The sequence below is a fragment of the Notamacropus eugenii genome, chromosome 4 (assembly GCF_028372415.1).
Source record: "Notamacropus eugenii isolate mMacEug1 chromosome 4, mMacEug1.pri_v2, whole genome shotgun sequence".
Taxonomy (NCBI): Eukaryota; Metazoa; Chordata; class Mammalia; order Diprotodontia; family Macropodidae; genus Notamacropus; species Notamacropus eugenii.
In genome coordinates this window covers 428755575-428899753 of record NC_092875.1, presented here as the reverse complement: position 1 = coordinate 428899753, position 144179 = coordinate 428755575, and the positions used below count along the sequence as shown (strand labels likewise).

At 37.2% G+C, this 144179-nt stretch overlaps 1 protein-coding gene and 1 pseudogene across 4 annotated transcripts; both read right to left on the bottom strand.

Moving 5' to 3' along the window:
* Positions 1–17023: 17023 nt before the first annotated feature.
* On the bottom strand, positions 17024–18115 carry LOC140501866 (L-lactate dehydrogenase B chain pseudogene; annotated as a pseudogene).
* Positions 18116–28746: 10631 nt separating this feature from the next.
* ZFR (zinc finger RNA binding protein) lies at positions 28747–100472 on the bottom strand. Of its 4 annotated transcripts, XM_072605904.1 has the most exons (21): positions 100240–100375; positions 99818–99917; positions 96107–96184; positions 83411–83693; positions 81790–81934; positions 80047–80265; positions 70616–70863; positions 67106–67297; positions 65951–66239; positions 65084–65271; positions 63268–63387; positions 62549–62694; positions 59072–59234; positions 57121–57326; positions 51713–51863; positions 49311–49452; positions 44083–44180; positions 43131–43226; positions 33752–33863; positions 33534–33631; positions 28747–30306 (listed from the first exon to the last, which is right to left on the bottom strand). In XM_072605904.1, exons 1-21 carry the CDS (start codon positions 100274–100276, stop codon positions 30127–30129), a joined length of 3291 nt encoding a protein of 1096 aa, XP_072462005.1. In that variant the 5' UTR covers positions 100277–100375; the 3' UTR covers positions 28747–30126. The 4 variants fall into 4 exon arrangements, 3 of the variants coding, with proteins under 3 accessions (XP_072462005.1, XP_072462006.1, XP_072462007.1); XR_011966397.1 differs by lacking the exon at positions 44083–44180; XM_072605905.1 differs by lacking the exon at positions 96107–96184 and having other exon boundaries at positions 100240–100472.
* Positions 100473–144179: the final 43707 nt, after the last annotated feature.

Here is a 144179-nt window from a genome sequence, read left to right as displayed (position 1 = left end):
GTCCATTTTGTTTTCCAGTATGGCTTCTGCTCTTGATCTGCCTGAGGTGGTAGGAGTTAGAGTTATATTGGGGGAAGGGGTCTAGAGTTAAGAGTGGTGTGAATCTCTGGATTACTAAGGGACAGACACTATGGTCCCCAACTGGTCAAGGAATCCCCAGCGCTCAGAGCACAATCACAGTTTCTTTTCCTTTCTTTCTTTCCTTTTAAATTTCTCTTCCTAATCCACCCTCCAAGATTATAGAGTTTGTTTTGTTTAGGATTAATCCCTTCCTTAATGTCTCCTCCTTCTTCCTTCTTCTCTTTCCCTCTTGTTTCCTTGTTGAGTGAAATATACTTCTACATCCAACTAAGTGCTTAGTCTTGACCAGTTCCTATGAAAATGAGGTTCAATCTGATCTTTCAACCTTTCCTCTTTGCATGTATAGTCTTCTACTTGTAACCAAGTTATGTAAAATAATTTACTCTACCTTTCCCCTAGTTTATTCCTTTTCTCTTTTCTTTCCTTTTTTTTCCTTTTAAGGTCATCAAAACAAGAACAAACAAAAAACCCAACTCCTTAGACGTTTTATATTATTAGACTTTCTTTCTGACTCCTGAACTTGATAAAGTTTATCAGGGGACACAGGTATCATCTCCCTTTATTAGAATGTTTAATTTCTTTTGATTGGTTGTTCTGATCTTTTCATTAGCATTTCTTAGAAGTCATCTATTTAATTAAAGGCCCTTTTTTAGGGGGAGGATCCTGTAGAATTTTACTCAGTTTGGGGTAAATTATTCTTGGTCGTAAGCCTTCTGGAATAGTGTTCCAACATTCTGTTCCTTTATAGTAGTAGCTGCTAATAAACGTACTGTTTTTAATGCTTCAATCTGTATTCAGACTCTATCAGTTTTTTCTCTGGGCTTGAATAGCATTTTTCATCATAAGTCCTTTAGAATTGTCTTGGGTTGTTGTATTGCTGAGAATAGCTAAGTCATTCACAGCCAATCATCTTACAACATTGCTGTTACTTGTACACAATACATTTCACTTTGCACCAAGCCATGCAAAGGTTTTGCTAAAGTCTGCCTGCTCATCTTCTCTTATAGCATAATGTATGTGTTCGTCCTTCATTGCCGAAGAAGACCATGCCATCAGAGAAATGACATGACTTGCACTTGACTTTGTTTTGAGTGAGGGAGGGCTGTGCAGGTCACCAGCCTCACTTCTCCTCCAGAGCCATCTGAATCCAGTGACCAGATATTCATCAGGATGACTGGAGATGACCCAGGATGAGGCAATTGGGGTTAAATGACTTGCCCAAGGTCACACAGGTAGTGAGTGTCAAGTGTCTGAGGTGAGATTTGAACTCAGGTCCTCCTGACTCCTGCACTGGTGCTCTATCCACTGCAACACTATATATATATATATATATATATATATATAGTACAGTAGTATTCCATCAAAATGACATACCACAACTTTTTCAGTCATTCCCAAATTAATGGGCATCCCTTTAGCTTCTAACTCAACTCCCAGAAAAGAGCAGCTATAAATATTTTTTGCACATATAGGTCCTTTCCAGTTTTACTTTTTCATCTCTTTTGGGATACAGATCTCATAATGATATTTCTAGGTCAAAGGATATGCCTAGTTTTATAACTCTTTAGGCATAGTTCCAAATTGTGCTACAGAATGGTTGAATCAGTTCACAACTCTACCAATAGTGCATAAAGTCTCATTTTCCCCACATCCACTCCAGCATTTCTTATTCACCTTTCCTATCCTATTAGACAATCTAATAGTTATGAGATAGTATGTCAGAATTATTTTAATTTTGTTTTTTCCAATCAGTAGTGAGCTAAAATATTTTTTTCCACATGGCTATAGATAACTTTGATTACTTCATCTGAAAACTGATTGTATCTGATCATTTATCAGCTGGGAAATGGTTCTTATTTTTATAAATTTAACTCACTTTTCTATAAATTTAAGAAATGAGGCTTTTAACAGAGAAACTTGCTTCAAAAGCTTTTAAGGAACTATTGCTAACTGTATTTCCCTCTACTCCTATTCCCCCACCCCTCTCTCTCCCGATTCTCTCTCTTTTTTCACCCTGTCCCTCCTCAAAAGAAGCACATTCATTTCTGAGAAGGACTGTCAGTCAGTTATACAATTACTCTTTTCACCATCTTTCTCACTTCTCAGGATAATTTATCCTTCCCTGGCCATCACTTATCTTATATTGTTTCCCCTTTTAGGATGTAAGCTTCTTGAGGGAAAGTTTTGCTTGCTTGGTATTATAGCTCCAGTATTTAGCACAGTGTTTGGTAAATGGTAAGCACTGAATAATGATTTTTAATACTTTCATTCAATAAAAACAGGAACAAGGGCTAGAGGGGTAGAGAACAGTGACCTTATCTCATATGTTTTTCTTTTGTTTTGGCTCAAATTCATTTGCATGCTAAGCTAGAGAGGTACATAGGAGTATCTAAGAGTAACTCTAAGTTGGATGTAATGGAAGGCTTTGATCTTTACCCAGGCCTAAAAGGATAGATCTAATCCTGATATGGTTAGGATGATCCTTAAGAGATAAGCCCAGAAGATACCAGCATGGAACAACTCTCAGCAGACACTACAAGGCCAAGTGGAACGAGCCATGAAGTGCTTTCAGTGGTAAAGTCATTGGACCAGCTTAACAAAGTACTGACTAAGATGATCTGTATAGCAGTCACCACAGGACCAGTGAAAAACCCGTATTGTTACACTTAAAAGAACATGACCTAGTCATCCACATGAAAAAAATCTAAGTGGACAAAATATAGCTATTGTCTAGGCTCCTATTTGCAGCTGGATGGGCAGTCAGTGCACAGAGATGGCCTATCAATCAATAATAGACTTGTTGTGTTCATCCTTCGTTTTCAAAGAAGATCACACCATCAGAGAAATAACGACATGGCTTGCACTTGACTTTGTTTTGAGTGAGGGAGGGCTGTGCAGGTCACCAGCCTCACTTCTCCTCCAGAGCCATCTGAATCCAGTGACCAGATATTCATCAGGATGACTGGAGATGGCCCAGGATGCACTGGGAGACTTTGGCTTTTTAGGCTAAGGCCTTTTCAGGTACTCACTTAAAGTGAGATAATGCCCATTCAGTGAATAGGCCTCTTTACAAAACAGTCAGGGAGATGACCCCTTTAATAGAAAAGAAAAAAATAGATAGATAAATCATGCTGGGAGGGGCAGGAGCCTCAAGGTTGTTGTTTTGAAGAGAAACTGTTACAATAATAAACTAGACACAACAAATGGGCAAATAACTGAGTACAGAATTTAATGGGAGAAAGACAAAAAGAAGATTGCATTTTCAAAATTGAAAAGGGCTTTTGATGACCACCAGGTTTCTCCCAAAAGCAAAGATCTATTTTTTGGATGTTAGTATTCTTACAGTGATGCTAATAAGCTCCTTATCATGGAATACACTCTAATTATTTTCACGCCATGCCACTTTGATCCCTCCACTTCCAGCCTAGTCCTTGAGCTCCTGCCTGAGAGCCCTGACTTACTCACTGGTAGAGTTTACTATGTAGGGGGAGACAACTCATATAGGGAAGTGGAGGCTGGGGAGAGGTGTTTTGGACTGGGAAGTCATAGCGATGATGATAAGTCTATTGGAAAGAGTACCTAACTGGGACTTTGGAGACATGGCTTCTTGCTTAGGTTAATAATAATAATAAATAGGGAGCATTCAAGGTTTGAAAAGAACTTTACATATGTTATTCATTTAATCTTTTCACCAACGCTGTAAGGTAGGGGCTATTATTATTATTCCCATTTTTACAGTTAAGGAAACTGAAACATAGAGATGGGAAGTGATTTGCCCAGGGTCCCACAGGGTCTGAGGCTTTCCTCTGGGTCCATTCCTTTAGCCACTTTGCCACTAACTGCCATAGGTTCTGTTAACTTGCTGTCAGGTCTTATGCAATCCCTTACTTTATCCTTTTTCAATACTTCTATCTTTTGAAATACCATTTAACCCTGCAATACAACTAAGGTGAGAACTGCAGGCAAACTGATTTGTCTGGGCCTTTGGGTTTCCCACTTTTGGGGGCTAAAAGGTTACTCCTAGGGAGCCTACTTGGAGTAAAAAGTAAGTAATTTTGTGAAGATTGTCCCCAAGACAAACTTTGCTAGTTCAGAGTTGCATCCTTTATGCCCTGAACCAGGCCAATAATCCTGAAGGCTGGACGTTATTTATTCGTACTGTGTGCTAGACTAGCTGTTCTTTCTCTAAAGCCCCTGGCAGTGCTAAATAACTGTGCACTTGAACTTTACCCTCAGGAACAAGGGTCTATTTACCTAGAGCAGCAACCTGAAAGAATCTGCTCTTCTTTTTTTTCTTCCCACTCTTCCAGGGGGAAGGGAGAAATTGCAGGGTCTTCCTTGTCCTAGAAATTCACCTTCAGTGGTCTGGCATCAAGGGAAATTTGTCCGACTTGCTTTGTAGAGGTTGTCTAACTTGAACATGAACAAGAGAACTTGACCTTCCTGTAATTCCTTTCCTGGAGCAAAGCCTTTCATTGATCATATCTTATTATACCTTTGCCCTCAGCCCTGGGTTTAGGGACATTTACAAAAGCTTTCAGGACTTGGGACCAACTCATTGCACATATTTTAAAGGTTCTCTGTGCCAAGGCAGGTGCTCTCCCTCCTAGGTCTAGACCTACAGACCAAGGGTTTTGTTTTTGCTGAGATACTGATTGCAACCTAAAGCAGGGATGCAGATGAAGTTTACACTAACCTGAGGTTTAAGACAAATGAAGATGATGTGAGCTTGCAAGGAGGATTTGATGGAGAGAGGACTAGGCTATGAACTGAAATGCAAAGATACAAGTAGATGCCTGCATGCAAATTAAAATAATCATTTGTGAATTGGAGGTGACAAGTAAGGGTATGAGATGGGAGGTAGAATGGTTTTCTTTTTCTTTCTTTTTTAAATAATATTTAATTTTCCCCCCCAATTACATGTAAAAATAATTTTAACATTCTTTTCTAAAAAAAAAGTTTTAAGTTCCAGTTTCTATCCCTCTCTTCCATCCCTTACCCCTCCATGGGAAGGTAAGCAATCTGACTTAAGCTACATATGTACAATCATATAAAACATATTTCCATATTAGTCATTTTGTGGACGAAAACTTGAACCAAAAAAGAAAGAAAGTGAAAGATAGCTTGCTTCAGTCTATATTCAGACTCCATTAGTTCTTTCTCTGGAAATGAACAGCATTTTTCATCATGAGTCCTTTGGAATTGTCTTGGATCATTGTATTGCTGAGAATAGCTAACTCATTCACAGTCGATCATTGTACAATATTGCTTTTACTATGTACAATATTTTCCTGGTTTTGTGAGTTTCATTCTATATCAACTCATGTAAATCCTTCCATGTTTTTCTGAAATCATTCTGCTCACTGTTTCTTAAAGCAGAATAATACTTCTATTACAATCATATACCTCAGCTCATTTAGCCATTCCCCAATTGATGAGTATTCCCTCAATTTCCAATTCTTAGCCACCACTAAAAGAGTTGCTGTGAATGTATATGCATATCTATATCGATGTTTGTATTCACGAATGGATCCTTTTCCCTTTATAAAATCAATCTCTTTGGAATATAGACCTAGTAGTGGTATTGCTGGGTGAAAATTTGGACATAGATCCAAATTGCCCTTCAGAATGGTTGGATCAGTTCACAACTCCACCAACAATGCATTAGTGTTCCAATTTTCCCACATCCCTTCTAACATTTATCATTTTTCTTTCATGTCATATTAGCCAATCTGAGAGGTGTGAGATGGTGAGGTAGGTGATTTTCAAGAACCTGATCCTGTACTTCTGTAATGGTAATTTAAATGGGAAGATCTTTCCCATTCATTAATAGGCCCATGTGACCTGCTTGAGTCACATGAGTCTAAGTCACATGGAACAGGAAGGATGAAACAGGAAGAGGCGAAGGTAGAGCAGAGCTGGGAGGAAATTTGATCAAAGTCTAGTAAGAGCTAGGAAGGATGCAGGCAAGCAGGCTGTTGACTAGCATGAGTGAAAAAGCTTGCTTATGATTTGTTTAATGGAGTTGGTTTGTGGGAAGCCTAGAAGGGGGAAGGCTTGGGGGTGGTATCCTCTGTATTGTTATTGTTTATAGGGGCAGCTAAGTGGTGCAGTGGATAGAGTACCAGTGCAGGAGTCAGGAGGACCTGAGTTCAAATCTCACCTCAGACACTTGACACTTACTAGCTGTATGACCTTGGGCAAGTCATTTAACCCCAATTGCCTCATCCTGGGTCATCTCCAGTCATCCTGATGAATATCTGGTCACTGGATTCAGATGGCTCTGGAGGAGAAGTAAGGCTGGTGATCTGCACAGCTTTTCCTCACTCAAAAACAAAGTCAAATGCAAGTCATGTCTTTATTTCTCTGACGGTATGGTCTTTGGCAATGAAAGATGAACACATACACTATTGGGTGCAGATTTTTGTTGCTATGATGGATTTGGCTTTCTGGTGTCTGAATAAATGTTTTGGTTCTGTCTTCCATGTGGAAAGTCTGTGGTATTTTGTGATTCAGAATTGCGCCAGGATATTCATGGCCACTGTAAGCACTGTGAATATTTCATTGGTCCTACCACTTCCCAGGCTCGATTGCCTTTTCTCATTCTGAAGTCAAGATATCTGGGTCCCCGTTGGCCATTTAGTGGCTACATGACCTTAGATAAGTTATTTTTTCCCTTGACTCTCAGTTTCCTTATCTACAAACTGGATAACAATGCCTATCTCTTAGAATTATTGGGAAGGAAGTCAGTTTAGTGAATATTTATTAAGTACCGACTCTGTTTGAGGCACTAAGGATGAAGAGACATCAAGAATGACAATCATTTCCTTCAAGGTTCTTGCATTTTTCTAGGGGTGAGAAGTAGGTGGGAGAGATGTAGCAAGTAGTCAGATAAGTAAATACAAGATAATTTGAGGAGAGTACTAACAACTAGAGGAAGGGGGTCATGAAAGACTTCCAGCAGATGGTGTCACCTCTGCTGAGCCTTGAACAAATCAATGGAGTATGATAGGCTGAGATGAAGAGAAAGATAATTCCAGATATGGAGGACAGTCTGTGCAACGTCAGATGGACAGGAGACGGGGTGCAGAGGACAGGGAGCAATAGCTGGTCTAGATTATAGTGTGCGAGAAGTCCAATAGTTTCAAGTTAAGGGGGCAGAGAAGGAGAACAAAAGCAGTGTGCTGATTGAGAATGTTGTCATCCTCCCTTCCACCAATAACGTTAGGGTGGAAGCAAGATTTCAGGTGAACTGAAACCCAATATCCCGTGTCAGTCCTGCCTGAAAGCACCCTTTGAGGCAGGCTCACAATTCTTACCATTTTACCACCACCTCTTTGACTGCAAACAAAAAAGTGTAGTCCAGCAAAGACATCTTTTTGCCCAAGATGACCTTGGGCACACACTGAGATCTCTCAAATAAGTGCCTTGAAAAAAGATTGCTATGTAAATGTGAGTTGTTGAGGAGCTGACATTTATGCGTGAAATAGAATTTGATTTGGTCCAGGAAATAATCAATTAAAATGGGGCAGCCTGCTCCTTGAGCAATAAGACAGATATTATGTATGGGTCAACATTAGAAATGAAATGGCTTATCTCCAGAGTAATAACAGGGTTTTATCTTCCCCACTTCATATCCATATCAACAGATATTCTTGCCCTGTTCTTCCCTCCTCGAAATAAACTTATCTTCTCACTCACATTCCCTAGAGACTCAGCTCTCAACTTACCTTACCCAATTTAGAGCTACAGGAGACCTTGAAGATCTTGTATACCAGGGGTTCTTAACCTTTTTGTGTCCTGGTCCCTTTAGTAATTCGATAAAACCTATGGACCTTTTCTCAGAACAATGTTTTTAAGTCCATAAAATAAAATACATAGGATCATAAAGGAAACCATTATGCTTAATACAGTTATCACAAGATTTAAAAAAATGAATTCATAGACCCCAGGTTCAGAGCACTTGATGGAGCAACCTCCTCTTTTTTAGAAGAAGAAACTTAGGTCCTCAGAGGTGAAAGGACTTTTTCAGCATCACACAAGTGTTAAAGTGCAGAGCTAGGCTTTAAAACCAGGTCCTCTGACTCCAAATTCTAGTGTTCTTGCCACTTTAAGTATTTATTTAATGTCTTTTTACGTACCAATATTCTAAGTGATCTATGAGTCCATCATTATGAATAGTCCCTACAATGATTAGCTTAGCACAGCGCCTGGCACATAGTAAGAATTTAATAAATGAGGGGGCGGAGCCAAGATGGCGGAGTAGAAACACACACATATGCTATCTCCGAACTCACAGCCCATGAAATATCTGTAGAAAAGAGCTGCCAATAAATTCGGGAGCAGGAAAAGCCACAGATCAGCTGAGCGGATAAGATTTCTGTTCCAGAGAGCCTGAAAACCTCTCCCAAAAGGTTCTTCATGCTGCGGACACAGAGCAGGGCCCAACCCTGCATTGGCTGCCCAGTGCCGAGAGGAGCAGATCCGAGCAGGCTTCAGGGACAAAATCTCCAGCAGCCGCTCGGGTCCCTCCACCCACAGGTGATAAGGGTCAGTGAGAGGGTCTCTTCAGTGGGTCAAGAGGGGAGTGGGGAGCCCCCATGACTCAGGCCTCCTCGGGAGGCACCAGCAGAAGTGGGAGCAGACCGGGGCTCCCCAAGCAGGCAGGAGCTTGGATCCATTGTTGAAGGTCTCTGCATAAACCCCCTGAGGGAACTGAGCCCGCCCCCACCCGGGCAGCTGAACTTGATCTCACACTGAATAGCAGCCCTGCCCCCGCCCAAAGCCCTGAGGCTGGGAAGCAGCATTTGGGTCTCAGACCCCAAGCGCTGGCTGGGAGGATCCGGAGGCGAGGCGGGTGTGAGGAGAATATTCAGAGGTCAAGTCACTGGCTGGGAAAATGCCCAGAAAAGGGAAAAAAAAAACCAAGACTATAGAGGGTTACTTTCTTGGTGAACAAGTTTCTCCTCCCCTCCTTTCTGATGAGGAAGAGCAGTGCTCACCATCAGGGAAAGACACGGAAGTCAGGGCTTCTGTATCCCAGCCCACTCAATGGGCTCAGACCATGAAAAAGCTCAAAAACAGCTCAGAAAATTTTGAAAATTATGTTAGAGAGGTGGAGGAAAAACTGAGAAGAGCAATGAAAGACATGCAAGCAAAGTATGAATAGCAGATCAGCACCCTGATAAGGAGACCCAAAAAAATGTCGAAGAAAATAACACCTTGAAAAATAGGCTAACTCAATTGGCAAAGGAGGTTCAAGAAGCCAATGAGGAGAAGAATGCTTTCAAAAGCAGAATTAGCCAAATGGAAAAGGAAATTCAAAAGCTCACTGAAGAAAATAGTTCTTTCAAAATTAGAATGGAACAGATGGAGGCTAGTGACTTTATAAGAAACCAAGAAATCACAAAACAAAACCAAAAGAATGAAAAAATGGAAGATAATGTGAAATATCTCCTTGGAAAAACAACTGACCTGGAAAATAGATCCAGGAGAGACAATTTAAAAATTATGGGCCTACCTGAAAGCCATGATCAAAAAAAGAGCCTAGACATCATCTTTCAAGAAATTATCAAGGAAAACTGCCCTAATATACTAGAACCAGAGGGCAAAATAAATATTGAAAGAATCCACCTATCACCACCTGAAAAAGATCCAAAAAGAGAAACTCCTAGGAATATTGTGGACAAATTCCAGAGTTCCCAGGTCAAGGAGAAAATATTGCAAGCAGCTAGAAAGAAACAACTCAAGTATTGTGGAAATACAATCATGATAACACAAGAACTAGCAGCTTCTACATTAAGGGATTGAAGGGCATGGAATAGGATATTCCAGAAGTCAAAGGAACTAGGACTAAAACCAAGAATCACCTATCCAGCAAAACTGAGTATAATACTTCAGGGGAAAAATTGGTCTTTCAATGAAATAGAGGACTTTCAAGCATTCTTGATGAAAAGACCAGAGCTGAAAAGAATATTTGACTTTCAAACACAAGAATGCAGAGAAGCATGAAAAGGTAAACAGCAAAGAGTAGTCATAAGGGACTTACTAAAGTTGAACTGTTTACATTCCTACATGGAAAGACAATATTAATAACTCTTGAAACTATTCAGTATCTGGGTACTGGGTGGGATTACACACACACACATGCACATGCACACGCACACACACATAGAGACAGAGTGCACAGAGTAAATTGAAGAGGATGGGATCATATCTTAAAAAAAAAAATGAAATCAAGCAGTGAGAGAGAAATATATTGGGAGGAGAAAGGGAGAAATGGAATGGGGCAAATTATCTCTCATGAAAGAGGCAAGCAAAAGACTTTTTTAGTTTGGGGAAAAAGAGGGGAGGTGAGAGAAAAACATGAAGTTTACTCTCATCACATTCCACTAAAGGAAGGAATAAAATGCACACTCATTTTGGTATGAAAACCTATCTTACAATATAGGAAAGTGGGGGATAAGGGGATAAACAGGGTGGAGGGGACGATGGAAGGGAGGGCATGGGGAGGAGGGTGCAATTTGAGGTTGACACTCACGGGGAGGGACAGGATCAAAAGAGAGAATAGAAGTAATTGGGGGCAGGATAGGATGGAGGGAAATATAGTTAGTCTTATACAACACGACTATTATGGAAGTCATTTGCAAAACTACACAGATTTGGCCTATATTGAATTGCTTGCCTTCCAAAGGGAGGGGGTGGGGAGGGAGGGAGGAAAAGAAGTTGGAACTCAAAGTTTTAGGAACAACTGTTGAGTACTGTTCTTGCTACTAAGAAATAAGAAATACAGGTAAAGGGGTATAGAAAGTTATTTGGCCCAACAGGACAGAGGAGAGGATGGAGACAAGGGCAGAGAGGAACGATGGAGGAGAGAGCAGATTGGTGATGAGGGCAATTGGAATGCTCGGTGTTTTGGGGTGGGGGAGGGGACAAGGGGGGAGAAAATTTGGAGCCCAAAATTCTGTGAAAATGAATGTTAAAAGTTAAATAAATAAATAAATTTTTAAAAAAAGAATTTAATAAATGTTAGCAATCCATTCATACCTGACTTTCCTGTGTGACTTTTTAGCGTGTTTTTCTGTAAGTTCAACACAGACTCTGCTCCAGTAGCCTCAAGCCTTCTTTGCATTCTCTGGACATTGTTTGGCTGTCCCTGGAGGACACAGGCTGTTGTCTATTGTTTCCATCTTGCTCTCACAACATGGTTGACCTGTTCACTTTTCCAGACATTGCTTTGATCATATTCTTGACAATACTTTTACACACCTTCTTGTTGGTGACATGTGGTAGCTTGCTCCAACTTGCCCTCCTCTTCTCCATTGTTCTTTGGGTCATCCCGAACTTGAACTCTTCAGAGCCTGTTGTGTTCTATGACTTGCAGCATGTAGTGAAACCATTATAATGATGGTTCTTTGTGTCAGGGAGAAGCTTGAAGTCATCAAAAGACCCTTGTAATGGCATGGTGGCAATCCAGTCCTCAATCCCTCTTTTCAATATTTGTATTTATTAACCTTGTATTTATGTTGTACATATTTTTATAGAATGTAAACTGCTGTTTTTTCTTTTTTTTTGGTGTTATGGTAGCACACTGGGTGACATAGGAGTATATAGGCAGTGCAGGGATAAAGGTGGGTAGAGGTCTGGACAGAGCAAAAGTCACAAGTTTCATAACTTCTACCCATCCCTTTTTAGTCTTTCTCCTGAGTTGATTTGCAGAACAGCGAGTAGCATTGCTGGGGCCATCCTGGGAGATGAAAAGAATCTCCTTAGCTCGGCCCAACTCAGGTCCTTTTCATTTTTTGCTAAATAAAATCCTTGAGATATTTTGAAGGTGAGACAGGGGCATAGTAGGGGTGAAATGGAGCAAAGAGTTTATTCGGAGGGAGTTTCAACAAGTCAAATAAAGGGGAATTCACAATTTTTATGGACTTCTTCAGTTGGGAACAAGGCGGGGGTCTGTAGCACCAAAGAGTTAAATTAGCTGTTAGGACTCTAAGCTGAGATCTAATGAAACCCTCCCCAGTGGGCTGGACCCTGCATAGCTGCTGAAGACCAGCAGATGGCAGGAGAAAGGAGTTCAGCCGAGAGTGATTTGAGAGAGACTGGGTAAGAAAATATTCGAGCTCCACTGGAAAGTGGCTTGACTTGGTGACATTCCTAGAGGGAAGATATTGGCCACGGTGCAGGAGAGCAAGCATCCCTGTCTGAGGTGTGGATTGCTCTGGCCACTGGCATTCCCTGGTCACATGTGTTTCCTATGGGTTTCCCCTCTGTGGGAAAGTGTGCCCTGGTATGAATGGGTAGTATCTTATCATACATTTTGCTATACTGTTTTAACTAAACAAGTTCTTGCTTTGAACGAATGTATCCTTAATGTGACTTAAACCTGTCAATGGGGGCTAAGTGTGTTCTGACCTGGAATGTGCCTTGAACCAAGGAGTCATGGGAAAACGGTACCCTGAGTGTGCTAGTGGGTACTAAGCCAACACCTGCCAATGACATGTTAGGCTAATTAGTGAAAGGGTTTGAAATAGGCTTTCAAGGAGCGCAAAAATCAATGTTTTTCTTTGCCAGGCTCCACTGGTACTTATTTCATTTTCTGTATTGGATTACTTATATTATGCTGCTTCAGAAATTTTGATTTTTCTTTTAACTCTTGTTCCATGTTTTATCTTTCAAAGATTTTGCTTCTTTCCTTTAATAAATAGTCCCTTGAACAGACTGACAAACAGATAAGAAAGAAGGAAGGCTGCTAGAATGTTACTGTGCTGTTTCCAGCAAAGAAATGGCAAGGTTTGGGACCCTTCGCATATACAAGGCACTTTCTAAGCTTACAGATCAGCACATAGTTGGCTTGGGTTTCTGACCTCCTTCCCTGACACAGCTGGAACACAGACAGCTGTGCTTCGCCAGACTTCCTTCCCAGCTTTACCTTTCATCTCAGCTCATGTTTCTTCCTCTTTGCAATTTAGATCCAAGTATCAGAGTGAGAGGGAGGGAGTGTGGGCTGATTTACAAAAGAGGAAGGAAACGAGATCATTCTAGAACAATAGGACAGTGTTATTATTAAGTGAGAGAAACATATGATCATAGAATCATGGAATTTTAGAAAAGGAAGGGACCCTAGTCACGATTTCATAAATTTTAAGCTCCAAGAAGGTGGGGACCATGCTCTGTTTTTATACCTACCCCCACGTTTCCACCCATGGCTGACTGAATACTGTGCATGACATAGAGTAGATATTTTATAAACGTTGGTTGAATTAAGTATCTTGTCCAATTTCCCGATTTTATAGATGAAGACTAAGAGGCCCAGGAAAGTAAATAGCATTCTATGTTACACCAATATCTTCCTGTAAAGACTGAAACCCAGACAGATAGGTGCTGAAATCAATTCATACGGGCTTACCAGAGATGATTATTAAATTTTCTATATGAACATTTATTTACACTTTGCAAATGTGCTACAAATCAGGGCTTGTTTGGTTGATTGCCTAATTATTGTTAATAATAATGTTAATAATGAGATTAAACTAATAAGTGTCATTCACCAGCACACTTCTGAATCAAGGTCTCCTGACTCCTGCTCTTTCCAGTACACTATTACTGAGGGAAGGCTTTGCTCTGGGGACAAGAATTCTGAACAAGTTAGACCCAATCTCATTTAACTAAACACCCACTTGACTTGTTAAGTATTAGGAGCCAGGAAACTGCTAGCTCATCTTCTGTCCCGGAGAGTTCAGTTAAGTTATTCTTTCCTGATTTGGGGGAGCTATAATCTATGTCAGTAAAATTTCTTAGCTTCATCTTAAACCTCTTGTCTGCAACAACAGCCCCAACAGCTAATTTAGCTCTTTTGTGCTGCAGACCCCTGTCCAGTTCCAACTGGAGAAGTCTGTAATCATCGTGAAATTCCTTTTTTGGGGGTTGTTGCTCCGATTCTCTCAGAACAAACTTGGCTGTGTTAAGTCCAGTCTTCTCTCATCCTTTCTCATCCTTCAGTGCTAGACCTCACATCCTCTCTCTTAGCTGTGCTTTGTCACTTCTCATTTCTTGATATTTTTCAGTTCTTCATATCTTCTTTAGGGTAAGGGGACATGAAGGCTGTCCTTCAGGACTGACACAACCTCTGTTGTTTGTGGATCTGAATACACTGAGGATTTCTGTCCTGTCATGCAGAAACCCCTCTCATTTGCCCACCAACTGGAGAAGGGAGTGCTGCACATACAAAATAAGTATAGTGATTTCTGAGCAAAAGAAAAGGAGCTTTGGGCAGTGTTATATTAACAACTGGAGGATTCTGCAAAGGACTTTTTTAAGAGGTGGCATTTCAGGAAGTTCAGACTTCTTAAATTTAAATTAGGGTTAAGGAGGAAAATTCCTTATTGTAATGAGATGGAGAAGAAAATAATGCCATTTCACTAATCAGTTACCCTATCTTCTTCTCAGCATCCTTCCTCTGTCAGCTTTGATGTTTGTTAAAACAGAAAAATGAGATAAACTGAACTGAAAAACAGAAATTTGAATTCATATCACAAAGTGTTAAACTAAGATTGTCAAAATAATGAAGCATATTCAATGACATTAATTCATGAAGAAATAATATTAATAAATTTTTGTGAGAACAAATAAAATAAATATTATTTAAAACATTTGTTTTATCATTATGTCATCCATTTAAATTTTTGTTATATACTTTACCATATACATATTAGTACAGGAGTAATTCAATTTTCGACTTTTTTATTAAACACCTGCTACGTATCAGGTATGTGCTAATTGCTGGAGATATAAATAAGAAAAAGAGAGATGACCCTATCCTCTAGGAGATTACAATATAATGGGGAAAGACAACACATGAAAGGAAGCTAAAAAGAGGTACCTGGCCTGGGGCATGATGTTCTAAGGAAAATGGAGTAGTGCCTATATAATTTACAAACATACATATATTGGGAGTCATGCTTAAATTTTTTTATGTGGATAGAGGTTCACAATTTTAAAAGTTAGGAGACCACTGGATTAGACTTGCATAGCCCCTTTGAGCTCTAAATGTCTGATCTTGTGATCACACTGTTCCAACTGGATCCATTACAAATTTATATTACACAACATCACTGGGGCATCACTGCTGTTGGGCAATCCTATTATACTTCCCTTATCAATTCACTGTCCTACTCTTCACAGAGGTTGTTCCAAACCTTTTCATCCCTCCTTGAACCTCCCATGACTTCCCCTTGCCCCACTCTATCCATGGAGAATCTTGCCTTATATTTTACGGGAAAAATTGAGGCCATTTGCCATGAGCTCCCTTTTCTCCCCTTTTCCTTGCCTCTTATTACTCAGATGCCTTTTTCCATTTTCTATTTCCTCTTTTGCTCCATCTCACATAATGAAGTGACCATACATCTTACAAAGTCTAACCCCTTTGACCTGTTCAAGTGATCCCATCCCATCCCCTATCATTCAACAGATTTTCCCCTCTGTCATCCCACTCTGTGACTCAGTCTCTCCCTGTGTACCAGCTCATTACCTATTACCTACAAGTATGTCCCTATCTGTCCAACCCTGGAAAAATCCCTTATTTGATCATTTCATCCCTCTGGTGTTCTATATCTCTTCTGCCCTTTATAACTAATGACTCAAACGGGTCATCTAAGTCCTTTAACTTCCTCTCCTCTCACTTTCTTCTTAATTATTTACAATCCAGCTTCAGACTTTTTCATTCCACTAAAATTGCTCTCAATTACTAACGATCTCTCAATCACCAAACTCAATGCCCTTTTCTCAGTCCTCAGTCTGCTTGGCTTTTATGCAGCCTTTGATACTTCTGATAACGCCCTTCTCCTTGATACGCTCTTTTCTTTGTTTTTAGGAAATCATTCCTCCTCTGCCTCTCTTCCTATTTTCTTCTCTGTTTCCTTTGCTCTATCCCCAGTCGGATCACACTCTCTAACCAGAGGTATCCCTCAGGGTTCTGTCCTGGGCCCTCTTCTCTTCTACTTCTATACTACCTCATTTGCTGATCTCATCAATTTTCCATGGATTTAATTACCATCTCTATGCTAATGATTCTCAAGTCTGCCTTTTCTGCCCCAAACTCTCTGCTATCTTCCAATCTTGCATGTCCAACTACTTCTCAGACATCTTAAACTGAATATCTAGTAGAGAAATCGAACATATCCTAAACTTTCCCCCTAAACCCTCCTCTCCTAATTTTCCCTATTACTATAGAGACCAGCACCATCCTCACAGTTTCTCAGGCTTAGAACATAGGAGTCATCTTGGACTCCTCCTTATCACCTCCTACCCCACCCCATATCCAGTCTGTTACCAAGACCTGTCAATTTAAAATGTACAACTCTTGAGTTTGCCTCCTTCTTCCCTCTGAACTGCTACCACTCTGGGGCAGTCCTGAATCATCTCATGCCTGGATGATGACAATAGGCAGCTGGTGGCTCTGTCTATTTAAAATCTCTCCCTGCTCCAATCTGTCCTCTATTCAAACACCAAAGTGATTTTGGGGTATCTATTATTTATTTTTAACATTCTTTTCTTTTTAAATTTTGAGTCCTAAATTCTCTCCCTCTGTCCCATCACTCCCTCACTACTGAGTAGACAAGCAACATATTATCAATTACACATGTGAAATTGTGCAAAATATATTTTCATGCTAGCCATATTAAAAAAACAAAAATAAAGTGAGAAAATTATTCTTCAATTTGCACTGCGTTCATCAATTCTGTTTCTCTCTGGAGGTGGGTAGCATTTTTTTCCTTTTTTTTTTCACACTTCAGTAGTATATTTATTGGTTCATAGATTCATGTAGCAAACCTTTTAATCATGTACTTTGATGCTGTGGCCAGAGTTGAATTCAAAAAAAAAATTCTATCCACCAACATGGTTAATTACAAAGTGGGCACAGCGATTCACATGTTGATTGAGTTTCTACAGAATATTACAGGTCTTTCAGGTCTTTTTGGATATCACACAAAGTATCTGCACTCTTCTTGAGTTGAACTACCTCATCATCTTTCAACTTCTGGTTGATAACACTGGTCAGTCCTCGAGCATTCGGAATGCATGGAAGGCTAAGGAAAACTTCATTCTCCATGCCATACATCTCCTTCACCATAATGGACACAGGATGAATCTTGGAGAGATTTTTTTAACATGATCTCAATTAGATCAGCAACATTTAATCCAATAGCCCAGGTAGTGTATCCTTTGAGTCTGATCACTTCGTAGGCACTTTCAATCACCAGCTTATGAACCTCCTTCCAGTTTTCACTGTCATTGTCAGTTCCCATTTCTGGATTCAGGTCTTGGAGGGAAACACCTGCCACATTTACTCCACTCCACACAGCCATACTTGAGTCCCCATGCTCTCCAAGGATCCAGCCATGGCAGCTGCTTGGATGGATGCCAAGTTTTTCAGACATAAGATAGTGGAATCTGGCAGAATCTAGATTGCATCTACTACCAATCAGCTGGTGCTTTGACAGGCCACTCAGTTTCCAGGTGACATATGTAAGGATATCCACTGGGTTGGAAACCACAATTATGATATAGTCTGGGCTATACTTTACAATCTGGGGAATAATAAATTTGAAGACATTTACATTCCTTTGTACCAGATTGACGTGACTCTCTCCCTCTTGCTGGCGGACTCTGGCAGTGACTACAACAATCTTGGAACCAGCAGTGACAGAGTAATCTTTATCAGCCACAATTTTAGGAGTTTGAAGAAACAAGCTCCCATGCTGTAGATCCATCATTTCTCTTTCGAGTTTGTCCTCCAAAACATCAACAAGGGCAAGTTCATTAGCAAGGCTCTTTGCAAGTATGCTGATAGCACAGGCCATACCAACTTGTCCAACACCCATAGCAGTAATCTTATTGTTTGGGGCTGCTGCCTCTTCTTCTGCAACTGGAACAATCAGTTTTTCTTTAAGAGTAGCCATTTTGTTCTGCCTAAAGAGTAGTTGATTGCCTGTGATGAAGTTTGTCCCAAAGAGAGAAGAGAATCAGCTATGTCTTTCTCCAGCCGTGCCCTAGCTAAGCATTTTTTCCATCATGAGTTCTTTGGAATTGTCTTGGGTCATTATATTGATCAGAGTAGCCAAGTCTTTCACAGTTGATCATCACTAGAACACTGCTGTTACTATGCACAATGACCTCTTGGCTCTTCTCACTTTATATAGGTCTTGCCATGTTTTTCTGAATACTCCCTCCCCCAGTAATTTCTTATGGCACAATAGTATTCCATCACAATCATATACCACAACTTGTTCAGTCATTCTCCAGTTGATGGGCATCCTTTCAATTTCCAATTCTTTGCCACCACAGAAAGGGCTGATATAAATATTTTTGTACATATATGCCCTTTTCCTTATTCTTTGATCTCTTTAGGGTACAGAGATAGTAGTAATATTGCTGGGTCAAAAGAGATGTACAATTTTATTGCCCTTTGCGCATAGTTCCAAACCATTTCCTAGAATGGTTGGACCAGTTCACAACTCCACCAACAGTTCATTAGTGTACTTATTCTTCCTATATCCCCTCCAGCATTTGTCATTTCTGATAGGTGTGAGGTGGTTCCTTGGAGTTATTGTAATTTGCATTTCTCTAATCAATAGTGATTTAGAGCATTTTAAATATGACTATCGATAGCTTTGATTTATTCTTCTGAAAACTGCCCATTAATATCTTTTGACCATTTATTAGTTGAGGAATGACTTTTTATTAATTTGACTCAGTTCTATACTCAGTACATATTTTTGAGAAATGAGGGCTTTGTTGGAGAAACTTGCTGTAAAGATTTTTTATTTTACTTTATTGTTTGTGGTACCTTTTAGCAAAATGTAGTTTCCCTGATGTAAAGTATAATTGGATTTTGTTTCCACAGAAATTATATAAAGACAGAAATTATAATTCATGCTGATGGCTAATGTCAGAGACAAAACTGCTTATATAAGGCAGTGGGTGGGGAATGCTGGAGCCTGGAAATGACCGTATCTACTACTTTTCTTTGTTCTGAAAAGGTCTCTTCCTGTATATCAAAAAGAACTGCCAGACCAGGTCCCATTCACAAAGGATGAGGAGTAGGTCCATAAACTGCAGTCTCAAGATAATGGGACTTTTATCATTGATATCCTGGGTATCTTCAAACTCAGCTTTTGTCAATTCCCTTAGCATAAATTCCTCTCTCATGCTATCTGATGCAGATAAATAGACTAAAAATACAAAGAATAAAGTGTGTGAGAGGAATTGAAATGAGGAAGTGAGAAGATGCAATCAAGGGGTAGGATTTAGTGAGCCAGGGAATGCTGGCCAATGGGAGGCAGACGGGAAATTTGAATTGAAAGCAGGGTATATAAGCCTGGCAGTTATCTGAATCAAATATGTTTTCCATTAGGGAGGGATGCATTTACTAGGAATGTAAAATAATTGGCTAAAATAAAATGAGAGTTTTCCTGACTTCACAAGAAGTGTTGTTCTTTGTTTATAGTGAGCGTATTTCTCACAATATGTAGGGGGGGGTAGGAGATCTGAGTTCTTTTGTGAGAATGGGTTTATCAAGTGGATCTTCCTGAGGGCTAGTAATCAGGGAAGCAGTGGGCAGCAGCAGCTTGACCTTGCCTGGCATAATCCTGTGATCCCACAAGGGTGTCTCTTACACCTGATTGTCTCCTTTAATTAGGTTGGTTTTTGCTTTTGTTTTGTCTGAGATAATGATTGCTATGCCTGCCTTTTTTATTTCAACTGAAGCATATTAGATTCTGCTCCATATCTTTATTTTAACTCTGTGTTTGTCTTTCTGTTTTAAGTGTGTCTGTTGTAAACAATATAGTATTGGATTCTGATACCTCCTAGTAGTATTAAAGAAAGAGATGAGAGTGGTAGAGGAAAAATTAGGAAAAGAAATGAAAGCGATACAAGAAAATTGTGAAAAAGAGAATTAACAGTTTGGTATAAGAGGCACAAAAAAAATACTGAAGAAAATAACATCTTAAAAAACAGAATTGGCCTAATGGTAACAGAGGCAAAAAAAAAAAAAATTCACATAAAAGCAGAATTAGAATGAGTGATAGTCTCCCTGGGGCTTCTTTCCTAGACTGGCCCTGGTGATTTTCTGCTGTACTTTCTTATAGATGTCAGTAGGTTAAATCTCTGCCTTATCTTATTGGACTTATTGAAGCAATTTTCATAGCCTGATGGGAAAATTTCTGTTGCTTATAGTGATCTTGATATTACTGTGCTCCTCTTTCTTTGGAGGCCCATATAGCCCCCATTGAAGGAGTCTGGGGTTAAAAATCACTTTCTTGAGTTCCAGAGTTCCATGGCTCTCCCTAGAAGAGTTCTGTACCAGGGATTTCAAACTTTTTCCATGTCCTGAACCCAAGAAATCTGGCGAACCCTCTGGACTCTCAGAATAATGTTTTTTAAATGTATAAAATACAATATAATGGGTTACAAAGGAAGTCAATGATATTGAAGTACAATTATCAAAATAATTTTTTTAAAAACAAGCTCACTGATACCAGGCTAAGAATTTACTTTAGACTAAGTTGTTTCTTCCTCCTCAAAACTTCATGCCCAACATGTACCTTCCACAAAATTCCTGTTTCTAGAACGCCCAGGAGTTTTTGTTAGAGTTGAGATAATAGTTATACCTGGAAGCTAATAGATAATACTTTTCCTTAGCCCATCTCCTTGCCTAGTCTGTCTCCCTATATATCTTTCATGACCTTCCATAATGTCCGTGACAGATGATACCCACTCTCTGTTTGAGAGACATTTCTAGTGATGGACAGTTCGTTACTTTGTTTCTATCTTATTCCCATCACAAATAGTGCTTGCTCTTACTTTTAGTCAGATACTACTTATCATTTTAAGAAAAGCTCCATTTACTCCTATGCTTTCTAGCACTGTTGTTTTAAACAGTAATGGGTATTATATTTTGTCAAAAACATTTTCTGTATCTATTGATGATTTTTGTTGTTGTTTCTGTAATTATTATGGTCAATTATGTTTATGTTTTTCCTAATATTGAACCAGCCCTGCATTCTTTGTACAAATCCAGCTTGGTCACAGTGTGTGATCTTTGTGGCATGCCATTGTAATGTCCTTGCTAAAATTTTATTTAAATTTTTACATCAGCATTCATTAGAGAAACTGGCTTATGATTTTTTTTCTCTTTGACTCTCCCTAGTTTAGGTATCAAGACCCTATTTGTGTCATGGAAGGAATTTGGTAGGATTCCCTCTTTTTACTTATTTTTTCAAACAGTTTATGTACTGAAATTGATTTAAAAAAAAGTTTGGTAGAACTATTTGTAAATCCATGTAGAGGGTTTTTCTTGGGGAGTTCATCTATAGCCTATTAAATTATTTTTCTTATTCTATTTTCTGTTTGTTAATGCAGGCAATTTATATTTTTGTAAATATTCTTCCATTCATTTAAATTGTAAGTTTTATTGGCAAATAGTTGGGTGAAATAGCTCCTAACAATTGCTTTTACTTCTTCACTGGTTGTGAATTCACCTTTTTCATTCTTGACACTAAAAAGTTGGTTTTCTTTTTAAAAATCAAATTAGCTAGTGGGTTGTTATTTTTTAAAAATAGCTCCTAGTTTTATTAACTCAACTTTTTTTGCTTTCTTTTTGCTATTCTCTGATTTTCAGGATTTTTATTTTTATGTTTAATTATCTAGGAGTGAGGGCAGTGGATTTTTTTTTTGCTTATTTTTCTAGTTTTTTAGTTGGATTCTTAATTCATTGATCTGCTTTCTCTCACTGATATAAATGTTTAGAGACACACATTTTCTCCTAGGTACTTCTTTGGTTGCATTCTACAAATTTTGATGTTTTTCATTTTATTTCTATAATTTATTCTTTGACCCACTCATTCTTTAAGATTAAATTATTTAGTTTTCAATTAATTTTAAATCTGTACTTCAAAGACCCCTTATTAAATGAAATGTTTATTGTATTGTGGTTGGGAGAAGATGTATTAATATTTCTGCTTTTCTCCATTTGTTTGTGAAGTTTTTATGCCATTATACATGGTCACTTTTTTGTGGAGGTATAATGCACAGCTGAGAAATAGGTATACACCTCTTTATTCCCATACAAGATATATCAAACTTTTCTAAAATTCTATTCCTTTAATTTTGTTAGATTTATCTAGGTCTGAAGGAGGTAAATTCAGGTCTCTCACTATCATAGCTTTACTGTCTGTTTCTTCCTATAACTCATTTAATTTTTCCTTTAAGAATTTAGATGCCATTTCATTTGGCATATGTGTTCTTTGTTGTTCAGTTGTTTCAATCGTGTCTCACTCTCAGTGATTCCATCTTGGGTTTTTTTTTGGTAAAGATGCTGGAGTGGTTTGCCATTTCCTTCTCCAGCTCATTTTACACATGACGGATTAAGGCAAAATGGGTTGATTCACTTGTCCCAGGCTCATATAGCTAGTAAGTGTCTGAGGCCAGATTTGAATTTATGATGAGTCTTCTTGATTCCAAGCACAGTGCTCTATCCACTGCACCTTCTGTTTGCCTACATATGCGTTTATGTTGATATTAATTCATTGTCTATGGCACCTCTTTAAAAAAATGTAGTTTCCCCACTTATTTCTCTTAACTAGGTCTATTTTTGCTTTTGTTTTGTCTGAGATCATGATTGCTACATCTGTCTTCTTTACTTATTTCTAAAATAAGATTTCATTGATATTTTGTGCTTCTCACACCACCATAGTATCCTTTGTATGTCTATCCCTCCCAGAATGCCATCTCATATGACAAATAGTGTTTTTTGGAGGAGGAGAAAGAGAAAAGTATGCACACTGATTGACATATTGAAAAAGTCTGAAAGCATGTACAATGTCGAACACCTGTGTACTTCTCACCTCCATAAAGGGTTAGATTTGGATGTAGTTTTGCCTTTATCCAGATGATTGATAGAAAGGTTTTAATAAGCACAGTGCCAGATTTCTGAGACATCTCCCTGGACACTTCCAAGATGACAGCTAACCATTAACGACTTCTTCTGGAAACTGGCCCTTTATCAGTTCTGAATCCATTTATTTGAACAGTCATTTTAGCTAGTCTCCAACTTTTCCACAAGAATAACAAACCTTGTACATAGAAGTGGGTCCTCTGTATTGAACTGAATTCCCTCTCTTCCCCTCCCCTCTTTCAGTTTAAAGTTCTTTTGATCAATTGTATGACATTTCAGGAAAATTCATTCTAACCCGTTCATGACAGGTTTACTTCACTCCCTGACAAGAAGCTTGCCATACTTGTATACTTTAACCTAGAATCCAGAAAGGCAAATATCATTTTAAAATGCCACTTTCATAATCAACTATTCACTTTCCAAATCTGGTTCTTTTGAGTTCCTTATTTTCAATAGTAGTGACGAAAATAATTACTAATCATTAGTAGTATTTCCTATGTTCTTTATATCACTAACTCCTTTATGTATAAATGCAGTTTTCTGCATTTTTCAGTTGATCCTTTTTCTTCTTCTTGACCCTTTGTCTTCTAATTTTTTTGTCTATTTAATTATAGTGAATGTTAACCATGGGATAATTTTAATTCATTTACTCAAAAACCATTTATTTCAGGATCTGCTGGCAGGACATGTGGAAGGAAACAAAGATAAGCCCCTTCTGGTTGAAACAGTCCTTACCTTAATTTTATGCAGAGGGAAAAACACCCTTGTCACTTGTTTCAATCCTTTCATACACTTCTTAATACATCGGTGATTCCAGCACAGGCTGTTTGTCACATTCCTATTATTTGATGAGGAAGCTCTTAGATCAGGGCCTAGGTTATCACTTCTCAAAACGGACAAAAGCAAAATTTCCTTTCCATTGATAGGAACATTGATTTAGAACCAACAGGGATATTCAAAGTCATTTAATTCAAACTGTATTTTACAGGTGAGAAGTGAAGCGGTCACACAAGTCAGGTGACAGAGCTAGATGTTGAACTTACTGCTTAGGACAACTGGAATTTTATCTGTTTCTACAGGACTTGAATTAACCATACAATAGAAATGTGTGGGAGAAGTAAACTGGTTATTTTCCATTCTTTGTAAGACCTAATATATAATAAAACTGTACCATTTTCCTTTGTGATGAAATATGATATTCTGCTTCTCATTAAATTTATACAAAGAACACGCTTTAGACAAGTCTTACATAATAATCCCTTAAGCACCCTGCTTTCTTCAAACACATCTTCTGAAGTTGTTGTAAAAGCATGATAGCGATGACTCATACAATTTTCTGATGGATGATATTTAAATTTGACTGCTGTTGTAAGGCACCCTGAAACTACTAGGAAAAGATCATAGAATTTAGAGTTGTGAATGGACAAAACAAAGCATTATTGAGTACCTACTATGTGCTAGACACTGTCTTAAGTGTTGGTGATAAAAATGCAAGAGAGCAAGACAGGCTCTGCCCTCAAAAAGGCTTACACTCCAACTGGAGAAGGTACTGTATAAAGGAGAGCTGGAGCTGAAAATGGGGCTTATTTGGCAGGGAGGACAACTAGGAGGTAGCATGGTGGCCTTGTTTGGGGGAGACATGGTGAGAACTCAATTATTTGAGCCTAGGGACACAGGGGGGGCAGTATCCAAATGCCACTGGGAGGTTCAGAATGCAAGCAGCATAGTTTGGAAATAGCTTAACTAAATACTGAATTTGGAATCATAAGACCTTGGTTCAAAACCTGGCTGTCACTTATTATCCATTACCCTCATCTCTCTGGGCCTCAACTTCCTCATCTATAAAATGAGAGGGTTGGATTAGGAGGACCTTAAGGTGCTTTCCAAATTTAAGTGTGATTCTGTTATTTGGAGCTTAATTAAAAGGGCCTTACAGTATATCATTCTGACCAGTCACCTCATTTTTCAGATAAGGAAATTAAGGCCCATAAGGGCTGGCATATTCAGTCAGTCACACAGGTTTAGGTAAAAGAGGTATAACTGAAATTGGGTCCTCTGACTCCAAAATAAAGCTTTCCACTACCATGTTGCCTAGGCCTATATTCAAGGTGCTATGATTTTGTTGGGGTGGGTTATCTTCTCCATCATTAGGGCAATCTTTCTAAACTAAGTCAGGTGGTCTAATGGCTTTGGCAGCTGAAAAAAAATTCACTAGTTCTTGGTCCATCCTCTAGTTATAAGCTTTTACTAACTTGGATAAAGTGGGACTCTGTCAAACAGTCAGGAAAGCCTAAAATATACTTAAAAATGAAATTAGTATAGTGATGCTGAGATGGGGCTTTTCTGACTAGAATAACCACTTATTTTCTTCTTCTGAAGGTCTGTTTTTATTTTTAGACTAATCAATATACTTTTAAAAAATTTATTAAGGAACAACACAATCTCATGACAACATAATTTCATGTTACCTTTTAGAGTTTTGATTAATATGGTCTCAATTATTTTTTCACAAATGTAGTGATCCATTTTTACCACATTGACATCCACTTAAATTTAATCTATTACTTGGTTGCTAGTAAACTAGAAGAATGAGATTGATGGTCTGAAGCTGACGTGTACATATTAACATTGCTTATACCGGCAAGACTGTAATTGTACAGGCAGCTCTCTAATTACTCCAATGATGGGAGAATACTTGGCTGAAGCAAACAAAACTTACTGCTGGGCCCATATGCTTATTTATAGCAAAATTCCTCTAGCAGTTAAAGAACTTGTTGGTTGCTGCTAGAATTCAATAAATATAGATATTTTTGAAAGGATTTTAAAAAGGTTCTTCATTAAGAGGTAACCATTCCTTTCAGCATTCATTCTTCTAATCATACATTTTAAATGAATTCTGAAAATAAGAAAAAATCAAAGAGTATAAAATAAAGTAGCTATGTTCCACATAGCATATCACAAGCGTTGCCCTTCACATTAATTTCCCATGGTTTTACTGAGGGAGTACAGGGGAAAGGGTCATTTCAATATATGTAGTTACATAATATTACATCTGCAAGGAATGTTCAAACTTCATCTACAATTTAACATCATTTTATAGATGAGGAAAGAAGATAAGTTGCCCCCAGTCATGCAACCTGGCCTAGATCCCAAGTCTCCCAACTCCCAAGTTAAGTGCTCTTTGTACTTCATCAGTTATGCTAAGATGACAAAGTTGTCCCATTATATATCTACATATGGGTCCTTGAAGCAACTGGCTTGATCATTATGGGCTTGTTGAATCCATAAAAACTCAAGTTCCCAATTAATTATGGGGTTGCTCTGATGAAAAATTTTGACAATGAATGGCCAACTATCTGGTGATTAATCCCTTTGTACTTTGGCTTGGATCTTGGATAAGAATCATAATATACATAATCTCACTAGGGCAATATTCAAATCTTGGTGAAATATGGTAGACTTTGTTCTGTGGCAAAGCCTTTAATGGACCTAGATATTCATACTACTGTTAACTGTATGAAACAATTTGTTCCAGCTAGAAAATACTAAATTGGTCAATTTACTGGAAATAAACTTTGGCAGGCTAAAGAGAATCTACAATTTAAATGTTTGCAATTATATCTTTGGCTTTTATGTTTATCTACTCTTTAGAAACTTTTCATTACCACAGAGCAATAATTATACAAAACTACTTTGTACTTACTCTCGAATCACTTCAAACAGTCCTAGCTTCAAGAGCATAAAAAATTTAGTTACCCAAATTACAGCAAGTAGAATATGCAAACTAGATACTAAATTATGATATAATTGATATCATATGATATGATATAACTCTTTAATCCAGAAAGGTTAAAAGAATGAGTGTATGATTAACTGAATATTCATATTAGGATCTCTAATTTGCGACAAATTCGAAAACAAAATTGACAAAATATATATAATTGGATCTTTCTGCACTAGTGGAGTGTACTCACACCAGTGAGATCATGGATCCATCAACTAGCTTACAAAACAAATTGTGGTTGAGACTTTTTCAGATTATGAATAGGAGTTTATTATATTTACTGAAGTTTTCATTTGAAGTCCCATACATTGAATTTCAAAAAAATATATACAGCACTAGAAAATTTGGTATGGTAGAAACCTGGTGACTCAACATGAGGGATTTTTTGTTGCTCTAATTAGTTCAGAAAATGTTCGAACAATTTAGTATGTTGTTGTGGGCATGCTTTGAAAACAAAGAAAAAAATTATCTTCAAGTGCTGTTCCTTTTATTTCACTCCTAGCCAATTAATTTTCCTCTGGCCAGAATAAAATGACCAATATTTCAGAGTTGAAATGATGACTTCATTTATTTAAATACAAAAGTCAAGTGATACTCCCTCATGGATTTTTTTTTCAAAATACCATTACCTTGATTAATTCAAAGTTATGGAGATGAGCCAAGTAGTACAAATACCAAAAGATCATTGTTTTGATTTGCATCATAGAATTTGGGGGTGGGAATGATATTCACCTTCCTAAATATTTATTTCCTTAGAGCTATTCAAATTAATGTACACAACCTGGACACACAGTAACAATGGGGGATGGAGAGCAGAAGCTCAAAAGCATATTGAAATGGTAAGGGAAAAGCTAGATTAGGATTCAAGTGAACATATGAGAAGTGACTACATACTGATAAACATTTCATTTGTCAAACATGTTAAAAATAGCTAAATTTTAGAGTACTTAAGTACCATAGCCTATCTTCTTTTGATTAAAAATTTCACACGGTGATCTTTAAGTATTATTGAATTATTAAAAAAAAAATGCACAAATGCAACAACTTCTTTTCTAGAGTAGTTTTTCTTTCAAATAAGTATGGTACTATCTGCCATATATAGAGCTTTTAAAAAGTACACATCTATGAAGCCACACATGCAGCAAACTGATTGTCAGCCATCACATTTTGTATTTTGACAAAACTGTGGCTAGTTAATCCTCACGTGGTAACCATAATTATTTGAGCTGGTCAAAGATACAAGATTTCAAATGATTATTCACACATAAGAACATTAAAATAAAAAAATAGGTCATAAAGGAATCAAGTAGTGGGATCTACATAATAAGACGTATGGCCTTGATATTCCATTTACAACTGCAGATTAACCTGAATTAAGTGCAAAATTTCCAGAAATGAACTGAGACTCATTTTGAATTTCTCTGCATCCTTAAGAGGTGGAGGAAGGGTAAAACAAAAGTTTAGTTATAGAATATTAGAGCTGGAAAAGAGCAGTTAAGCTGAAAGGAATTGAATCAAACCTTCTTATTAAGGAAACTGAGGCAGACAGGTGAAGAAGTATCCATGGTCATTCAGCTAATTTGTGGACGAGTCTAGACTAGAACTTGGGTCTCGATTTCTTATCCAGTGTTTTTTTCCCCCATTATACTGTTCTGCCTCTCAAAATATTTGGGGCAGCCTCAAATCTAAAAGTCAAATAATGAAATCAAAACAAAATGAGGCCTAATTGATTAAAAAAAATGTTCAGAAATCTCCAATATTAATAACTAGTTTTAAAAAACGTGCTAGGAATGCTGAGCTAGAAATATGTTAAGTGAATGCCAATTCTTGAGTTTTAATGTAGTTTGACCTAAATAGTATATAGAGTAAACAGAACTACTAAAATGTCAGTTCTAATATAGAATGAATTTAACTCATTAAATGAATTTAAGTTTTTATTTGCGTATTTCACTGTAGTGCTGTGACAACAAAATGACACCTGTGTACCAGCGCATACATCAACAATTCGATGTCACTTTCATTACACCACTGCTAAAATATTTAGCTTTTTGAAGGTGACATAAGCATATAAGATGGCCATATCAAATAATTTTCTGGGTTTTTCTTTGATAAAAATCTTCATTCTTTTTTTTTGTCCAATAAATATCAACCTTACTTTAACAACCTGCAAATTATTGGGGCATGAGGGAGAAAAATCACTGAATTGTGTTATAGTGAAACAGCTGCTAGAATAACCTCACAGGTACCAATAAGAGAAAATTTCATCATAATTAAGGGCTAATTATTGGTGTTAGTCCACACTGATAAGAGTTCTTTTGAAAGTATCTGTTAGCCCACTTAAATGTGAAAATGCCCTTTCAACATGCACAGAAGAAAATATTCAGAAAGTTATTTTTTGGCCTTGCTATGTCAAAAGTCAATTGTATAAAGATCTACGCAATAAACCTAAAATGATAGTTTTTAAAGTCCGTCTATTAAAAACAAAAATGTCATGCACTTTTATTATCAATTATGCAGATGCTTTAAAACTGTTGCAAGACCATACGGTATATATTAGCTTTTATACTGCTAATGCACAACTAACAGCAAACTTGATTAGAATAACAGAAATCTGTCTTAATTACACCTTTATATCACACTAAAGAGACAAATGCCAGAAGATCTGCAGAAATATTCATTTCTGAGCACTCAAATGGCAGGGTAACTTTTTTTGTGTTGTAATCCTTCACATATAGAACAACAACAAAAGAAACAAAAAATTCTGCAGTCTCACTTTACAAAAAAAAGTTCTGCTGTAAAATATTAAGGGGAGAGGGGAGCTGTATATTACCTACAACACAAAGTAACTTACAACTAGTGTCAAAGAGCAAACAAAACCTCTAAATAAAAATATCAAAATACATGTAGCAACAGAAGCACAAATGCTGCATTAAATACAGTTAAGATTTAAGAAGACAATGCATTAGTTAATAAAAGACAGAGATATGGGGAGGAATCGCTAACAAGTAGCTAGTAAAGTATGAGTAAAATAATGGCAAAAATCTGAACTAAACATATTTTGCCAGCCCTCCCCCTCAATTTGAGTACAAATATTTTTGGTGTCTTTCCATTCATAAAATACCTAACACTGTACATTCGTTAAAAGTTTTTAAATTCACAGAAACACCTGGTTCTTTCCGCAAAATTAACCCTCTAACTTTTTATAAGCATTTCAAAGTAGACATTATTATGAATGAAAAACAGCCAACAACTGGGCACACCTTTTTGTTATTTTTTAACACTGAAGATTTACAAAAACTTTTTAAAAGTTATCATAATCTTTTTTGTCTTTTTTTCCTTCAGCTTCAAATCCATCAACTCCATCACTGTCCCTTCTTCGTTTTCTATTGTTGTGGATGTTGAAGCGCTGGTTCATTTGAGGCAAAGGATCCATACCTAGAACTTTGTGTATCTGACGGAATGCAAGGAGTCTCAGAGCAAACTGTTAAGAGAAAGAGCCATTGTGGAGTACAATTTTACTAATCCAGAAAAAACTCAAACATTATTACTAAAAATCCCAAGCCCCAAAGAACTTTTCTGTAACAAACAAGATTCACTTCCTCCAAAAACCTCCAAGTTTCAAAGGCTGGCATATCTATATATTTAAGAGAAAATATTATCCAAATAATTTATTCAATCATTTTTGAGTAAACCATATTCTTCACTTATGGGGACGGACCTAATCCAAATATTAACTTTACATATATGAATACCAAATTTCGGATTTTCATAAAAAAACACCCCCCAACCTCTGCCTCCATGGTTTCATTAACAGCTCATTCACACAGACCAGCGCTCTGTCGCTGTTTGCTGAGCTGTCAGATTCAGCCTACACATCTGTTCCAAAAGATTTTGCTGAATCTTAGTACTAGAGGGAGGCTATGAAAACATAATCTCATTTATTTCCATGATGTAAAACAACTAAAAACATACTTGGAGACTCAACAGCCTTCCATTTCAATATTTGATAGCCTTCACCCTGAAAAAATCTGTTTATCTAAAGATCTTTTTCTTGCCATAGTTTAAAATATTTTTGCTTGTTTTATCTTCAAAGGAGATGGAACAGTTATCACCTGCATAAGAATCTGCTGTTATACCTTTGCTTAGCATCTTTTTACCAGGCTAGATAAAATAATTTCCTTTAATATTACTTCACAAGCATGATTTTATTAATTTTTGTGACACTCTCTTCTTGCAACTCCTCATTTAAATGAGGAACCTAAAACTTGAACAAAAATTCTAACCAAAACTGAATGCAGCTTCATCTCCTCTTCCTCCATACTATACCAGTGGTATCACACTCAAATAGAAGGGGGAAGGTAGAGGGGAGAGTGAGAAGGATAAATCACATATAAGTATCCCTGCAGATAGTGATATTTCTGCTTCATATTAACATAGGAAACCACATGTTAATATTATCTATGTTTTATTATATTTCAATTTATTTTAAAAAATATTTCCCAATAAGATTTTAATATGGTTTGGGGTACATGTATGACACCTTTATACTACACTCTTATTTAAGTACAGTAGTCCAGCTAAATCACATTAGAAAGTTAGATCTAGTATTTAAATTTGAAATACTGAATAGGCTTATTAATATGTAAATTTATACCTATGCCAGATGAGCCAAAAGCCTGTCTAATTTTGAGGATAACATCCATTGTACAGGTGCTACATGAAGCTGCCTATTAGGTACAGAGGGTATAAGCCTTATCCTTCTGTGTGCGTAAGAAACAGTTTGATGTCTTATGGATACTGTAATGGGAAAAGTTCATTGTAAATGGAGTCTGTAATGAGTAAAATAGAAAGCTTAAGCTCTTTATTATTACATATTTCCTAAAGTTAGGCAACCTAAGATTACACAGCTAGGATCACACAGAACCAGGAAGGAGCTTAAGAGATCATTTAGTACCACTCTTTCATCTTACTAATGGCATTTCATAGATCCATCCTTTTGCATTCAGTGGATCTAGATCTCTAATTTATGAAACAAGTACTAAAAATTTCTCATCAAGGATTAAGGAGCTATTTTTGCAGCAAGCCAAACTTGAGGCATATCAGTGTAATAAAACATAATTTGCATGACCGTTATTTATAAATACCTAAAATCTATACAATATTCAAACCTTTGCCCTAAGGCATTCAAATAGCTTGTTTGATGGGAATTATGATGCCTGTGTTGGGTTTCTAAAAGATATCAATATGATTAAACCTATTCCTCTCTTTCTTCTCTCCATCAGTATTAGGAATTTAGCTCTTTGGCATCTTTCAATGGACATATTTCAAGCTTTCCTAATTTGAAAAGACTTGACACATCAAATGAAGCAGATTATTTTCTCTTTTGTTATGTTTAGTTTTGTTTTTTTCTCATGGTTTCTCCCATTCGTTTTAATTCTTCTATGCAACATGACTAATGTGAAAATGTTTATTAAGAATATATGTGCAGAACTCATATAAGATTGCATGGTGTCTTGGCGAGGGGGGGAAGGAAAGAGGAAGGCAGAAATTTAAAACATATGGAAGTGATTGTTGAAAACTGAAAACAAATGTTTTTAAAAAAAGATTTGACATCAAACCCTTAATATATTAGTCAACTCCTGACTGAATGAATATGTGGATGACTCATGACAAATTTTTAATGTTGATGAGCTTTTTCCTTTCCACTTATCACACTCTGGTGGTTATCTTCTGTCAAGAGCAACTGTTATGTTTAGAGAAAGATAACCAGGTTAGTTTACACTAAATATAATAAAGAAGGTAAAACTTGTATGGGGATCAATGCTATATATCCCTTTTCCCTTCCATTAGTGTGGATAGTAGAGAACTGATTGCATAACCATTATATTAATGAACATAAATCCCACATTAGAAACAAGATAAATGTTCACTCTACTGAAATTAACTTAGAATGTTGAAATTCACTATAAAGTGATTTCACATAAGTCCTTTTGAAGACAGATCTATATTATATTCCAGTCAAGAGTAACATCCACATGGATCAGTAATATCTAAAATGATCTCACCTACGACAGTGCAATATGTGTGTTTGTCCTTCGTTGCTGAAGAAGACAGTGCCATCAGAGAAATGATGACATGACTTGCACTTGACTTTGTTTTGAGTGAGGGAGGGCTGTGCAGCCAGCCTCACTTCTCCTCCAGAGCCATCTGAATCCAGTGACCAGATATTCATTAGGATGACTGGAGATGATCCAAGATGAGGCAATTGGGGTTGAGTGACTTGCCCAAGGTCACACAGCTAGTGAGTGTCAAGTGTCTGAGGTGACATTTGAACTCGGGTCCTCCTGACTCTTGCACTGGTGCTCTATCCACTGCACCACCTAGCTGCCCCACAGTGCAATGGCAGAAATTCCAAGAATAATCTAACAGTGCATTAGCATGGTATAGCAGGCAGTGTCAGCTGGATTTGGAAGTCAAAAAGATCTAGATTCAAATGCTAGCTCAGATATTTATCAGCTGTGTGACCCTGAGCAAGCCATTTTGCTTCTCTGGGGTTCAGTTTTCTTATCAGTAAACTAAGGGAGCTGGAATCAATGATCTCTATAAGATCTACTTGAGCTCTATAACCTATGATCCCAACAGGTTTAACCCTGATCCCTTATAGTTAGCTGGCTGAAAAACTTTCACTATAAGAGATATTAACATTACCTGGGCACTAGAAGTAATATCTTCCCGTTGCTGGTCAGTCATTGTAGCCAGTGTATCAAATGGGTCCTTTTCACAGGGATCTAGAAGTCCAGGACCACCTGTAGCACATCACCATTAAATAGAAAAATTTGAAAAAAATATTCATTATCCTTTAAAAATTATTCGGTCCTATGCTGCTATCAGATTAAAAAAAAAATCAACAATTACGTGTAACTTGCCTTTAAGAATAATTCCTGAAGAAATGCATTCAAAAACTCTTCTCAATGCATCCCCAGGACTCTGAGGTCCAGAAGCACTACTGATTGCTTTCTCTACTAGTAACTCCATAGCCTAAAAAAAATTTTTTAATGTTTTAGTAGTTAACATCAACAACAAAAGAACAACTGCATTCCTGTCTACTGGTTATAGTTATAGTCAGTAAAAAAATGAAAAGTCTATGGAAGACTTAGAACTAATCTAGTAAATAGAAAACGTAAACATCAACTTGCATCCTATAATAGCTTATTATGTTAAACTGATTTTGCAGTTTGTACTTACAAAAACAAACGAAATTTTAAAATAATTTTTGGTCACTATTTTTAAAAAATTAGCATTAGGAATGCAGAATGGAGCAGACTATTTTCTCTTGTGTTATATGTTTTGTTTTGGTTTTTCTCAAGGCTTCTCCCATTCGTTTTAATTCATCTATGCAACATAACTAATGGGAAAAGGTGTTTAATAAGAATGTATGTGTAGAACCCATATAAGATTGCATTCTGCCTCAGAGAGGTAGATGGGAAGGAGGGGGAGAAAATTTAAGACTGACGGATATGACTGCTGAAAAATGAAAACAAATAAATAAATTTAAAAAAAATTAGCATTCACAATCACCAAAAGCCACAGATGTTTTGATTCAACACTCAACAGAGGCTGTATGGAAAAACAGGAACAAAAAAAATCACACAAGGTGAGATATTATGGATGAACTGTGACCAAAGCTAGTGGAAGGAATAACCACACAAGAAGATCCATCCATATGAAAAGGTTAAGTAACTAAAGTACATTACATTTCTCAAATTTTAAATGCTCAAATTATTTCATTTTAATGACTTCTGAGGGACTCAAATACATTGATATTACAATATTCTGATCATTTTAAGTCAATTAAGATTGGAGTTTCTTCCCCACTGTTTATAAACATCAAAACTGTAATTTTCATCTGAGGCACTGCTAGATTTATAATCCCACTCTCCAGGTGGAGACCTGGAAACTTGGAAAACCTTGGAAATTATCTTTTATGCCTCAATTTTTCCCAAATAACTTTTCCAAAGAATAAGTGGCCAGTACTACCAAGTGAGGGCAGCTAGGTGGCTCAGTGGATAGAAAGTAGGTTCTGGAGTCAGGAAGACTCATGTTCCTGAGTTCAAATCTGGCCTATACACACTAGCTGGGTGATCCTGGGCAAGTCACTTATTCCCATTTGCCTCAGTTCCTCATCTGCAAAATAAACTGAAGAAAGAAATGGTAAAACCACTCCAGCACCTTTGCCAAGAAAACCTCAAATGGACTCACAAAGACTTAGACACAACTAAAACAACTAAACCACAACAAACTACTAAATGAATAATTGCCCATTACAGAAATTTGTGTATTTTACTTTCATTTAAAATGCTTCACTATAAATAATAAAGAAAGACAATATATATAGCCTCAAATATAAGGAAAACTGTAAATGATACTGGGTCTGAACAGCTCCGTAGTGACAAGTCACTTATGAGAATATGTGAAAATATATATAATCAACTCTGAAAGACTTAGTAACTGATCAACATGATAACCAACTACAGCTACAAAGGACTCGTGACGAAGCACACTATCCACCTCCAGACACAGAACTGAAGGACTCAGAATGAAATCATTTTCTTCTATTTCTTTTGTTCTCTGTAGTAACCTCGGTTGATGGAGAATTTTTTTTTGCATATCTATACATATTTGCAATGGAGTCTATTTTTCTTGCTTTCTCATTAGATAGGAGAATGAGTGGGAATTTAGAATTTAAAAAAACTGAAGTAAAAAGAATATGTACAAAACAAAAGTTAAATGAAACATATAATAGTAAAGCAATGGAAAACAATCCAAATACCCCCAAACTGGGGAATGTCTAGGTAGATTATGGTAATCTTAGTACAATATTATATTGCCATTTTAAGTGACAATAAGAATAAATATACAGAAATAGAGAGGAGCTTCAGCTCTGGATGGGTCCTTCCATATCTAACACTGTTCCTTCATTTTACAGATGAAGAAACTGATAGAAAGAGGTTGCCTTGCCCAGTGAGGAAGAACTGAAGCACAAATTTAACAATATAAACCCAGGTCCTTGAGCTCCAAATCTAATGATGTTTGTATTATTATTTCAGGAAGCATCATGCAGTGCAAAGTGTTCAATTCAGTAAGTCTCCTATACAAGTGCTAGGCACCAGAAACACAAAGACAAAAACGAAGCAATGCCTGCCCTCAGGGAGCTTACATAAAACTGTAAGAAGCACAATGGAAAGTATCTATTATAAATTACAATTAGAAAAAGTATGTTTGTACAGAAAACAGTAATAGGTTAAAGGCAGGGTTTTAAAATCATATGCTTATTTTTATTGTCAAGTTGATTAAAAATACTAGTTACAAATTATATATGTCAAACTAATCTAAGCCTAATTTTACATATTTTGAAATTTGTAAGCATTCTAGTCTTCAAAACTTTTCCAAAAAAGTGTTAAATTTGAGGTTATGATTGGAATCTGAGATTCTCTAGCTTTCAGATTACAGTTAGCTCTGAAATATTTACCTAGCAACTTCAACTGCCTGCAACATGGCCAAGAACTAAGGAAATTTAGTGCCCTACATGTTGAGCTCAATTTCTATCCCAAGCCCCATTTGGTACCTATTAACACTTATTTAGATCCAATTATATTTCTTTTATAAAGACAGAAACTGGGGACTACAGATGTGGAATGCTGAACTCGGTGAGAAATAGTTGTTAGGTTAGGTGATTTTGTGTAACTGGTTTCTTTGCTACAACAAAGGATCCTATTTGGCTGAAGAACATTGATTTAAAGTGATATAACCCGCCCGCCCCCCCCCCCCCCTCCCTTAAAAGCATCAATCAAACACAAAAGTACCATACAAATGCCAAGGTGCTTTCTCTGTAGATTTGACAGTTGGCATTTAAAGCTGTTCACAAACTAGCCCCTTTCTACCTTCCCAGTCTTACTGCATTCCAAGGTCTGACTAGCTGTTTCCTTGAAAACAGTACTCCAGCTCCACCTTCTGCCTTTATCCTCATCTCAGAGTGCTCTGTCTCCCTAGCTTCCTTCAAGACTGTTAAAATTTCACCTTCAGCTGGAGTCCCTTTGGACCCTCTGTGCCTCTAAGTGATTAGGGCTTTTCCTCTAATATGATCTCCCACATATATATTTATGTACACATCTTGTATGCATCTACTTATTTACATATTTCCCCTATGAGAATGTAAACATTGGAGAGCAGGGACTGTTTTTGTCCTTTTTTTGTATTTCCAGAACTTAGAACAACGCCTGAATAATAAGAGCTTAATAAATGCTTGCTAACTGACTGATATTCACAATGATGACTCTAAGACATCAAATAAAGGTTAAATTACTGTTCTGGACACTGTTTAAAGAGGTCAAAGTATCTAAAAATACATTTTTAAAAAGATCCCCATCATAAATGGTCAAGCAAGGCAGATTCTGGGCAGAAAAGCTTGTGGTTGCTCCCAGACCAGAGCACAGGCCAGGAGAGGAGTAAACTCCTGTCCCTTGACTGAACCACCTTGGAGAAACTGAGAACTTACAGGTCCCTAGACTCAAAAGTCAAGTAACTGGCTGGGAAAATGTCCAAAAAAGGCGGGGGGGGGGGGGGGGGGGGAGGAAATTAAGACTTATAGAAGGTTACTTTCTTGTTGAACAGGTATTTTTGAATGAGGAAGTACAATGCATACCATCAGAGGAAATCAAGGCTTCTGCATCCAAAACCTCCAAAATAAATATGCAATGGTCTCAGGCCATGGAAGAGCTCAAAAAGGATTTTGAAAATCAAGTAAGAGAGGTGGAGGAAAAATTTGGAAGACAAATGAGAGGGATGCAAGAAAATCATGAAAAGTGAGTCAACAGCTTGCTAAAGGACACCCAAAACAATGCTGAAGAAAATAACACCTTTAAAAGTAGGCTTACTCAACAGGAAAAAGACATCCAAAAAGCCAATGAGGAAAAGAATGCTTTAAAAAGTAGAATTAGCCAAATGGAAACAGGGAAGAGAAATCATAAGGGACTTTCTAAAGTTGAATTATTTACATTCCTACATGGAAAGATAATATTTGTAACTCTTGAGACTTTTCTGAGTATTTGGGTAGTTGGAGGGTTTACACACACACACACACACACACACACACACACACACACACACACACACACACTCTCTCTCTCTCTCTCTCTCTCTCTCTCTCTCTCAAGGGGTGAGAGTAATACATCATACTGGGAGGAGGAAGGGAGAAATGGAATGGGGCAAATTATCTCATAAAAAAGCTTTTTCAATAGAGGAGAAAAGGGAGGAGGTGAGAGGGAAAAAGTGAAGCTTACTTTCATCACATTTGGCTTAAGGAGGGAATAACATACACAATCAATTTGGTATGAAAATCTATCTTACACTACAGGAAAGTAGGAGAGAAGGGGATAAGTGGGGTGTAGGGGGGGATGATAGAAGGGAGGGCAAATGGGAGGAGGGAGTAATTAGAAGTAAATACCTTTGGGGACGGACAAGGTCATAAGAGAGAATAGAAAAAATGGGGGATAGGATGGAGGGAAATATAGTTAATCTTTCACAACATGACTATTATGGAAGTCTTTTGCATAACTACACATGTATAACCTATATTGAATTGCTTGCCTTCTCAGTGGGGATGGGTGGGGAGGAAGGAAGGGAGAGAAGTTGGAACTCAAAGTTTTAGGAACGAATGTTGAGAATTGTTTTTGCATGTAACTGGTAAATAAGAAATACAGGTAGTGGGGTACAGAAATCTATCCTGCCCTATAAGAAAAGAGAGAAGATGGGGATAAAGGAAGGAAGGGATATGATAGAAGGGAGGGCACATTAAGAGAAGGGGCAATCAGAATGCAAGGTGTTATGGGTTGGGGGGAGGGGAGAGATGGGGAGAAAATTTGGAATTCAAAATTTTGTGGAAATGAATACTGAAAACTAAAAATAAATACATATACATTTTAAAAAATGGTCAAGCAATTATTTTGTGACTTAAGTTAAATTTTAGAAATCTGAAAAAATTCCTGAAACAGTCTCTTTCTCCTATTAGGCTTGTAAATAAGGCAGTCCTATACAATACTGTACATAGCATTTATCAGAACAGACAATGTGGGAGTGATAACAAAGGGCTCACAGTAGGCCTATGGCAAAGTTTAATTATAAATAATTGGTGTTAATGATTCTATGCTTAGAAAGCTTCAGTTAGTGATATAAATAATATTTAAGATAGAAAAATCTGCATACCTACTGCCTAGAAATATATGCAAAAACTGCATTTAGTATTAACTTCTGGGGAGTATACTTTGAGTGGTTTGACAGTTTTATAAAAATGGTTTAGTAAAGTGTGAAAAGGATGATTATCTGGGGTAGTAGAAGGAGCATGCACACAAATGAAAAATTTTAATTCATTAGGCATTTGAGATAACCCTTAGAACACGTGTTAAACACATTTCACTAACACTGGAATACAATTCTAATTATGTCAAAAGTCCACTAAAAATCAAATCTGTTCAGTACCAAATATTAAGGATTCTGGATCTTCTATCAAATAAAATATACAAGGCCATAAAGAGGCAAAGGAAAATCATGAACTTAAAAGACATGATAAAAGACATAAATATATAGAATGCCTGTTAAAAGCAACCACCTAGATTCACAAGTCACAGCCTTATGCAAGAACGTTGTAAAGCTTACGTAAGAAATTACAGCTTTCAAAAATGTCTTTTTTGGGTACAGTCTCTAGAAGAATTTAATATGATTCAATAATAATTTAGTACAGAAGAACACATAATGGCTTAGAGATTCTGGAACATGAAAGATTATAATAAGTAATGCAATTCCTTATTAAGAACTGCTAATACAGGACAGGTGAAACTTTTTGGTAGAAAGTCATTGAAGTTCTAGGATTGTGGCATTTAAAAATATAGCAAAAGGGAAGGTCCTCCTAACCTTGGACTTTTTGACTTCATTTAAAAAAATTAAATATTTTATTAGTAATTAGATGAACACCAGTACAGTTAATTAATTAACTTAAGTACTTAATTAAGAATTATTTACATTTTAATTAATTTTATTGTATAAAGCAACAAAAACAATTTTTCAGTCAATTCTTGTTAAGTCACTGTCAGTTCTTGGTCCATTTGTTCTCATTCAATTGTTCTTGTTCTCAATGTAGTTGTAATTACAGTGTACTTTGATTTTCTGATTTTTCTACTTTGCTTTATTTTGTAATCCAGACCACTTGGTCTTAATTACAATATAGTGTTGAATTCTATTAACGTACCACAATTTATTCAACCATTCCTTCCATTACTGGACATTTAGACTGTTTCTAGGTTATTTTCTTTTACAGTTACATATAAAATTGCTATGAATCTTTGGAAAGGGGACTTTCTTGGTTCTGTTTTTAACAATAATTTCAAGTTATATTCCCAATCACGCAATTACTGGATCAACAGATATGAATAAAATTGTACTCAAGTTCACAATTCAAAGCATCAGTGAGTAAGTACACTTTCTCCTCCACAACCTTGTCAGCATTGTTTTGATGCTTTCTGCTATTTTTGCTAATCTGAAGGCTGTGCTGGGATGGAAGAGGGGGATCTCAAGGTGGTTTGCACTTGTATTTCTGATTACTATTGAGATCGAACACTTCTCCCAACAATTTATAACAATTTTTGTTTCCTTTTCTGAAAACTGTATGTTCATATTGATTGCTTGACTTAATTTATTTAGTGACTCACATTTGTATTAACTGGCAAAGGAGAAAAATAGGTAAGCTCAAATAGTTAACCTACCTGAACTCAATGTCAACCATCTGGTTTAATAAGAAGTATACTAAGAGAAGTTAATCCTCAAAGTAACAAAACTAGTTTTCAGTGTATTTCACATGTCTATAAACAACCATTCTTTATTTTCATAGATAACTGTGAACTGACTTTAAAACTAGAAATATCTAGTAAGAAGATTTACAAAACAGGTTGCACTAATTTGAATAGTGTTTCTCCTTCCGGAGTTGATGTTTTACAATTATTTTAATAATGAGATCTGCAAATGAAAATTTTTCTGCAATGTCAACTAAAAGTGCTCATGATGAAGAATATTTATATGTTTCGGATTACAGGCTTTAACTAAATACTGTTTTATTTATATGGCCAGAAAAATTATTTGCAAAAAAATACATTCATAATCCTTCCTATTTTCCAGTTAATTTAAATCAAGGATTCTTATCCTGGGGCCCTTCAAAGGATCTGTGGATAGATTTTGGGGAGTCTTTAAGCTGGACAGAGGGAAAAAAATTCTATTATCTTTATTTTCACCATCCTCAAAATGAAATTTAGCATTTCCTTCAATAAATGAAAAACTACCATAGTATTAGCAGTAACTTTGTCATCAATAGAAATACTTTATGTTACAAATTATTTTAAATTATGTTAACAGTTGTTGCAAATATCTTAAAATATAACCTACACTCATTATTACTTAAAAATTATGTAACAATTAGACCCACCATTAGATTGTCTTCCTGACTACAGATTACATTTCAATACTATTGATTTTGTTATCTTATTTATTTTGCTTTATGCATTTAAAAATATTCTGACGTCTATAGGCTTCACCAACCAGAGTGTCAAAGGGGTCCTTGACACCAAAAAGGTTAAAAACCCCTTATCTAAATGATGTCTTATCTACTACTTATAATGTACCAGAATAGGCACTGAATTGTACCTGTTGTATTTAAGCAGTACAATTTGGTATCAGGTGACTATTCCAAATGCATTCCAAGAAGCTGTGCTCCACTGGAGCTCTGCTGTTTAACTTTGTTTCCAATGACATGAATCAAAGTATAGATGGCAGCTTATCAAATCTGCCAAAAACACAAACTAACAGGGCTAATAGCCAAGTAACATAGTATTAGGATAAAAAAAAGAGGACATGCTAAAATAGTGGGTTGAATCTAAAATTAAAATTAAAAATTAAAAGACTAAATTTAATTGTGACAAATATTTAAAGTCTTATTTATAACTTCTGAATCAAAATCAAAGTATAAGATGAAGGAAGCACAGCCTGATAGAAGTGCAATGAAAAAGGATATGGGCATGTTAGAGGACTAGAAGCTGAAGAGGTGAATTATGTCTAACATCGATGTAATTTTAGGCTGCAAAGAAGCAGAGCGTTTAGGCCTGGAGGCCTCTTATTCTCTGCCTTGATCAGACTATCTGGCTCTGCTTAGTGAGAACGACTTGTTTTAGAAGGCTATTGACAAGCTGGATGAAGGGCCAGGCTCAACTTCATGCCTCACAAGGATCAGTTACAGGAACTCAGGATATTTAACCTGAACAACACAAGACTTCCAAAAGGACATGCTAACTGTCTCTATATACTTGAAGGGCAGTCACACAAAAGAGTGATTGGGCCAGTTCTGTCTTACTGCACAGAACAGAACTAGCAACAATAAAATAGGGCAACAAAGAAGCAAATTAAGGCTCATTTTAAGGAAAATCTTCCACAGAATGAGTTGCCCAGGGAGATTAACATCTCCCTCCCATTACATGCTTTCAAGCAAATGTCTGACAACTTGTCAATATGTTGTGGAGAGGATTCTTATTCAGGTGTAGGTTGGAATTAATGGCCTCCAAGGTCTTTCCAATTCTGTACACTGTAGCAAAGTATTTTTTATTTAAAATAGCATTGTGTAAAATTAATTTTGACTGTTTCATTCTCAAAGCAAAATTTTATATGAAATAATTCTATTTCAGCATTATTGACAAAGAAGTCAGATAAAATACAGAGCCTAAAAGGGACTTTGCAAAATAGTATGGTACTACCTTTAAGCTAGTTACTTTAAGCAAAATGGATGAACCTGAGGTAATATAGAAAGCTACTTGGCATCAGTAAATGAAATGACTACGAAGCAGGTATTGTTATTAAAGTATCATTCCAAATTAGTCAATGGAAGCCTAACACCATGCATGCCCAAGATATAACATTTATAATAACCATATCAAATATCTTCTTCAGAAATAATACAAGAAAATATGAAAAATCAGATAATTTACCTAGTATGTTTATATTTAGGTGGTAAATTATTTTGGAAGAAATGAGACAGTTTTTTTGTTTTTGTTTTCTTAACAAAAAAATCTAAGTTCCTATAGTTTTCCATAGGGGGAAAAGTATGCTACATTTAGGACATGAAATAAAAATGAAAATAAAAAGTTAGTTTCAGGTTCAAAAATCAGTAACATCTCCAACACATTTTTCACAGCATACAGTTTATAAACAACTCACCCAGCTTGGGAAATCAGACCAAGTTGGAACTCGTTGACAGAGGTCACGGAGAATACGTATGATAATCACACAGGACTGCAGACCATTAGCTCTAGCCTTTGAGAGCAATACAAAAATCAAATTAATTAATCCTAGAAACTACAGAAAATAGCCCTTGATGAAAAAAGCTAAAACACCACTGTTCAATGGAAGCTCAGCAATAATGACAGAAACAAATCACTCCAAAATTTCATTCCATGAGCTGCCATTTACAGCAGTATTTTATGCCAAGGTTAGTACTTTAAGTTGTATGTATTTTAAGTCAGAGTGCACAGATTATACAAGAATAATATTTCTTGATCCCCTGTGAACTTTGACCTATGTTTGTTTATAACAGTAAATTAAAAATCTGCCTATATTAGAATAAAGGGAATAAAGTAAAGAGCTAAAAAGTTTTGTCTAGGGACTGAAAGGTTGAGGGAATCTGTTTGGTTTCTTTACTGTGCCTTTGCAAGACTGCAAAGTCACTAAACCAAACAGCTGCTTCCTCACCTTTCACTCCCTACACTTATAAACTTAGAGAAACAGGAAAAAAAAATCTTAAAACTAAACACAAAGCTTTAAACACATATTCCATTATTTAAAGCAAAGGTACTCTGCAGCCTTATGGAATATAATATAAATACACAGCATATGGTGATCCAGAGCGAGTCAAGCTTTCAACATCGCCTTCTCAATGACCACACACACACACAAAAAAACCAAACACCCCAAAATGTAAGTTTCTTGTCAAATCAGCAATAGCTGCATAAAGCAGATCTGTACTGAACTAGGTTAACATTTTTTTCTGTTCATTTAATTTAAAGTAGCATTGCCAAGGGCAACCTTTGAGTGTTTATATACAGTTAAACATACTGTAACTGAACTACTCTCTCATAAGGCTACAAGAAAAAAGTAAAATGATGTTCCGAACCTGGAACCACTTAGCGTGGCGTAGAGCAGCCAGAGCGTCAAGGCATTTTTGCCTGTCCAAGACGTCCGGTGGGTCTTTCACCATACCCGAGGTTACATCTAAAATGGATTGAATTGGCAAAATGCAGTGAGGAATGGGTGTTTGACCAGGTGAGCAAGACACTTCCTTAAAGTAGCTTCAATGTCACACATGCCATTTGAGATTTTACTAGCATCTTGAAACCAATGATTAATATTTAGCAAAATTCTTTTAAATTCAGAGAATGTTATCCCAATATGAAGTTGAGAGCAAAATGATTTTTAACTCTCACTTTATTATTCTACTGCAATGACTGCAATAATATAATCAAATTTCAAATAAATGTTCTAGAAAAATAAATCCCCTCCAAAATTAAACGTTAAAGGAAGGATGGTTGGACACAGTGCACCAGCACAAAGAACACAAGACAGAGGGAACACAAAAATCCACTTCAATAAAGTAGAATTTACAACAAACTTATGGAATTTGCTCATCATCTTAAATGGTTACAGCCTATTTTGGACCTAATTTCAGAAAGGAAATCACTGTGAACAAGGAAAGAGATTTTAGATTTTGTGAAAAAGGAAGATTTTAAATAATGGAAAACAGTAGATTCTAAAAAGGTTTCAGAAACATTTTTCCTTGAGAGTTGGACTTACTTCAAAGGGAATGTGAGATACCCTTTAAAATTCTCAGAGTTCTCATAAAGTACATCATGATATAGTTGGAGAGGGGAGAGATATAAAGCAGAAAAGGGAAAATAGGCACTACTGTGATAAAGGCAGAATAAAAGGTGGATACAATAAACATATTGCTTTACTAACTGAGAAGGAAAGTATGTTTTGTATACCTCAATTTAAATAAGTAATGTCTAGGTTACTGTGTCATAAGTATATTTGTCACACTAAAGGAAATACAGTACACAAATGTGTTTGGGGAAAAAAAATTAGCACCTAAAGATCAGGGCAAATCAAGTTAATTCAACTAATGAAAATGTTAATTGTTTTAATGGTACAGCAGCCACTTCAATATCCAATCTAATAATTAATTATCTTATGTCTCAATGCAAGGATGTATGCATCTACAAATATCAGCACTTGGTAATGAAATAAATCTAATCTGGTAACTCAGTGTTCATCAAGCTAGAGTAGAAAGAGACCTTGGAGATAAAAGCTCAACCTCTTCATTTTACAGTTGATAAAACTGAGGCTTATACAGATTAAGACTTGCCCAAAGCTTCATATGTAAGTGGCAGGGCTAGGATTAGACCAGAGGTCCTATACTTCTAAATTCTGTAATTTTGCCCTATACAATGCTGCCTCCCCAAGTCTTGTTATAAAATTGCAGAGCTGACAAACTTAAAAGATATAATGTAGTCTAACTCATAGGGGTTGTTTGCTGAGCCCAGTATAAAGACAATTTATATCTGGAAAAGTTTTACATCATTTAACTTACTGATTATATATAATGCTTATACAGAACACCACTAAATTTAAAGGGAATTTAGAAAAGAATACAAAAAAACTGAGGTCATTCATGTAACAAGTAAAGAGCAAGACAATGTTATGGGATAAGAAAAAAATGAAAGATTATTTTATTTTTAAAGTACTGTTTACAACTGGAAAATTTACCACTAATTTTATGATTGTAAGTCCTCAGAAACATTTAAAGATACTGGGCATATTAAGTTTCAACTAAGAGGCTATATTTTATCATTTCTATTATGAAATCTGGGATATCTTTAATTCTTACAACCCAGATTAAGGTAAAACATGTAAGGAAACAAAAATAAATTTTCAGAATCTATTGAAATAAAGTCTATAGGCAGCCTAGGAATAGAAAGTTTGTGATATTTTGATATAAAGACTGCATATAATAAAAAAGGATTTTATGAAGCAAATATAATAAAAATTAAAATATTCAGGCATATTATTAGTAAACATACATTTAGAGAAAAACTACTAAGACAAATTCCAGGAGTCAACTTGAGTATAATGATAGTTGGGACATTTTTTGAGAAAGGAAAAGGTATTATTGGAAAGCACAGCCAGGAAAGTAGTAAAAAGCAGAAAAGAAGGAAGGGCATAATGTGCCAAAATCCTTTAAGGTCCCTTATTTACTTATTTGATTACATCTACAGTGCAAATAGGTGATACTGTGCAATCTTTTTTTTTTAAAAAAATAAAACTCAGAATTGAAAGTAGATTATAATTCCTATTAATTTAAAATTTTACAGTATTAATTTATTCCAAATTCATATGAAACCTCCCTCCCCCACCCCAATCCACAAGCAGAAAAATCTTGATTTTTTTCATTGTGGTTCAGAAGTATCCCATATATCATTGAAGGACAGCATAAATAAGCTTGAAATTTTTAGCTAATACTCTAAGTCCAAAGATGCCAAGACACCTATTGCAATTTCAAAATAAATTAGGGCTATACATTAGGAAATTTGAAATAAAATTTAATGTGTGGATTTTTGTACCCATTTTACATTTCAAATGGATTAACCCCTTAATAAAGGTCACTGTGCTAAAATTATATTTGTTGCTTACCACCCTGTTAACATACAACAGAGACTAGGTTAATTTACAAAAACCAAAGGCAAATTCTTACCCTATGTGAATATATTCTAAATATATATGAATAAGGGGTTAATCGTCAGTTAGAAGACATGCTGTGTCCACACTATGTACTAATTAAAAGTTAACAAGTATATGAATTTCAGTAAACATGGTTATATAATCCAGTCAACCATTTTAAAGCTAGTGTGAACACCGCTTAATTCTATGAAAGATAGAGACCAGGACAAAAAAAAAAAGGAACAAAAATATAACAAAAACAAAAAACACACAAAAGGACAGTAAAATGCTAGAACTATGCATCCAAAACCCCTCCTTATTCAATATGGCAGGTGTGACACTGAGCTTTTGAAAACCTTGGTCAAAAATCCTTCCGATGTCTTGGCAGCAACCCCTGACAGGAATCAATTCCCTCTGCTAGAAGGCTTTGGACCGGGCCTGATAAGCTAAGGATGGAAAAAAAAACACACACACACATACTTGACTTGCTGAAGAAAAGATTCCACAGCAAGGGTTAGAGCATTTTGAACATATCAAATTTAAAGTCAATTCTGTGAAACGATAGATAACTGTCAAACGCAAACTATTGAAGGATATGACTGCTATGCGATTAACAGTTATTTCAAAAATTTAATTTAATTTTTAAAAGCCATTTTATTTTTTTTTGGAGGGGACTTTAAATAGGGCCATCAGCAGGATTCCAAACTATGCGCAAAGTCTTCATTTACAAGAATTCTTCCGGCAAAGCCTTCCTTACCACCTGAACTAAAAATTCCCCGAAGCAAGCTAAAGGCTTTAAACCATTTTAAGACACAGAGCATTGGGAGCTGCAGTAAGAGAAAAACCACACATACCGTTATTCTGCAGCAAGAAAGAAGCAATCTTCATAATAAAGTTGAAGACATGATTTACTGCACTTATTTGCAGTGAGGCAACACTGTATAAACATCTCTGACATTTTTGTATATCCATTTTTCAGCTCAGTGTCTTGAAGTGAAATCTATTAATTTTTGCTTTTGCTATTTCCCTTCAGAGTAATACTTACTTAGCAGATAAATAAAACTCAGAACAGTAATTCTAACTCAAATGTGGGTCAGACAAAAATAGTTTTGTTTCCTTCGGAAGGGGTAAGTTATTAAAGTTTTAAAATTATTATGCCTATAATTCATAACCTAAAGACTTGCTCTACTATAAAATAGTAAAGAACAAATTAAACTTGACTAAGTTATAATTTGATGTTTTCTAGAAAAAAAAAAAGGCTTTTTCTTTCAGTAAATCTTCTGTGTTTTCCTTCCCAAATCTTAAATGAAAAGTCAAATTACGTATGACTTGAGTTGATTGATTAAAAAAAAGGCAAACAAACAATAAAAGCCCCCAAACCAGAAACCAACAAGAAAAAACCCCAGAAAAACAATCTTCACACAAAATCCATTATCTTTAAAAATGTTAAAATGAAATGAAATGCGTAGCACATGAGATTCAACAGATTTCCAACGAAAAATTAAAAGAAATGAAGCTTTGTTCTCTGAGGCATGGAAGAATTTGGACAACAAAGCATAAAGCAGTTGTCATCACAAAGCTGTCTTCACAAATTATACTGTTATGATAAAACCCCTCATATATTAAGGGAAATAAAAAACTGTTGGTGCCATTTTTTATATATGAGTTCTTAATAGTCTTGCTATATATGCATGGCATTTTATATTAGTTTGTCTTTTCCCCAAGGCTACATTATGAATAGTAATGCTAACATAGACTAACTTCAATTTCAAGAAATTATTAAGATTATAAAAACGACATAAAAGGAAACAAAGTAAATTTTATCTGACCCATAAAACGGTAGAACCAACATACTGCAGACACTGATCATGCTCGTTGGCTTAAAAGCTTTGGAAGCTTTGAAAGAGTTACAGAACAGTCCCTAAAGCAACACTGCTGGCACCAGGATTTCATATTCTATAAATGTAAATTGATTTTAAGAGCTCTGACTTGCACTTGAACTCACTAACTATGTCATTTATTATTGCAATATTTCTTGTATAGTGTCTGGGTCAAATGCTCAAACCTATAAATGTCAGGAGGCTGTGTATTTATGAAAGCCCTCCAGACCAAAGAGCAACCTCAGAAAACTGGAAATGACATTAATGTAAAAGTGAAAGCTATAGTTAGATGTGTAACAATGCCTCTTAAGAATGTATTAAACATTATTTATCCAGTTCACAATTCAGTAGTTTTATTTCTAAAATATTTCAGTTTTAAAAATAATAATGCAGGGGCAAAAACTTCTTAAAACTCATGTCCCCATGCTATAAAAATACCACTTTCTAAAATTTCCAAATACCTGAACTGTTCAGATAAAAATAATTTTGAACTTTTCCAGAAAACTGAGGTTACATTTAAAATAAAAAAAAAAAGCAAAATCAATCATGCTAAGAAGTTTGATCAAGAAACAAAATACATTAGCAAATGGAGTATTTACTTTTAAGGAAATGGTCATAAACAAAAATGTCTGCTAAGTCAATTCTCCCTAATATGTAATGCCAGCATGTTGCCTTCTAGGGCTTAATGCCATCTTAAACAGAATAGATACAGTTATTGGAAAAGTAGTATCTTTAACAACTTTCCAACCTCCATCCCTCATGTTTTCCTCTCGAATAACTGGAGATGTCAGCGTGATAGTAACTTGCATTTTGGGTTCCACACAGGAATTCAATATTATTGCAGCTTCAGATAAAGCACATTTTATGTCATACTTCTCAGGACTTATAACCTATATGACAATAAAAAAAAAAAGTATAAATTGAAATCTTTAATACTGTCAACTAAAGGGAGAATTTTTAAATTTGCTTTCTTGGTGCTTCATCTGTGATCATATATCTACAGAAGTGCTCTTCAGCCTCTAATTTTCTATAACACACGCAAATTTGTATATCTGCCATAATGTACTTGTCAATCAGTTGTGAGCAGTGGAGACATAGCCTTGACTCAGCTGGATAAAAGAGAATTCTGGCAGACAGAGGTTGGCATAAAGTTATCAAGGACAATTATTTCTTTACCTTATCCTTCCATCAATGAATATTCTAGCTATTTCTTATATGCAAGAATAAAATATGCATTTTGTCTCAGTCTGAAATGGGCATGCTCAGAAGCCAGGAGCTAAACCTATCCTCAAAATGGAAGCTTCTGTTCTGCACTTGAACAATGGGTTTTGTACTGCAGAATGGTAATATGAGGACTGGTGAGGGAGTGGGGGAGGGTTACCTAATTTTTATCTGTTCTTCAACATCAACAATACAAATAATTTCCCTGACTCTATCTTAGGTGTCCTTTCTTTTGCCCTTTTCATTCTTAAGTATCCAGTGAAAATATGATCAGAAAGAACTAGTTATTTGCCTCCTGATAAAAAAAAGGATAAGATGTAAGGGGGAAAAAATGTAACCTCACCACAAACCAGAAACAATTCCTTTTACAGAATCTCTGAAAGCAAAAGGAATTCTTGCTAGGTCACGAGGTAATATCTGTAAAGCATTTTCCAAACCTTACAGAAGGGTCACTTGGTGCTGGGACACCATAATATAAGGACTATTTGGGATCTGGCACAAAGTGAAGCATTTGTTTAGAAAATAAACTTAAGTGATTTTTAGAGAAATATCACCTGGTATATTTCCATTTATGTTTTTTTTTGTTTCCTTTAAAAACACAAAAAATATATCCTTCCTAAGTCATAGGTGTTCATATAAAGTAGATAGTACTGTGGAAAGAACTCCCATGAGTCTCATCTATTTGGATTAGAGGACATAAGTTCAAATTCCACTTCTGACTCTTACTAGCTGTTTGACCTTGGAAAGTCACCTTTTCCTGACCTTGTTTCCTCATTTGTAAAACAAGGACATTGAAGTAGATGGCCACTCAGGTCTTTTCTGGCTCAAGGTTTATGATCCTATGACCTCTCTTCAATGCTCTATTTGCTCATTTGCATAAGAATTGAGTGAACTGGGGATGACATGAAGTTACTGGCTGAGACAAATTTCTTAATCCATTACTGCATGGAATTAAGGACGATTAAACCCCACAATCCTTTTGTGAACCAAGTCCCTAGAACCATTCTAGAATATTGAGGTTAGCCACCTGCTCAACTCATAGTAATGTTATTGGTAGTAGCACTGTCAGCTTCATTCTACTCTGATAAATCAAAGGTTAGTCTAAATATAATAATATCAACACCAAGGCAAAACTGTCACTAAAGCAGGTGCCATGGCAGAAAGGAGATGAAGCTGTCAACACTTAAAATAAAGGCCTCAAATTCTAGGCACATCAGATGACTAACTGTTGTCTGACCCAAAAATTACAGATGAAATAGTATCAGGAAAAAAGATTCATAAGCCTCAGGACAATCTAAACTACACCAGGAATTTAAGAAACGCTGATAATGCTATAAACAATTCTGACAAAAATTTAAGTAGAACTGAAGTTTCTGAAAATTCAACTTTTTAAAAACAAGAGTATAAAAAAGAATTGCTTTATCAGTAGTATCTGGAGTTCTTATGTTTCACTAGAAGTATTTCCTACCATAAGAAGCTTTCAGGCAGGTAAGCTACTGAAGGCATCATCAAAGTTCTCAGAAGAGCAGGTTGACATTTAAAACATGTACATAAAGATGTTAGAAGTTAGTGGAAAACCCAGAAAGAAATACTTATTTACACAGCTACTTGTTAGTCGAAATTAATGATGGCTTTCCTCTTTTTATTCAAAGCAAAAAAAAAAAAAAAAAAGCTAAAGATAACATGTTCCAGTTTTACCTTATAAAACTAATCTGGTAAGACTGTATAATACCAAACATATTCACTACAAAATAAAAAATTAAGAGTGAAAAAAAATACTTGCCAGAAATCATGCATGGTTAAAAAAAAAAAAGTTTGCCTAGAAAGCTACATTAGTAACTGACTGTTTAGGTATAAATTAAAGTATAATTTTGTCAATAACTCCAAACCCCAAAAGGAGCAAAAATGAACATTCCAGACAATACTTACAGCAAGCTGCTTGGGAAGGTTTTCTGAAATACGACTCAGTAACGTCTTGGAAGGTTTCTCTGAGCACAGTAAAACGAGGTTCACATTTCTATCTCCACGGAGAAGTAATCCTTTTGCCAACACTCCTACTCGCAAGACTCCTTTCAAAGCTCTGCAGAAAAATCATTGCATTACAATATAGTATTCTCTTATCTCCAATAAGAACACCTATCTACCAATCAATATATAAATTAAGATAAAAATTGGCCACCCAGTTAATTTTTCCTCTAAAAATGGGCAATCTGCATAGAATTCAACTTGTCGGTCAATAACCACTTATTAAGGTACTCTTTTCCAGACACTATGCTAAACACTGAGGATACAAAGAAAACCAAAAGAGTTCTTAGCTCTCAAAGAATCTACATTCTCATCAGGGAGATGACTCGTAAATAGTAACAAATGAAACAAACTATATTCAGAGTAGATAGAAAGTAATGTCAGAGAAGACAATAAAAGCTATGTGAAGAAGACAGGGAGCCAAGCACTCTCTTGGAGAAGGTAAGATCTGAATTGAGTCTTAAAAGAAGTCAGGCAGAATAAAAGGAAGCATTTGGGGTGGGGGTGGGGGGGTGGGGAACTGCAGAAAGGGGGATGGGGTGGGAGGGGGTGGCGCAGCCAGTACAGGTAGGGAGGTGGCTCAGTGAATAGAGCACAGGGCCCAGAGTAAAGAAGACTTGAATTCAAATCTGACCTCACTTACTAGCTGTGTAACCCTGGGCAAGTCATTTAATCTTGTTTGCCTCACATTCCTCATCTGTAAAATGAGCTGGAGAAGGAAGTGGCAAACCATTCCAGTATCTTTGCCAAAAACAAAACAAAACCAAAAAAACACCCCATGGACAATATGGTCTATGTCACAAAGAGACACAACTGAAAAACTGAACAAGTACCAGGCACTGGGGATACAAAGAAAGACAAAAGGACAATCTGTGGCTACACAAGGGTCAGCCGCTGAAAATGTAAGATGGGAGACATAGTATTTTCCAGCTAAAGGCATAGTAGATAGAGAGCACTACGCCTTGAGACAGAAATACCCGAGTTCAAAACCATCCTCAAATACCTACCAACTGTGTAACCCCTGGGCAAGTCACTTAACCTTGGTCAGTCTCAGTTTTCTCAATTATAAAATGGGGATAATAAGAGTATCTATCTCTCAGGACTGTTGCTCAAGTGAGACAATATTCTCAGTGCCTGGAACACTGTCAGTACTTACTACACACTTGTTAATCCCTTCCTGTTTGCAGGGAACAGCAAGGAGGCCAGTGTCGTTGATAATAGAGTACATGGAGGGGTTTAGAAAAGACTGGAAAGGTAGGAAGGGGCCATATTAAGAAGGGCTTTAAAAGCCAATTAGAGGGTTTTATATGTGATGCTGCTAGGAGTAGGAAACTAATGGAATCTGGAGTAGAGGATTAACTAAAATGGGGAGACCTGAGATAGGGAGACCATCTAGAAGGCTATTGTAACAGTCCAAGTGTAAGGTGATGAGGGCCTACCTCAGGGTGGTGGCAGTGTCAAGACACCCAGCAATACCACCATTAAGTCTGTATCCCAAAGAGATCAAAGAAAATGGAAAAAAAGATCCACAGGTACAAAAAGATACATAGTAGCTCTTTTTGTAGTGGCAAAGAATTGGAAACTGAGGGGATGCCCATTAGTTGAGGAATAGCTAAAGAAGTTACGGTATATGATTATGATAGAATACTATTGTGCTGTAACAAATAATAAGCAGGATGGTTTCAGAAAAACCTGGGAAGATTTATATGAACTGAGGCAAAATGAAATCAGCAGAACTAGAACACTGTACACAGTAAATAGCAATATTGTAAGGATGCTGAACTGTGAAATATTTAGCCATTCTGATCAATATAATGGTCCATGACAGTATCAAAGGATTCATGATGAAAAATGCTCTCTATCTCCAAGAGACGGAGGTAGAATTGATGAACTCGGAGTACAAATTGAAGCATTTTTCTTACTTGCATATTTTTCTGGTGGGGGATGATTCGACTAATATGGAAATGTTTTGAATGATTACACATGTATAAAAATTTGAAAAACAAACAAAAACATAACTTATCTTTGGAAAAAGTTTTGGTTTCCTTTGATGGGAGATGGAAAACCTTTTTGTAAAATTAATTTTATTTCATTAAATACTCTCTAATGACATGTAAAAATCTTTTTAACAATCATTTAAAAAAATTTTGAGTTCCAAATTCTCTTTTCCCCCTTCTTTAAGAAGGCAAGCAATTTGACTGTGGTTATACTTGTGAGATCATGCAAAATATTTCCATATTAACCATGTTGCAAAAGAAAATATAAACAAAATAAAGCAATAAAAATAAAGAATTTTTTAAAAGCATGCTTCAATGTGCATTCAGAGTCCTTCAGTTCCCTCTGTGGAGGTGGATGGCATTTTTCATAATGGGTCCTTTGCAATTGTCTTGAATAATTGTCTTGATCAGAGTAGCCAAGTCTTTCACAATCATCCTTACAACATTACTGTTACTTTGTACAATGTTGTCCTGGTTCTACTCACTTCACCTTGAATCAGTTCATATGTCTTCCCAGATTTTTTCTGAAAGCATCCTGCTTGTCATTTCTTATAGCGCTATAGTATTGCATCATATACCGCAACTTGTTCAGCCATTCCCCAATTGATGATCATCACCTCAATTTTCAATTCTTTGCCACCTCAAAAAGAGCTCTTAAAAATATTTTTGTACGTATAAGGTTCCTTCTTCTTTTCTCTGATTTCTTTGGAGTACAGACCCACAAGTGGTACTGCTATATCAAAAGGTACGTAAGCTTCATATCCTTTCGGGCAAAGTACCAAAAGGCTCTCCTGAATGGTTGGATTAGATCACAACAGAGCATTAGCATCTCAAGTTTTCTACACACCCTCCAGCATTTATTTTCCTTTTTGGTCATATTACCCAATCTGATAGGAGTGAGGTGGTATCTCAAGAGTTGTTTTAATTTACATTTCTCTAATCAGTAGTGCAGGGACATCTAGGTGGTGCAGTGGGACCGAAACTCAAATTTGGCCTCAAGATATTTATTAGCTTTTGTGACCTTGCATGTCTCAGTTCCTCATCTATAAAATGAGCTGGAGAAGGAAATGACAATATACTCTAGTATCTTTGCCAAGAAACCCCCAAAGGTTGTCATGAAGAGTCAGATACAACTGAACAACATCCCAATCAGTACTTAGAGCATTTTTTCATGTGACTATTAAAAGCTTTGATTTCTTCTTCTGAAAATTGCCTGTTTATATCCTTTGACCATTTATATAAACTACAAAATGTCTCTTATTTTTATAGATTTCGCTCAGTTCCCCATATATTTGAGATATGAGGTCTTAATCAGACAAACCGGATACAATTTTCCCCGTTTCCAGTTTTCCTTGTAATTTTCTTTGTGTAAGTTTCTTAATTTCATGTAATTAAAGTTACCTATTTTACTCCCCATATTACCCCTATCCTCTCCTTTCCCTTTCCCAAAAATCTGACAGGTATATTTTCCCATGTCCCTCTAATTTGCTTTATCACCCTTTATGTCTAAATCATTTATATCCATTTCGACTTTATCTTGGTATACAGTGTGAGATGTTGGTCTAAGCTTAGTTTCTGCCAAAGTGCTTTCCTAGTTTCTCAGCAATTTTTACCAAATGGTGATTTCTTACCCCCAAAGCTGAGATTTTTGGGTTTATCAAACACGAGATTACTATGGTCATTTACTATCCTGTGTGCTGTGTTGTATATCTAATCTATTCCACCGATCTACCACTCTAATTCTTAGTGAGTACCAGACTACTTTGATGACTTCTGCTTTGTTATATAGTATGAAATCTGGAACTGCTAAGCTACCTTCCTTAACATTTTTTCATTAATTCCCTTGATATTCTTGACCTTTTGTTCTTCTAAATGAATTCTGCTACTATTTTTCCTGACTCTATAAGATAATTCATTGGTTGTTTGATGGGCACCAAGTAGGTAAATTAATTTAGATAGAACTGTCATTTTTATTATGTGGCTCAGCCTACTCATGAGCAATTAATACTTCTCCAATTGTTTAGATCTTCTTTATTTCTGTGAAAAGTGCTTTGTAATTATGTTCATACAATCCCTGAGTTTGTCTTGGCAGGTAGACTCCCAGTTATTTTATACTATCTGCAATTATTTCAAATGGAATTTCTCTATCTCTTCCTGTTGGTTGTTGGTAGTACACAGAAATGCTGATGGTTTATTTTATACCCTGCAACTCTGTTAAAATTGTTAACTGTTTCAACTAGTTTTTTAGTTGATTCTCTAAGTACATCATCACATCATCTGCAAAGGGTGATAGTTTTGTTTTTTCACTGTCTATTTTTATGCTTTCAGTTTCTTTTTATTGTTTACAACTCTAGCTAGCATTTCTAATACAATATTGAATAACAGTGGTGATAATGCATGTCTTTGCTTCATTTCTGGTCTTACTGGGAAGATTTAAAATTAAACCTTGATAAACTATGCTTACTTTTTGTTTTAGATAGCAACTACTTATCTTTTTAAGAAAGGCCCCCCTGATTCTTATGCCTCCTGGTGCTTTTAATAAGAATGGGTGCTGTATTCTGTCGAAGGCTTTTGCTCCATCTACTGATATAATCATATGATTTTTGCTGTTTGTTACTGATGTGGCCAATTATACTCATAGTTTTCCTAATACAGAACTAGTCCTGCATTCCTGGAATAAATCCTAACTGGTCATAGTGTATGATCTTTGCTAGAATCTCCTTGATAGCATTTTATTTAAAATTTTTGCACTGAGAGTCATTAAGGAAATTGGTTTATAGTTTTCTTTCTATCTTTACTTTCCCTGATTTAGGTATCAAAAACCATATCAGTGTCATAAAAGGAATTTGGTGAGGCTCCTTACCTATTTTTTCAAATAGTTTATATAGTATTGGGATTTTTTCTTAAAAGTTTGGTAGAATTCACTCATGAATTCATCTGTTCCTTGGGATTTTTTCTTAGGGAGCTCACTGATGGCTTGCTCAATTTCTTTTTCTAAAATGGGGCTAAGTATTCTATTTTCTCTTCTATTAATCTGGGCAATTTATATTTTTGTGAGGTTGGAAATCTCTGATCAATACAATGTCCAACCAATTCCACAGAACTCATTATGAAACATGCTACTGGCCTCCTGATAGCTGATGAACCCACAGTGCATACTGAGGAATGTTTTTTGAACATGGTCAACGTTTGGCTTGAATATGCCTATCTAACAAGAATTTTACTTTTCTTTCTTTTTTCAGAGATAAGGGGGGAAGAGAAGGTAGATTTTGTACACTGAAAATGGGAAAAAACAACAACAAAAAAAACCCATACCTGTCTTTACCCCCTTCTTTTTTGTCATCACCTTCTTTGCTTTTGCTTTTCTCATGATCAGACATATTGTCTGAAACAAGTTTCAGAGCCCGTTCAGTGATAGAAACAATTTTCTGAACTGCCTGTAACTCCTCTTCAGTTGGATATATAGCTGCATGTTTTGTCATTACATAACGGTCATCAGATGAATCAGGACGACGTAAAGGCTGTGTAGAAGAAAAATCTTTATTACTTTATTTAAAAAAAGGAAATAATTTGTTTCTATTCAAATATTTAATTTGCAATAATAAATCAGAAAAATGTAAATTAAAGCACCTCTAAGGCTCTACTTCACATCAATTAAATTGGCTAAGGTTTACAAAAAGAGAAAATGACAAATATTGGTGGAGCTATGGAAAAACATGGACATGGCTGCATGGTTGGGGGAGCTGTGAATGAGCCTAGCCATTACTGGGAAAAAATAGGGATTTATACCTCAAATCTATTAAACTATGCACACCCTTTGACCCAATTATACCACTTTTAAGCCTATACCGCAAAGATATCAAAGAAGAAAATGTCTTGTGTGCAAAAATATAATAGCTTTTTTGCAGTCACAAGGAACTAGGAACTAAATGAGGTGGCCATTAGTTGGGGAATGGGTGAACAAACTGCAGTATATTACTATAATGGAATACTATTATGCCATAAGAAATGATGAAAGGGATGATTTCAGAGAAGTTTGGGGAAGTTTTCTATGGACTGATACGAAGTTAGCAAGAGTAGAAGAATAATTTATATAACTATAACAATACAAAGAGCAATTCTGAAAGACTGAAGAACTCTGATCAATGTAATGACCAACAACCATGATTCCAGATCCATGACGCTACCCATCTTCTGACAGAGGTAGACTAAACATTCAGAATGAAATATGTTTTTGGATATTATTAATACAGGACTTTATTTTAATTATTATGCTTATTTGTTACAATTTTTTTTGCATGGGGGGTGGTGAAAATAAAATACTTAATAACAACAAAAAAAAAAACCACCCTAAAATAAAAATCCTAACATTTAATTTTTTTTCAGAAATACATCTTACACTTTTAATTACAATAAATAACCAGTCACACAAAACTTTTAAATCTATTCTATGCTTTTTTATACCTGTAAGCAAATTCTCTTTTTTCATACAAATACCATCCCACTCTTGATTCTATCCCTCTCGGAAATGTATTTACATAAGAACACAAATCTGGAGTTGGAAAAGACCTCTGACGTCAACTAATCCAATCTCATTATACAGGTGAGGAAGCTAAAGTCCATGGAAAGGTTAAGTGACCTACCCAAGGTCACAGAGGTAGCAAAGCAGCAGAGGCAGGATTTGAAGCCCAGTCCTCTGACTCCAGAGCTAGTGCTTTTTCCTCTGTACATGTCCCTAAACTTCCATGTGTTCTTTTTTTTCTCTTGTTGATCCTTGAATGACATGGACCTCTCCTGATGAGAAAAGGAGAGCTAAATTTAAAGCATGATAATTAAAATTAATGTTTTCATCAGGGGAGATCTACTTGTAATTATCCCCTGATTTTGATATTTTTTTCTTCACACATTCAATAAGAACAATTTCATATGAACAGGAAATTCAGGAAAGCAAAAAGGCTCCAAGACACTTGTAACAGAAAGGGGGAATATGCTTTGAGATTCAAGTAAAAAGTGTAACTCCTCTCTGTTCCCCACTTCTATGCTAGAAGACAACAAGAGCTAGGTAAACTTTTATGTAAAGAAATCAAATTTCAAAGGCAATCCTAATCCTGTTCAAGTTGATGACAAGTGGAAACAATGTGCTAATAAAGGAGATCTGTGGAGGCAACAAGGAACCCACAAGAAGTTCTCATATACTCTAGCTGCTAGGTCAGATGAAAATGTTAACAGCAATGTTCAAGAACATTTCCCCCCTCTCAACACTTACTGCGGGCCCCTGAGGCTGAGGCGGCATTCCTGGCCTGACCCCAAGGAGGCCCAGCGGCCCTGGAGGACCATGCGGATATCCTCCGTCAGGCATCCGGCGACGGTCATCCCAGTGATGTTGTTCTTCCTCCATTCTTCTCCAGTACATGTCTTCTTCATACCGTCTAGAATTAGTTTACATTGTATACTTGTGAATAAAAATAGATACATTACTAATAAAATAATTCTGGATTAAGCATTAGGTCATGATTTGTGATCAGTAAAGAGTAAAAACTGGAGAAGATTCATGCTAAATGTATAGGCTATATATTCTTCTCTATTATGTCTAATCACACTACTTTGATTTTATAAGTGTAGATGAAAGCAGTCCTTTTCAGGGAACAGTATCAGGGAAAAAACAGGAGAAGAAAGAAATAATACTAAATTTAATGCTTGAGGACTCTGAGTGGAGAAAAGGTTTCATTCCTTCCAACTTTCTCCTTTTAATTCTCCCTGATCATCTCAGATGAATTTATTCCTTCTTGTTTGTTCATTCTAAGCTAATAAGTCATAATGATAGTCTCTTGCAAGACAAAGATGGAGAACTGACAATCTTTGGCAAAGTAATTTCTATCTCTAACAGGCTAGTGGGGATGCAAATAGCTGGCTCAGAGCTTTTAAGGACAGACTGATTTTTCTGCTTTTGGAGTAGGAGTAATATGTGTATATATGTATGTAAGTATATACACATATGCATTTACGTAGCTACGCAGTGTAGTATAATGTAGTGTAGTATAATGTAGTGTAGATAGAGCTTGGGACTCAAAAATGAGTTCAAATTCTTCTTTTGACATCAAAGCTCTATAACCATGGGCAAATCTTTTAACCTAAGCTTTAGTTTTGTCATCTGTAAAAGTGGAATACCAACTGTAGTATCTACTTCAAAGGGTTCAACTGAGACTCTACTCTGTAAACTATAAAGTATTATATGTGTAAACTATTTTGTAGCACCAACTTACTCCTGGCTAAGACTAACAAGGCTTGAGCCATATCTGCTGAACAGTGCAAATGGAGGCTGGACTCAGGGTTCATATAGGCCAGACTTTCAGGAAACATGTGGCTTATATTCAGACAGATATGGGAAGGACCAGGTCGCACCTACTATGTGCTAAGTGCTGGGGATACAAAGCGAAGTAAAAGATACTTCCTACTCTCAAGGAGCTCACAATTCCAAATAACTGTACAAACAAGTTATATACAAGACAAAATAGAAATATTCAACCAAGAGAAAGCACTAGAATTACAAGGGATTGGGGAAAGTTTTCTGTAAGTAGGTGAGATTTTAGCTGGAACTTGAAGGAATCCAGGGAAACCAGAAGGCAGAGATGAGAAGTGAGTGAAAAGTGCTAGAGTTGAGAGATGGGAGTGTCTTGTTCAAAGAGTAGCAAGGGGGCCATTTTCAATGGATCTCAGAGTATATAACTGGGGATAGATAGGGGTGGGAGAAGTTTATGAAGAACTCTGACACCAAACAAAAGATTTTCTATTTGATCCAGGAGATGAGAGGGAGCTGAATCACTGGAGTTTACTGAGTACAGGAGTGACATGGTCATATCTGTGCTTTTGGAAGATCATTTAGTTGCTGACTGAAGGAGAGATAGGAGTTGGGAGAAACTTCTGGCAGGCAGAAGAAACCAGAAGGCTATTGCTAGAGAACAGGCAAGAGGTGACAAGGGCTTCACAAGGGTGGTGTCCATATGAGAAGAGAGAATGAAGAATATGTGTGAGATGTTACAAAGATACAAACTGAGGAGTTGAGGAAGACACTCCTAGATTCCAAGACTGGGGGTTTGGGGGGATAGCAGTACCCTTGACATAATAGGGAAATTTGGAAGAGGTGACAATTTAGACAATGGGTTCAGTTTGAGACGTACTTAGATTAAGATGTCTAAAAGAGACATCTAGTTCAAGATGTTTAACAGGCAGCTGGATTTGAGACTGGAGGTCAGGGCTGGATAACTAAATTTGAGAGCATCAATATAGAGATGATAATAAAATTCATGGAAGTTGATGAGATCACCAAATGAAATTGTGTAAAGAGAGAATATGGCCCAGGACAGAATGCTCTAAGTAGGGACAAGTCCTAGATATGATTTCTGTGATATAGGGAACTCTCTAGAAGTACAGGTCAGCACCCTTTCTGCAACTTATGATCTCAGAGGTTTGCCTAATACACTGAAAGACTAAATGATTTGTCCAGGACCCACAGCAATTGTCACAGTCAGGATATAAACCCAGGTTTTCTTGGTTTTGAGATCAAGTTCACTATCTACTGTACCACACTGCCTCTTGTGTTACAGGTATAATACCAAATATAGAGTTTAGTACACTATGAAATTTAAAAAAACTGAAAAAAAAAAAGCACAATTTAACTAGACTACTGGGCCTAATAGTTAATAAAACTATTCCTGTGCTAAGTTACAAAACTTCAGTACTCTTTAAATTACTAAATTTGAAACACCTCAGAAAATGTTTTTCATATACTGTTCACTTAATTACAAACATTAATTTTCTTGGAAACAATTCAATGTTCCCCAACTTTTCCATTCAGAATGTACTTCTTATAATCAAATTTAATATAAATCCATTAAGTTTATTCTTTCTTGATCTGTCCTCAAAGAGGAAATAGTTATCATTTGTATCGTTTCTTCATGTTTCTGGTTACCAACACAAAGATTCTGAAATCTACTCTAAATGTCAAAACAATTTCAAACATATAAATCAAATCAAGTGTTAATGAATATTTGCATTCTAACAAATATTAATGCTTTTTCTATCAATACCAAAGCTTCATCTGTATTAAGTTTGTACATTTTTATGAGCTGATTTAATTTATAAAAGTTAATACACTAGAATCAAAGACCAAACTATTTGTCTCTAGAAAGTCTTTATAGTGATCCATGTGTGGCCTAGAAACTTTAAGACCCCAAAGGAGCTCTTATAACTTTCCTCAACAGTATTAATAAGACAAAATTTGTCAGACTAGCTAACTGTCATACTGAAAATATGAAGAGCCTGGCCCTAATGAGAAGGAGTTCAGAAAAAGAAGGAAAGAAGCATACAAGTCTTGGGGGTGAGAGGGTAAGGATGGAGCAAGGTATCTGATAATGGTAATGATTAAGAAGAGGTCAATCAGTGGAGACAAACCACCAGAGATCTAGCCCAAGCTCTGCTGGTTTCTAAGGCTCAGACATAAAATTTAACATAGGCTCATTTGTTTAATTTTGCTAAAAAAGTTCCAAATATGTTATTTAAGAATACACAAAGTGAGCAGGTTTCTGCTGCTGATGTTCCCGCAATGTTTAAAGTATTGTAAAAAACTTACCTTGCCTAAAAACACCAGAGTTACCATTAATTTACTTATTCAGCCATTCACAACTAAACTATTTAGCAAGTATGAAGCATTTTTTCATATTTTATTAAAAGTGAAAAACAATACCTCATTTCCATTCTCCAGCGTTCCTCCTCTTCACGTCTTCTCCAGTATTCTTCCTTCTGCATTTGCTTCCTCATTTTCTCTTCTTGAATTTTTCTTGCTCGAATACTGGGCTTTACTTCCACTTGCAAATCTGGATTTACTTTTTTCTACATAAAAAATATTTTAAAATTTATTTTTCATCAGTCTTTTCAGCACAATTTTTCAACATTCTATGTATTTGTCTAGTTACATACTTTTAATTTTTCCCAAGGAAGGGAAATCATTACAGTAAAATCTCACTAATTCAAAATAATTAGGAAAAAAATCAGTAAAATTACTATAGTTTTCAAATTAGTCCCCAAAGTGCTGTATACAGAAATTACACCCAAGACTAGGAATGTCTGGAGAGTTTCACATCCTTCAAACACTCTATGGTTATATAATCGTCATTTCTTAGGATGCCCTTTAAAAAATCCAACAAGAAATAAATAAAATTTTATAATACAAAATCAAGATCTATTGCCTTAAAAGAAAAAGTGACTGATACATGGGCACATAGTTTCAAATATGTAAAAAATAGGGAGTTGAGTGAACTTGGGTGAGAAAAAATATGTGGTATGGGTCACAACACCCTTAGAATATGAGCTCCTGTATGATGAGAATAGTGCCATTTTGATTTTTTGTTTTCTACGATATAAATGCTCAATAAATACAAAGTAATAATAGCAATCTCCACTAACTTTATATTGAAGTCTGTGCCTTCTCCCTTTTAAGTGCATTTCCTTGGCATTGGGATCATTAAAGCTACACTCACACAGCTTACAATGGAACCGAATTACTTTCCCTTCATCATTTCGTACCTAAAGAAACAAATGAAGAACATAAAAAATATGAAAACATACTATGTTTATAGAATGTTAAAATCAATCAATGTTTCATCAATCACAATTAGCTGTAACCAGAAAAAGGAAACACAAAGTATCTTTGGGTTTGACAGGATGGCCCATGTAGGAATTTGGGTAAGCATTCATCTTTTCACTCTGGCCTATATAACAGAAATTAGTAAAGCAAGACCTTTATAATTCAATTAAGCTTGCACTTGTTAACTACTTCCTGTGCTAAGCACTCTGTTAAGCAATGCCAATATCTCTTTATTTACATATTTAGGTTTGCATGTAGAGACTACTTCTATATACATGATGAACTCAGTCACTACTGAAATTTGAGCTACCACAACTAATTAGAACAAGTAGAATAATAGAATCTCAAATCTAGAAGGCATTTAAAAATCATTCAGTGCAAAATCCTGCAGGCCTCACTACAGTCTAGAGAACTTACCTGACATCATTTAGTCATTAACAGAACTCAGACTGGAATCCAAGTCTTGATTCCTAGGCTAACGCTCTTTCTGATTAACTGCTGCCTTGTTATATTTTTATGTTACATGGAGTTTTTTATTTCCATATTTAAGGGCGCTTCCAACCTTGATCCTCAAAAGTATAGTATTATTGGATATACCCAGCATAAAACTAGGAAATATGCTATTTTGGATAAGTTAATTTTCAAGATAATTGAAATATACTCCTAGTTATTTGCAGATATAGCTTAATTATCTTGCTACCTACTAATTTCCTTCAGAGCAGGAAACCTTAACATACAACCTTAAAGCCTAGCATAGTTTCTCATTAAGTAAAGGTGTTTTTGGTATAATTTTTCCTAAAAAATTTATTCTATATTTCCTCTCCTCAACATAGGAGAGATAAAGAACACAATAACGTTTTCTTGATGATTTAAGGTCACTATTGAGACTATAAATTATAATGGAATGTAAAAATACAGCAATGCTTTTGGACACTATCGAGTAGGTTACCTAACAACAGTGACCCTAATATAAGACAATGCTTCAAACAGCCATCCTTGTACAAAGTACAACTATTCAACAAGCACTCTTTTTTTCTGGTGGTCAGATAACATTTCTCCCTGCTTCAATGTGCTCCTTTTAGAAGGCTTCTCCTACAGGTAGGGTTCTACTGTTTTTTCATCTAGAAGGTTCAAAGAATCACAAATGCAAAGGGGAGTGCAGAAGTCATCTCTTCCGATCCCTTTCATCTGAGTGAGTATACTGAGAAACTAACATATTCCCCAACTTCTCATCCTCAAGAATGTTTTGACTTGTTAAATGAGCAACCTCAGTTTTACATGTAACAAATACTATGCTCCTTTTTTCTCTCTTATTAAGTAAAATGTCAAGGCTTTGTCTGGGCTATTTTCTTTACTATTGAGGCTTTGTTGCTTATTCCTACCATTCTGGATAATTAGGTATCACAAAGTGGGCTGCTATCAGGCAGAGAAGGAAGGAGAAAAAGAAAGAAACTAAAAGCTTTTTCAGCCTATAGTGAACACATTTTTAAAACTGTCATTTTATCTAATATGATTAACATAGAAATTATGGGAAAAAAAAGGTTTGTAAATGAATTAAGTCCTCTCCCCAGAAACAAATTTTCACACCAAATCTATAGCTTGAATTTTGTAATAACCATGTTCTCAATTCAATACCTCCTCAACATAGTCATGGCCTACTGGTTGCACATCACTCTGCAAAGCAGCAAGAGTTGTAGGTGTCACTGGGTCTGATGGGTCTGATTTTACTTCTTGGGTCTGTACAGCAGAAGTGGCAGGGGTAGGTTTAATACTTTCGGTACCTTTCAAATCTTCTGTTTTAATTGACGGCAACTTATTGCCACCTAGAGAAAGGGTATATATAAATATGTAAATTTTAACCATAAACATATTTCACATGAATTAATTGGAATGTCTACAAATCTTCCTATAATAATACCACTACTTAGTAATTATGGACATTTTGGATTAAGGACTTAAAAACATTTAGCTTTTACTGTTAATTAACAGTATATGTATTAACAAGTAGAATAAGTTACCTGAAAGTATCCATAATATCTTCACTTTGATAAACTCAAACTATTTAACAATCCATCCTCATTAGTTTGAGTGGTTTCTCCACTTTACAAATGGACCAAATTTTTACATAGGATTTTTCATTTTTAAAATTAATGCTGTCCCAGCGTATTTCAACAAATGACAGATGAATGAAAACTGAAAGTCTTCTCTTCTAATTCCCCTTTAAATTTTATCAACTTCTGATCACTTGAAATCTAATCTTAGTTTGCTTAGTGTTTTGTAAAAATAGGTTTAAAACTGCTAAGATTCTTTTTTAAACTACTAATGATGACTAATTCCACTGAACAGATGAAAAAACAAAAGTACAAGTATACAGGCACAAAAGGTTAATCGTATTACTTATAAAAATAACATTCCAATTAATTTTCATATAAAATACTATATCCTGTGAATTTTCTGAGTTTTCTAAATATAAGTTTCATAGTAAAGGACAGGTATACTTGCCAACGAAATTTATTTTAGGTGTAGATGTTTTCTTTGCAGCCATATTTGCAGGGATGGTTGATGCTTTAGTGTTTGATGCTGTATTGAGACCTGTGTTTGTAGCAGGTGTAAGAACTTTGACTGCAGAAGTTACAACTGAGGAATTCACAGTACTGTTGCTAGCTGCAATACCAGAAGAAGAGGCAGTTGATTTAGAAGCAGATGCAGCTGTTGAAGAAGTAGCTTGAGTAACAACATTTGGTTCCGTTGAAGGAATGGGTTTGCCAAGTTTTGTGTGTAACTTTACCACCTATAAAAACACATTTATTAGTATCAGTCAACACACTGTGTAGGGTATGCAGATTTTTGAAGTAATAAACAACACTTTACAATGAAGACCAACTATCTCCTTTCTATTCAGTATAATTTTATGTGTTATATACTTTTATATATTTGCTTCCTGTTAAATCCATTTATAAATTGATACCTGCCTATTACCTAGCTGGGTAACCTTAGGCAATTCATTAAACTTCTAGGCCTCAGTTTCTTCACTTGTAAAATTAGGGAGCTGTGGTTAGCTTACAGCTCAAAAAATACTATTATTGTTTGATTTAAACCTCAAGTAAACATACAAATTTTTAATTTGCCTGTAGTATATCCACATGTACGTATAGGGCACTTAATCTTCTTTGAAGAGGATTTATTTTAAATTTTGAGAGTACCTTACTCCTAAAGAATTTTTATTTTCATAACATGACTATGAGGCAAATATGTATGATCATTGCTTCTACCTCATTTAGATAAGGAAACGACAGATTAAATGAATCATTCAAGGTCATATCTAATCAGACACAAGGTTAAAAGAAAGGAAATATTAGCACCTGATAATTTCCAAATAATGAAATTAGTCCTCTAATTCAGTTTCTACAAGGTAAACTTAAAGAGCAAAATTCAGCATAGCAATAGGTATTTTAGTGAAAGGAAATGGAGATATTTTCCATAGTTATCACTGAAATCATGAAGCAATATTGTTAAGATCTATGAAATTTGAAAACCAAGCTTTACTTCTACTTAAACCCCTCTCCCAAAGATGAAGACATAAGAGGTGTATATATGTAGGTATTATGTATGTACGTGCGTATGAGTGTGTGTCTGTCTGTGAGAAAAGGCACCTACTTTCTGATGCTTAGCACCACGAATGTGTGCTGCATAGGCATCTGCTCCTGTACAAGACACATCACAGAGCTCACAACGTAGTTGATTTTGAGTCCCACGAATGGAGGTGCTGCTGCTGCTGGTGTTTTGAGAAGCTTTCAATGCAGCTTCCTTTTTTTTGTGTTTCTGTCCTTCTAAATGCTCTTTATAAGTCTGTTTTAAAAGAAAACATTTTCCTTCATTTGTACACCATTCAGTATTATCTAATTTACAAATCTAAGGCTTAACACTCATTTAAAAGTCAAGATAACTCTATTTCCAGAAGTAGTTGAAGATTAGATTGCAGAATTCTTTACAAACTACGCAAATTTATTCTAGTGGATTGGTGGCTCCATAGACTGATTCCTAATAAAATACAGTGATTTTCTGAATCTTGGGAGTTCTCCTTTACCAAAAACACAACTGATTAGACAGAAAGGATATGCTTCTCCTTTTCAAATCAAAAGACAGTGATGGTATATGTATATATACCATTAGCAATAGATTCAAAAGTAAGTAGGGAAAAGACATTCCTATTTCATAAATAAATATTCTACATCAACAAAAACACTAGCTATAGTCCAGTACATAGAAAGAAAACAGCTTACAAATAGATAAATGCCATTTGTCATTCAATTGTTTGGAACTCTTCAATTTCCCACAGAAACATTGCAAATGGTAAAAAAAAAAAAAGTCACCGGTTGATTCACAAAAACTCATTTAATCCATAACCCAAGTGAAATATACTGTACATTTAGAATAAAAAATAATTTAAAACAGTTCTATTAACAAAAATGAGTCAAAAAGTTTTCCACACATCTTCAATGCCAGTACCACTTGAATAAAAGCATTTTTACTTCAAAGAGAATGAGGAATCAGAATAATGAGACCACTGATTTCCTTAGAAGCTATCTAGACCCTCTCATTTTACAGATATGGAGACTGAGGCCTAACAAAATTTAGTGACTTGCCCAAGGTCAGAGTTGTTAAGACACTTCCCAGAACTTTAGAGGCTAACAGCGATCTTTTAATCACATCATATTTGATTTCAAAATTTATGTCTTTTCTTTGAAAAAAGCAAATAATTAATTACCACTACTCATTACAAAACAGACTTTTAGAACTGACAGGGACCTTAGAGATCTAATCTGATACCTTCATTTTATAGATGATGAAACAGAGAGGTTAAGCTTATAGTCTACTAGACTGTATTGCTATCATTTAAATTTGTTTCTTCTATTCCATGACCCAACAAAGGCTATGGACAAAGCAGATGCTCAAAAAATGTTTGTTAAATCAAAATACCTCCAATCAGTTCTGAGTGGTAGAGACAAGTCTAGGACATTAGGTTTCTTGACAGTGCTTATACAAGTGTCCCCTCAAATATCAGTACTCTATCCCTAGTCAGCCTCAGACACTCCTCATTTATCAGTCCGGACATCTTGCTATTTTCCCTAGACTAAGCTAACACCAGAGACTATGTAACCTGAGGGACTTAACCTATTCAGTTTTGGAATTTCTGCCCTGGGCTCCATACTGTCTTTATTGGTAAATTTTTAAGTGCAAACTTGTTTGGGTGTATATATTTAGTATATACAGTATATATTTAGACAAGATTCAGCCATGCTTCATATTCTACCTGGCCATCTTGTTACCCACATTGCCTTGGTATGCATTCATTCCCTCCTCAAATAATTTTATATTTATTTATTTGTGTAACATGTTTTGTGGCTTCCATGGCCACAATCAAGAGAATACAGAACATAAGGAGAGGTAGTGTCTTGGTTTTCTTTCTTTATTCCCAGAGACTAAAAGTGTCTTGCACATAATTGGAGCTTAATGTTTATTGAAATGAATGCTATACTGCCTCTATCCATTTACAGACTTGTAGTCATCCTTCACCAAGTACGATATCCAGCACTAAATTCCTAATTTCTTTTTTGTGTTCTATACCCATTATATTATACTATTTCAGTCACGTTTAGCATTACACTCAACTCTAAGTACATTTTCTCACATGAAATGTCTAGCCTTTATATATCCTATATCCATACATTCACTACATCTAATTTTTATATAATTATCATCCACCTCATAGTATCTCTCTTATCCCATATTTGTTGCCTTCTTACATCTGTATCTCACAATATCATTTCCTTCTTACATTCACCTGAAGCCTCCACGTAACCCTTGTGTACTCGCATTTCAACACCATAACCTCATTATATAACTAGACTAAGGCCTTGCATATTTATTCTCAATGGCAGCACCCTTTGACATGCTCGTTCCAGTGGCTCGCACGCCATATGTGAAATCAGTCATACATATATTCAAGACAGTCTTAAATTGGATGCCTGTAATTCAGTCAGTAATTATAGCTGTTCTTTTTTCATAGCCCAAGGATTCAAAGGCAATACAATACCTAGTCAAACATACCTAATCCAGCACACTTGAAACAAGTTAAAGTTTTAAAGACTTAATACACAGTGGGAAGGAAAACATCAAGAACCTACCTTCCCTTCCTCTTCCCAGAAATATATCTGAAACTTTCTGGCTACTAAATTCACTGTATTTTTAGGCCCTTTAGAAAAAGGGAAAATAGATTATGCCTAGGAAGAGATCTGAATATGTTTGATACTGACAAGGGACAGACATACCCATATCACATATACAAGAAGAACTATTGGCTAGAAAACAAAAAAAAAAGGGCAAGGAAAAGCAGAAAGTCTCCTATGTTAATTTATCCAGCACTCACTGCACTTTTCTTGTTGCCAAAATCCCTAAGCTTTACCCTATGTGATGTGACTCTAAAGCAACTGGATAGTTTTCCACATGCTACACACACAAATTAGTCATTATTTTATTACCAACTTATAAAGAAATTCATCTTTAAATTAGGGCGACCTGTTGCACTTCTAAAAATGGTTCATTAAAGGTTTCTACAGTATTAAAGAAATTCCTGCTTATTTCATACTTGTTTGTTTATATGCCTTAAGAATATTACATTAAACAATGTTGCCTCATCTGTAAAACGAAGAAATTAGGCTCCTTTAGGTCCCTTCTAGCTCCTAAAGTCTATGAGTTTCCAAAATTTCCACCAAGAATAAAACAGAACTTTAGAGAGATTAAGAAAAAAGGAAGATAATATCCTCCTTCCCAAAATGGGAGGAGCTTTCTCCAAAGGCTTTATAAAATAACATGCATGTTTTTGTAAGCAAAGAAGGCAAATCCAAAATAGACATAAAAATTGAAGTTCAGCTTAAAAAAACCAAAATGTCTTTCATATAAATAATTATAGTCCTTTCATTTACATTAATATTCATCACTGTTGTTCTCTTAAGCTATTATTTTCAAGTCTCAATAGCAATAACTCCTTTCAAAGAAACTATTTTGGCCAAAATGCCACTATTTTCAGGAAAAAAAAACCTGGAATGCCGTCCACACTTATCAAATATGATCATTAAGACTTGCAGTAATATAAAATGTAGATACCTGTGGTCCAGCACAGCTGATCTTACAAACATCACAATAATGAATCTGGGGTGGTTTGGGAGGCTGTTTTGGTTTCAGTTGTTTATTTTGGAATGGTGCTTTTTTAGTAAAGGTGGTCCCTGTCCAGGCAGCTGTTGCGGCAGCAGCAGCAGCTGCTGCTGCCGCTTGCTTCTGTTGCTGCTGTTGCTGTTGGTAGTAGGAGGATGCAGCTGAATATACTGCTGCTTCATAACCTGAATAAGAGGTACCTTACAAATAAAAATCAAACAAATATTATTTACATAATTATAAAAGCCAAGTATTCAGTAATAAAGTTTAAGTTACCAAATCATGTTACTGAAATTCAGTTAATAAAGTATCCAAATGTATCACTATTTAAACACTGTATATGTCCTATGGAACCCAAAAGGAACCTTACTTACCTTTTTCTATACAATTATGCCTACCTATTGCACTTAGAAATAAGCTAGATGCTCTGGGAGATAAAAAACTAGATATGATTCCCTCAAAGAAGTCTGCTCTAAGAAACCAAGGACATATACTTTAAGGAAGAATATAATCAAATGGCAAAGTCTGAGGTGTGCTACAGGAGTTCAAAAAGGGGGACATCAATTAATATTCAAGTAGCTCCAACTCTGGTAGTCTTGAGCCGAGTTTTGATGGAGGGATAAGATTTAGACAGAAAGAAAGGCCTTTTCAAGACAAACTAATATGAATGAAGGCATAAAATTAAGCATGAATTAACATAAAAAGTTTGTGGGGGCCTGAGAAGTGCCCTGCCTAAAGTAAAGTATTTATTTATAGTGAGGAATAGTGGGAAAATTAGTTTGGAGAGGTAGACTGAAGGCAGGTTATAATGGCTTTGAAAGCATTATCAAAGAACAGGAGATGGGGTTTTATGCCTTCTTCCCAAGGCTGAACAGACACAAGTTTTATCTCAACTGGCCAACAATGCACAGAGTTCCGAAGTCCTAGCTCCCATGATATTTCTACAACATTTTGCTAGCTCTCTCTGAATAATCTTTTTGTTTTAAATGCTAAAATTTCTTTTAAATTACAATGGGCTTTGTGACAAAGAAGTCTACTTAAAATCAAAACAACTCACTCATCCTGATAATATTCAATTCTGTTGACAAACTAAAATCTCTGAAAGCAAAAATTGCTAACTTGACAATTGAGAGTATATTTGGTTTGCAGTTCTTCCTGTAGAGTTGAGAGACAGAGATAGGTTAAGGAAAGAAGAAAGGGTTCTAAAGCAAGCATGAAAGGAGATGCCTTCTACTTAAAGAGATCTGATTTTACTGACTCTGGCATTTCTGATGTTTGAAACCTATCATGGTATCTTATCTACCATCAAACCAAGAAACAAAATAATCAGGAGAAAAGATGAGATAGGTAAGATTCTGAGAAATAACAGCTGAGCAAGCCTGAACCTAGAAAGGGAAAGAAGCCACATAATAGGAAGGTGAGTTGATATATACAAAAGCTCAACTGGGTTAGTTTGTTGGACTATGTTGCTAGATAGATAGGATGGAGTATAAGAAAAGGTTTTGTTTATGGAAGACAATTTGTAGGAGTGGAAAGTCTCTGAAATGAATATGCTGAAAAAAACCAGCAGAGCTAACCAATCAAAGATATTTAAAATGGTCTGAAATAAAGAGTAAAAATTACTATCCTAATGAATGCCACAGGCTCAAAACCAAAACAGAACTTAGGCATTTTTTTTTTTGCTGGATTGACCAAAAGAGAACTATATTATTTACTCTCAAATATTATGTATGCATACACATAGCCTAATACATTTAGTTATTTACTAACACAGAAGGTATAATTACACTTTAATGAATACCAATTGTGCTTAATGGGGATACTTCCATATCCAGGTTGATAGCTCTTACTTTCCCAGATTGGCATATGTGGCTACAAATTTTCTGAAGTGCAAAATCCTGGGTGACTCTAAAAACAAATTCTTAAACACCTCCATCAACCTAACACAAAGGCATGCTTTCTAAAACTGTACATGGGCACGGTAACTGTATCTGATAATCTGTAAAATGGCATATGACCACCTTTTAAAAATGTTCTGATGAGCTAGAAGGTATTGAGAGGAGGTGGACTGGGATTTCTGACAAAAATGAGACAGCTTGGGCTTTGGACCTGAAGGTCCAACTACCATGAATTCTTTAGCTAGAGACAGGGGAAGTAGATTGGAGACAGAGAGATTTGGTGAGCAGACCTTCAATTTTTATATACCTGTACTAGGGATAGACATCCTTAGGGAATCTCAAATTAAAGGGAGGTTAAATATCCCCTAACCTAGAGGGCAGGAGGGTGGAACTGATCCTAGGCTCCAAAGTTTAATCTTTCTTCAAAATAGAATTACTTAGTGAATCAGGTGAGATTTTTCAAATACATCTATATAGCGAGTCACATTTTGCCTTTCTATCTGAAGCCCAGGTACCAATAACTAGGAAGTAAGCTTCATCAGAAACAAAACAAAATAAGACATGAAACTTCCCATAAACCACCAATTCAGTATTCTTCTTGGGAAATAACATATTATCTGGATCTTTGATTTTATAGGTTATAGGTGGGGCATTTCTTCTACAAATGCAGTCTTAAAGAACTGTGTCTAGGACACCAAGAAATTAACTAACATGTCTAAGGTGGAATAGTTAGTATATGTTAAAGGCAAGACTTAGAATTCAGGTTTTACTAATTCAAAAGCCAGCACCATATCCATTATGTTATACTACCTCAAACAGGCGAAAATTAAGAAAGTCATATATTAAAAGGCAGCACAACTGGTACAGTTCTTGAAATTATTCTTGAAATTAAATCCTACTTTATGATATATATTCTAGCTGTGTGAGTGTACAATTCATGTAACTTTCAGTATAATGAAGAACTCTTGAACTATAAATTACAGAGAAATTGCCAATCTGTATTAGTGGAGGGTACTTCTACACCAGGGAGATCCCTCACACTGATGCAACAAAAGACTAAAGGAAAAACTCCCACAATGCCTGCCCTGCTACTCTCCCTTTCCCCATTAATTTACATGTCATTCAAACATAAATATATATCTTTTACTCTTCACAAGCAAGATTATTCTATTTTTTTACATAGTATCACCTTTAATTTGTTGCTGTTTGTTTATGTATATTGAACACATGACCAATTGTATACAAATAAAAACCTGTCCCATGGTAGGTTATATCTCCTCTTTAAATCCAGACAAAAGTAAATATGAACTTACTTATAAAGTAAAAATTTGCGTACGTATGACAAAATGTGATTATATGCAAATGAAATGTGAAAGGGAGGTAGGCAGTTGGGGAGGATAATTCACAATGAAGATAGGTACAAATGGAAAATGAGTTGGGCAAAACTTCTTTACAAAGGTTTTCTCACATAATTTCTTTCCTTAGTTCAACATATTCCTTCTCACTGGTTCCCACATACCTTCTCAACTCTTAGTCTTTGCCTTGTTAGACTCTTCTACAATGAACTCCAACTTGCTACTTGATTCTGTTTACACACAATATGAATGAATTTAGGAATGGTTGAACTACAGCTTAATATTTAGTCACTGAAAAAAAAAATCAAAGCATACCCTAAAAAACAGCTTGAAGATTAAGCTGTGCATTTAAAGACACAATGGAAAATGGATTTTCTACAAGGACTAGAAGAAATGAGGTAGGGGGCTAAAAAATGAAATTAAGGGTCTAGAAAAAACTGGAAGAATAGCTTAGAAGATAAAATGATAAACCTTACCCAAGTAACAGATATCATAAAACTGGAATCAACCCAACAGAAATCAATGACTCCATGACACACCAAGAAATATTGGAACAAAATGAAAAGACTGATAAAAATAGGAGAAAAAATAAAAGCCTAGACACTGTTTTTCATGAAACCATAAATGAAAACTGCTCAGCGCTATTAGACCTAGAGGACAGTGAAGTTGGAATCCATAATCACTTTCTAAAACAAAACAAAATCTTCTGGGAATATCAGTCAAAATCTAGTGTTCCTACACCAAAGAAAAAATATTACAAGCAACCACAAACAACCAATTCTAATACCAAGAAAATACATACGATCATATAAGACCTGGTAGATTCTACCATAAATTAGAAGGGATCTTAGAATACAATATTCCAAAAGACATAGTAGGTTTACAACCAAGAATAACTTAAGCTTGCAAAGCATTTTTTACTTGTAGGCTTATACTACAGGTGAAAAAATTCACTTTTAATGGAAGACAGGATGTTCTAGTATGTCATATGAAAAGACCAGAGCCAAGTAGGGTCTTTGAAATGCAAACACAAATGTCCAGAGAAACCTAGAAAGGTATGTTGATTCGAGCAACTGGAAGACGCTGTAGACTGCACTGTTAAAATTTTATATGAAAAGAAATCCTTAATGTCTTAAAAAATATAAAGAGAGGGAGTCAAATAAGAAAAACAGAGATGTGGAGTTAGATCAGTTCTTTTCTGAGGTTCTGAAAGCGGGAAAGAGAAGAAAGGGTAAAAGGGGAAATAAAGTAGGGCAGAAAGGGGAAAGGAAATAAAATTTTCTATTTCTCATAATTGGGGTGTATAAGAAGAAAAGTATATAAATATTGAAGCAGGGGTGGGGGGATTAGGCACCAGATGAACCTCATTTATTTTTGAACCAGACAAAGAAAGGCTGGATATTACTGCAAAGGGCAAAACCATGAGCAAATAAAACTTCTAGTCTTGAAACAAGGATTAAAGGGTAGCAGGGGAAGAATGAGAAGATAAAGGGGATGCCAGTCAATAAAAGAATGTGCCACATTATGACAAATGAATGTACCAGAGTATCACACTGTAAGCAATGATGGAGATGACTTCAGAGAATATGGCTAGCATGACTGGAAACAGTGAGATGTAGAATAATTTACATAGCCATACTGTAAAGAAAAACCAATTTGGACTTGAGAGCTCTTGAATTGGGATCTTTTCCAAGTGGTGTTTGGTGGACTCTTTCAATTTGTGTTTTGTCCTTTGGCTGTAAGATACTGGGGCAGTTTTCCTTTATAATTTCTTGAAATGTGATGTCTACGTTCTTTTCTTGATCATGGTTTCAGGCAGTACAATAATTCTTAAATTATTTCTTCTCAGTCCATTTTCCAAGTCAGTTGTTTTCCCAATAAGATATTCACTTTTTCTTTTATTTTTTCTTCATTCTTTTTATTTTGACTTTGTTTTATTGTTTCTTGATGTCTCATGGAGTTATTAGCATGCCTTGCCCAATTCTAATTTTTAAAAAATTATTTTCCTCAGTGAGATTTTGTACCTATTTTACCATATGGCCAATTCTGTTAAGGTGTTATTTTATTCAATATTTTATACACCCCTTTTACAAAGGTCTTCTCTCTTCATAATTCTCTTGCATTGCTCTCATTTCTTTTCCCAATTTTTCCTCTACTACTCTTAATCTTTAAAATAATTTTTTTCGGGGGGGGGGGGAGACTTTTAAAAAAACCTCTTTCTTTAGCTCTTCCAGGAATTCTTTTTGGTTTTGTGTCCAATCTGCAGTTTTCTTTGAGGTTTTGCTTGTAAATTGTTTTTATATCGCTGTCTTCCAAGTTTGTGTCCTAATCTTGCCTGTCACCATAGTAGCTTTTTATGATCTAGTTCTCTTTTTGTTGTTGTTTGTACATCTTTCTAGTTTATTTCTTGATGCTGAATTTTATGTTAAAGTTGACTCTGCTTATGTGAGGTAGAGGCTGACCGTTGTCCCTAGTTTCAGGCTTTTTTAACCCTCCTTTCAAAGTTAATTCTGGGTGGGAAGGAGGGGTTGTCTGTCAGTTTTTATTGCTTTCAAGGTGGTGGGATCCAGGGATATATGTACTTACTTCTCATCTGTACTCTGGAACAGGCAGAGACCCTATTCCCTTGCATCCGTCCTCTCAATCTAGAACTGCAACCAGGGTCCCTACTCTCCTGTGACTGCAAGTACTCTTTTCCACCCCGAAACTATAAACTGGAACTGGGTAATGGGCAATGGAGCTGCTAAACAGCTTCTGGTCCTATGCTCAGTGCCAGAACAGGAGTACCCCGTAACCTCTTTCTGACCAGCTGCCCAATCTTCTTACTTTCTCTGGAAAGTGGGGCTCCTCAAACTGCTGCTACTACCACCACCACCTCCAAGATGCACAGTTGGTGTTGCTGCCAGTTATGCTTCTGACCAGTCATCATCTGAGTCTCACAGGTCTCTCCTTCTGATCTTCTAAGTTGTCTTAGACTAGAAAAATGTCTCACCCTGACTTTTTACTGACTGTGCTGCTCCAGAATTTAATCTGAGGCATTAATTTTAGAGTTGTCTGGAGGAGAATGTTGGGAGAATTTGGCTTAAATGCTTCCTCTGCTCCACCATTTTGGCTAAAAACAAACTTTGAAAAAATAAAAAACTGATCAATGTAACAATCAATCACATCTCCAGAGAAGGATGATGAAACACCTCCAGATAGAGAGGTGATGGACTCAAGGTGCAGAAAGAATCATACATTTTGGATATGGCAACTGTGCTGATGCATTTTACCTGACTATGCTATTTGTTACCAGGTTGTTCTCCCCCTTTCTCTTAGTTTTTAATTGGGGGGAGGGGAGAAGAAAAGGGGGAAGATGTCTGGAAGAAAAGGAAGGGCTTAGCAACAGTGAGGCACCCAGAAAGGGCCACTGAAGCTTTTTTTAAATGCACAGAAGAACAGAAGGAAGTACAAACAACGGTTCTGACAGTAATATGTGGAATTTATATCCTCCTCTCCCTCCCCCTCGAAGAAAGCTATATGAAATGGCCATTCACAGTATCCTATTCAATCCTCTTTTTGTGTTATGCTCTTTATATTGAAATACTTTTGGGGTGGTTAAACTAAGCATAAAAATAAAAACTTAAAAATAAAAATAAGAACACAATAAAGGGAACTTATTTTGAACCTAATTCTGACTAGAAACTGTAAGAAATAAAAGGAGACAGTAACTATCACAGAGTTCTTCATAGATTAGAAGAAGCAAGCCATATAGATTGACATGCTAAATTTGAGGAGGTCATAAGACTCTCAGGAACAAAATTCTAAACACACCAAAAAATGGTTCTGAGAAACAACTAACATAGATATACAGGAATCCCTTTCTTCTTTCAAAACTGAGTTAAGGTCCACTCCAACATGGAAGTCTCTGCTGAAATCAATCCCTTCACCTCCAAATGCAAGAACCATCCCTCCCTATTTTCTACTGATTTGCATTTGTTTTTATATGTTTACGATCTCCCAGTTAGATTATAAGTTTCTTGAGAGCAGAGACTGTAATATTCTTTATATTTTATCTTTAAAACATAGGGTAGAACTTTAAAGAAATACTTTTAAATTAATTCAGAATTTTAAAAAGCTTATATAAAAAAACAAAAGGGCAAATGTCAGATTGAATACAGAAGAGTAGATGGCAGAATTGTGTCAGGAGAAAAAAATAATCATATATGAACGTAAAGGAATATTAACTGTGTTGTAAGAAACAAAATACAAAGAACAGAAATATACATGGGAAGACATATAAATGATGCAAAGTGAAGAGAGCAGAATTAAGAAAACAACATACACAATGACTACAGCATAAATGGGAACAAACCAAGTGAAACTGGATGGTATGACATTTTAATAACCAATCTGGACTTCAAAGAAGAGATGAGAAGACAACCACACTCCATTCTTTGCAGAGGTGAGGGACTAAGAGTATGAAATATGCTTGTAAGCTTGGACTTCATGTGGAAAAAAAAGTTTAAGTCTTTTTCATTCTCTGTTATAGAAGATGGGTCTCTGGGAGGAAAAGGGCAGAGGGATATACTAGAAAACGTACATTATATTAAAACAGAAGACAGCATATAAAAATGTAACAAACACTAATGCCCAGAATCAGCTGAGAGTGGTAATAGTAATAACAATGCTAAATAACACTAATAACGATAACCAATATTTTGCAGCACCTATTATATACCTGTCAATTGTACTAAGCACTTCATAAATTTTATCTCATTTTATCCTCACAACAATCCTGAGAGGTACGTTATCTATTATCTCCTTTATAGAAGAGGAAACTTAGGTTAAGTGAAGTTAAGAGACGTGCTCAGAAACACACATCTAACAAGTACTTGAAATCAAATTTGAACTGAGGTCTTCCTGACTCCAAGGGAAAGGGAACAGGCATTTATACAGTGCTTATTATGTGTCAGATATTGTGCAAAGTGCTTTTTTATCTAATTTGATACCACAACAACCCTGTGAGGTTGATTTTTGGTAACTTGCCCAAGGTCACACAGGTAGGCACGTCTGAGGCCAGAGTCTCTGACACTAAGCTCAGGGTTCTATCCATTGTGTCACTAACAATCTTCTCTGAAACTATGCTGCTCTAATTAATTCCATGGAAATAAAAAGGCATTTTTAAAAAGATCTACACTAGGAGGTAAAAGGAAGAGTAAAGAAGGGATGGGACTACTCCTTGAGGCTGATGGTAGTAAGAAAGCTGGTCTGCTTCAAGTGTTTCTACCAAGGAGAATAATCTTTGGACTGGGAAAGGCGGAACAAAAATGGTTACAAACAACTGACATGTTCCAGCAACATGCAAATGCCTTCAATGAGTTCTGATTAGTAGGTCTAGATAAACATATTGAAAGAAACAGCATATACAATTGTTCAAGTTCTGCTTGAACTTCCAGGAGCCAAGATGGTGGAGTAAGCAGGAAATCACCTCCCAATTTCTCCCAAATTCACCTCCAATAGCTATAAAATAGAGCCTCAACATGAATTCTGGAAAGGCAGAACCAACAAAAAGATGAGGTGATTTTCCAGCCCAAGACAACTTGGAAAGTCAACAGAAAAGATCTGTCTCCCTTGGGGTAAAAGGAGAACACTGTCCAAAGCAGGAAGTGTCCAGGCAAGCCAGCAACAGGCCCTGCTTCAGCAAGCTAGGGAGTCCTTGAGCCCCAGGGCAGGTCAGTAAATGCGACATTGTGGTCCTGGTGCAGCAGCAGATGAGAGGCCAGCACAACCCCCTACTCCTCCTGCCTTCTGATGATCCCTAGAGCAGCATCAAGCCCCCACCATGAGCCCAGCCACAGGCCATAGCACCAGGCAAGTGGTTAGGCTCCAAGTGGACTTGAGAATAGCACCAAGCCAGTCACCTACACAATACCAGACTAGCAGCCAGGCCTGCGTCCTCAGGCTTAAGAAGCTTGGGACAGTTGACAATTTACAACTATAACCTTATATTTGTAGAGTATAATAGTTATCTTTACTATTTTATTTCTACAGCAGAACACGATCTCATGAACATTTATCTTTGTGACATCTAACAAAAGATTTGAATTCGCTTAATTATTTATTTAAAAAGATCATATATTATACTTACCAGAATAAGTTACTGCAGTGGTACTATAAGTAGCACTCTGGGTATAGGATGGCACTACAGTAGCTGCAGCTGCTACTGGCTGTACAGTGGATGATACAGGATATATGGAGAAAGTAGTTGTTGCTGGACTTGGTGTGGCTGGTTTTATGGCTGTCACTTGCCGAGTTTGCTGGGCTTGAGTATACTGAGTTGCACCTTGGCTGTACCCTGCTTTAGGAGCTGAACAGAAAGGGAATGGGAGATATTAGATAATTAGAAGGAGTCAAGTATTAAATTAAAAAAAAAAAAACCCTTTATCACTCTAATTAGGAAAACACGAGAATGCTCATAATGATTAAAAGATCCTATATTACCACAAGAGGCAAAATCCTCTATACATCATCTAAAATGCTAATTAAAAATAACTGAAAAGGCTAACGCAGTATTAGACTGAATTAAAAGAATGACCAGAACAAAGGAAATTGTAGTCTTTATATACTCTGCCTCTTAAGTAGTATTCAAGGCACTTTTTAGGGAAAATACTTTGGCAAACTGGTATTAATAAACTGGTAGAGAATAGTGATTAGGATAGTGAGGAAGCAAATAACCATGTTAAATAAGAGCAAAGTGAAACACCTGGAATATTTAGCTTAGAAAAAATCTTAAGGGAATGTGACAGCTTTGTCCATGTATGTGAAAGGCTGTTGTGTGGAAAAGGAATTAAGATTTGATTTGCTTGGCCCCTCAGAGAAGAACTGGGAAGGAATAGAAATTGCAAAAGGTAACTAAGGTTCTATTTCATAAAAAAGTTCTAATCCTTAGAGCAACTTCAAAAGTGTAATGGGCTGCTCCAAAGGTAAAAAATTTGGCCTCAAACAAGGTCATTAAGCAAAAGTTTGAGACATACCTATCAGGAATTCCTCTTCCAAGTACAGGTTGGACTAACTAGAGAGATAGCATGAGTAGTTCCTACCAACTCAGACTCTGTAATACCACAGTGTTACAAATATTGTTATTAGAAAATTTTGCAAAAGAACACTGCAGAAAGATAAAAGTTAACTGAAGTGTCAATACCAGAAAAGTTACACAAACTACATTTTTAAGAAACTCATTAATTTTTGCTATCTTCAGAAAAAACCTTACAAGTATTAATTTCACTGCTTATGTCACTCTGAGCTCAATTTAAAAAAAGTTTGAAAGGTAGCACCAATGTCTTCAAAGACAGAAACCCAATTCCTAAATTTGCATTTAGGAAAATCCTACTTTCCAATTTCCAGATAGGCAAACTCATTTGGAGATACTTTCTGCTATGGATAGCAATGTAAAATACAAGAATTATATTTGGAATTTGAATAAAATGTGTTTTGGGGAGAAAAAATAACTTAAAACAAGAGATCCATAAAGTAGGAACTAACAAAATATTACCAAAGGGGTCCCTAAATTATTAAGCACAGTCCGAGCTAATACTTCAGCTGTTATTCTTATAGATTTATTTCCAGCAAGGAAAAAGGGCATGGCTAAAAGTCAAAGCTATTGTTCCCTTTTAATATCTTAGACATTTACAGAGATATGATGAGTATCATTAGAAGCTGCCAATTTGGATCCTGTATGCAATTCTAGTCATCTCTTCAGTAATGGCAGTTAAAAATAAAGGAGCTTCATGGAATTAAAAATCAGATCTCTTCACAGATAAAAGCTAGAGGCCCCCACAAATGTACACAGTACCATTCTTTACATTGAGAAAACTCTTTAAACACAACCCACCTGTCTGATAGTAGGATTCAGCAACGGAAGGCTGGGGCTGAGCAGCAGCAGCGACAGCAGCGGCAGTTGCTGTTGGCTGCTGATAGTACTGCTTACTATCATAAGCTACAGCTGGGGCAGTAGATCTCACATATGAGTATGAGTCCTTTAAAGAATGAATACAATAGAATCTTGTCACAAGGAAATATTCAAAAAGTGGCGATGGAGTTAAGGGACAGCGTTTACCAGAAAATGTGGATAAAAGAAAACAAAATCAGATTGAGTATACACAGGAACTTATTACAACACCATGGAACTGAATTCAAAATGAAGTCCATCAAACATAGGACCTATCTATGAGGATCTGTCCAGGGAACAAACAAAATGACTACATTAAAAGTCAAATTTGACATATGGTATACATGAATTAGACTACAGATCTATTTAAGTATTAAGAATTCAATCACCTCCTACAGAAACACACAATGAAGATTTGTGAGCAATCTAGATTCTTTTTTTTTTTTTTTGCTGTTTATCTAATGATGCAAATGCAAATCATTTTCTACATTTTCTAAAGCATATGCAGTGTTTACTCTTCCCCCAAGGCCTCCCCCCAATCCCTGCCAAAACTAATATTTCTTTCCAGAATGCACAAAGCTTTTTAAGATCCTTTTGTAGCTGTTTTTGGCAAAGTTCCTTTTGTGGTTTTCAAAAACTTTTATGTGTTGGGCATATCAGACTGAAGCTTCCTAAACTAAAAAACAAACAAACCTGTGCATGGAAATGAAAAAGTAGTTATTAACAGTACATTCAAATACTTGATAGCAAATATAATGGATAATTTACATGTTCTTTATACCACACTTTAAAAAGGATACTGAAGATATGGAAAATTAATCTTATGAAAAGAAATTCAAGGGGTTTGGACTCTGCTTATGTTAAACAGTAAGCTAAGTGGCAACCTGGTGTTTGTTTTCAAATACATAAGAGATTTTCACGAACAGTTCTTTATGTACACATAAGACTGAACAATGTCCTAAAATTAAAGCAGAACAAGTTTTCACAAAACCTCTCCAATGGCTTCCAGGGTTTATATCCCTAATGATTCTGAAGAAAACAATAGGCCTTGGGACTGTAATGGTAATTTAAATTGGAAAATCTTTCCTATTCATTAATAGGCCCATTAAGTCACATGGAGCCTATGGTGGGAGGAGTTTACTGAATGGGTGGAGCAGGAAGAGGCAGAGCTGAGAGGAAGTTAAGCCTAGAGAGCAGTCAGAGCTAGGAAGGAAGCAGGCAGCTGGCTAGTGTGGGTGGGAGAGCTTGTTTGTGATTTTTGTGTAAGGGAGCCTACTTGTGATGAGTGTAATGGACCTGGTTTGTGGGAAGCCTAGCAGGAGGAAGGCTTGGGTATGGTGTTATCCTCTACATTGTTATTGTATATAGACTTTTTTTTTGCTGCGATGGATTTGGGTCTGAATAAATGTTTTGGTTCCGCCTTCCATGAACTGCACAGGGATATTCATGGCTGCCGTGGGCACTGTGAATATTGCATTGGCGCTATAGGAGCTTAACTAGATGTTCTGTTTAAGGCCCCTTCCAATTCTTCTTGTCCATGATTCAGAAGCATCAGTTTCCTTACCTGGTAATTCTGCGTAGTGGCTGGAGGTGGTGGAGGTGGAGCTTCTTGTTGCCTCTGGGTATAACCATAGTCTGTTGCCGTGTGAGCGGTGGGATAACCTCCATAAGCAGCAGCTGTTGCAGCAGCTGCAACAGCTACTGGAGCAGGTCTGGCAACGGCAACTGTGGCGGCTGCTGGTGCATAGGCAGCAGTAACTGTATGAGCAGCTACTGGAGCCTGATGGACAGTGTAGCTAGCAACTGTAGTTGGATGAGAGTAGGCTACACCCGAAGCTGGCTGCTGGCTATGTTACAGAATGGAAAAATAAATTTAACACCATTTAATATTAATTCATTACCTCAACACATTTAAATAAAACAATGTCATGAATCATACAGACAACGTATAGGAATGTGGTATTGTACACACCATTTACTGTTCTACAACCTTATTATGATAATGCTTCAGATGATACAATAATTTAATGTAATTTATTATTAAGAAGCAGCCTCCTCTAGTGGTGGAGTGAGGAAATCTATGCCAAAAAGTTAGGATTAACAAATCAAGTGAAATGTACAGAGGAAATGTGAGTTTGAAAATACTTTTCCTGGTTATATAATAAAAGCTCTACTAATCCTAAAGGCATAAAAATTAAAACAAAATATTTACTATTACAAGTCATTTTTTTAGTTTTTCAGCAGTGTCTTTTCTGGACTGCACATGACATAGTGGTTCAGATAGGTTAAGATTCTTGGTATTGTTGCTAAACTTTCATTTCTCTTTCCCAATATTTACTGCAGTCTATAATAGCAAGATCCAGAGCTGGAATTAGTTATTAGTCCTGGGACAAGAAGGAGGGCGGGAACAGAGCAGAATGTAAACAGTGGTCTTAAGGCAGTTAATTTGAACCAGACTGCTTCTGGTTCAGATTTTTAAAAAAATACTTTGTTCTTTGGTCCTAGCCTTATCTGGTCCACATAGCCTGGAAAAAGATGGGAAAGGTTCCACTGTATCTTGCAGTAACACGAGGAAACATGTCAAGAGTTACAACACATTAGAACACTAAATAAAAAATTCCTGGTCAGCTCTGACAGGGTTCCTTAGCTCTATACTGACCTAAGAACAATTTGAAGTCTTCTCCATCATCATTGTATGAAATGGGGGTGGGACTACTAACACAATTCAGCCAGCCACTTGGAAGAGTGAAGTGTTTAGGACTCATTTTCTGTGACAAATTTCTCTCAGCCCAACCTCATCATCTTTTAATTTAAAATATCTGTACCAATACTGACTTTTACTAGCTTTTGACATGAATGAGCAAAGTCATTAATTGTACTTCAGTCTATATTGCTTATGCTGAATTACTTAAAAATGGGCATTTTCACTGATTATAGTATTAGCATAAATCTCATTAAAAAACAAATAAACCTTATGATATTTACAATAACTTCAATAACAGCATAAGCTTACACAACAGCCTTTAGAGTGCAGAAGAAATAAATCCACTTTCTTCTTCCCTCAGGTTAAGTCACAGAATCTGAATTGGAAGAGACCTCTAAGGCCATCAAGTTCAACTTGCTATACAGTATACTAGATAGGTGTCATAAAGTCTTTGTTAGTTTTGGGTAAGTTCTAATAGTTAAGTTTTCCCTTATACCAAGAGACTTCAACACATTGCTTCTATCTAGTTCTGCCCAGTAGTGCAATCCATGACAGCTTTCCAAATACTTAAAGAAGGCTAACTATCAATCATGTCCCCTCCCAAAATCATCTTTTTTCTGTTTCAGCTAAATATTCCCAGTTACTTTAACCTCGTAAGGCACATTTTCCAGTTCTTACACTATTCTACTAACCTTTCTCTAGACATACTCTATCTGTGTAAAGACTATATTACCTCCTTAGTCTCTGACACTATAAAATAATGCCTAGTCACTCTTCCACTACCTTGGACTTGAACTACTTTTTCAGAACCTAATTTATTTCCATAAACATTTATTAAACACACGTAGCATGTGGCAGGCATTGTGCTAAGTACTGGGAATATGAGATGGTGAGATTTTACTTTTATCCTTGTTTAATTTCATTTTTATTAGACTTAATCTACTGGTTTTGGCTCTGAAATAATTTTGATCCTGATTCCATCATCTAAAATGTCAATATATTGCCTATCCCTCCCAACTTTGTATCACGTATAAATTTGATAAACATGCCAATCAAGTTAATACTTTCTCCTCAGACAATAATAATGCTAGCACAGTAACAAGCTCAGTTTCCTGGGGCATTCCACTAAATACTCCTTCAAAGTTGACATTTAGCAGTCAATGACTCCTTTATGGGTCAGGCTATTACACGATTTCCAAACATACCAAGCTGCATTATCACTAGTGCCACATCTTTATCTTATCCGTATGAAATATTTGTCATACATTTTGCTAAAAACTAAGTAAACTATTTTTACAATTTCTCTGACTTGCTGGTCTAGTAATCTTTGTCCTGGGACTTGCTCTCAGTTCTCTTCTCTGTTCCCTATACACTCTTGGCTATATAGTCCATATTTCACTAATCTGTCCCATACATACATCTGATCTGTTCCATCATCTAGCTTTCTTCAGAGAGCAAATATTCTTGTATTGTAGTGGGCTGAGCAGCTACTATAGCAGGGAACAAGATAAATTTCTGTTCTAAGAATCTTTTCACTGCAAAGACGGCAAGAGGAAAGCACTCAATTTTTTCCTTACAAACATTATTTCTGTAACATTACAAGTTTCTCAGCTTGAGAACTTAGCTATTTATTTTTATGGGGAAATATATTGAGCTCTACCTAAACAAGATTTAGAATATGATTAATGTTTTATGTTATGCTCCTTAAGCTAACAAAACTCAGTTTTAGGTCCCTCTATTAATAAATATAGCCCCAACCTTATTTCATATTACTCCTCTTTACACATATTCCAAGCATCTGGATTTCCTGATGTGACATTCCATACCTTATCTCCTACATTCACATAAGGTATCTTCTATTTCTAGAATACAATCTCATTTCACCTTCCTCCTTAAAAGCCTTATCTTTTGGCAAGGCTGATATCTCAGATTAACCTCTTCCTAGTAGTCTTTCCTAATACTCCCTCCTCCTCCTTTTGAGGCAATCTCCATCCTGAAAATACTTTATACTTTACTTTATACTCAGTTTAATACCTACTTTAAGCCCCAAGTAGAATGTAAGCTCCTTGATGGCAAGGAGTAGTTGTTTTCTGGGTTTGTTTTTTTTTTTTTTTGGTCTAAGTCTCTACAGTCCTAATAAAGGCCTTATATATATAATAAGTGCTTAATAATTGTTTGTTGAACTGAACCTATTTTGTACATACTTTTGAAACCTGCAGGTAAATGAGAATAGAAGGGCTGCAAGTCAGACAGATTCCTCTCTTTAGACAAGGAGTTTTATCACCATTGCAAAGTAACAATTTTTCAACTATTTTGTTAGATGAGTGTCATTACTAGTCTAAAAGAGATAACTGTGGCAGGCAAAAGCAGACAGTACATTAGATTGAAGTATTTAAAGACCTAATTTCCTCAGCTCCCTGGTTATGCTCACAAGGTAGAGAACTTCCTATTATATTACAACTGAATTAAGTTGTCATCTTCAACTTTTCTCTGTCAATTCCTTGCTACCTACAAATAACCCAGGTTTCCTCTAGTTTTATAAAACCCTTACTTGGTCACATTTTCTCTTCCAACATCCCACATCCATCTCTCTTCCCTTTCCCAGACAAATTATCAGAAAAAGCTGTCTCCATTCAGTTGTACTTCCTCTGTTCTCATTTCTCAACTCTGTGAAATGTAGCTTCAACTTCATTCAACTGAAATTGCTCTCTCCAAAGCTAATAATATTTTCATAACCAGATACAATGGCTTTTTCTCAGTCATCCTTTGTTAGCATTCAACACTGATGACCACCCTCTTCTTCAGCAGTTTTTCTCCTGCCTGTCAGACTGTTGATCCTACTCCCTAAATTGTGGGTTCAGGCTATGTTCTCTCTAAGATCTCATCAGCTCCCATGAGTTAAATTATAATCTTTATGCATAAGACTCCTAAGATCTATAAATACATCTCTAATTTCTTTTTTGAGCTCCAGTTCCATACCATCAATGGCTTACTGAACATATACAAATGTATATCCCAGAAACATCTTAAATTCAACAAGTCCAAAGTATAACTCATTATCTCTTCCCTAGACTCATCCCTCTTCCTAACTTTGTTATTTCTACAGAGTAGCACCATCTTTCCAGTACCCAAGGTTCACTCTGTCATCTTTGACTATTCACTATCCCTCACTGGGGGCCATCTTCAGCCATTTTGATCTATATCTTGCCCTAGGACTCAGATGGCTCCAGAGGAGAAAGTGAGGCTGGAGACCTTGCACAGTCCTCCCTCACTTAAACCCAATTCACTGCAAGTCGTGGCATCATCTTCCTGATGTCATGGTCTTTGAAAGAAGGACAAACAATAGCAACAATCCCTCATTATTCACTCTCTATCTCACTCTCACAACCACCACTCTTAATTCAGGCCCTCATCACCTCTCTCCTGAACTACTGCAACCGTATCTTAATTGGACTCTCTGCCCTTCTAATCGTACTCCACACAGGTGCCAGTCATTTCAGAAAGCACATGTCTGGTATGTCACTCCCCTGCTCCAATGGCTCTCTCTCACTTGCCTCTAGGATCAAATAACAAACTCCTCCTACATTAAAACTCCTTAACAAGCTAGCTTCACATATCTTTCCAGACTTCTTATATATAGTCCAGCCAAAATAGAATCTGCGGCTTTGCTCAGGCTGCCTCCTATACGTAGAATTAACCTTCTCATCTCCACCTCTGAGTACCGAGATTACTTCAAAGTTCAATCCAAGTGCTACATGAGGTTTTAACTTATCCTGCTAGCTTATCTTATTAACTCCACCCCCTTTGTATTTTTGTTGGTATATATTTTTTCTATCTAAATAGTATATATTTAGTGTATATGTATGTGTGTAGTCTATGCATATAATTTTGTTTCTATTTTAAACACGTTCATGTTGTTTCCCTTAATAGAATGTGAGCTTCTTGAGGGTAGAGGCAATTTCCCTTTTATCTTCATACTATCAGCACCTATGATGGTATCTAGTACACTGTAAGCACTTGATAAATGCTTGTTAATTGACTACATAAATAAATTAAACCATTATCATTTTAATAACAGAAAAAAACATTACAAGTTATGTAGCTTAATATAGAGTTAAAAGCTGGATGATTTTACTGAAATAGGGAACTCTGAGATGAGGAACGCTTACCAAAACAAGCAGGCATCTTCTCCACAAGTTATAATTTTAAGGAGTTGTGGAGACTCTATGTCCTAGAACAATAAGAGGGAAGTGACTTGCCCAGGATCACACAGCCAATGTTTCAGAGGAATACTTAAACCTAGGTCTTCTAGGCTCTGAGGGCAGCTCTCTATCAACTATGCTACAGCTTCTAATTTAATGTCAAAATTTTGGCCCATGCTCTTAGCAAGGCATCACATATGTCAATGATTAGTATTTTAGAGAAGACTGCCTTCAGCCTGCTTTAACTATATCATAATTCTTATGGAACTCCATAATCTTCAAATGAAAAAGTTTCGAATACAGCAACCACCCCATTCCAAATTAATTACAAAATGCAAGACAACTTTTAAAAAATTGAAATAGCAAAGTGTGAGGTGACTATATTATTTTCTTAGGTAAACTCAAAAAGATCAGACATCCACTATTTCTTGCATCAGATCCATTACAAACAATGGTGTTTCAAGAAAAACCATGTGTTTCACTCAGACACCCACAACTTTGACTTTTCCTAAATACATATATTGAACTTTTTTGTGTGTGGTAAAATTACCATAAACCTAATAAAATAATATTTATTTCTTCATAGTATACAACAGTGGTGTCAAATTCAAATTCAATTGGGGTCCACTAAACCATACATAAGGATGTCTGTGGTCCTCATTCTGACTAAGAAACTCATATATTGATTAATTTTGCAATTGTATTTTTATCTAGCTTGGAACACACTCAGGAGTGTTGTGGGTCACAATGTTGATACCTCTGGTACACAATACAAAAATCATACTGAGGCCAGCCTAATGATGAGCTTCTACAAAATCAGACAGGATCATCCTCTGGAGACAGGCATAGCAGTTCCATCACCCACCCTGTAGTCAATGGCTTTCCACCTTGGTAAGATTTACCAGAACTCATACTCCACTAGCACAGCCTTCAAAAATTTGAAATCACCTCCATGAAGCACCAGTATAGAATTTTAAAGAAGGTTGACCTTTCCTATGTTTAAATAAAAACTTAAATGTATCAGGAAAGCTACTTAAATCAAACCTGTAGGTCAGTAATTTTAGAATTTAAAAAATTACTCCTAATTTTCCAGACCTTAAAAGTTCCAATTTTCATCAACTATAATGCTGTAACTGTATTTAATCTATAAAATAATCCCCGACATCACAGAACTGATTATACATCTATTATACATATATCATACAGCACATAAGACATTAAATTAAAGGTAAATATGAAATGATGCTTTAAATTTTATTTGGTTGGTCTTTACAAAGTGAATTTTGTGACATCAATTAGACAATGTACTCAGATATACAAATATAGAATAAATGCAGTCCTTTACTCTCCCTCAACTCTGGCATCAAAGGACAATTTGTGGACAACCAGAGAAGGTGCATTACTGATGATTAAAGTGTTCCTAATCACCTGCTATAATTAGCATCCATGATTTCATCTAAAATCTCCTGGAAACTATTTATGTTAACCACTATAGAAAGACAAGTAGAAATTTGTTATGGCTCTCATTACTTTGATGGACTGACTCAAGACTGAGTTTACTTGCTTCTTAAGGAAAATACTTCTTCAAAGGAAAAATTAGCAATAGACCACAAAACTAGGTCTCAAACAATGTATATTTAACATATGATTAATTTTGTGATTATGAAACTATATTTAGCATTTCTCAAAGAGTTCTCCTAAAAGTCTTGCATGGTTTAGAATTCCACTTGTAAATAAGGTTTTACATCTGAAAAGCAAAACCAAAAGATACAGAAACACTCTACCTTTCAATTCTCTGGACTGCCTCTCCCAAGGCTTAAAATTTTTACCCATCAGGATATTAATACCAACAAAGAAAAATAAAATTTTGATAAAATATTTCAAAAGTTTCAACACAACTTGTACCTAGGATCCTGGAATTCAGATAAAACAAGGGCTATAACTAGAAGTACTTTAAATCATCTGTAAGGCCAGTAAATTTCCATCACCATGGTTTCCCAAACCAGTTCACCAGGTTTTGTCAAGTTCAAAGTTAATGATCAAGTTTACAAAACTATCTTACTCATGTTACCTTTCTTCTTTACTGTTAAAAACCCTTATGTTACTAATTTTTTTTTTTTTAAAGTTCATTCACTAATCAACACAACTGAACTCACTGGATCTTAGTAATTCAAAGAGTTCCATTAGGAAAGCTGAAGCATATCTTGTCCTTTATAGATATCTCAAGAATCAACAAATGTCTAGTTTCAGCTAGCTGGACTACATTTCAAGTGATGACCATAAAAAAATAACAAAATCCACTTAAAGTAAAAAATCATCTGACACATTTCATTATGGGCCAAAGAACACACATTCAGGGTAACGTACAAAGTTAAAATTCTTGCCAAGAGATAATTTTTAAAAGTCAACTTCCTTGAAAGCATGTATTTGAAAAGAATAATATTCATACTGAATTGTGTATGTGATTAAAAGAACAAGCTTAGGGTCTATACAATCTGTGTTAGAATGAGAAAGGGTCATTTAGTTTAAACCTCTAATTTTATAGCTAAGGAAACTGAGACCCAGATGATTCTGCAAATTTAAGTAGAAGAGCAGGGATCTGAAACCAGGACATTTATGCTGTCACTGTTGAAAAGTAAAATGCTGACCTGTTAGAGTGCTCAAATTAAAGCTGATTTTTCCACTTACTTAGAATTATCCTTTCCTATGTAGGATTGTCTCTACTGGTTATCTAAACTTCTAAAACCCTTTGTACCCTTTGAGTTCGTTTCCAAAACTCATTATCAGAAAGAAATTAGAGTTGTATTAAAAAAAAACCCAAATTTTTCATTTTACATAACTGAGATTTGTCCCTCAGAACTATATAATTCATTCAAAGAAAACTACCACACTCCCAGAAAGATGCTTTATATGTTTTTATAGGGACAATGACTGCATCTGTGATTTCACTGGTATAGGTAACTTCAGGGTAAGAAAATTCCCCTTATCAACCAAAAGAAGCGTGCATCTTTTCAGCAACTTAGGAGGAGTTGCCTAAACCATTTGTACCAAATATAAGTAGAAATCATAGGCCCCCCCTCAAGGTACATATGGAATCCTATGGACCTGTATATTGACCTAGAAAAGTACATATTAACATTATATTCTATTGTATTAATATATCCTAACTACATTTTAATCTGGTTCAAATCACTCCCTCATTTGGCATGGTTACCAGTAACATTTGCTGTATTTATTTTGACTTAAACAACTGAAAGTTTAAGTGGCCAGCCCACACTTACACAGCCAACATGTCAGTGAGGGAACTTGAATCCAGGTCTTCCTACCTTCAAGGATAGCTCTCTATCCACTATGCAAAGCTACTTCTCTGTATATACTCTGTACCTTTGATTTTTAAAACTTATCTTTATTTTTTCAATTAAGATTTATTTTTATTAATCTATCCTTTTCACTATACTCCCCTACTTCATTTGAGCAATTTGTTTTAAAAAAAAAACTGGAAGAAAAAAAGGCCTCAATACCTAGGTATATAGTCTGGCAAAATGCATTTCCATATTACCCAAATCCAAAAATGTATATTTTCCAACAATGTATGTTTTTCTCTCTCTCTGTATTTTAAGTTCATCACAGCAAGCAAGCTGTGCTTCATCTTCATTCTTTTTGGCTGTTGGTTTATCACCGCCTTTTAAGTTCTAAAATTTTTTAAAGTTGTTTTTCTCTATGCAATCACTACTTTATTTCTGAATTACTTCAGAAGGGTCTTCCCTTTTCCCTCTGAAATCATCCATTTCTATGGCACAATAATATTTCTTATATCCATGTATTACAATTTGCTTAGACACATTCCCCAAAAGGTGGAAAACCCCTTTCCAATTTTTGGCTTTGAAGAGAGCTGCTATAAATTAACTTTTGTACATACAAATTTATTTCCTTTCTTTGAATCCTTTGGAGTATAGGTCTAATAGTGATACAACTATAAGCACAGAATAAGTATAATATACTTTAACTTTCTGGACATAGTTCCAGACAGCTTTCCAGAATGGCTAGACCAAGCCATGGCATTCATGGACATGGGTTAGCCACAGCCCCTTCCACATTTGTCATTTTTCTCTTCTGAATCTTTATCGGTCTAATAGGTATGAAGTAAAAGTTGAAGGTCAAAGTTGCCTTAATTTGTATTTCAAAATTATTAGTGATCTGGAATATTTTTATAGCCTAGATTTCTTCCCTTTGAAAACTGCCTATTCCTTTCATCATGTATCTATTGTGAAATGGCTCAGTCTTATAAATTTGAATCAGTTCCTTATATATCTTGGATATGAGACCTTTATCATGAACTTGTTGAAAAGACATTTTTTTTAGTCATCTGTTTCCCTTCTCATTTTTATATTAGGTTTGTTTATACAAAATCTTCAAAAAATTTATATAAAGTGTCTATTTTATCTTGTGTGATCCCTTCTATCAAACATATGATAATGAACTGTTCCCCATCCCTAGAACCAAAATAATAATTTATGATGTGACCTCTTATATCCTGGTCATGTATGTATGCACTAGTGTATAATGTGAAGTGTTGGTCTATATTTAATTTCTAGCAGACTGTCATCCAGTTTTCTCAATATTTTTGTCAAGTAGTTAGCCCTTACTATATATTTTTAATGGGCTTCAAAATAAAAAATGTGAATGTAAAAAAAGGAATTCCCCCCCAAAAGTTGGCTTTTAGTTTTAGAAAGGTGAAAACAATAGAAAGTCACAGAGTTTTAGTGTTAGAAGGGATCTCATTAGTTATTTGTCCAACTCATTCCTAAAAGAAATCTTCAATATAACTACTAAGTGGTCAACCAGCTTTCCCAAATACATATGTGAAGAACTCCAATGATGAGGACACCCTCCCCCTAAGGTGGTCCATTCAATTTTCTAGTTGTTGAGAAGTTTTTCCTGACAAGTCCAAGTTAGCCTTTGGCTTCTTTACTCACTCCTGCTCCTTTGGCCAATAAAACCCCAAGTTCAATTCCTCTTTCAAAGTAGGGTCCTTTGATTATTTGGAAGGAAGTTAAAATATTTTCTCCAAGTCTTCTCTTTCCCACACTAAACAACCCCAGTCCATTCGCCCATTCTCGTGGTATGTACTCAAGGTACTTAATTGTCTTGGTTGTACTCCTCTAGATGTTCTTCAGCTTATCAATATTCTTTCTAAAGTGTGGTCTCCAGACCTGAACATGATGCTTTAGAAATGGTCTGACTATGGTCTCCTTTAAAGGACACATTATTACCTCTGCATTCCTGTAAGTTATGTGTCTATAAATGCTACTCTAAGATTTAATTAACTTTTGGGACTGCCATAATGAACAGCTAATTTATACTAGGCCCATGGTATATTAAAACCAGAAGATCTTTTTCACTCAAGGTACTATGGCTTCTCCTGACCTATACTTGTGAAGTACATTTTTGAACACAAGTATAATAAGACTATATATATTTTTTAACCCTACTGAATTTTGTCTTATAAGATTTAGCACGAAGCTCTAGCCTAGGGGTTCTTAAAGTACATGAATTTGTTTTGTTTTTAAAAAATATTGATAACTGAATTTCAATATAATTGGTTTCCTTTGTGGTCATATACATTTAAAAATACTGCTCTAAGAAGAAGTCCATAGGTTTCACCAGACTTCCAGAGGGTTCTCTATGACTCACTAAAAAGTTAAGAGTCCCTTCTCTAGACCGTCAAGATCTTTTTGGATCTTGACTGTCATCCAGTTACATTTGCCTTTTCCAGAATTTTGTCTTCTACAGACTTCATGAGTGTGTCATCTAGGTCTTTAGTGAAGTCATGAATAAAAATATTAAGCAGCAAAAAACAAAGCACAAGTTCCTGAGGTACTCCATTGAAGATCTGTCAAGTTAACACAGAACATGAATGACTACCCTGAGTTCCATCATTCAACCAGTTCTGAAACTAATTTTATGTCACTGATCTATTTTTCCCCATGAGAATATGTATACTTTAACATTTGCTTTGCTTCAACCTAGGAAAAATCATATCCACAGCACTTCCACATCCACCAATTTAGTAACTCCATCAAAACAGAAAACAAAGTTAGGCTAGCATGACCTATTCTTGATAAAGCCATACTGATTTTCTTTAACCACCACTTCATTGTTCCAGCTATTCACTAAGCATTTCTTTAGTAATTGAGTCTAGAATTTCCCCAGTCAAGCTTACTGGTCCATGGGTGAGGAACCTGTGGTCTTGAAGCCACATGTGGCCTTCTAGGTCCTTGGGTGTAGCCTTTTGACTGAGTCCAAGTTTTACAGAATAAATTCTTTCATTAAGGGGATTTGTTTGGTGCAGTTTGGATTCAAAGGGCTGCACTTGAGGACCTAGAGGGCCATATGTGGTCTCAAGGCCACAGGTTCCCCACCCCTGGTCTAGACAGTTTACAGATGCTGATTATTCCCTTTCAAAAATTTTGGGATATTTTTCTTCTTCAGTCATTTGTTTTCCTGTTATATTCTCCACGATTATTTCATGTCACTGATGGCAGCAACTGTTACATCAGCAAAAACATACAATAATTTTTTTCAGTACTTGAGTATGTGACACAGATTAGTATACTGGCTTAAATATTACAAAAACAGAGGACATGAATGAGCAAAATATGTCAAGGACTACTTTTAATTACCATGAAATGTTCATCAAAAATAAGTGTGACAAATAGAATAAAATCTTTATTCTCTCATTATGTCCAAATGCCCACTAAAAATTTCCATACATATATCCCAGAGGCATCTCCAAATCAACATATTCAAAACAGAATTCATCTTTCCTCATATGCCTATCCCCCTAAATTTCCTGTTTCCGTTGAGGGTATTGCCAGTCTTCTAGTTTCTCAGAATGGCAACCTATCCGTACCCTGGGCCTGGAATGATTTCCCCTTCTTTACTCTCTAAGAACTCAACTCCTTGGTCCCTTAAAGGCTTAGCTCAAATGCCAGATACTTGAAGAGACCCTTCTTAATTCTCTCTTGCCATTACTGATCACCTTCCCCCCAAACCGTATGACTGAATATCTATTTTGCATATATCCTATATTTACTTATCTGTGCCCATATTGTATCTCCTCTGCAAAAGAAAACTGTAACTATACTTTAGGTTGCAAAAACTGTTGAAGCTTAAAATTGCAGTAAGATCTTTGGAACCCCCTGTATTTTTACTTTGCAAAATTCAAGATCCTTTAGGATAATAGCTGAATAAGTGGTCTACATATTTCTACATAAGATATGTGAATACTCAGCTTTTAAAGTTTCTATTTAAATCCTTTATGCAACTCTTAAGGAACATATAAATAACTTACATTTCCCCCCCATGACTTGATCTTGTTGGACAAGAGGTGAATGTATAAACATCTACTATTTCCACAGCCTCATAATCACTATTAAATGAAAAGTATGGCATTAATATCAGGGATGATCATTAAATGCACTGATTTGTACAATTCTTTTTGTAACGCCAATTACTTAAGTCCTCCTGTTTTCGTTTCTAAGGTACTGCCAAGGAAATATTTAGTTGAACTTCCTGATATAAAAATGCATTTCATTAACTGTGTAATTTAAAAATACTTGTGAAGTACAAGCAATTTTCATTTCATGCAGGATCAGCATACTTAAACCTAAAAAGGACCTTTAAAGGTCCTGTAATCTAATCCCCATTATTTTACATATCAAGTAAACTGAGATCTGGAGAAATTAAGTTACTTGCCCAAGTTCTCCCACACAGGCACACAGACACAAGTGGCAGAGCTGAGATTTGAACCTAGGTTTTGTTTTGTTCTGTTTTTTTTGACTCCAAATTTAGCATACTTTCCTTTGCACTTTGTAGTTTACCTTATTGTGGGATTACAAAGGCAAGCTGTCTTAACTATTTTTGACAATGTGAACAAACATAAGTACAATTTAAGGTACTGTTGTGAAATATTAATGAACTTAATATGTAAAATGGCTGATAAACTTTTTTCACATCTTTTTAATTCTTCAAGATCATAGAAATGTATGCCATATATGGTTCTCTCCAGAATTAGCTTAACATCTTAGCAGAAAGTTATGTGCTGTAAACATATCCAAAGATAAAAAATGGCTAAGTATATCCTAAGTGAAATTTCTTCCCATATGGCATATTTCCAGTTCAAAACTTTAGAAAAAAAGTTTTTTTTTAAAAAGTTCCTGTCACAAACAATCAAGTGGATCATTTAACAATTAGAATTCCAATGGAATTACTACCTTATGAGATAAGGCACCAGAAAAATGGCCTTATTCTTTATATAAGCCAGTAAAAGAGTCATCCCCTCCTCTTTTGGAACATTCAGTACTTGGTGGTTTGATTCATGATACAGATTCTGATCTGCAACCTTTTTTGTAGTTAAGAACATGGGAAGTTCCAAATATCTCTTGAAAATTTCCATCCAAGCAACATCACAGTACTCAACAGTTACATCAAATGCAACTTTTGCTCAGTTTTAAACATTGATGACACAAAAGAAGGAACCTGTTATAGTGTAACATGTTCAAGTTGTTGGTTTTTTTAAAATCTCCTTCCACTCGTCAGATTGAAGTTACATGAACAGGCTAACACAATGTCATGGATATTTAGTGTTTGACAAATATTTACATTTTATTTTGTTAGGTTTTTTTTGGTAACTGAGCCTTTGTAGAACTTTCTTACTGAGGAAATTTCTCTACCAAAGCAAACAGGTACTTACAACTTCCAATCTTAGAGGCCTGCTCAGCATTATACAGCCAATATATGTCACCCATCTTGACTTCCAGGTCAACTCTACAACTACTACGCCATGCTCCATCTCTAAATATTTGTATTTTAAACTATATTTGAGTTTATCTGAAAAAGTTTAATGAGAAAACTGCCTTATCATTTTTGGAGCTAATGATGGAGTGGAATTTAAAAAATATTTTAAAGACAAGTTTTAAGAGTCTTTAAAACAGTTTTAAGATTAACCCAAGAAGAAAATCAGCCCTAGGTTTTGCTGGTCTTTGATAAGATAAGAAGTACAAAAGGTTAGCACAAACTTTGGAAATCAATATTTGTTTTTCTTGCAGTAGAGTTCCCAATACCAATAAAACCATAGGTTGAATTCCTATCCCTTAGTGATTTCATACTAAGGCTTACTCATTTATTTTCTGAGGCAGATGCCAAAATTCCCTTATTTGTAGGTGCTGAAACCTTCAAATTATCTTCCTAAAAATAACAGATAATGTAGATGCATCTCAATGACTCAGTACGATAATGCTTGCACTATACATATATTGAATGAGATAGTAAGACAGTAAGACTAAGGGAGATTCTTATCCTAGCTGGAAACTCACTTGCTATATAATACAGGTGCCTTATAGGTTTAGTGGACCCTGGACCTTCTTGTACGTGTACTTCTCAGGATAACAATTCCACTGTCTCAGGTAAATTGATGCCTGAATGCCTCAAGTTGGTGGGAACCTAACTAACACAGTCTTACTATCCTTACTTATCCTTTATTAAGTTGGCCACCAAAGCAGCTTCCAAGGAAGAGGTAAAAAAAAAAAAGCCTCAAGGAAAACAACAGATTCCCACCCCTGCCCCAACACCACAAGAGGATGGCAAGGCAAGGGGAGGTTGGGGGGAGGGTGAAAGCAGAGGCAGGTTCTGTTTTAAGGGAAATGTGGGGCTGGTGGGTGACCTGGCTCACCTCCCAAGGTGCCTTAGCCCAAAGTCCTCTTCACTTGAAGAGAGGACAGAGAGGTGAGAAGAGAACAAAAGGAGAGGAGGAGATGGAGAAGAAATGGGAAAAAGAGGAGGAGCAGAGGAAGGGGTGCAGGGGGAGGGGGCAGGAGAGGAGGAGCAGAGGAAGGGGTGCAGGGGGAGGGGCAGAGGAAGGGGTGCAAGGGAGGGGGAGAAGCAGAGGAAGGGGTGCAGGGGGAGGGGGAGGAGCGGAGGAAGGGGTGCATGGGAAGGGGCAGAGGAAGGGGTGCAGGGGAGGGGGAGGAGCAGAGGAAGGGGTGCAGGGGGAGGAGTGGAGGAAGGGGTGCAGGGGGAGGAGTGGAGGAAGGGGTGCAGGGGGAGGGGGCAGGAGAGGAGGAGCAGAGGAAGGGGTGCAGGGGGAGGAGGCAGGAGAGGAGGAGCAGAGGAAGGGGTGCACGGGGAGGGGCAGAGGAAGGGGTGCAAGGGAGGGGGAGAAGCAGAGGAAGGGGTGCAGGGGGAGGGGGAGGAAGGGGTGCATGGGGAGGGGCAGAGGAAGGGGTGCAGGGGAGGGGGAGGAGCAGAAGAAGGGGTGCAGGGGGAGGAGTGGAGGAAGGGGTGCAGGGGGAGGGGGCAGGAGAGGGGGAGCAGAGGAAGGGGTGGGGGGAGGAGCAGAGGAAGGGGTGCAGGGGGAGGGGGAGGAGCGGAGGAAGGGGTGCAGGGGGGAGCAGAGGAAGGGCCTGCAGGGGGAGGAGAGATGGAGAGCAGGAACAGAGGAAGGGGTGGGGGGAGGAGCAGAGGAAGGGGTGCAGGGGGAGGGGGAGGAGCGGAGGAAGGGGTGCATGGGAAGGGGCAGAGGAAGGGGTGCAGGGGAGGGGGAGGAGCAGAGGAAGGGGTGCAGGGGGAGGGGGCAGGAGAGGAGGAGCAGAGGAAGGGGTGCAGGGGGAGGGGCAGAGGAAGGGGCGCGGGGAGGGGGAGCAGGGGAGGAGGAGCGGAGGAAGAGGAGGAGGGAGGGGAGGGGCGGCGGGGGAGGAGACTAGCGGCAGGAGGGGTCTGCCTGCGCTTCCTCCCGGCCGGCGGCCGCTCGCCGGCTCCGCGCTCCGGCCCAGGCCTCGGGAGGCCATCTTAGTTTGTGGGCCTGCGGCGGCGGCTCCGTCCTCCGCCTGCTCCGGGGCCTCTCACGCCTCGGGGTCTCCCCGAGCCCGGGGCGGGCGGGGGGGCGGCGGACGGAGGCCTGGGCCGGCGGTCGCTCTCCCTCCTCCTCCTCCTCGGCCGCTCGGGGCGCGGGGGTGGGGGGAGGGAAGGCTGGGGCAGGGGCGCAGCACGACGAGGGGGCCGTTACCTATACTGGGCCGCAGCCGCCGCCGCCGCCGCCCCGCTGTGGGTGAATCCAAAGTAGTTGCCGGTCGCCATTTTGGCATCTTCCCCCAGCCGGCTGGGCACTGCGGCGGGCGCCGCGCAGAGTCGGGTCCCATGGCGGGAGGAGGGAGACACGGAGGAGCGCAGCCACCGGCAGGGGATCGTGGAGGGGAGGGAGGAGGGGGCGGGGAGGAGGGGGAGAGAGAGACACGCTCGGTGAGAAGCCGCCCTCGCCCGCGGGGCCCAGGCCGCCGCCGCCGCAGCCGCCGCCTCCTCCCTCCTCCCGCCTCACACACACCCCGAGGCCTCCTCCCCTCCCCGCCTCCCTCCCCCCCCTCGCCTCGCCATCCCCGTCGGGAGGGCTAGGGGCGACAGGGGCTCAGGGTGGGGGTCAATTATACTCACCATAGGTGAAGGAAACTACAGGGCATATGGGAATCATGGGCTCGGGCTGCTGCTGCTGAACTCTGAACTCTCACCCGCTGCCTCCCCTCCTCTGCCCGGCTCCTCCTCGGCGGAGAACAGACCCGCCGCCGCTGCTCTCACTGCGCAGGCGCCACCGGTCTCGGGCACCCTGGGAGATGTAGTCCACTCTACCTCCTCTCTCTTCCTCTTGTCTCTCCTCTTCCTCCTCCCTTACTCCCCCTGCTCTTCCCTCCTCCTCCTCGTCCCCCTCCCTCTCCTCCTCTTCCTTCTTCCTCTACCCTCCTCCTTAGTCCTCCCCCTTACTCCTCCTCCCCCTTTTACTCCCCCTTCTCTTTCTACGTTCCCCTCTGGAGCTCCTCCCTCCTTCCCTCGCGTCTCCTCCCTCCCCTTCTCCCTCCCCCTCCTCTCTTCTCCTGCCCTCGAAGTATCCCCGGCTTGTTGTCGCTTGCGTCCTGTCTTCTCTCACTCGGGTCTCTCTCCTTCCGCTGCTCTTCCCCGCATCTCGGTCAGGTCCGCTCCGTGTCTGCGGGGCCTTAACCGGGGCATCGGGAACCGGACGGCTGTCTGAGCCTTCAGGGCTGGAGGGAGCGAAGGGTGGGAGAGGTGCGAAGTGTCTGGAGTGCGCTTCTCCCCGCCCGCCAGGCGGACAGCCCGCCACCCGCACGCACACCCACGCACATCCACATCCACACACACCTACACACACACCCACACACGCGCACACATCCACATACACCCACGCACACGTCCACACACGCACACACCTCCACACACGCACACATACACATACACACATCCACACGCACATCCACACGCACATCCACACACGCACACATACACCCACGCACACATACACATACACACATACACACGCACACATCCACATCCACACACACGCGCACACATCCACACGCACATCCACACGCACATCCACACACGCACACATACACCCACGCACACATACACATACACACACACACACGCACACATCCACATCCACACACACGCGCACACATCCACACGCACATCCACACGCACATCCACACACGCACACATACACCCACGCACACATACACCCACGCATACATCCACACACGCACACATACACATACACACATACACACGCACACATTCACATCCACACACACACCCACCGCTGCCCCCTGCAATCACTCACATCCTCGGACCCTCGGACATATCTCTTACTCTTCTCTTTGCTTACCAATTTTAGCATTTCCAATCCCTTACCTGTTTACTTCTTTTTTCTTGATTGTCTCTCCTTTCCTGGCTTCCTGTCTTTATCAACCTTTCATTCTTCTTTTCTTCTCCCTCCTTACCTTCTCCAGCTCTTCTTTAACTTTCTTTCCTCTTTCCTCTCTTCTGTCCTAACTGCTTCTTGATATGGTGAAAGAGAGCTGGTTGTGTGAAGCAAACTTTACCCATGATATTAAGGGCTTCATTTGTGAGTAAAAGAGCACGAGATCTTCATGCACCAAGGCCAGGCCAGGAAGACTGTCCTAGTTCTTTTTTTTTTTAAACCAGCTCTCCTGAACCTGGAAAGAAGAAATCTGAGAGTCTCTAAGATCCCACTCAATGTATGCTCCGTAGATACTCCTTCCGTTTTCAGAAGGGTAACATGTAGAAAGTTAATTCCTCTTAGAGAATGAATAGCATTGTATTCAAGATTATTAATGTTGCCCAAAGCAAAGGTTATCACCGTTCCAATGAATGCATGTTGTTCTTTTGTTGCTGTAAATAGAATAACTCCCACGACAGGATATTACATTGTACCTTTCTTTAAAAGAAAATTTTGATGAGCCAGGAATTTTGATGAGCTATCTGGTTTCAAAGCACAAACTGTTTGGGGGTTGATGTTGCAAATAGTTAGTTACAAGGATGCTTCAATAAAGGGGAGGAAAAGAACAGTTGTTAATCACCTGCCCAATAAAGAGGCTTGTCTGCACCAATTTTATGCTTGACTTCCAGTGGGTCTTTGGAGGTTAAAGACTGGGTTAGAAAGTGAGGATGGCTCACCCCTCATTGAACTTGCAAGTGAACCAGCAAGGAAAAAAGGGGGGTGGGGTGGGGCTTGTCCGCTTAAGTCCCTTCTCAGGGGTGTGATAAATACAACAGACTCCCAGAAGTGAGACAGACCATAGGAAGTGCCTTTGCTTGTCCTTGATTGAATGTTCATTTTAAGAGATCATATTAATACCATTATTAAGCAAGCATGCCCTTTTTTCAGGCCATCCCAAATGATACTAAAACAAAACAAAGCAAAACAATTCTGCCTATCCTAGAAGAGTTCAGGTTCTACCTAGTTTAACCAGATAGATGGAATTGTCAGACACAGTCTAAAAGATCAATAAAAGAGATTTTAAGGGTGGAATTGCTGAGGTACTGGAGGACCCCAAAATATCGACACACTGGGTCCTGCTCAAATGAATTCGACACAAGCCTTCTTAAAGCCAAAGAAAAACAAAGTTTATTAAAGACTTGCCGTATTGGGTTGACTCTTAAGAAGCCTAACCTTTTGTAATGCTTGTATTGATAAGCAGGCCAGATAGAATCTCAGCTAGACAGAGTCTGTGCTGGATTAAACCTGAGCGCCTTCGTGGAGGTGAGATGGAACTTAAATATAGAAAAGACTGAGGGAAGAATCCAGGTGTCGCCAAGTAGTCTGGGGTCCCAGGGATGGTCTTGATGGATTAAATCCAAGGAGAATCCTGATGGGAGTAGTCCAGACAATCCACAATCCAGGCTGGGCAACTTGGACTTCAAAAGATTCTAAGTAGTCAGGAATATCAAAAGGACGCTAGGATCCAAGGGAAGAGAATGCTAAACGGTGATAAGATAGAGAGTATTTGGGCTGAGAGAAATGGAAGGAGAAGCTAAGGAGCCACTTTCTCCCCCACCCCCAAGGCTAGACTTTCCAGGGCCATTCAAACAAATGGGACAAAGCCCTCCCGATCCAAGGGGAAAGGTCTTGGTTTGGGCTTGTACCCCATCAGAATGAAGGCAGTCCATTACAGTTAGTTCTGTTATGCAGCATGGCATAAGAATGTAACAGGGAGGTGATTGTGTTTAATCAAATATTCTAGTTAATTGATGATAACCATACCAAGATCCTCAGTAATCCTAATCTGTCTCTCTGTGGTATGAATTTGTCCTTAGGTTACAGTTACAACAGCTTCAATTTGACGGATTTAATTAAGCTGTTGACTGAAAAATGAGAAATGGATGGATGAATGATAATCACTTATTAAGCATTTACTGTGTGTGTGTGTGTGTGTGTGTTCGTGTTCGTCCTTTGTTGCCAAAGAAGACCATGCCATCAGAGAAATAATGGCATGACTTGCACTTGACTTTGTTTTGAGTGAGGGCTGTGCAGGTCACCAGACTCACTTCTCCAGAACTATCTGAATCCAGTGACCAGATATTCATCAGGATGACTGGAGATGATCCAGGATGAGGCAATTGGGATTAAGTGACTTGCCCAAGGTCACACAGCTAGTGAGTGTCAAGTGTCTGAGGTGAGATTTGAACTCAGGTCCTCTTGACTCCTGCACTGGTGCTCTATCCATTGCACCACCTAGCGGCCCCTAAGCATTTACTGTGTATTCGCTGAACACATTACTAAACACTGGGGGTACAAATATAAGAACAAGCCAGTCCCTGACTTCAGGAAGCTTACATTCTAATATAGAAAGAAAGAACACACATAGGGAAGCAAGAGCGAGGGAGGGACACTGAGTTCTGGAAAGTTAATGGAATGGTGAATGGGATAAAAATAAAATGGTAAACTCTAATTATCACCATTTCTTAGAAGAGTTTCAGTATCAGGACTTGGACTGGACCTATGATTTCCTTATTATAGGGAACGCCCACGTGAGAAGTTTAAATACAAAATAGTCACCAAAAGCAGGAAGTTCAAAGAGGCCAGAATATATCTCAGCCCCCAAACATTTGGAGAAAACGTAACATGGAAGTTTGGAATACAGGCTCATTGGAAAGACATTATGGAGGAAAAGCATTAATTCACTCATTAATTTATTCAACAAGAATTTATTTTGTACTCTCACATGTCAGACACCTGCTGGGACTTGGGGCAGGAACTTGGATTCTCCTCGGGGACAGAGAGGAGAAATAGCACACATAAAGAACATTATATACAGAATATCTACAATGCTGGCTGTCGAATATCTATAATGTAGATAAAAAGTAATTCCTGAGGGAGGACACTAGCTAGCAAGGGGAGTGGGAGATTAGGTTAGGTGGCTGTCAGGCTGAACTTTGAAGGAAGCAAGGGATTCTGTGAGGCAAGAGATGGGGGCGGGGCGAAGAAAGGGGAGTAGTGTATGCCCAGGAATGGAATCCAGCATAGAAGATGGAATGTTGGAGAACAAGTGGGGCAGTTTGGTTGGAACGTAAAGTGTATGATACAGAATTGTAGGAAAAAACTATGCTGTAAGGTATTTAAAAAGAATAACAGGTGTTTGTATTTTATCTTAAAGGCATGAGGATCCCCACTAGAGCTTTTGAACAGAGAAGTAATGTGGTCAGAGCAATGTTTTAAGGGTATTAGTTTAGCCACTCTGTGAAGAATGGATTGGCAAGAAGAGAAAATGGAAGCAAGGCAAATAAGAAGCTCTTTTCATTGTCCAGGTGGGAAGTGATGAAGGCCATGAAGCTGTGAGTGGAGAGGAGTCAGAAGTTATATTATGGAGGCAGATACCAGGAGATTTGGCATCTGATTAAATATGAAAGATGAAGAGGAGGGGGAGTCAGGGATGGCTTGAGATAATAAACCTTAGAGATTGGAACATAAGTGAGATGTAGCCACAAAGACAGCTTGTTCAATGATTATCAAACAAGACACATAACTTGATTACATTTGTTTTATGACTGCAAATCATGGACCACCCTTGGAAGAATCAATGCTAACCACAGGAGTTCACTGATGTGTTAGAGAATGTCACAAACATGACTAAGTTGAACAAAAATGAACTAAACTGAATGGGATATCCCGAATAACTAAATTGAAGAGGCATTCCTAAAGATGGTAAAGTTCTTTAGATTCTCCTTTCCATGTATGACATTGTTATGATTGTAATAAGCATACTACAAGGGCCCCTCAATCAGATCCATGTCCCTCAAAATAAAAAAGATCCAGAGATCAGAAGATGGGACAAATCTTCCTCTTTTAAAAACAAATTAAACATTTTCTTGAGGCAATCAGGGTGAAGAGTCTTTCCCAGGGTCACAAAACTAATAAGTGTCCGAGGCTGGATTTGAACTCACGTCCTCCTGACTCCACAACCAGTGCTGTGTCCAAACCTTCCTTTTGAAAAGGACTTTTGAGGACTATCACTGTGGAATGTTCCCTACATTACTACAGTTACTGTCATGGTTATTTTTGCTTAAATGTTTTTCTTTCTTATAGAGAAGGACTCAGTGTATGTGTTTGGTGGAATATAAACATACATGACTGAAAAATAAAAACAAAAGGCAAGAATAAGACACATTTTAAAAAGAATTTTTCTAGTAATACACATAGGATTGTTAGAAGCAGCTAAAAAATGCATTTTAGCCAAATTATGAACAACCCATTGAATTAATCTATCAGCACATTTATTTAGGATGGATAATACAAATAAATAATACACATTGGGCCTAGAATTTCATAGATGGAGAGAAGGCTACAATGAATGTGGGAAATTATGAAATCCTTTCAATGATGCTAAATTGTTTCTCTCCACAAAAGCTCAATTTTTTAATACCAATTTTTTTTTCTAGTGATGCTGCATGACTACAAATCATGGGACATCATGTTCTCAGAACGATAAGAATTGCAGATGACCTGAAGGGGAGTGGAAAGATATCTGCTAGGTGGAAATGGGTTATAGTTATCAATAACAATGGCTCACATGAGAAAAATAGTAGCCAAAAAAAGTCAATGTAATCAGGTTGCATTTGTAGAGTCATAGCATCTAGAAGGAGAAAGCTAATAGTCCTACTATATTCCGTCATTGTTGGACCATATCTAGAGAATGATATTTACTTTTGGTTACCACATTTTAGATAGACTATTGATAAGGTGGCACATGTCCAAAGGACAATGACCAGGATAAAAACTTTTAAGATTATACCATGCAAGAATTGATTGAAGGGTCTGAGAGACTTGGGTAGTGGGAAAAATTTATGATAGTCACCTTTAAGTATTTAAAGGGCTTTCATTTGGAGGAGGAATTAGTTCTTGTTCTAAAGTACTTCATCTCAGTAGGAAGTAGGAACAAGATTTCATTTCAATATAAAAATCCTTACAATTAGAAATATCTTGAATTGGAATGATCTGCTTCAGGAAGCTGTGGTTTCAGTGTGGTTGACAGTCTTCAAATGGAACTTGGATAACCACTTGTCAGGAATTTTAAAGAGGATTTTTGACTAAATAACCCCGCAGATTTCTTACAACTTTGAGAATCTGAGATGGTATGATTATGACGGACAGAATGAGAGCAAGTGCTAGAGAGAGATTCTTGCTCTGAAGGACTTTATAATCTAATAGACATGTATAAAAACAAATATAAGTGAGAATATAAGCACATAAGATCAGGACAAAATGCCATTATATCAGAGAAAATTGCATAGGAATAGAAAGGAACATACATTTTTCTCACAGGTGCATGGTACTTTTACAAAAATTGACCATGTATTAAGACATTAAAAACTTTATAGTTGAATGTAGAAAAGCAGAAATATTAAATGCTTCCTTTTCAGATCATAATGCAATAAAATTACATTTAATAAGGGACTGTGGAAACAGATGAAACAGATTATTGGAGTGGACAAAAAGTATATGCTAAACTGCATTTTTTTTTTTAATTTCTGCCCAGTGCCCCTGGGAGTGGCAGCATCCACTAGACCACCATCCCTATTATTTAGAGACTAAACAATCTAATCTCAAAGAATGAATTGTTAAATTGTTTTATGAATTGCTAAAGAACAATTCATAGAAACAAATTATTTTATTAAAGAGAGTGATAATAATGAGACAACATACCAAAATTCTTGGGATGCAGCAAAAGCACTAATCGGAGGAAACTTTATGTATCTAAATGCTTGTATCAATAAAAAAAATAAAAATAAAAGAGAAAGAGCAGACCAGTGTATTGGGTATATAATTTTAAAAAAACTCGAAAAAGAATAAATTTCAAATCCCCAATTAAAAACCAAATTGGAAATCTTAAAAACTAAAGGTTAGATTAATAAAATTAAATGTAAGAAAGCCATTGAATTTATAAATAAGACTAGGAGTTGGTTTTATGTGAAAACCAATGAAATAGATAAACCATTGGTTAATACAAAAAGAAAGGGAAGGAAACCAAATCACTAGTATCAAAAATGAAAAGGGTGAATATACCACTAATAAAGATGAAATCAAAGCAATTATTAAAAGTTATTTTGCCCAATTATATGCCAAAACATTTAAGTGAAATGGAAGAATACTTACAAAAATATAAACTGCCTAGATTCCTAGAAGAAGAAATAGAATGTCTAAATAAACCTATTTTAGAAAAAGAAATTGAACAGGACAGAAATGAGCTTCCTAAGGAAAAAAATATCAGGACCAGATGGATTTACAAGTGAATTCTACCAAACATTTGAAGATCTACTAATTTTGATGCTAAATAAATTAGTTGGAATAACAAGTAAAGAAAGGGTAAATTCCTGAAGGAAACAGAATCAAGGGCCTAAGCAATGGACTGGTCTTCAAAAGGAGAAGGGCCATATTTTTCCCCAAGGCTGGAGCGAGGGAAGAAAGGATGAGTGATAATATTTGATATAATATACCATATTATACAATATAATAACATAGCATAATACAATGTAACATAACATCACATAACAAGCACAATACAATGTAATATGATGTAATATAATACAACAGAATATAATAGCTAGTATTTATATGATACATACTATGTGCTAGACATTGTGCTAAGTATTTGAAAATATCTTTCTTGATCCTCACAACAACCCTGGGAGGTAGGTGCTATGATTATCTTCATTTTATAGTTTAGGAAATTGAGGCAAACAGAGGTTAAGTGACTTACCCAAGGTCACACAGCTAGTGAGTTTCAGAGACCACATTTGTGCTCATGTCTTTCTGATTCCTGCCTTGTGCTCTATTCACTGAGATACTTAGCTGTTTCATATAATAATTATAAATAGCTGATTTACATAATACCTGAAGGTTAATGAAGCTTTGAACATATATTATGACATTGAATAATGTATGAATATTTGATAATGTAATATAACGGGAGGTTTGAGTTACAGAGTGGGGGAGATAATAATGACAGATGGCCACAGTTTTCTCAGGAGTCTAGGTCCTCTGCTGTGAGTGGGGGCATGTCTATGAGATATGGAGAAATAGTCTGGAATAGCTTATGTTTTTTATCATGCAGTGTACTATCAAATGGATCAGCCGGAGGGTGTAGTGGATAGAGCACTGGGGCTGTAGTAAGGAAGATCTGAGTTCAAATTCGGCTTCAGACAATTACCAGCTCTGTGACCCTGGGCAATTCACTTAGCCCCTATTTGCCTCAATTCCTCATCTGTAAAATGGACATGCATTGGAGAAAGAAATGACAAACCTCTTCAGTATCTTTGTCAAGAAAACCCCATGGGCAATGTCCACACAGGGTCATGTAGAGTCAGACACAACTGAATGACTCAACAACAATTATGACAACAATAATATTTTCAAATATTAAATCCTCTGTCTTTTAAAGGTCTTCACAACCTGGCCCCTTCCTCCCTCTGCATTCTCATACTTTCTTCCTCCAAGAATTACATGACAATGGCCTCCTTTCTGATTTTAGCATCAGATACTCACATCTTTTCTCCCTGCCTTTTCACTGACTGTCTTTCCATGCCTGGTAAGCTCTCCCTCTTCATCATAACTTCCTGGCTTCCCTGGCTTCCTTCAGCCCTCAGTGCAAGTCCCTCCCTCTTCAAGAAATCTTTCCCAGTCTGCCCCCCTGCTCAAGGCTGGTGCCTTCTTTCAGATATGATCTCCCATTTGCCCAGCATTTATCTTTAGTGTTCCTTGTTATTTGTGTGTTGTCTTCTCCATCAGCTCTTCAAAGACAGAAACTATTTTTGCTTTTCTTTGACTCCCCAAGACAGTGCCTGGCATATAATAAGTGCTTAATACACACTTGATTTGATAGAGTGTTGATTAGGAAATAATAAAAAGATTGCCATGAAGCATTGAAAGTCCAGTTGAGTTTATATAACATGTATGTATAATTTTTATAATCATGCATCTTTAATAATAGACAAATTTTCATCCCCTGTATTTATTTATTTATAATTCATATGAATTTGATAACATAAATGAGAGACATACCCAACACATTGATCTGCTTTTTCTCTTTTTTGGGTAGTGAAATGATACATAGACTTATAAATTAGTAAGATGAAGCAGGCATAAATTTATAGAATAAATTAGTGATCAAAAGGTACAAACAACCAGTTTTCAAAAGAAGTGCAACAATTAATATCCAAGTTGTCATTTGTCATTACTCCAAAAGCAGATCAAAGTAACTCTGAAGTTTCCCCCAGCAAATTGGTGGAGTATTGGAGAAGTTACAGGAAAAAAGGCATGCTGATGCACTTGGAATTGTGAATTATTAGAACTCTCCTGGAAAAACAAACTTCAAATTTAAACTGTCAGGACATACTGAGGATGAATCTATAGCCCAAAAGGATTTCAGAGGTCATAACTATTCTGTCTTTTGCACTTCATAACAGTCTTTCATGTAAGAATATGCCTTCCCTCTCCAGAATAATTTGTATGAAGTTTGCATTTATTTTTACATAGCCCTCCCCCCAATATAATGTAAACTCCTTGAGGTCAAAGCACACTCCTTTTAGTCTCTGTCTCTAGAAACTAGCACAGTGCTTTAGCTATACTAGCCACTTAATTAGTATTTACTGAATTGAATAGGATAAAGTTCTTTAATCATTCCAGTTCTAATTTCATTTTCTTCCTTCACAATATCAGGGGTATGCTGGTAAATAGTTAACATTTAGCTCTCTAAAAAATAAAAATTAAAAAATGAACAATACATTTAAGATTAAGATACATTACTAACGTCCTCTTTGATCCAGAGATTCCACTACTGAGGATTTCTATATTCTTAGTGAATCAAAGAAAGAAAAAAGTCCTAAATATGCCAAAATATTCATAGCAACTCTTTTCATGGTAGTAGAAAACTGGGAATAAAATAGATGCCCATCAATTGGGAAATGGTTAAACCAATTGTTCTATAGGAACCTAATGGAATATTAGCGAACCATAAGAGAAAAAAAGGATCATGAAGAATTCAGAGATATGAATGAAATAAACAGCATATAAAATGACTTGCAACATGGACCCCAACAAATGTAAAGAGCTACGTATTATGTAAATATAAGGAACAAGCTTAGCTCCTGAGAGGATGAAAAGATATACCTCTCCCTTCCCGTGTTGAAGAAGTGACAGACTTTGAGAACAGAACGTTGCACGTGTTGCCATATACTATCAATGTGTTGGTTGATTTCGCTAAACTGTTTCTGTTTTTATTTTTAATCTTGTTACAAGGGAAAACACTTGGTGGGGGATGGTGGAGGAATATATCTGGAAATGAATGTGATTTAAAAGTAGAAGGCATGAATGAAACTTAAAAATAGAATGAATTCAAAATTGTTGTAGGATTGGAGTGGACAAAAAGTATATGCTAAACTGCATTTTTTTTTTAAAATTTCTGCCCAGTGCCCCTGGGAGTGGCAGCATCCACTAGACCACCATCCCTATTTCTGTGCCCAGTCCCTGTAGCCATCACCAGGGAAGCAACTCCTATGGAGAAGGGGCTGGCTATTACTACCAATCACACAAGCAGTGGACACACACAAGGGTAGCCTAGCTGAGGCAATAGGTTACTCTGAGGCAGAGAGAGAGAGAGAGAGAGAGAGAGAGAGAGAGAGAGAGAGAGAGAGAGAGAGAGAGAGAGAGAGAGAGAGAGAGAGAAAGGAGGCAAGATGTGTTATCTTGACCACCATCTTCCCTCAGACCCTGATGAGGACAGTCTAGGACCCTGAACCCAAGAACCTTGAGGATAGCAATACTTACAGCCCAGTTCCTTTAGAAGCCATCCTGTGAAGCAACGCCTGGCTGCTACTCCTGTTGGTGTAGACCTGAAAAGAAAGTTCTTGACACCAAAATCCTTGGCATTGTCAAACAATTCAACATCAGGAACTGATAGGACTTATCAGAGGAACTGACATTAAGGAAGAAGCATTATCATCTGCTTTGGCTGCATCCTAAGGACCACAGGACTTTTCCATTTGACTTGCAGCTGAAACCTTCCATATGTGTTAACTTCCTAGTAGAATCCAAGGTCCCTGAGAGCAGGGACTGCCTTACTTTTCTTTTTGTAGCACATTGCTTAGCATAGTGTTTTGCTCCTGGTAAATGTTTAATAAATGCTTTATTCATTTATATATCTGCAGCTAGGTGGGACAGTGGGTAGAGTGCTAGGCCTTGAGTCAGGAAGACCTGAGTTTGAATCTGGTTTCAGACACTTATTAGCTGTGTGATCCTGAGGAAATCACTTAACCAATGTTTGCCTCAGTTTCCTCATGTGTAAAATAGCAATAGCTAATAACAGCACTCACCTTCCAGAGTTATTGTGAAGATCAAGTGAGATATTAAAAATCACAAAGCACTTAGCCCAGTGCCTGGCACATGGTAAGCAAAGTTATTACTATATTATATTTACTAATTTGTTGCTAGGAGGCCACTGGAATAATTAGTTGAGAGGTGATAAGGATATGAGTTGGAAAGGTGTCAATGGGGGAGATAAGGATGGGAGTCACAGATATAGAATCAATAGGATTTAGTGCCAGATGTAGGACAAAGGAGAGGGAGTGGTCAAACATAACACATAAAAAGATAAGGCTATGATCATTTGTGATTGGGAGATGATGGCATCATAGAAAGATAAGGAGGATTGAAAGAACAGATTTTGCAGGAGAAATGATGAATTTAGTTTTAAATGTGGTTAAGTCTAAGGAGGAGATCCAGTGGGTAGATGGAAATAATGACTCAGGGTCTCAGGAGGGAAGTCAGGGTTGATTGAGATTTTAAGTCATGGGAACTGAGATTTCCAGTAGGAACTCTAACTGTACAAATCCTTTTTATCTCTATTAAATTATTTCATATCTGTACATCTTTGGGAGGTATTATGTGTAGCAATGGAAAGAGCATCAGGAAGATTTAGATTCTTTTCTGCCTTTCCTGTTAAGAGCTTTGTTATGGATGGATTTCTGTCTGTTATTTCCCACACCAAGGAAATCACAAGTCCTTGATGCATTGACATGAAAGAATTATCTTTTATTAGTAAGTTCATCATGGATGGGTACCCATGGAACATTAAGTACAAGCATTTTGTTAGTTGTTGAGTTTACAGATATAGTATATGTATATAAGTGGTAACTATCCAATATATAGGCAGCTAGGTGGCACAGCGGATAAAGTGCCAGGCATGGAGTCAAGAAGATTCATCTTCTTGAGGTCAAACATGGCCTCAGATACTTACTCGCTTTGTGACCCTGGGCAAGCTCCCTCATCTGTAAAATGAGTTGGAGAAGGAAATGACAAGCCACTCCAATATATTTGCCAAGGAAACCCCAAATGCAGTCATGAAGAGTCCAATGTGACTGAAATGTCTGAACAACAATAGCCCAATATATGTATGACTGGCCTGAATGTGGCTTGGCTAGATATGTTATTTGGGAGCCATCCTATCTCATCTCTAAGACAGGTTGCTCTTTCTGCTTTTGTGGGAGTAGGAAGAGCATGGTGCTGGTACTACCTGTAGACTGGCCTAGCAGGAAGCCTCCTGTCTCTAAGAGGGATATCTTGTTAGAATTATGTCTCTGTTGTATGTCAGATATATCTAGTCTAGGAGCATGATAAGAGATTCAGAATAAAAGCTACTTTTCCTAAATGCTCTTGATCAAATAGGAACAGTTAGCTCACTCTTGTCAATCTAATTCTCTCCCACCAAACATTTTTGGTACACACACACACAAACACACAAAAACATATGCACAACAGTCTCAAAGAGCTAGCATACACTTCCTTGTCAAAGTAAGCAGTAACAGAAATTGGTTGTTATGCAGATTAGAATAGGTTTACACCTATTTTATTCTTACGAATAAAAAATGGTACATAAGTTCTTCTGGACCAAGATAATATATCAGCTTCTAAAGAACTATTTCACTAGAAGTCTGCTCTCTCTCTCTCTCTCTCTCTCTCTCTCTCTCTCTCTCTCTCTCTTTCCCCCTCTCCTCCCCTTTCTCTGTCTTTGTCCTGTCTATCTCTGTCCCCTCACTTCTCCCAGCAATCTCTCCCAATGTAGATAAAGTTTCTTTTCCACCTATGAAGGTTCATATTGTTGCAAGCTCAGACGTCTCTCAGTCAATTAGGAGTCATGTATGCATATGAAGCCACTGTCTGTCACAGGGCTGTATTTCAGGAAAACTTCTCCAGGCTTGGTTGGGGGTGGGTTACACAAATACAAAAAACAAAAAAAACCCAAGAACAAATAATTCCTTCCTCAAGGAACTTACTTTTTATTGGAGGAGACAACAGGTACATGAATGAAAAATAAAAGACAAATTTGGAGGAATAGCACTAGTAGTTACAGGGATCAGAAAATGCTTTAGGGGGCGGAGCCAAGATGGTGGACTAGAAAGACACACTTACGCAGGATCCTCCCCACAGCCCATAAAATACCTGTAAGGAGGGACTCTTAACAAACTTTGGAGCAGCAGAAGTGGAGAACAACAGAGTGGTGGAGATTTCCAGATTTCAGTGACCTGAAAGGCCCATGGAAACATCAGTTGCGCCGGATGTGGAGCTGAGGGCGGAGCCCAGCCTAACCTTGGCCAAGCTGCACAGTGCAACGAGACTGTGGGAAGAGGACAGCTTACTCTCATCACATTCGACTAAAGGAAGGAATAAAATGTACACTCATTTTGGTATGAAAACCTATCTTACAATACAAGATAGTGGGGGAGAAGGGGATAAGCAGGGTGGGGGGGATGATGGAAGGGAGGGCAGTGGGAGGAGGGAGCAATTAGAAGTCAACACTCTTGGGGAGGGATGGGATCCAAAGAGAGAACAGAAGCAATGGAGGGCAGGATAGGATGGAGGGAACTATAGTTAGTCTTACACAACATGACTATTATGGAAGTCATTTGCAAAACTACACAGATATGGCCGATATTGAACTGCTTGCTTCCCAAAGGGAAGGGGTGGGGAGGGAGGGATGAAGAGAAGTTGGAACTCAAAGTTTTAGGAACAACTGTCAAGTATTGTTCTTACTACTAGGAAATAAGAAATACAGGTAATGGGGTATAGAAAGTTATCTGGCCCTACAGGACAAAAGAGAAGATGGGGACAAAGGGAGGGGAGGGATGATAGAAGAGAGGGCAGATTGGTGATAGGGGCAATTAGAATGCTCAGCGTTTTGGGGTGGAGGGAGGGGACAAAAGGGGAGAAAAATTTGGAACCCAAAACTTTGTGAAAATGAATGTTAAAAGTTAAATAAATAAATTAGAAAAAAAAAGAAAATGCTTTAGAAGGTAATGAGGAGCAATTATATTCTAGGCACAGGTGGCAGCCACAGTAAAGACACAGAGATAGGAGATGGAGCATGATATTTGAAGAACAGTGAGATGACCAATTTGGCTGGACTTGTAGAATATTGGAAAGAAAGTAATATGTGATGAGATTGGAAAGATACGTGGGAACTAAATTGTGAAGGACTTTAAATGATATTCAGAAGAGTTTGTATTTTATCCTAGAGGCAATAGCTAGCCCCTTGAGTTTAGTGAGTTAAGAAGTGACATAGTCAGAGCTGTACTTTAGGAAAATCACTTTGGCTGTTTTGGTGAATCATGGGCTGGAGTAAGGAGAGATTTGAGACAGGGAGACCAATTAGGAGGATATTGCAGTTGTTCAGATGAGAAGTAATGAGAACTTGAAGTAGGATGGTGGTGTTGTGCATTGGGAGAGAGGTACTGATGAGGGAGATGTTATGGAGGGAGAAATGAGATTTGGTAACTGAGTAGATATATGTAGAATGAGCAAGAAGGTTGAAGGATTGACACCAAGGATTATAGACCTGGATGACTGAAAAGATGGTGTTCTTGAGAGAAATGAAATTCAGAAGAAGGAAAGATTTGGGGAGAAATATAATGAGATTAGTATGAGACTGTTAAGTTTGAAAGGTCGATTTCAAGGTTTAGAGAACACATTTAGCTAAGTATTCAATAGGCAGTTGGTGTCATGGGACTGGAGTTCAAGAATGACCAGAACTCAAGAAAGAATCAGGCTGTAAATATAGACCTGGATTCATTTGCATGGAGATGGTAGTTGAACCCATGGAGGCTGATGAGTTCACCAAGAGAGAAGTGTCAGAGAGAAGAGAAAAGGTCCTGGGAGGGAAATATGAAATATACCTACAGTTACAGGATGCGATATTGAATGAAGAACCAGCAAATGTATCTAGGAAGAGAGGGTGATCAACAATTTCAAATGTTGCAGAAGGATGAGGATTGAGAAAAGGCCATCAGATTTGATTATTTAAAGATCAGTGATGACCCCGGAGAGGGCTGTTTCAGTAGAATGAGGAGGCTGGAAACCAAAGTGTTGAGGGGTAAGTGTGAAGAGAAGTAAAGCACTAAGTATAGATAGCTTTTCCTAGGAGGTTACTTGTTTAAAGAGACATTGGATGATAGTTTGAGGGGATGGTAGGAGCCAAAGAAGGTTTTTAAGATATGGGGGAGAATTGAATGTGTTTGCAGGCAGCTGGGAGAGAGCTAGTTTTTTACTTTGTCTTTCCCACATCCACCATGATGCTTGAAAGAGTGCATAGAAAGTTCTCAATTAACATGTGTTAAGTTAAATCATACACAAGACAAAAATGTCAGTCTAACGTCAGGGAGACCATCCAGAGACATTACTCAGAGCAACCAGATTAAGAGGCAATCCTATGAAATATCTGCTTCCTCAAATTACAGGGCTTTCTCAGAGATTTAAGATCCTGAGATATTTTCTCATTTTTTTCTTTCCATTCAACTTTAATCAAAGCCTTTATCACAGAACAATTAATAACGGTGTAGTTTAAGAAGATGGACTTCCTCAACTGAAATAATAATTCAACTCAGTAAGTATTTATTAAGCACCTACTGTGTGTCAGACACTGTCCATGGTGCTAGGAATACAAAGGTAGCAGTAAAAATATTCTTTGCCTTTAATGAGTTTATCGCAAGGAAATATGCCACAGACAAGCAAATACAAAATATATGTCAAGCTGTTTAGTAATTATTTGTCAGAAGAGGGAGCACTAACTACTGAGGGACTATTCAAAAAAAAAAAAAAGGCCAGTTACATCAGGTGGCACTTGAGCTGAGCCTTGCCCAGGGAGTGGGATTCCCATAGGCAGAAGTAAGGAAGAACAGTTTGGGCATAGTAAAAAGCCCTTTCAAAGGTACAGAGGTGAGAGATGGAATGTTGGGTACAGGAAGCAATAAGTACAGGAAGCTGAAATGTAGAAAGCATAAGAGGGAGTAATGTGACATCAATCTGGAAAAATAGTTTGAGAATTGACCATGGAGACCTATAAGTGTCTAACAGAAGAGTCTGGGTTTTACTCAAGAGTCAATGGAGACCTACTGTAGCTTTTTGAGGAGAGGGGTAACATGATCAGACTTAGGCTTACAGAAGACTATTTTGACCACTGTGTGGAGGATAGATAGATAAGAGAGAGTGAGGGAGACTACGGTAATTTCTCCAAAGAACTGCTTCACTTTTTACTCATTCTCCTGTAGGGGACTTTGGGTTGAGATTAGAGAAGGCCAAAGGAAGAATCTAGTATGTTTTTAAAGTTTGGGCATATCTGGTTCTATTGCAGTTCATTGCTTTCTTATTCCCAGGATTCCTCAAAGGATGAGACCATTGAAAGGCACATCAGGGGATTCAGTTCCATTTAGGGTCTAGGTCTTTGACTACCTCTTATTCATCCTTTCATGGAGCAAATGACTAGGTCCAACCCTAGAATTGCCCCCCAAGCTTCCTAACTATGAGTGATCAGAGTTTCATTTTCCCAGAGCAGCGTGTGATAGATCTCCATTTTCAGGGGACAGGGAAGCCTGAGGACATATTTTCCTGCTTATTTATGTAAGAGAAGAGTCAAGCAAACCCTACCAAGCACTTCATCTTATAAAACTCCAGTCTCACTATTATCTGTTTCTGTGAAGGGTGAGACACCTATATTGCCCTTCTGTACTGTACTATGAGTGATGAATTTCATTAGTCATTTGTTCCAATTAGATACCATTCAATGCACCAAGACCTTCTGGAAGTTTTTTTTTTTTAATCAAAGATTAGTCAGGTCCTTCACTTTACAGTTTAGTTATATCTCTAGTTTGCAGCTACAATGTGAAACCAATTACAGAGAATGTTCTGTGCCTCCTTTTTTAATGAAAGGAAATGACTCTAACTTGTCTTTTTTTAGGCGTTCTTGTGAAATGAGAGCTATGAGCAAGAGAAACTTCAAGATACTTCAGGCGTGGCCCTTCTAAGTGACAAAGGCACTGAGCAGGGAAGGCACTAACATCCTTCTAGTGGAAAGCTCTCTGTAATCTGAACTTAAAGCTCTGCATAGGAGGCTGAATGAAAACTGGAGGAGTCTCTGGAGGAAGTTGGGCTGTGTTCTCCCTGCCTCTCATTTCTTTCCTGTCTAATTCATCCTTCACAAAGTGGTCAAAATATCTTCCCAAAGCCTACATCCTACCATATCATTTCTTTCCTCAAAAATCTCCAATGAACCATTACCCCTAGAATGGTTACATTTGCAAACAGGGCATTATTTTTAATTCTGCACAGTTTCTTACCCCTCATATCTAATTAGTTGCTAACTCCTGTTAATTCTACCTCCACAGTATCTGTCTAATTCATCTCCTCTTCATTTATACAACCACCACTCTAGTTCAGGCCCTGGTCATCTCTTGTGTTAACTATTGCAGTAACTTCTGTTTGGTTACTCTGCCTCAAATCGCTCACTTCTCCAATCCATATACCAAATAGTTTATAAAATGATATTTCTAAAGTACAGGTTTGACCATGTCACTCCTTACTCAGGGAGCTCCAGTGGGTTTCTATTGCTTTTAGAATCCAAAACAAACTCCTCTGTTCAGAATTTAATTATAATCTGGTTACAACTAGCTCTTTACGTCACTACTTATAGTAACTCTATATCATCTGCTCTGCCTTCCTACAGCTCTGGCCTTCTTTCTCTTCCTGATATTGAGGTTTAGAAGTGCTCAAGACCCCAAAATACCACCATGCCAGATCGTGCCTAAATGAATTGGATTCAAGCCTTTTTTCAGCCAAAGAAAGATAAAGTTTATTAAAGATCCACCATATTGGCCAGACTCTTATGAAATCTGAGCATTTGTGACTCAAGAATCTGAGCTAGACTGAATCTGAGCATTTTCATGGAGGCAAGATGGATACAGAAAGATTGTGGGAGGGATCTAGGGTTTACCAATTAGTCTGGGAAAACTAGTTGAGGGGTTTAGGGAGGGTCTTGATGGGAGTGTCTAGTAGCTAAGGTGATTAGAGATCAGACACCCCGAACCAAGAAAATGGAATTTTGATGGGATCAAGGGTAGAATGTAGGGTGAGACAATCCAGAGATAACAGACTATGGAGGGCTAGGCTAGGTTAAACATAACAGATTTGGGTATGAAAAGCCAAATCAAGTGGGAAAACTCAAGGAGAGTTCAAGGTGGGGTTTTCCAGGGCCTATGGACAAATAGGACTCAAATTCTTTTGGGGTAAGGGGCAAAGGTCTCGCCTTGGACCTGTACCCTATCACTGACACAATACATTCCTCCTCCTTTTTCCATGTCTTTGTGATAAGGTTCAGGGGCTCCCCAAAATGTTGGAGTGCAAGGTTGTCACTAAAGAATTCACCCCCACCCCCCATACCCCTAGAATCTTATCTTGTTTAGGGAATAGTGAGGCCAGTTAATATAAGTGCATATTTCCTCAGTAATATGTAAGCTGATTGAGGACAGGAACTATTTTGTTTTTATCTTTGCATTTCCAGTGCTTAGATCTTCACCTAGCACATAGAAGGTGCTTAGGGGCAGCTAGGTGGTGCAGTGGATAGAGCACCACTGCTGGATTTAGAAGGACCTGAGTTCAAATCTCACCTCAGACACTTGACACTCACTAGCTGTGTGACCTTGGGCAAGTCACTTAACCCCAGTTGCCTCATCCTGGGTCATCTCCAGTGTCATCCTGATGAATATCTGGTCACTGGATTCAGATGGCTCTGGAGGAGAAGTGTGGCTGGTGACCTGCCTCACTCAAAACAAAGTCAAGTGCAAGTCATGTCATCATTTCTCTGACGGCATGGTCTTCTTTGGTAATGAAGGATGAACACACGCAGAAGGTGCTTAATAAATGCTTATTGTTTGGCAGAGTTTTTTGAAGGACTCTTTTACAAAGGTTTTTTATACTTTCCTGTCCTGATAGATAAGAGACTGAACAGAATTTAACCTTTTTTTTCTTTTAGAACTGTGGGAAACAAAGGAAAAAGTTCCATTTCCACAGGGTCAAAACTCTCACTGGTGACAGTTAATTGGAGTTGTGACCTAGCAGGGTCAGATTAAGGGTCAGAAACTTGTGCACAGGCTTGACAAGCTATTTGAGGGAAAGCCTATCAGAAAGGAGAACATGAGGTCACAATAAGCGGCAACCTAAAAATCCAACTGCGCTTGTTAATGATTTACAGTGGGCGTGATAAAAGATTGTGGCCTGAAAGAGAATGGACCAATCCATCCTCTGATGAGAGGATCTGTCTTGCACTAACTTTATAAAAATGCCCTTACTTCCATATCTCTCTCTCTTTCTCTTCCCCTTTTTGAAGAAGGGTGGAATTCTCCTTGGCCAAGGAGTTCAATTCCTCTGAACTCTAATAAATTTTCCTTGATATTTTTCAGTGTCAAGTGTTTCTAAATCATTATGTATCATTATGGTAAATGCCCATATGCTATTTAAGAATTTAATAATTTCCTGCTCTGTGTAAGGTGTTATGTTAGGTGCTAGTAATGCAAAGTAAAATAAAAATTAAAGAATGCCTACCCTTCAAAAAGCTCATATTTCACCAGAGGAGTAACATGTACACACATAAATAAGAACAAGATAGTTTCAAGAAAGGGAGAACTAACAATGGTGTGGACCAAGAAAATGAGTTGAAACCCAAACCCTAAAAGAAGTTGGGAATTCTTAGAGAAGTAAGGAGGGTAGGCATTATGGTCTTGAAGCAAGGCTTCTATAGAGGCATAGAAACAGGAAATGGAAGGTTGAATTTAGGCAAAAGTGAGAGAAGAGAGCTCAAGACAGCTGCTTGGGGGATACTCATGCTTAGGGGGTGGAAGGTAGATGAGGATATTTCAGGAAGACTTTCAAAAGAGATGTCACACAAGTAAAAGAGCAAGGAGAGAACAGTGGCATAGAGTACCAGAGAAGAGTATCCAAGAGGAGAGTATGGGGGACAGTGTCAAAAGCTGTACAGTAAAGTAGGATGGATACTTAGAAAGGGTCGTTGTATTGAGTAGTTAAAAGATTCTTGATAACTTGTAAGGTAAAGGTTCCATCAAGGGTGGTCAAAAACCAGATGGAAAAGGATTGAAATATATGTAGAAAGTGAGGAAATAGAGGCAATGAGTATAGAACATTGACTTTAGGAGTTAAGTAGTCAAAAAGGAAGGAGACTTAGTAAGATTAGTTCAGGGCATAATGGCAGGATCAATTGAAGAATTTGTTAAGTATAGAAGAAATGTGGGCATGTTTGTAGGTGGCATATAAACAACTGGAAAGAAAATGTTAAGAAAGTGATCCAGTCAGAGAAATAGAAAGGAATATTAATTTAAATATTCCCTTTTTATCATCCTTAGTTTTCTTTGGTATTCCCAACTACTAAAATTATTCTTTTGTAACTCTACCCCACTCTATATTTGCACAGGTAGGGCTCAGCATAGATAATCACACCATTCCACTTAAGGAAAGTATCTAGATTCTATATCCCCATACCTTAAGCAGATGAAAATATTTCTCAAATCAATCTTAGGTTTTAGATAAAGCATGGAAAAAATACTTGATTTCTTTAGGTGTTTTTAAAGCCCAGCAGATGAACTAGAGTGATAATGCATAGAAGAAATTCAGTAATACTCTATGGGTCTTTCATAAAATAGCATATGTTAGAATAGAAAAGGTTAAAACATCTGGTAGCTTGACCTGCCAACTGAGCCTCTGAGGAAGACGTACTTGGAAGGGAAAGGAGAGTACCTTGGTCTCATCATTCTTCTCCCCTTGACCAGAGGAGGACATTGTAATTTTTGGAAGACTAAAGGATTTAGACTTTTTATTGGCATCCTATTAGTGCCTCTGTAACAGCAAAGGCTAGTAGCAATGTCTACACTAAGGAGCCTAGCATAAATTGCACATGATGAGGAAAGGCAGATTCAAGGCTCTATAAGGAACTCAGTAGAAAAGCTACACCCTGTTCCATTCATAAAGTTTTCCTTTAGTAAATACCTACTACTAAAAATTAACTAAGTCTGACTGATTGATGGAGGGTGACAGGTAGGAAGCACACTAGTAGAGGTTTGAGGAGATAGCTTTACAAAAGACACATTGCCCAATCCCTCTGGCTTATCCCTAAAGTTCTGAGGGGACATAGCCAATCGCACACTGGGGTCCTAACCTTCTAGAGCAAGTGGAGGATTGGAGAAAGCAGCTTGAGAGTACATGCTGCATAATCATCACTTGCCCTTACCTGCGTATTCTCTATTTGGATTTTTTAAAACTTGAAGGTAGTGGGTGAGTTCTCTATGCACCTTGACAAATCTCTTTAGATCTAGTCCCTATTATTAATAATAATAATAATAATAATTTTTTTGCAGTGGGTAAATGAGAATGTAGAAGATGGAATAGAGGTATAACCCTAGGTTGTCAGAGTATACTTGACTATAGAGAAAGGCCACAATGGATTCCAAGGTAGAAGATAGTTTACATTTTAACTGTCTCATCTCTGAGATCAATTTCCTGTGTTGTTTTTTTGTATCACAGGCACCTCTCAATAATTCTTCCCATCCCCCCTCCACCAATGTAACTCTCCATTGTGACAAAGAAGTACAGTTAAGCAGGATAATCATATTCTCCATATCTGACAGCAAATGTATTATTCGTCACCTATTTCTCCACCACTTTGCTGAGGAGAAAAGAGGCATAATTCCCTGACAGTTCTCTGGAGTCACAATTGGCTGCAGCCCTGATTGAAACTCTGATGTCTTTCAAAGTTCTTTCCCTTTATGTAATTGTGTAAATTTTTCTCCTTTCCTTGCTCTGCATTAGTGCATATATCTCTCCAAGTTTCCCTAAATACTGAGAATCATTTCCCAACATAGCTCTGGAAATAATCAGGTGTCATGGTGGTGGATTGTGTGAGCTGCTACTTGGACATATCCCACATGGTCAATACTCATTTATTAAGCATCTCCTATGTTCTAGGCACCATGCTAAGCATTGGGGATGCAAATATCAACCTATCAACATTTATTAAATGCCTATTATGTCAAACAGGGAAGAAATTATAATCTGACAGGGGAAAAAAAAACACAAAAGGAAGAGGTAAGGGTAGGGAGAGTAGGATCAAGCACCCAGACAGGGAGGTGTGGTATAGAAATCAGTCATGGAAATCCCCAAGAGATGTATAGTCATGTCTAATTTTTCATGACCCCATTCTGGGTTTTCTTGACAAAGACACTGGAGTGGTTTCCCATTTCCTTCTCCAATTGATTTTACAGATAAGGGAACTGAAGCAGAGTAAAATGACTTGCCCAGGGTCATACTTACTAGTATCTAAGGCCAGATTTGAACTTGTTTTCCTGACTCCAGGCCCAGTACTTTATGCACTGTGCTGCAGACCATCTCCAGTTGTCCTGATTTTATTTTGCCACTGTACCCAGATAACTCTGGAGGGGAGAGTGAGGCTTGTGACTTTGCACAGCCCTCCCTAACTTAAATTCAATTCACTTTCAAGTCATGACATCACCTTCCTGATGCTGTGGTCTTCTTTGAGAACAAATGACACCTAACAATCTGTGAATAGTAGTAGCTGCTTCACTGGGGACCCAACTGGTCCATTTCAGTTGGGCAACACAGCTCCCTGCCTCCCTCCTTCCCTTCTTGCATCTCTTTTTCTCTCCCTCCTTCCTCTCCCTCCTTTCCCTCTGTCCACATAGAGTATCATACCCTTACCTGAAGGTGTTCTGCCCCAAGGAACATAAATTTTGATTGCTGAAACCTTGAAAAATATCTTGGAGTTTACAGGCTAGATTTCTTTCTTAAGGACTATGACTTAAACTCAAATCACTCTGGTTCTTATTGGTTGGCCAACAATAGGTCCCAGCCCAAGCCTCACTTGATCACTGTTTGGACCCAGATTGTCACTGGACCCAGATGGCTCTGGAGAAGAAAGTGAGGCTGGTGCCTTTGTATAGCACCCCCTCATTTAAATCCAATTCACTTGCAAGTCATGGCATCACTTTCCTGACTTCATAGTCTTCTTCAAGAATGAAAGACAGACAGCAACAATGCACTGTTCCACTTGCCTCCTCTCTTCCCCCATTAATGTAGCCAGGTAAAAAATGAAATGTGTGACCTGATGTGTGACTCTGTCCTTAATTGTAGGTTTGCATTTCATGGCCCCATCCTCCAATCAGTGAGACAGAGGGTAGTGATGAGGTGAAATGCCAAGACTAATGAGATCTCACAGAATGATGAGGTTATGCTCATCGTAAGAACACAAAGACCCACACACTGAGTTTCTACCTCAGACAATCCTTCCATTCTTCAAGAATTGGACTTTGCTGTATTCACCCCTGAAGTGCTCTCTGCCGACTGTCCTCTATCTTAGTGAAAGTTTCTGTAAGGTAGGTATGGGTTGTCAGGGTATTTAGAAGATGGGGGCGGACCTTACTATTTTTTATAATTGGAGTATATGAGAAGAGTAATATGTAAACAGAGGAAAAGGTTGAAGGAGTGTGTATCAAATAAACCTCATTTTTGCTTGAAACAGACAAAGGAGTGTTAAAAACATTCAGAGTTCAGTGTAGGAATATCAAACTCCACAGGGAAACCAGTGAAGATCTGGAGGGGAAATGTTAAGAGGGAGGATAATACAAAGAAGAGGAATCACCACAAGCAAAACAAACATCTTAATCCTGAAGAGGGAAATTAAAAGGAAGGGGGGGGGGGGGCGGGGAGAAAAGAAAAGAACTGGAATCTAAAAGGGTGACTTAGATTGCTTTATAGAACAATTTATGGCAACAGAATGTGATTTCTTATTGCACCATAAGAAATGACAAAAAGAAGTTATTTCAGAGAATCCTGGGGAAGCATGAACTGATGCAAAGTAAAGTGAACAGAACTAGGAGAACAATTTATAAAAGGTGACATTGTAAAAAGCAAAACAAAACAAACAACTTGGAAAGACTTAAGCAGTTGGTGAATGCAATCATGATTCACCTGTGAGGAAGCATGGAACCCACATCTTGAACAAAATGCAAGACAGACACATATGTATCTGTCTGTGGTCACTGGGTAGATTTGGTTTGCTTGACTATGTTGATTCATTACGATTTTTTATTTCTCTTTCTCTCAGTTTTTAATTAAGAAGTAGGTCAGTCAAGAGGAGAGAGAAGGAAGCACAGACAAGTAACAAATAACAGAAGCACTACAAAAGAATTTCTACCTGGCTTTGGATAAGTCCAGTGTGATTCCAAAAGTTATTGGGAAAGAGAAGATAGGACTGCTAAATACATGTACACCTGCACATGTGTGTGCACACACTTCAGACCACCATGGGGGTCAGACCAGAGACCTCACAAAGGACCTGGAATTTAGATTGTAAGGGAAAATTACTTCTAAGTGGTGAAGTCTGACTCAATCCATCAGAATTAACCTCTCTCATGGCCAACGAGAAACACTATAATGCTTTTAGTTAGGAATTCTGAGGGACATTGAGGAGCGAAAGTATTCCATGCAATGGAGATGCACAAAATCTCCTGGAAATGGAGGGCCCTGTGTAAAGAACACCAAGGGGCAAGTTTGGCTGGGCTGTATGTGGAAGACAGTAATATCCAAAGGTAAGTTGGGACCAGGTTATGAAAGGCTTTAAATACCAAACATAAACATTTATATTTTATTCTAAAGGCAACAGAGAGCCCCTGGAGTTTAGTCAAAAGGGAATTAAGTAGGTAGGTTGGTGCTTTAAGAAAATCAGCTTGGCAACTATATGGAAAATAGGTAGGAGAGGAGAGTTTTGAGGCAGGAAGACCAGTTAGAACACAATTCATGTACCCTGTTGCCATCATGGGGATTAAAGCAAAACTATGTCATCCCAAAGTTTTTCTGTGCTGAGCATGTGTGTACCTGAAAGTGAAGGTGGACCTAAGCTTGACCTAAGCTTTATTGCCATCACTCTCTAATTCCAGTTAAATATTTGCTGTCTCAGCAAATCAAACCTCAGTGTATTTGGCAAATTATCCACATCCCTAATTATGAAAAATTCTTTGAGTGCATTATATTAAAAAGTTACAACAAAGTTCAGAGGCATCTCTGAACTAAGTCTCATGTAAAGAGTCTCAGGTCATCCATTCAGTACCATTTTGAACAATCAATCCCACAACTCACAGTTGTTGCAATTGAAATTAAGGTAAACTGAGGCAAAAGTTCTGAGCATAATCAATTTATTAGCAAAATGTGAATTTGCCAGTAAACAGGGTTTCAGACTTCTCAGCTAGTTAAGATCTCAAATGAGGTCTGAAAAATCATTTTTATAGACAAAAATAAAAGAAAAATACAAAAAAAAGAAGGCGGCATCATAGAGAAGATAATATGATTGGTTACAAAGTCAGAAGCATTATAGGCACAGGGGACAATATGATTGACTGGAACTCAGGAATGTGGGGCTAGCAACAGCCCTTCCTTTCACCTGGTAGCTAGGGAATTCTGATTGATTTAGTCCATCTGCAAGAATGGTATATAGATAACATTTCTTCTAATTCTACAAGGATGGTAAATGGTATAGAGATAAATTTCTCTTCATTAAATTGTTTATAAGAAAACTGAATTTTTAAACTTAATTCAGAGAGGAAAACTGAATTTCTGAACTTAATTCAAAGACAAAGAAACTTGAGTTAGGTAGTTATACAAAGTGCTGAGATATAGAATGAAATCAATTACAAAATAGAATCACTAAAATCAGTTTGATTTTCTCAGTTTCTCACAAAGGAGAATATCCAGGAGGACAGAGTTGTCAGCAGTACTGAAGTGGAGGCAGTGATTGTAGATGACTTTTTCAAGGACTTTAGTTCATAAAGAGAGGAGAAATAAAGGACCATAGCTGGTCAGTATGGAGGCATCTAATGAAGTTTATGTTTTTTTCAAGTATAGGGAAGTCTTTACAGGCAATAAGAAAGGGGCCAGTAGATATGTAGAGAACGAAGATTAGAGATAGTGAGGATAATGGTAAGGGCAATCTGCCAGAGTGGATGGAAAAGGCTCTGGAAGGGTTAGTCTTTTTTTCTTTTTCTTTTTTTTAAATTTATTTTTAGTTTTCAACATTCATTTTAATAATATTTTGAGTTCCAAATTTTTCCTCCTCCCTCCCCTCTTTACTCCCTAAGGTAACATGAAATCTGATATAGGGTATGTATGTACAATCATATTAAACATATTTCCACATTAGATATGTTGTGAAAGAAGAATCAGAACAAAAGGGAAAAAAAAACATGAGAAAGAGAAAGCAAAAGAGAAAGAGGGACAGAGAGAGAATAGTATGCTTCAATCTTCATTCAGACTCCATAGTTCTTTCTCTGGACGTGAATAGCATTTTCCATCATGAGTCCCTTGGATTTATCTTGGATCATTGTGTTTCTGAGAAAAGCTAAGTCTATCAAAGTTGATCCTTGCATAATGTTGTTGTTAGTCTACAGTGTTCTGGTTCTGCTTGCTTCACTCAGCACCAGTTCTTCTAAATTTTTCCAGGTTTTTCTGGAATCCACCGGCTCATCATTTCTTATAGAACAATAGTATTCCATTACATTCATATACCACAACTTGTTTAGTCATCCCCAACTGAAGGGCTTCTGCTCATCATAGGGATGTGATACGAAGAAAAGGGGGGGAAAAGGAGAAAAAGAAGTAGTAGAATTGCCTTGCTATAGTGAGGACCCATTTGAGATTAGTCATAGGTTCATAAATTTGTGGTGGACCCAGTGAGTACAGTTTTGATATTTCCTCCAGTTCTGCTCATCAGTGGGAGTGAGGATGACAAATAATGAAATTAACTCATGTTTGGGATGGTGGCAATATGACTGGTGATAGGATAAGGAGGAAATGAACAAAAAAATTGAGGGGTCAAATTTGAGAAGAGAAGAGAATTTAGCCAGAAGAGGGGTATCAGCTCTTGAGAGAGCATTGTTAAATTTTCACTGTGAGTATTTGTATCTCAAAAAAAATGGGCAATCTTTGGATTCAAGAAAGTGATGGAGAAAATGTTAACAATGCAAATTAAACTTAAACCTGTGTCAACATTTGCCAGAACATTCCTACCAGTGTTAGTGCTGAGATATGTAGATGGACTGGAGATCATGGAGATAAAGAGGATTAAGATGAAAAAAGATTGTGATCAGTCAATAGTAAATAAGCATTTTAAAAGTCCCTCCTATGTGCTAGTTACTCTGCTACGTGCTGGGGATAGTGAGAGGAAATGATATGGAGGCACAAATTGTAGATGGTCTTCTCAAGGAATTTAGCCATGAAAGGAAAGACAGATATAGGATGTCACGAGTGGATATGGACAGAACAAATGAGATTCTTTTTTTTTTTTTTTTGAGGATGGAAGAGATATAAGCATATTTGTAGAAGTCAAGGAAATGTCCAGGAGACAGAATTGAAGATAAGTAAGAGAGTGAGGTTTATAAAGGGGATACTATGCTGGAAAAGATAGAATGAAATAGGATCAGTTCCTCTTATAGAAGGTTTTGCCTTGGAAAGGAGAAGAGACATCGCATTATGTGAGACAGGGCTGAGGGAAGAGAGTGGGTGAAGGCAACTGAGTGAATGAGATGAAGAGGCAGGGAGAAGAAGGAGCCCTTGGCAAATAGGCTCAATTTTTTCAAGGAAATATGAAGCAAAGTTCTTAACTGAGAAGGTGAGGAGAGGGCAGGAGTGTTGTGAGGCTTAAATGAGTTAATATATGTAATATATATGTATATATAAAACACTTTGCAAACCTTAAAGCACTGTATAAGTGCTATATAAAGCATATATCAGTGATGGTGATGATGCCTATAGTCACTTGGTCCTCAGACTTGTGGTGATTTCATTCCCTGAGCCTTCTATTACACTACTGAGCTCAAACAGGGTGTTCTGATAAATGTTTAACAACTGGCTTCCTAAAAAAAAAATATAGACATGCAATTTTAAATTTCAACTGCATTGTTAATGTTTTCTTAAGTCTAGACAATTAGCAAAACAATAAGTCAAGCCATGATTTGTAGCATTTTCCATTTTCCAAGGTGTAAATGCTGATACTGAAAATTTAGCATCAATCCATCAGAAATTGATTGAAGCTGTTTCCAGACATCTCTGGGAGAGTGGAAGTCATGGGAAGTTTGGGGGAAGGATGAAACAGTTAGTAAAAGCCACTGTGGTGAATGGGACAAAGAACTGATTAGCTAGTTGAGATTTTATAACATACATTTGAAAGGGACCCAGTTAGCAAGGTTTTGCAGTTTTCTTCAACTTCCATCTGTAGCATATAAATTATAATGAAGTCAGGGAGTGGTGGGGGTAATCCAAGGTGAGAGCTTGGCAGGGAAAGATCAACGATACTTATTCATTCATTAATTCATTCATTCAATGAAATTTTCAACAGTTGCCATCTCTGCTGCTCCAAATTGACCTCAACTGCCCTAATCTTCACCTTTCTGGATATCGTTGATTTGGGGAGTCATGGTCTGTCTGTTCAAGTCTTTGTCATTCGCTATCAACCACTGATGGAATTTGAGCCATGGTAACAATGGGAACCAGCTACAGCCTCTAGCCATCAGCAGAAAATTCCTCTTAAAGGGAAAGAGAGGAAAAAACAATACATCAGAACCATGCACACAACTCTTGTCTCTGTCTGGTGTGTTTGATTTGTTTCTCCCTATGGGTACTTTTAGAGGTTCCTGAGTACTCACAGAGATGAAGGGCATTGCAGAAACACTGAAATAAATTACTCCCTTATTGTACTAATAAGGGAGAAAAATAACCCTGACAATAAACCACATCTTGTGAGCCCAGTGGCATAAGCCAAGCAAGATTTTACTTGCTAACAAGGGGAAGCAGAATCAAATTGCTCGGTGCACTGTTCCAATTGTGCAAAGCATAGCTACATAGTTTTATAGGCTTCTGCTCTCCTGGGTCACTGCCTTGCTGTGGCAGAGGGACTTGCCCAGCTCAATGAAGCCATGAGCAATGTGGTGCAGGGTTACACAAGACAGACAGGTCACAGTGGAGAGTTCAGACAAACGATGATCCATTGGAGAATGAAATGAAAAGCCACTCCAGTATCTTTGCCCAAAAAACCTTCATGAACATATGAAAATGCTAAAAGATATGACACTGAAAAATGAGCCCCTCAGGTCAGAAGGACCTTCTGTGCTAGGGTCCATAGGGTCACAAAGATTCAGACACAATTCAATGACTGAACAACAAAAATAGGCTTCTGGGTACGTGTTGCTTCATGGACAAGGAAAATATCTCCAATGATTAGAACATTTTGCTTGTTTTGTGATATCCTGGAACAGAGAAGAGGAACAATTTCTGGAACATTTTGCTTCATAAAGCAATCTCTGCAACTGATGTTGCGATCAAAGTCATTCTGTTAATACAGCTCTTTGCTCAACATGGAATCAGTCTTGTTCTCCTCTCTTAACCCTCTCAGAAGTTTCTTAAAGCAATGTTCCTTCTGTGTGTATGTGTGTTGTAGGTGTGTGCGTGTGTTTAAAGTTTTGTAAGATTCTGATTTAGGCAGCAGATACAAATACAGTGCTTAGAGCCAAGAAGACCTAGATTAAAATCTTGTCTTTCACATCTACTAGCCATGTGACCCTGGGCAAGTCTAACCTTTGTCTGGCTGCTCCAATCTAGAACAGCAGTACTCAAACTAGATTTCCCCTGTATTCCTGAAATCCCAGAACCTTTGCAAATTCCAATATCTAAGTGAATAACGAATTATTAAGATCTTCCCCACCCCATGTACATATATACAGTTTATTTAGTGAATTTGGAAAGGTCAGCTATACTTTCTCTCTCTTTTTTAATTTATTTTTTAACATAGTTTATAACAGATAAAGCAATTCAAACTTTTGGTCAGGTGATACTTCTTTTTAAAGAATTTACAATATGGACTGCAAAAGCATTTTTTTTTTAAACATTAACCAACTGAGACACAGATAATATTTATGTTGCTAACTTCACAAGCTCTTGACCTAATTGTCTCCACAGTATTACAAAGAATTAAAAGACCCTAACTTATTGTTGTTGGTCTAAAGTCCTAAGCCTAATAGCTTAATTTTAGACTTAACCTCAGATGTTCCCCTACCAATAATCTGTAATTGAATAGATCTGGTATTAAACTTACAAATCTTTGACTATAGGAAATTGCCACCAAGAGTAGGGACATTGAAGGGATACAATATCTCCCCAACTTTATGTCAGTTCCAGGCAGGATTAGATTATCCACTTGCATTCAGTCAGGCTTAAAATCTGCCATGTGTCAGTGGGGAAATTGAGTCAGGAGAATCCTACCTCAGCCCGCGCTGAATAGCTGCTCTCCCATCCTTCCCTTGAGATCACCTATGCAGTTCATACCAGCATCTCATCAGCTTACTGGCATCATGGATTGGAGGCTCAGATCGCCTTTCTTGCTACCCATACCTGGAGTTAGACTCAGAAGAACAGTCACTTAATAGTCCCATAGCATCTAAAAATGGCAAGTTCCAATAACCAGGTTTCAAATATGATTATAGTTTCATTTTGGCTAAGGAACATCTTTTGAGGCAAGTCTTAAGTGGCTTACATGCCTTTCTATACATGTCCTAGTGCCTGATTAAATGGGAATCATAAAATCAAATTTACCATTAAACCTTGACTTTTCCATCAATGCCAAGTTTTACCCAAGGTTACCTTCCTCTAGGAAATTTAGACTGAAATTCTTTTCCCCAAACTAAAGATGTCATTGATTTATTCTCAGTAATTAATTCAGTCTATTGTTTGAATACTAATTGCTTTTAACTCACTTGGTAACATGTCCAATTTTTCTCCCCATCATTCCCCTCCCCCTGCTTCCTAATACCTTGCATTCTGATTACTCCTTCCCTCAATGTATCCTCCCTTCCATCACACCCCACCCCTCTCCTATCCCCATCTTCTCTCTTTATACTTTCTCTTAACCCTCATTCTCTACTCCTATACCACTTTCTAATAATTTACTATAATCTGGTGGATCCAGTCACAATTTTCCCAAGCTAAGGTCCTAAGGGAAGAGCTGGGCCTCATTCTAGCCTGTTTAACTTTGGGAAAGCGTGGGAATGACTGGCCCACTTCTGGGTGGAAAGTTGAGAGGCTACAGGCATGGGATTTGGAAAGTATGTCTAGGATTGGCTAGACAAAGGCAGGACAGGAAGCGGTTCTGAAACTTCCCCAGAAAACAAGCTATTAAGTGACAAATATGTTCATAACACTATGCTTAGCGCTTGGGATTCCAAAACAAAAACAAAACTCATGAAAACAGTTCCTGACTTCAAAGGAGTCATTTTCTACTGGGAGGGAGATGCAGGAAAGTATAAAATATCCACACAGGGTAATTTGAGGTGGCAGAGAGCACAAATGACTGGGGAAGCGGGGGGGAGCAGGGATGACTTCATGGAAGAGGTGACTAATGCATTTAGTCTGGATGACAAATAAGGCTCCTGAAAAGCACAGGTAGGACAAGAGAGCTCTCTAAGAATGGAGCTGGGGTGAGGAGCACAGTTTGGGCAAAGGCAGAAATTACAAATGGAAAGCTTCATTCTAGGAGTAGCTGCTAGGTCAGTTTGGCTGAAACATGCATGTGAAAGAAGATTATGAAATACCTATAGAAAAGTCAATGAAAGTAAAACTGTGGAGGCTTTAAATGTCCGGCTAAGGAGTTCTTATTTTATATTAGGAAAATGAGGAAGCTACCAAAGATGTTTGATCAGGGAAGTGATTTGATAATCCAGGTACCTTATGAAGATTATCTTGATAGCTGTGCAGAGGATGGATGAAAGAGGGCAGAGTCTGGATAGAGGGAGTTCAATTTGGAGGTTATTACAGTAGTCCAGGAGAGAGACATTTGGATGGTACTTATGGGAGTGGAGAGAAGCGAATAGATATGACAGCTGTTGGAGACAGATGTGAGAGGTAGAATTAATAAGACTTGGGAATTGGTTAGACATTGGTGTTGAGGGAGAGAGAAAAGTCAAGGGATGACTGAGGTTTTGAAGCTATTGTGGAGGATGGAGGTACCTTCCACAGAAATAGGGATGGTTGGAAGAGGGTCTAGGTTTAGGGGAGAAGCAATCTACTCTGTTGCAGTCAGGCTAAGTTTGAGATGCTGATGGTCTATCCTGGTAGACATGTCTAGCAGGAAGTTGATGTTGGGGAAACAGAATGAAGGAGAAAGATTAGTGCTGGATATACAGATTTAGGAGTCATTTACACAGGGATAATAACAACAATAATAACCTATATCCATACAGTGTTTTATACTTTGCAAGCAATTCATGGGAGTGGATGAAATAACCAAGGTAGAAAGTATAGAATAAGGGAGGGGAACCTGTGCCCTTGAGGTCACATGTGGCTCTCTAGGTCCTCAAGAGCAGCCCTTTGACTGAATCCAAGATTCACAGAACAAATCCCCTTAATAAAAGAATTTGTTCTGTAATACTTGGACTCAGTCAAAATGCTGCACCCAAGGACCTAGAAGGCCACATGTGACCTTGAGGCTGCAGGTTCCCCATCCCAGTATAGAGTATTAAGAGAAATGAGTCCAGTCCACATCTCTGGGAAAAGATATGCTTAGGAAGTGGGAGATGATTGATGATCTTACAAAGGAAATTGAAAAGGGTTGACCAGACTTTTAACAGGAGAACCAAGAAAAAAATTCCCCAGTCTCTATAACCCAATCAGGTGAGAACTTCTGGAGCTGTCTAGATCTTGAGATCTTAAGATCTTAGAGCTTGCTGTGACCTCAGGAGATCATCTAGTTCAATCTCCTGCCTTTAGTCAGGTAAGGTATTAGTGTTGCCACCTTGCAGAGAAGCCTATTGAGGTGCAGACAAATTGAAAAATTTGTCTAAATAAGATCTCATGCAACTAGTAATTAACAAATCCAGAGAACTCATGTTTCTTACCTCTCTAGCAGAGCAACTACGAAGCCTCACCTACCCCCCAATTTTTTTTTCAAGTTCTTGAGACTCTCTCTGAAATTCTTAGCAGTTATATTGTTGACCCATGACATTCACAGGGGTTAGAGATACAAGATGTCCATGAGTGAGATAAATAGCAAATAATTCTGTCTCACACCAAACCTTTATTTTTAATAATTCTGATCATATTTATTTAATACATAACAAGTAAAACAAATTCAGTTTCTATGCAAGAGAGATTAGTATCTTGCACACTATGCAGTCTTGCGTACCAGGAGAACTGCAGCAAGTGCATCTTGGATTTCCTTTTTCTATGAAAAGAGTAAGATCACTGCAGGAGAAAATGACTGACTGGGTCTGAATGGTGGTGAGACAGATAAGGCATTTTCAAAGGAAGTGCATAGTGCCTAGGTTTTTAGCACACTGAAACTTTAACAAAATGTAATCATTTATAATAAATTTGTATATGTATACTAATGATAGTCAATAAAAATAGATTAATTATATATAGTATTTATACATCTGTAACTTACTAAATTTTTAAAAAAGTTTTCTTTACGGACACACTTTGTGATTTTCCACAGTATGCTGCAAATCTCCAAAATTCTTGATAGCCAAGTCACAAATAATCAAAACTGTGACTGTTAATATTGAGGGATGACTGTACTTCCTGCAATCCTACTCCAAAGTATCCTCTTTTCATTGTGTTTTTTTTAATTTTTGAGCTCCAAATTCTCTCCCACCATTTCTCCTTTCTTCTCTCCACCCTCACTGAGAAGTCAAGCAATTTGATACAAGTTATACATGTGCAGTTATGCAAAATATATTTCATTTTAGTCATGTTATAACAGAAAATGCAGACAAAACCCCAAGAAAAATAAAGAGACTAAAGTATACTTCAATTTGCTTTCAAACTTCACCAGTTCTTTCTCTGAAGGTGGATAGCATTTTTCATCATAAGTGTTTCTTCTTTTCAAAAACAGCATTAGATGGGATTTATAGGATGCTATGGTTGAAAAAGCACTTATATACTCATTTGAGCCTTGGAACAATTCTGTGAGGTAGGTCCTACAGATATTTTTATGCCCATTTTCCAAATGAGGAAATTGAAGTTGATTTAAGCTATGTTATTTCCCCATAATCACACAGAAACCAGGTCTTCCTGACTCTAAATCCAATACCATGTTGCCCTCAAGTGGCTTTGGGATATTTGGGAGGCTATTAATCACCCATATTTGACAATAAAATAGTTCAATCACCTTTTCTCTCTTTTAACACCATCTCAAATAGAGGGAATGACAGTGTTGAAGGAGGCAGAGGAAAGAGATGATTTAGAGTATGAAGCACTGGTGAGAACAGCTGGGAGTAGGGAAATGGTAAATGTAGGCTCTTGTGGGGGAGGGCAGGAACATTGCTTCAAGTTATCTTCTGTAGAGATCAAACAGAAGGGAGCATTTTTAGTTATGGTTGGCCCTGCAAAGATGAAGTTTAAGGGGAGAACATCGGTTGGAAATGGTTGCAATTCATAATTAATTTTAACGTTGACCTCTTCCTATAATATTCTTCCTACTTACCTATGTTCTACCTATACACCAATAAGCTATAGCATGCATAGTGGCCATACCCAAGTAAACTATCTCAGCAAATGAGCTAAACCAAGTTGAGGGTAACCAATGGACCTCAAATCCATCAGTGAGTTGGGGGTTGTCTACCAAGCATGTGAAGACTTCTAGTGGATTGGGCAGATAGGAACAATTTCTTCTAACAACCATGAAGGCAGTTGAAGCAGATGCTGTGGAGAGCATAGAGCTTGATCAGATGCTGAAGAAGACAAGGTCATCCAATGGATCCCAAGCTACCTCCAGTCGTCTTGATTTTTGTCCTGCTACTGGACTTCAATGACTCTGGACGAGACAGTGAGACTGATGACTTTGTGCAGCTCTGTTTCACTTAAATATAATTCATTGCAAGTCAAGATATTACTGGTGATATCATTGGTCCTTTTTGAAAATGAAAGGACAAACAATGACAATGAATACTTTAAAACTAAGTTTAAATCTCACCTCTTCAGTAAACCTTTCCTGATGACTTTAGCTTACAATGCTTTTTCTCTTCCTTATTCTCTGTAGCACTTAAATGAACCACACACATTAGAATTTTATTATATTTTGTTTTGTTCTAATACTAGTAATCACTTTCTCACTAGTTGCCTAGCTGCTTAGACCAGAAACCAACTCCTGGCCAGAAATCAACTTAGCCCCTTCGTCTCTTGGATTCTTATCCTTGGGACCCTTTGTTCATATTGGTGAGTGTTTCCTCAGGTTCACTGTTTCAGATTGGCCCCCACCATGCCTCACTCTGCTCCCTGTTCATCTTTTCACTAGCTGCCTTGCCACCACATCCCTATCTGGTATCTTTCCAAACTCCTTAATCCTAATCTCTAATTTTCCTGTTCAAGAATCATAATCAAATCACTTACTTGAAATTGACTTATTCTTCTGTGACTGCATTCACCATCCCTGTAACTCCAAACCAAAATACTCATTGCTGGCCACACCACTTCCATAATATGTGTTATCTTTTGCTACTATAATCTGAGCTTGCTTCTTGAGGGCAGGACTGTCATCACTTTTATACTTGCATCCCAGTGCTTAGCACAGAACTTGGCCCATAGTATGTACTTAATAAATACTCCTTCATTCATTCATGTAGCCACTTGTTGATGTGAAGGGTCCAGGACACTTTGAGGAATTTCTTACTTTTCTTGCTTACTCTTCTCTGGGAAGATAACCTGGGAACTTCAGAATCTGACACTCCCAGGGTATAGTCATCAGTTCCCCATACAAGTACATAGGCTCACAAGACTCAAAATAGTTTTGTTTACTAAGGAAAACATACCAAGGGCAGGATCTTTACATACCCTGCAAAATACTCCCAAAGTAACAAATGTAAACACTAAATATAAAATAGCTTTTAAAAATTATGCCCAAAAAAAGCCAGTAAAAAGATTTTTTTAAAAAAGAGCAATATGGCAAAGAGCTGATATAGTTTTAAAATATTATAGAATAAATCAAAAAGCTACAATATCAGAAACTACAGAAATGGAAAAAAAAATGCCATGCAAGGCATTCTGGGAGAGATCATTTAGTGGATAAATTATTTTTACAATTTTTAAATACATTTTTATTTAGAATTTTGAGCTTCAAATTCTATCCTTCCCTCTTTCCCTCCCCTCCCCATTCCCTGAGATGGTAAGCAATCAATTATACATATAAAATATTTCTGTATTATGCATTTTGTATAAGAAGACTCCAATGAAAGGAAAAAAATGAAATGAAGAAAGTGAAAAATAGTATGTTTCAGTCTGGATTCAGTCAATAATTAGTTCTTTCTCTGGAGATTGTAATATTCCATACAACCATATACCACAACTTGTTAAGCCATTCCCCAACTGATGGGCATCCCTTTGATTTCCAATTCTTAGCCACCACAAAAATACCTACTATAAATATTTTTTGTACAAATAGATACTTTCCCTCCCCCTCCTTTTTTATATCTTTGGGATATAGATCTAGCAACAGTATTGCTGGATCAAAGGACACGCACAGTTTTGTAGCCCTTTGGGCATTGTTCCAAATTGCTCTCTAGAATGGTTAGATTAGTTCACAACTCCACCAATAGTACATTAGTGTCCCAGTTTTCTCACATCCCCTCCAACATCCTACATTTTCCTTTTTTTTTTTTTGGCGTATTAGTCACTCTGATCAATAGCAATTTAGAGCATTTTTTCAAATGCCTATAGATAGCTTTGATTTCTTTGTCTGAAAACTGCCTGTTCATATCCTTTGACCATTTATAAATTGGGGATTGACTTGTATTTTGACTCAATTCTTTGTATGTTTGAGAAATGGTATCGTTGGTTTTATCTGTGCAAAAAAATTTTACATTTTATATAATCAAAATTATCTATTTGACATTTTATAATGCTCTTTATATCTTCCCTGGTCCTAAATTCTTCTCTTATCTGTAAATTTGACAGATAAACTGTTCCATGATTTCTTCATTTGCTTAGGGTATCATCCTTTATTTGTAAATCGTGTACCCACTTTGACCTTATCTTGATATGCAGTGTGAGATGTTGGTATATACCTAGTTTCTGCCCTGCCATTTTCCAGTTTTCCCAGTACTTTTTGGTCAAATAATGAGTTTTTGTTCCAAAAGCTTGGATCTTTGGGTTTATCATGTGCTAAATTATTCTATAATGTAATTTTTACCTAATCTATTCCACTGATCTACCACTTTATTTCTTGGCCAGTACCACATTGTCCTGATAATTTATACTTTATGATACAATTTGAGATCTAGTAGCTTATTTCACATTTTTTTCATTGATTTCCTTGATATCCTTGAGCTTTTGTTCTTCTAGATGAATTTTATTATTTTTTCTAGCTCTATAAAATAATTTTGATAGTTTGATTGATATGGCACTCAATAAATAGATTAACTTAGGTAGAATTGTTATTTTTTATTATATTGGCTTGGCCTACTCATGAGCAATTAATATTTTTCCAATTGTTTAACTCTGACTTTATTCATATGAAAAGTGTTTTATAATTGTGTTTGTCTTGGCAGGTAGGCTCCCAAGTATTTTAATATTATCTACAGTTATTTTTAATGAAATTTCACTTTCTATCTCTTGCTGCTGGACTTTGTTGGTAAAATGTAGAAATGTTGATAATTTATGTGAGTTTATTTTGTATCCTACAACTTTGCTAAAGCTGTTAATAATTTCAAGTAGTTTTTTATTTTATTCTCTAGGAATTTCTAAGTATAACATCATATCATTTGCAGAATGATAGTTTTTGCCCCTTAATGCCTGTTCTAATTCCTTTAATCTAATTTCTTCTCTTACTGCTATAGTTAACATTTCTAGTATAATATTAAATAATAGAGATGATAATGAGCATCCTTGCTTCACTCCTGATTGTATTAGGAAGGTTCCTAGCTTATTCCCATTACAGATAATACTTGCTAATGATTTTGGATAACTATTATTTATCATTTTGAGGTAAGTTCCATTTATTCCTATGCTCTCTAGTTATCTTAATAGGAATGGCTGATGTATTTTGTCTAAGGCTTTTTCTATGTCTATTGAGAAAATCGTGATTTCTGTTGGTTTTGTTATTGATATGGTCAATTATGCTGATGGTTTTGCTAGTATTGAACCAGCCCTGCATTCCTGGCATAGTGTATAATTCTTGTGATATATTGCTGTAATCTCTTTGCTGGTATTTTATCAAAAATTTTTGCTTCAATATTCATTAGGGAAATTGGTCTATAATTTTCTTTCTCTGTTTTTGTTTTTCCTGGTTTGGGTGTCAGCACCAAATTTGTGTTATAGGAAGACTCTGGTAGAACTCCTTGACCTATTTTCTCAAAGAGTTTATACAGTATTGGAATTAACCATTCTTTAAATATTTGGTAGAATTAGCTAGTGGATCCATCTGGCCCTGGGAGTTTTTTCTTAGGAAATTCATTGGTTTGTTCAATTTCTTTTTCTAATATTGGGTTATTTAAGTATTTTACTTTTTCTGTTAATCAGAGTTATTTATATTTTTGTGGATGTTCATCCATTTCATTTAGGTTTTCAAATTTATTGTCATAAATAATAAATAATTTGTGGGCAAAATATCTCCTAACAACTGTCTTAATTTCTTCTTCATTGGTGGTGAATTCACCCCTTTCATTTTTGATACTAGTAATTTGGTTTCCTTCTTTACTTTTTAAAATCAAATTAATCAATAATTTATCTGTTTTATTGCTTTTTTTCATAAAACCAGCTTCTAGTTTTACTTATTTGTTCAATGGTTTCCTTACTTTCAGTTGTATTAATTTCTCCTTTGATTTTCATGATTTCCAATTTGGTGTTTAGTTGAGTTTTTTAAATTGTTCTTTTTCTAGTTTTTTTAGTTGTATGTCCAATTCATTGATCACCTTTTTCTCTATTTTATTAATGCAAGCAATTAAAGATATAAATTTTCCCTCAAGTATCACCTTATCTGCATCCCATGTTGTCTCATTGTTGTTATTTTCTTTAATGAAATGATCAATTGTTTTTATGATTTGTTCTTTGACCCACTTGTTTTTTAGGATTGAATAATTTAATTTCCAATTCATTTTTAATCTCTTTCCATTATTCATTATTAAATGTAATTTTTATTGCTTTATGATCTGAAAAAAATGTTTACTATTTCTGCTTTTCTGTATTGGTTGTGAGGTTTTTATATTCTAATACATGGTCAGTTTTTGTGTAGGTGCCATGTACTGCTGATAAAAAGGTATATTCTTTTCTATTCCTATTCAATTTTCTCCAGGGATCTATCAAATCTAACTTTTCCAGAATTTTATTCACCTCCTTAACTTCTTTCTTGTTTATTTCTTGGTTAAATTTATTTAGTTCTGAGAGGGGAAATTTGAGGTTCCCACCATTATAGTTTAATAATTTATTTCCTCATGTAACTCATCCAACTTTTCCTTCAAAAATTTAGATATGATACCATTTGGTGCACATATGCTTAGTATTGATTTGATTTCATTGTCTATGACACCTTTCAGCAAGATATAAATTCCTTCTTTATCTCTTTTAATTAGATCTATTTTTGTTATTGCTTTGTCTGAGATCACGATTGCAACCCCTGCTTTCTTTGCTTCAGCTGAAGCATAATAGATTCTGCTCCAGCCGCTTACCTTTACTCTGTGTGTATCTTTTTGTTTCAAATGTGTGGTTTTTTTTTAAATAACATATTGTAGGATTTTGGTTTTTAATACATTCTACTATCTGCTTCTATTTTATGGGTGAGTTCATCCCGTTTACATTTATAGTTATGATAACTAATTGCATATTTCCCTCCATGTTATTTTTCACTTGTTTATCTACCTCTCTTTCCTACACCCCACTCTTTCCCTCCTCACAAGTGTTTTTCTTCTAATCACCTCTTTCCCCAATAAACCCTCCCTTTTATCAGTATTCCCACCCCTTCTATTATTCCCATCACTTTTTCTACTTTCTTACAGGGTAAGATAGATTCCTATAACCAACTGAGTATGTATATTATTCTTTCTTTGAGCTAATATTGATGAGAGTAAGGTTTAAACTTTGCCTGCCACCCACTTCTCCCATCTTCTGCTCCATTATAATAGCTCTTTCATTCCTGTTTTATGTGGGATAATTTATTCCATTCAATCTCCTCCCTCCTCCTTCTTCCAGTGCAATTATCTTTCTCTACCCTTCATTTTGTTTTTTATTTTTTGGGGTATCATTCCATCAAAGTCACCTATCCACAACCTCTGTCTACATATACTCTTTCTAATTGCTCTTATGGTAATAATATTGTTAAGAGTTGCAAATAATATTTTGACAAATAGAAATATGAACAGTTTAACCTTATTGAATTTCTTATGTTTTCTCTTTCTTGTTTCTTTTTTAACCTTTTTATATTTCCCTTGAATCTTGAATTTGGAAGCCAAATTTTTTAAAAATTATTTTATCTGTTTTCAGTTTTCTACAATCACTTCCACATATCTTAGATTTTTTCCCCTTTCTCCCCTCCTCCCTCCCTCCCTCCTCACTCCCTCCCCCAGATGGTGTGCAATCTTATATGGGTTCTACACATACATTCCTATTAAATATATTTTCACCTTAGTCATGTTGCATAGAAGAATTAAAATGAATGGGAGAAACTATGCAACAAAACAAAACAAAACATAACACAAGAGAAAATGGTCTGCTTCATTCTGTGATCCAGTTCCACAGTTCTTTCTCTGAATGTGGAAGGCATTTTGCCTTGAGTCCACTGGGAATTTTTTGGGTCCTTGCATTGCTATGAAAGAACTAAGTCTACCAGAAAAATTCCTCTCCCACTGAGGTTGTTGCTGTGTACAAAGTTCTTGGAGGTCAATTTTTTTATTCAGCTCTGGCATTTTAATTAGAAATGCTTGAAAGTCCTCTATTTTGTTAAATATCCATTTTTCCTCCTGAAAGATTATATTCAGTTTTGTTGAGTAGGTGATTTTTAGTTGTAATCCTAACTCCTTTGCCTTCTGATAATCATATTCCAACCCCTCTGGTTCTTTAATGTGGAAGCTGTTAAATCCTGTGTCATCCTGCCTGTAGCTCTGCAATATTTGATTGTTTCTTTTTGACTGCTTGCAATACTTTCTCCTTGACCTGGAATTTGGTTATGATGTTCCTGAGAGTTTTCATTTTGGGATGTCTTCCAGGCAGTGATTAGGGGATTCTTTCAATTTCTATTTTGCCCTTGGGTTCTGATATATCAGGGCAGTTTTCTTTGATAATTTTTTGAAAGATGTTGTCCATGTTTTTTTTTTTTTTTGTCATAGCTTATAATTCTCACGTTATCTTTCCTGAATATATTTTCTAGGTCAATTGTTTTTCCAATGAGAAATTTCACATTTTCTTCTACTTTTTATTTTGTTTTATTGTACCTTGATGTCTCATAGAGTCATTAATTTCTACTTGTTCAATTATAATTTTTAAGGAATTATTTTCTTCAATGAGCATTTGTACTCCTTTTCCATTTAGCCAATTCTATTTTTTAAGGAGTTTTTCCCCCTCAGTAAATTTTTGCACATCTTTTCCCATGCTGTTGACTCTTATTTCATGATTCTCTTGCATTTCTCTTCTTTTCTGAAGTTTTATCCTACTTCTCTAATTTGCTTTTTTAAAATTCTTTTTAAGCTCTTTCAGGAATCCTTTTTGGGCCTGAGACCAAATTACATCTTTCCTTGAGGTTTCACATGTAGCCATTTTGACAATATTGTCCTCTTCTAAGTATATGCCTTGATCCTCCCAATGACCACAGTAACTTTCTATAGCCAAACTCTTTTTTTTGTTTGTTTTTTTGCTCATTTTTTCTGCCTTTTTTGTGACTTGGTGTTTTAATGTGAGAGTTGGGCTCTGGTCCTGCCCAGTCCCAAGATTTTTGTCCTGGGGCTCTGGATCTTATTGCTGGTTTTGGGCTTCAGGACTTGGCTGCTTGCTTTCTCTGCAGCCTACTCTTCCCTTCTGGCCTGTACTGGGAGGCAAGAAGGGATATGAGACCTCCCTGTTGGTCTCCCCTGGGTGTGGAGCTTAGCTCTTGGCCTGCTCTTGGGGTGAGGCCATGTTGCTGGTTTACTATGGCAACACAGTCTTTCTGATGTCTGGCCCTGGAGCACGGATCTTATTTCTGGTCTGCCCCAGGGGTGGGCCTCTTCTCCTGGTTGCTATGAAAACAAGGTCTCTTGGCTGGTAGGCCCCAGTAGCGGTGTCTCACTGTTGGCCAACCCTGGGGCCTGGCTTCACTACTGGTTAGCAATGGAGTCAAGGTCTCCTGGTGACTTGTGTTGGGGGTGGGGTCACTGGGATGGGAACTTGCCACTTGCCTGGGGGCTGCTGGCTTGCAGGGAGAGTGGGCATCACTGGTGGATTGTCCCAGGCTTGGATGCTTGCAGTAGGTCTTCTGCTGTCAGGCTGGCTGTTGTTACTGCTGCTGCTCTTAGACCTCACTGAGACAGTGAGACATATCTTTCTTGCCGAGCTGGTAACTGGCTTCCCTGTTCCTAGATCAGTTCTGAGGTGGTTTTCTAGTTGTTTGAAGGGAACTTTGGAGGGCTTCAGAGGGCTCCTTCCTCACTCTGATATCTTGGCACTCGAAGTCCCTCTGGTGGACAAATAACATTAAAAGTGATTAGCTAAAGTATGAAGGGGCAGCTAGGTAGTGCAGTGCATAGAGTGCCAAGCCTGGAGTCAGGAAGACTCATCTTCCTGAGTTCAAATCTGGCCTCAGACTCTTATTAGCTGTGCAACCCTGGGCAAGTCACTTACCAGTATTTGCCTCAATTCCTCTTCTGAGAAATGAACTGGAGAAGGAAATGGCAAACCATTCCAGTATCTCTGCCAAGAAAACCCCAAATGGGGTCATGAAGTCAAACATGACTGAAAAATGACTGAACAACAATGAAAAGTATGAAAATTGCAACTTCACAATGTGACATATATTTGGGGTAAATAAATAAATACTTGTGGTATGGTATCACTTGGCATATTCCTTATATATAGTCATATAAGAAAAATCCACCCAACAGGTTTGAAACATATCAGAAAGCAAGATCTGATTTAGATACCAGCTGTTTCTCTGCTCAACACTATATAATGC

What these genes read in the sequence shown, in the direction of transcription:
- ZFR (XM_072605904.1), bottom strand. Translation starts at nt 100,276, where the DNA reads ATGATTCCCATATGCCCTGTAGTTTCCTTCACCTATG. An exon ending in CTCAGCCTCAGGGGCCCGCA is followed by an intron (nt 57,327 to 59,071) that starts GTAAGTGTTGAG and finishes TCTTCTACACAG; the next exon opens with CCTTTACGTCGTCCTGATTC. An exon ending in ATATTACTTCTAGTGCCCAG is followed by an intron (nt 30,307 to 33,533) that starts GTAATGTTAATA and finishes TTCTCTTAACAG; the next exon opens with TTTGCTCTGAGACTCCTTGC.